The 144179-nt window shown below is 42.1% G+C and overlaps 1 protein-coding gene across 1 annotated transcript; it reads right to left on the bottom strand.

The window, feature by feature from the left end:
• Positions 1–58816: 58816 nt before the first annotated feature.
• On the bottom strand, positions 58817–116574 carry FCRL5 (Fc receptor like 5). The gene is made up of 18 exons (XM_052637576.1): positions 116478–116574; positions 101768–101788; positions 99489–99743; positions 98152–98403; positions 97589–97867; positions 95056–95334; positions 91102–91362; positions 88200–88478; positions 86634–86912; positions 79037–79315; positions 73319–73597; positions 64391–64669; positions 63840–63956; positions 63129–63156; positions 61705–61787; positions 61433–61501; positions 58985–59016; positions 58817–58906 (listed from the first exon to the last, which is right to left on the bottom strand). Exons 1-18 carry the CDS (start codon positions 116572–116574, stop codon positions 58817–58819), a joined length of 3258 nt encoding a protein of 1085 aa, XP_052493536.1.
• Positions 116575–144179: the final 27605 nt, after the last annotated feature.

Genomic DNA, 144179 nt, shown 5'->3' with positions numbered 1-144179 from the left:
AAGGAAATGGTAACCCACTCCAGTACTCTTGCCTGGAGAATCCCATGGAAAGAGGAGCCTGGTGGGCTACAGTTCATGGGGTCACAAAGAGTTGGACACGACTGAGCGACTTCACTTTCTTTCTTTCTTTCTTAGAGAAGGGAAGGGCTGGTAAGGGTCTGGGGAGGATCAAGACCACGGTTTCTGAGAGGGTACTTGGTATCATGAAAGGATGTGGGGCACTAGCATCAGGTTCAGGTAACAGTTCTGCCAGATATTAGCTGTTTACCTTCAGTGGGAGTCGGACACGACTGAGCAACTGAACTGAACTGAACTGAAGCTATTTAACTTCTGAAGCCTCAGTTTCCTCGTCTGAAAATGGACATGATTTCTTTATCATTAGATAAACACTCAATAAGTGTCTGTTGCTCTCCTCCTTGCTCTTGACCCCTCTTCCTGCTCTCCTTTCTCAGATCCTAATACATATCATCTCACTTCCTCTTACAACTCCTCAGTGATTCCACCAAGTACATTTTATCAGCTCTGTTTTCAGGGGTGTTGGCTAATTTCTCTAAAGACACTCACTCCTCAATAAGAAAATCTCAGGCTCGGCAAGAATATACAATGGAGTAAACACAATCTCTTTAACAAGTGGTGCTGGGAAAACTCGTCAACCACTTGTAAAAGAATGAAACTAGAACATTTTCTAACACCATACACAAAAATTAACTCAAAATGGATTAAAGATCTAAACGTAAGACCAGAAACTATAAAACCCCTAGAGGAGAACATAGGCAAAACACTCTCCGACATAAATCACAGCAGGATCCTCTATGATCCACCTCCCAGAATACTGGAAATAAAAGCAAAAATAAACAAATGGGATCTAATTAAAATTAAAAGCTTCTGCACAACAAAAGAAACTATAAGTAAGGTGAAAAGACAGCCTTCTGAATGGGAGAAAACAATAGCAAATGAAGCAACTGACAAACAACTAATCTCAAAAATATACAAGCAACTTATGCAGCTCAACTCCAGAAAAATAAACGACCCAATCAAAAAATGGGCCAAAGAACTAAACAGACATTTCTCCAAAGAAGACATACAGATGGCTAACAAACACATGAAAAGATGCTCAACATCACTCATTATCAGAGAAATGCAAATTAAGACCACAGTGAGGTACCATTTCACACCAGTCAGAATGGCTGCAATCCAAAAGTCTACAAGCAATAAATGCTGGAGAGGATGTGGAGAAAAGGGAACCCTCTTACACTATTGGTGGGAATGCAAACTAGTACAGCCACTATGGAAAACAGTGTGGAGATTCCTTAAAAAATTGCAAATAGAACTGCCTTATGACCCAGCAATCCCACTGCTGGGCATACACACCGAGGAAACCAGAATTGAAAGAGACACATGTACCCCAATGTTCATTGCACCACTGTTTAAAATAGCCAGGACATGGAAACAACCTAGATGTCCATCAGCAGATGAATGGATAAGAAAGCTGTGGTACATATACACAATGGAGTATTACTCAACCATTAAAAAGAATACATTTGAATCAGTTCTAATGAGGTGGATGAAACTGGAGCCAATTATACAGACTGAAGTAAGCCAGAAAGAAAAACACCAATACAGTATACTGACACATATATATGGAATTTAGAAAGATGGTAATGATGACGTTGTATGCAAGACAGCAAAAGAGACACAGATGTACAGAATGGACTTTTGGACTCAGAGGGAGAGGGAGAGAGTGGGATGATTTGGGAGAATGGCATTGAAACATGTATACTATCATGTAAGAAACGAAGTGCCAGTCTATGTTCGATACAGGATACAGGATGCTTGGGGCTGGTGCATGGGGATGATCCAGAGAGATGATAAAGGGTGGGAGGTGGGAGGGGGGTTCAGGATTGGGAGCTCGTATACACCCGTGGTGGATTCATGTCAATGTATGGCAAAACCAATGCAGTATTGTAAAGTAAAATAAAGTAGAAATAAAATTAAAAAAAAAAAAGAAAATCTCAACGTCCACAGACTTATCTTCAGCACTTCATGCCCTTAAACTCTAAATTTTCAGAACATTTCATTTGTATTTGTAAATGTATATGTATATATGTATATATATATATATATATATATATATAATTTTCGCTGAAGTAGAAGAGGAACTAAAGAGCCTCCTTGGAAGAAAAGATATGATCAAACTAGAAAGCATATTAAAAAGCAGAGATATTACTTTGCTGACAAAGGTCCATCTTGTTAAAGCTATGTTTTTTTCAGTAATTATGTATGGATGTGCGAGTTGGACCATAAAGAAAGCTGAGTGCTGAAGAATTGATGCTTTTGAACTGTGGTGTTTGAGAAGACTCTTGAGAGTCTCTTGGACTGCAAGGAGGTCAAACCAGTCAATCCTAAAGGAAATCAGTCCTGAATATTCATTGGAAGGACTGATGCTGAAACTCCAATACTTTGGCCACCTGATGTGAAGAGCCGACTCATTAGAAAAGACCCTGATTCTGGGAAAGATAGAAGGCAACAGGAGAAAGGGATGACAGAGAACAAGATGGTTGGATGGTATCACCAACTCAATGGACTTGAGTTTGAGCAAACTCCTGGAGATAGTGAAGGACAAGGAAGCCTGGCATGCTGCGTCCATGGTGCTGCAAAGAGTCAGACATGACTGAGCGACCTTACAACAACAATAGCTGATTTATAATTTTGTGTTAGTTTCAAGTGTACAGCAAAATGAATCAGCATATATATATATATATAGGCTTCCTGGGTGGCTCAGCTGGTAAAGAATCTGCTTGCAATGCAGGAGACCCCCGTCTGATCCCTGGGTTGGGAAGATCCCCTGGAGAAGGGATAGGCTACACACTCCAGTATTCTTGGGCTTACCTGGTGGCTCAGATTAAAGAATCCACCTACAATGTGGGAGACCTGGGTTTGATCCTTGGGATGGAAAGATCCCCTGGAGGAGGGCAACCCACTCCAGTATTCTTGCCTGGAGAATCCCCATGGACTGAGGAGCCTGGAGGGCTATTGTTCATGGGGTTGCAAAGAGTTGGACATGAATGAGTGACTAAGCATAGAGCGCGTGCGCACACGCGCGCACACACACACACACACACACACACACACACACTAAATGTATATACACATATAGTGTAGCTCCCTGTGCTATATAATAGGTTCTTATTGTTGCTGAGACTTGGCCTGTGTTCATTGGTGCCAAATAGAAACATAGAGACAGAGTTTTGGGTGAAGTGGAAAAGAATAGCTTTAATTACTTTTGCAGGCAAAAGGGGCCACAGGAGCTAATACCTGGAAGACCATGTGACCCACCTTGGAAAGGGTAGTGAGGAGTTTTATAGTGTTCAAGGAGCAGGGCATGATCAGCTCCCAGACAGTTCTTGGATTGATTGGCATTAGACAATATTTCAAGCATCATTAACCTTCTGGTTCTTGGGGTCAGCAGTTTTCATCTGAAGGGAGTCTGCTCCCTGTGAAAAACAACTTAGAAATATGTGTCAGGCCTTTATCTATATCTTTCAGGGAACTGGGAGTTCGGTGATTATGTTATTTAGAAGTTCAGTTCAGTCTCTCAGTCATGTCCAACTCTTTGTGACCCCATGGACTGCAGCATGCCAGGACTCCTTGTCCATCACCAACTCCCAGAGCTTACTCAAACTCACATCCATTGAGTCGGTGATGCCATCCAGCCATTTCATCCTTTGTCATCCCCTTCTCCTCATGCCTTCAATCTTTCCCAGCATCAGGATCTTTTCAAATGAGTCACTTCTCTGCATCAGGTAGCCAAAGTATTCAGTTCAGCTGAAGTTTCAGTTTCAGCATCAATCCTTCCAGTGAATATTCAGGACCGATTTCCTTTAGGATGTACTGGTTGGATCGCCTTGCAGTCCAAGGGACTCTCAAGAGTCTCCTCCAACACCACGGTTCAAAAGCATCAATTCTTCAGTGCTCAGCTTTCTTTATAGTCCAGCTCTCACATCTGTACATGACCACTGGAAAAACCATAGCCTTGACTAGATGGACCTTTGTTGGCAAAGTAATCTCTGCTTTTTAATATGCTTTCTAAGTTGGTCATAACTTTTCTTCCAAGGAGTAAGCATCTTTTAATTTCATGGCTGCAGTCATCATCTTCAGTGATTTTGGAGCCCCCCCAAAATAAAGTCTGTCACTGTTTACACTGTTTCCCCATCTATTTGTCATGAAGTGATGGGACTAAATGCCATGATCTTGGTTTTTTGAATGTTGAGTTTTAAGCCAACTTGTTCACTCTCCTCTTTCACTTTCATCAAGAGGCTTTTTAGTTCTCCTTCACTTTCTGCCGTAAGGGTGGTGTCATCTGCATATCTAAAGTTGTTGATATTCCTCCCAGCAATCTTGATTCCAGCTTGTGCTTCATCCAGCCCAGTGTTTCTCATGATGTACTCTGCATATAAGTTAAATAATAAGAAGAGTTTTAATCTAAATTCTCACCAGTTCCTTAGCCCAACTGTTCTTTGTTTTTGTGACTAGATGCCACATCTTCACATTTCCCAATCATTAACTCTCGAGTCAGCATTTTACTTTACAAGACAGGAACACAATGGCCTGTACACAGTTTCATTATTAGTTATCTATTTCATATATAGTAATGTGTATATATTAATCCCAACCTCCTAATTTATCCCCTCTGTTTCCCCTTTGGTAATCATAGTTTGTTTTTTATATTTCTGTTTTATAAATAGTACATTTGTATTTTATTTTTTAGATTCCACTTGCAAACAATATCATATAATATTTGCCTTTGGCTTCCTTCACTCCATATGATCATCTCTAAGTCCACTCATGTTGCAGCAAGTGGCATTATTTCATACTTTTTTATGAGTGAGTAGTATTCCATTATATACACACACACCACACCTTCTTTATCCATTCCTTTGTTGATTGACATTTAGGTTGCTTTCTTGTCTCGACTAATGCTGCAGTGAAGATTGGAATGCATGTATCTTTTCAAATTATTGTTTTCTCCAGATATATACCCAGGAGTGGGATTGCATATGATAGCTCTATTTTCAGTTTTTTTAAGGACCCTCCTTACTGTTCTCTATAGTGGCAGTAACAATTCACAATTCCCATCAACAAAGTAGGAGGATTCCCTCTTCTCCACACCCTCTCCAGCATTTATTGTTTGTAGACTCTTAAATGATGGTCATTCTGACTGACGTGAGGTGATACCTCATTGTAGTTTTGATTTGCATTTCTCTAATAATTAGCAATGTTGAGCATCTTTTCACATCTTGGCCATCCGTATGTCTTCTTTGGAGAAATATCTGTTTAGATCTTCTGACCCTTTTTTGTGGTTGTTGGATTGTTTGTTTTTTTATTAGGCTGTATAAGCTGTTTGTATGTTTTGGAGATTAATTCCTTGTCAGTTGTGTCATTTGCAGCAGTATTTCAATAATACATGGAAGTTTTCGTGATACACTCATGCTGACAAAATTATGCCAAAGATGATATCCAGAATAAAATGACAAGTTTTTTATTTGTTATAAAAGACTCTTCAGTCTGGGAACAGGTGTCAGACCAGGGACCTTAGACATCCCTGTCTCATTAACAAGGTCTTTCCCCAGCAACAAGGAGGCTTGCTGGGCACTGACCCTGTGATGGTCAGTCTGGGACTCTTTCTCCCACATTCAGAATCTTCCTGAAACTTCCTGACCCAACTAGAAGAATGTTGCTGTGGGAGGATTGTTGTGACCCTGATTCCAAGGACACACAGTGACCAGCATTTTTTAAGTGCTGACCGGTGTCCTTGAGGTTATAAATCCTCCCTGAGTGCCTCATCCCGGTGCCACATCTTATTTACTTATTATGTCTGAAAATCATCTCATTTACTTATTACCTGAGTGCTCTGGACAAATATCTGAACTTATCTGAGCCTGTGAGCTGTCACAGCACTGGAGATGTGTTCCTGCTTCAGGAGTCTCTGGGTTTAGTAAGTGAAGCTCTTTGGATGTGCCCAGTGAGGCCACAAATGCTCCACAAACATATCTGTTCTCCAGAACCCATTCTCCAGGAGATGCTTCTCTTATGAATACTTGGCTCTACCGCTGGACCAGGCTTCCAGGAGTGCCCCTTCATGGCACCACATTTTCCTAATTTTCTTTTTTAAAAGTAAGACTGTTCTTGGGGATAGAAAATAACTGAGCATAGATACTAAGTTTTCCACAAGTTCATTTCTACATTTTAAATTTGAGCCACAGAAACTTGTTTACAATGAAATAAAAAATGCATCAGTAGATACACATCAGGAACTCACTTGCTTTCACAAAACACTGGATTTTTCATTCACCAGAAAGAAAAGCCATTAAATCAAAGCAAATGGAAAAGGAAAATAAATTATACAGACATACCTCGGAGATATTGTGGTCTGGGTTCCAGACCATTGCAACAAAGCAAACATCACTATAAAGCAAGTCACACGGTATCTTTTTGTTTCCCAGTGCATATAAAAGTTGTACTTACACTATACTATAGCTATTAAAGGTTGAACAGCATTATATCTTTAAAAACCATGTACAGACATTAATTTACAAATAATGCTATTGGGAAAACAACTCTGATAGATTTTCTTAATGCAGGATTGCCACAAATCTTCAATTTGTTAAAAAATAAACCACAGTATTTGTAAAATGCAATGAAGTGAAATGCAATAAATAAGATGAGACGCATCTATATATTTGTGGCCATAAGACTGGAACAAGCAGGTAACAAAACAAGAAATGCAATTATTTCACACATGCATTAGAAAAAATGAGGTAGCTGAATAAATGGTCACCTCTAGTGTTGCAATCTCTGGCATGGAGTTTTAAATGCACACATACTTCCCACTGGCCTCACCATCTGAAAGAACAATTGGAGAAAAAACAGACTAATAATGAGACAGAGGCCCCTGCATCCCACTCGGGAATTTGTTTAGAGAGAAAAGTCTTGTTCTTACCACCACCACTGTATGAGATGCCAATCCCATTAAAAAGTGAATGCTTTCTTCCCCACTGGCCTTCAGAGTCCATTCAGTTCAGTTCAGTTCAGTCACTCAGTCGTGTCGGACTCTTTGCAACCCCATGAATCGCAGCACGCCAGGCCTCCCTGTCCATCACCAACTCTCGGAGTTCACTCAGACTCACGTCCATCGAGTCAGTGATCGATTTTTGTACTTCAGACTGATACTAGTTTCAGTCTGTTGTATTCATGTATCACTATGATATTATGATTTACAATAAGAAGTATATATTTAATCTTCATCCCCATTCCAGGCACAGAGCTCCTAAAACCCTTGGAATTTCCTAAATTTGGAGAGCTTAGAAGGTGCCTTATGTTAATAAGGTGAGTTTCAGAAAGCACCTAAGCCTGGGGCTGGTTTCCAGGGAAACAGACCAAGTGATTGGAGCACTGAGACTTTCAGTCCCGTCTCCCAACACTGGGGGAGGGGAGAGGGGCTGGAGGTTGAATCAGTTGCCCACTACCAATTATTTAACCAATTATGACTATGTGATGAAGTTTCCAGTAAAAACAAAATGAAATAAAACTTGTTCAGAGAGTTTCTGGGTTGATGAACACAGAAATCAGGGTAAGTGGCATGCCCAGCAAGATCATGGAAACTCCATGCATCTTTCCCACATACTTTGTCCTATGCATCTCTTCCATCTGGCTTATCTTGAGTTATGGCTTTTTGTAGTGAACTGGTAACCTACTAAGTAAAATATTTCTCTGCATTTTGTGAGATACTCTAGCAAATTAATTGAACCTAAAGAGCCAGTTGGTCAGAAGCACAGCGACAACCCGGACTTGCATTTGGAGAGTCTGTACCCACAGTCCGGAGAAGGCAATGGCACCCCACTCCAGTACTCTTGCCTGGAAAATCCCATGGACGGAGGAGCCTGGTGGGCTGCAGTCCATGGGGTCGCCAAGAGTCGGACACGACTGAGCGACTTCACTTTCATGTTTCACTTTCATGCATTGGAGAAGGAAATGGCAACCCACTCCAGTGTTCTTGCCTGGAGAATCCTAGGGACAGTGGAGCCTGGTGGGCTGCTGTCTATGGGGTCGCACAGAATCGGACACGACTGAAGCGACTTAGCAGCAGCAGCAGCACCCACAGTCAATGTCCCATGAGGTCCTGAGCTCTATTCATTAGACAGGGGCTTACAAATGTCCCACATTCCCCAAGACACTGGTGCTAGGCTGTTTGCAACCCCAGAAAACTCTTATAAATTTCTGGCACTTAATGCAGGCTCTTACTTCCTATCCCCTTACTGTCAAGGACACTTTCACCGCTTGCCTTGTAAGAAGGGGGAATTATCTGAGATCTGAGTCCTTCCTCTGGAACACAGCTCCCATTTGTGTGTCGAGCAAATTGTTGAGGTCTGGCCACTCCTTTCCAAGTGATGATGAGAGAGCCAGGGTCACTTCCTCTTTTCTTCTTGGCCAACTTTTCTAAGTTTCCACGATAAAGCCTGCTCCCTATCCTATAGGAATTTTCAAGGACTTTTGCCCTGAAACCTGATATACAATAGTGGCAATCACAAAAGACCCACTTTGCAAAAGGGCACAAGACCCTGGAAACTGAGCAGGTGGTTCACAACAGTAATTTTCTTAAAGGACAGAAAACCAAAGGCACCAGGGCTATTTCTTCAGGTTCCATTCTACCCACCACTGCCTCGCTCCAGCAGGCAGCTTCCCTGCTTCCTCACCATCCCTATGCTTCAATCCTGAACATTCATCTGTTTCCGTTTTCCAGATTTTTTTCTGTTGCCTCCACTTTGAAAAAGATGTCCAAAAAGTCCGAGTATTTTCTTCCTTTTTCCTCTGCAATACAGATTAAACCATTACTACTTAATGATTTAATTAAATCATATAAATTTAATTACTACATTAAATCACTACAACTATTGTTGAAATGAAGTTTATAATGAAGAATGAGGAGTGGGAGACAGAGGGGTGGGTTCTGCCTGGGTTGGCTTTATCCTGCTCCTAGAGCATCCTAAGGAATTCTCGGAGGGTGGCAGCTGTGTGAAGAGCAGAAGATAAAATGCTGAGACTGCTCTGTTGCTGATGGCCAGAGCGACAGAACTCACTTTCAGGATGCTGGTAAGAATTAGTGGTAGCAGGAGAGGAATCAGATCAGTACTGAGGGCAGGAGCAGACAGAATCCTGTTTTGATATGCAGTTAGACCCAAGTCACAGCCAGAAGGTAAGAGTGCAACTATATTAAGTCCACACCATGTACAGGGCATTGTGCTAGGAGCTTGCATACATTCTTCCACGTACTCCTATAAACTGGCAGAACGTTATAGTTTGGTAATGTAACATTTGGTTCTGTTCATAACTACCTGGTCTGTGCAGATGCATGCACCTGGCTTCAAGGGACATGAGGAAAAGGCTCTTTTAATGTTGAGTGAAGCCAGAGAGGAGAGAACGCAAACTCTGTGCATTCACTTTTGTGAACCCTCCAAACAGGGGAAGTAATTCACCATGTTCATGGATGCCTGACTCTGGAGTAAAGCAGAGAAGTGCTTATCTCTAGGGATGGGAACCTTGTGATTTGTAGAGGACACAGGGATTCCTGGGGTACAGGGTGTTCTATCTAGTGACCTGTGGTGCATATGTGGATGTTTCTTTATAGTTCATTAAGCTATACATTAATTGTTATGTTCTTCCAGTATTGTTTTTCACAACTAAAAAGGTCTTTAACAAAGAATACTGTGAACAGCTTTGGAGCATAAAATGTTTCCAATGTTTGGGTTTTTCCCTTAGGATTTATTCCCAGATATGGGCAATAAAGCAGATGGCATGATCATTTTATAGTTCCTGATACATATTACATTTGCATTTCTACCACTACAAGGAAGTTTAAACATGTGCCCAAATGGCCATTAAGTGCTTATATTTTTCCTTTTTGAACTATTTATACATATCTTTGAAAAAATTATTCACTAGAGAAATCCAGTCATGTTTAGGACGCTGACTATTAGCAGTTTGAAGGCAGAGAGGTGTCCATGGAGATGAAGCTACTAAAGATACCAAGTGGGGAGGGTGTAACTGGCAGGAGCAGCTGGTGTCCTTTCCCCAGGCTGCAGATGCAGAGCTGTCAGAATCCTTTCTGTTTGGCTCCACCCGTGGGAGAAATCTTGTTCACGCTTCAGAAACAGGAGACCAGGCCTCTAACTTGTTTCGGACCTGCCTGGACACTGCCTGGATTCTGTGCCTGCCTGCAAGCACAGCAAGCCAGGTGGCACTTTAGATAAGGAAAGGAGTGGTCTTGGAATTCGTTAGCCCCTGGAGGTCTGAACAACCCTGCAGAGTCTAACAAAATCCTGTGGATCGCAATGTGAAACAAACAGCATTGTAAAAAGATTAAGGTAAAACCAGAGCTACATTTTTGCTTGCAAACTGATTTTTGCTGGCAAACTGATAAGCTGAGCCCCTGAAACTGCAGTTTGTAGTCTTGCCCATTGGATGGATGCATCACCTGGGACCTCTTCTGAATTGGGACTCCAGATTGTTGTTAATGAGGGACTTCCCAGAGCTAAGTCTGCACGTTGGTTGCCCCAATTTTGTGATGTATGTGCTGTTACTTTTCTCTATTTTTTCTATTTCTCTTCTTTCATTGACTGCATATTGAAATTAACTCCATTAATCCTCTATTATACATTGAAATTGTTTATGGTGTGTGACAAGCAGTTTGTTTTGTTAATGAATCCTTCAAACCTAAAACAAAAGTAAAACTTTTGGTAAAGCACCAGTGTTCACTGTAGCAGCTCATGGGACAAGACTTGGGAAGCAGAGTGAGCATACTTCGTATCTGCCTGAGAGGAGCAGGTCCGGAGAGGCTCAGACAATACAAAACAAGGCAACTGAGACACAGGGCTGGATGGAACACACTCAGTGGTGGAGGGTGGACAACACACACAGGCAGAAGGTGGAAAGGAGCACCTGAGCTGGGCCAAATTATTATTATTGGCAAATTCAGACCTAAATTGAAGAAAGTAGGGAAAAACCACTAGACCAATACAGGTATGACCTAAATTGAATCCCTAATGATTATACAATAAACTGTGGAAAATTCCGAGAGAGATGGGAATACCAGACCACCTGACCTGCCTCTTGAGAAATCTGTATGCAGGTCAGGAGGCAACAGTTAGAAATGGACATGGAACAACAGACTGGTTCCAAATAGGAAAAGGAGTATGTCAAGGCTGTATATTGTCACCCTGCTTATTTAACTTATATGCAGAGTACATCATGAGAAACGCTGGACTGGAAGAAACACAAGCTGGAATCAAGATTGCTGGGAGAAATATCAATAACCTCAGATATGCAGATGACACCACCCTTATGGCAGAAAGTGAAGAAGAACTCAAAAGCCTCTTGATGAAAGTAAGAGAGGAGAGTGAAAAAGTTGGCTTAAAGCTCAACATTCAGAAAATGAAGATCATGGCATCTGGTCCCATCACTTCATGGGAAATAGATGGGGAAACAGTGGAAATAGTGGCAGACTTTATTTTTGCAGGCTCCAAAATCACTGCAGATGGTGACTGCAGCCATGAAATTAAAGGACACTTACTCCTTGGAAGAAAAGTTATGACCAACCTAGACAGCATGTTAAAAAGGAGAGACATACTTTGACAACAAAGGTCCATCTAGTCAAGGCTATGGTTTTTCCAGTAGTCATGTATTGATGTGAGAGTTGGACTATAAAGAAAGCTGTGCACTGAAAAATTGAAGCTTTTGAACTGTGGTGTCAGAGAATGCTGGGAGCCAGCGTGAGGAACTCCGCCCATGGCAAAGGTCATGAGGAAGGAGGCTTGGCATATGCAAAGGCGTAATCAAGCCTCAGGAAACCCCCTGTTCCCAAGCATCTATCCCAAAACCAGAGTCTGTTTTATGCTCTCACCTACACCTCTGACTTTACGGGGGGCTCTCCCCCATAACCGTTTCTCTCGGAGAAGGAGTTAACTTGCGGCTCCAAGTCAATAAAAATTCCTGGGCGTGACAAGAGTGTTTCAGCTTACAGACTCCTCTGAAGGTTATCTAGCCCAGCTGTATAGGTTCGTCCGGCCACATGTGATTGTTTACAGCCTCCCAACCTGAGAGGCACGAGATGTTTTAGACTTACTAAAGGCAAATTCTTTTGGGGAGTTAGAAATTATTAGTATAGTGGCTTGGTTAGGAATTATACTGGTGAAGAGTTTTTCATTTGTTGTGTCAATAATTGCTGCTAATTCCCTGCTCTGGGTGGGACAAGGGTGTCTCAGGTCAAACCTCTCGGCTGACAGACTAGCTTGTGTGACAGGATTATCCATACTCTTGCCACTATGCACATGATTGTTTACTACCTCTCAACCATAAACAGCACAGAGAGTTTTGGAGTATTTTGAGAGTCTTAATTAGCATAGGGCTTTTTCTTCTTGTTGAGTCAATGATTGCCGCCCTGCCTCCATATCCTTAGGCACCTGGGAATATATTAATCAATGTATTGGAATATAGAAAAGGAAATATAGTAGTTTTTGATGTTAGCAATACTAGACTTTTTGAGTTAATGAATTTTCTCTTTTGTAATAGATCACTGTACTTTGTTATAAATCATGTGTCCTTTCTACATAAAAATGTAACTTTATCACTATCTTAAGACTAAATAGATCTTAAGGGGAGCATTGGTGAAAGGATTTTCATTTGTTGGCCTGATGTTTGCTGCGAAATCTCCATATTCCCTGCCCTTATAATGAATATAACTAGCATATAGGAAAAATAAGCATTAACTTTTAAGCATATAGGAGAAATAAGTATTAACCTTTAAGATTAATCTTGTTAACCTTGGGTTAAATAAATTCCTTTCTTGATTGTAACTCACTACACCCTCACCCTATAGGAATGTAACTTTATTTGGAGGGTGGTGCCTGGTTTAAGAAAAAACACCCTTGGAAGAAATAAGTTTTTTGGTTTTCAGAAAGAAAGGATCATAAAATGTCAGCAGGTCTCACTCATGGCCAGACGATGATGTAATATTCCTAAGACCTTTTTTATACATTTATGTGAAGCACCTGATTTTGATAAAGGTCAGGACTGCTGACCCCCACGTGACTCTGTATTCATCCCTATGTGTAACAAAAGGTATATAAGCAAACCCCAAAATAAAGAAATCGGATCAGTTTCCAGAAAGACTGATTCCCCCATATCGCTTCTTTCTTGCTCCCGTTTTTCTGGCTGAATTCCCATCTGGAGCATGGATGCTATTCCACGTAACCCAAGTTATTCAGCCTATTTTTCTCCACTAATCTTCCTACTACACTATCTGTTTCTAATCTCTCTCTATATATCTGTAATTAAATATGTATTTTTCCAAAGACGCTGACGCCGTCCCCAGCTTCGAATTCCCTGGATCCACCGGGGCTGGACCCTGGCAGGAGAAGACTCTTGAGTGTCCCTAGGACAGCAAGGAGATCAAACCAGTCCATCCTAAAGGAAATCAGTCCTGAGTGTTCATTGGAAGGACTGATGTTGAAGCTGAAACTCCAATACTTTGGCCACCTGATGTGAAGAGTTGATTCATTTGAAAAGGCCCTGATGCTGGAGAAGATTGAAGGCAGAAGGAGAAGGGGATGAGAGCGGATGAGATGGTTGGATGTCATCACCGACATAATAGACATGAGTTTGATGTACAGGGATGCCTGGCATGCCAATCCATGTCACAAAAAGCTGGACACGACTGAGAGACTGAACTGAATTGAACTGAAAGATACTGGCTCCTTGGAAGAAAATGTATGACATACCTAGACTGTGTATTAAAAAGCAGAGACATCACTTTGCAAACACAGGTCTGTATAGATGAAGCTATGGTTTTTCCAGTAGTCATGTATGGATATGAGAGTTGGATCATACAGGAGGTTGAGTGCTGAAGAACTATGGTGTTGAAGAAGATTCTTGAGAGCTCCTTGGATAGCAAGGAGATCAAACCAGTCAATCCTAAGGAAATCAACTCTGTATATTGGTTGGAAGGATTGATGCTGAAGCTGAAGCTCAGCTGGCCACCTGATGAAAAGAGCCAACTCACTGGAAAAGACCTTCATGCTGGGAAAGATGGAGAGCAGGGGGAGAAGGGTGCAACAGAGGATGAGATGGCTTGATGGCATCCCTGATTCAGCAGACATGAGTTTGAGCAAACTCCGGAAGATAGGAAAGGACAGGTAAGCCTGGCATGCTGCAGTCCGTGGGATCACAAAGAGTCAGCCACAACTGAGTGACTGAACCACAACAACAGCAAGAAGTTTAGCCATGGGGAGTGGGGTGGGAGGAGAAGCTAAAAGACCTGTGAGCAAATAGGGAACTTCATGGAATGGGTGAAATGTCGGGCATGTTTGAGATTAGACTTGGATGTCATGCTCAGAGTTAAACTTTACCTTGCAAGTTGGCATTTTCCAAAGTATGTTATAACTTGACTCAGACACTAATTTAGTAAAGCTCAGGTAGGCTTTTGCTTGAAAAAATAAGAAGGAACGTGGAATCCCAAGGTTATGTATGTTGTGACATACCAGATTAAAGAATTTAAACTGATGTTCCCACAGGAGTAGGGATTGTGACTCTCTCAGAAGGGACCAGTCTGTACATTTCCCAAAGTTTTCTGAATTTGTGCCCCATCTCCCTCCTTGGGAAGTATTTCTCAGAACTGCTGGTCTGGAGCACACTGATGGAGCACACTGGGAATTGCTGATGTAGGTGAGCCAGATGCCAGCTTGTGGTACAACGTGTGCAGGAGATAAGCTATGTTCTGTTCTTCCCATGGGCCCTCACCTTCGTCTCCACTTCCCCGCTTTGGTAGCCCATCAGAAATGTGATCCTTTCAACAAGACCCAATTATATTGTCAGTAGCACAACCACATCTCTGCGTGAAACATAAGCTGTTTGAGGTAGACCTGTCTGCCCCCACCACAGACCCGCTTCCATGGTACACTGGTTCCTTCTACATATATTAATGAGCCCCTGTGTGCTGTGCTGTACTCAGTTGCTCAGTGATGGTGGACTCTGTGACCCCATGGACTGTAGCCCACCAGGCTCCTCTGTCCATGGGATTTTTCTAGGCAAGAATACCGAGGGGGTTGCCATTTCCTCCTCCAGGGGATCTTCTTGACTCAGGGGTCAAAACTCGCATTTCCTGCATCTTCTGCATTACAGGCAGATTATTTACAACTGAGCCACAGAGGGTAGTCCTAATGAGCCCCTACGGTGTACCAGTGCTCCAAGTGCTTAGGATACGTCCACGGATGAATCCAACAAACCCTCTATCTTCATCATTCCAGTAGAAGGAGAAGGACACTACACAACAGTCATGATAAATAAGGACATGGTGTAGTGTGTTAGGGGATAAGGCTCAGGAGCGTGGTTTCAATTTTACATCAGGAGGTCAGAACAGGCTTCGTCAAAGAGAAGACCTCTGAGGAAAGAGTGGGAGGAGATGATGGAGTGGACATCTTAAGGAATAGTTTTCGTGGCAGAGATGACAGCTCTTGTAATGGCCCTTGGGGGGCATTGTGCCTGGTGTGTTCCAGGAATAGGAGGCCATTGTGGCTGAGGCAAGAGCGGTAAGAGAGTCTAAGATCAGCGCAGAAACAGGGAGCCAGGTCAGGTCCATGTAGACCTGGACCCTCGCAACGCCCCTGCCAGAAGGGGCCTCGAAGATCTGGGTGATGATCCTCCGCTTGCTGGTCAGATGAGAAAACGAGGTGGACAGGGTTGACGGGCACTGGAATAGACCCTGGTTCCTGCGCAGCTTCTCAAACCCAGCTCTTGCTAGTGAGGACCCTGCCTGGGTCCTGTGCAGGGCTGTGCCCTCCACTCTGTCCAGACGTCCAGGAAAGACCACCCAGGTGGCCACAACAGCGGGTCAGACTGGGTGGCTGCCGCTGCAGCACTGCCCACCAGGGGGCGCCGGCCCAGCGCGCAGCTTCTCCCTTCATCCCTGGAAACTCCCCGCGCGGCTCCTCAGGATCGCCCGCACCTGACTCGGACCCCAGCTCCGGCCCCCGCGGTGGTTCCTTCCCACCCAGGCTTGCCCGCTTTGTCTCAGCTAACCTCCGGGTCACTCCTTCTCTCTCTCCGCCTTCCCCCACCCCTCTTACCTCTGCCCGAGCTGTGGGGAGAGACAGCCCGGCCTGAAGAAGAGCTCTGAAAAGGGGACGCCCCCGGGTTTTGCGGCCGGAGGCGTGGGAGACGCGGAGGGGCGCTGCGGGCGCGGGTGGGGCGGTGTGGAGTGTGCGCACTCACCCGTGTTGTCTACCCTGCTCCCCCGGGGCTGGCTCCTGCTCTTCCCCTGTTGTGTTTGCTGCTGAGGGGTCCCCGGGGGCTCATTTGGAGCCAGGGAACAGGGCAACCTGGGATTAAGGGCTGGAGAGATTCAGAGAGGAGGGGGGCCTCTGCCCGCCAGAGCCCCTGGGAAAGGAGGCTGCCTCTCCCCCTACCCTGACTTGCAGAGTTTATCCCCTTTCATCAGCCACAGCCCCCGGAGGGGAGACTGAGGCACCAGAGAAAGGCTTCCAGGCACCTCCTTTCCTGCCTCTGGTTCCTGGAAGTGTCAGGACCAGGACAAGCAGGGTGTGGACTCTGCGCGCACACCGCTCTGCTCCGGGCCACCCAGGAGCCCACAGGGCTGGGGCGGCGCTGCTGCAGCCCCTTATCAAGGCTCTGTGCCCAGGCCACACCCGCCTGGCACACACAACCAGCAGGGAGAGGAGAGACGTCCAGAGAGCCCCCTCCTCACTGCCCCACAGCCTGGGGGGCCGAATCCAGCTTGGGGTGATGCAAGTTTCCCTCACCGCCCTCCAGTGCCTCCGACCAGTCCCCACCCTGACCTGGGGGTGCTCTCTGGGCCTCTGAGGCCTGAACCTCGAACCTGAAGAGTAGATAGAGATCAGCGGGAGTCCCCTGGCGCCTCCCCTGAACTTTGGTCTGGCTGAATAGCTGGCCTGAGGCCAGGAACAAGACTCACCTCTCCAAGGGCAGACTTCCTGCTGGCCAGAGGCCCAGGAAATCCCAGAAGCCGAGCTTCCCCTGCCCACAGGGGCTCCCAGGGGCCAGGCCAGGGCAGGGAGCTGCTGGGCCCTCCCACAGCAGAGGGAGTGCCAGGCAGGGGGAGAGCTGAGAGCACTGGGGGGGCAGGGCTGGGGCTGGGGCTCGGGCCTGCCAAGGACGGAGCTGGGGAGACCGAGGAGCAGGGTCAGAAGCCCAGGAGGGAGGGAGAGGGGACCCCCTTGTAAGGCCGGACCCCGGGGGCCATGATGGGCAGCCTCTCTCCCGACAGCAGGAAAGTCCCTAAGGGAAGGATCCTTCCAGATCCTGACCAATGACAGCACACTTCTCCAGCTAAAACAATCCCCATCCCAGCCGCGTAAAGGACCTATCAGCCTGCAACACCTCGACCTAACAACCTATCCGAACCCCCATCTACTAACCATACCTTTTTTGGTGATCTTGCCAGAGCATCCATCACAACGAACGTATATCAGTTCAGTTCAGTTCAGTCGCTCAGTCGTGTCCGACTCTTTGCGATCCCATGAACCACAGCATGCCAGGTCTCCCTGTCCATCACCATCTCCCAGAGTTCACTCAGATTCACGTCCATCGAGTCCATGATGCCATCCAGCCATGTCGTCCCCTTCTCCTCCTGCCCCCAATCCCTCCCAGCATCAGTCTTTTCCAATGAGTCAACTATTCGCATGAGGTGGCCAAAGTACTGGAGCTTCAGCTTTAGCATCATTCCTTCCAAAGAAATCCCAGGGTTGATCTCATTCAGAGTGGACTGGTTGGATGTCCTTGCAGTCCAGGGGACTCTCAAGAGTCTTCTGCAACACCACAGTTCAAAAGCATCAATTCTTCGGTGCTCAGCCTTCTTCACAGTCCAACTCTCACATCCATACATGACCACAGGAACGTATATAACCACCCCTAAAACAGTCTCGCCGTGGACTTCCTCAACCTGCCTTGTTCGGGTCTGGGTACCCCGCCAGGTAGCACTTCTCCATTAAAGCCTGTTAGACACTTTTTGGTGTCCTGGTCGTCTTTTACTTAACATTTGGCGCCCAGCATGGGGCTCAAGGCGAGTGCCCATCCCGCGACAAATGGGATTTGCGGCCCCCTCGGGTCTCGCCTGCACCTGAACAGGTCATCCCGCCACCCCGTCGGGACCATCCAAACGTCTGTCAGGATACAGGGTAAGTTCCACCAGTCAGGTTCTGGGGGAGTGTTGCTCCCATTGCGATTATTCCTAGGGTGTCTCTGTCTTTTTAAATTGCGGCCGCATCTGGACCCCTACCTCCGCGGGCCAGGCCTGCTATGCCTCAGTGCCAGTCAACTTGGAGGCGTCCGTCTTGGTGGAGTGGCCCTCTCCTCACCTCGCTGGGTTGACGGCCCATTAGAGGATGCCTGACCGGACCGCTCCCAGCCCCACTACCAATTGGTCCAGGACCTTTGTTTCATATTTGCCATGGGGGCGGCTGCCTCCAAGGCCGACCAACCCTGGTCTACACCACTGGAATGTTTACTCGTCAACCTCAGAACTCTACCTTTCTCTGGGAAATTTGCTCCAAACGCTTAACCTTCCTCTGTTCTGAGGCATGGCCCCAATATTCTCTAGATAACAGCTCACAATGGCCGCCAACCGGAACTTTAAATTTTAACATCCTTCATGAATTAGATAATTACTGCTGGAGGACGGGAAAATGGTCTGAGGTACCCTATGTACAGGCTTTCTGGCTGTTGTGCTCCCGTCCCACCCTATATACCCACTGTTCCCCTTCTGAAATTCTTCTAACCATGGCCCTTCCTAGCCCTAATGCTAATGCTAATGCTAAGTCGCTTCAGTCGCGTCTGACTCTGTGTGACCCCAAAGACGGCAGCCCACCAGGCTCCCCCGTCCCTGGGATTCTCCAGGCAAGGATACTGGAGTGGGTTTCCATTTCCTTCTCCAATGCATGAAAGTGAAAAGTGAAACTGAAGTTGCTCAGTTGTGTCCAACTCCTAGCGACCCCATGGACTGCAGCCCACCGGGGTCCTCCGTCATGGGATTTTACAGGCAAGAGTACTGGAGTGGGGTGCCACTGCCTTCTCCCTACACCACCAAAAAGGCCATCATCATCACAGCCCAGCCCCCCTGTGACTACACCTCCCACCACTCCCTCAACTCCACCTCTATATATACCCCCTTCCTTCGTGCCCTGCCTCACCAACCTCCGCTACACCAACTTCCCCTCTATCGCCCTCACCGACTTCCTCCATATCCACCCCTCCCCCATCGCCCTCACAGCCCAGCCCCCCCATGACTACACCTCCCGCCGCTCCCTTGGCTCCGCCTCGATATCCACCCCTTCCTCCATGCCCACCCCTTTCTGACTCACCAGTCAGCTCACATGCAAGGTCCCAGACCACTCCCAATCTGCCGCCAGCTCCCCTGCTTCCTCTCTGCCAGGTGGCCGGCCCGAAGGGTCTCGCCCATGTCCACGTGCCATTTTCACTCCAAGACCTTGCCCATATTTAACAACGGCTAGGCTCCTGTTCAGCCAACCCCTCTAACTACATCAAAAACTTCACCCAGCTGCCTCAGTCTTACGCCCTCACCTGGCAGGACATATTTGTCATTCTGGGGTCCACCACTACCCCAGAGGAGAGAAAGGCCATTTGGGCTGCGGCAAAAGTGGTGGCTGACCAAAAACGTCTAGCTAACCCAGCAGACCTTGCCTGGCCACCTGGAGCAGCTGCTATTCCAGACGTAGACCCAGACTGGGACTATCAGGAGGGACAGAGAGGAAGAGTCAACATTTGGTACATGGAAAAGTGCCTATTGGAGGGAATAAAAACTACCTCCCTCAAGGTGGTAAACCTACTTAAGCTAGATGAAGTAACCCAGGGCCCCGATGAAAACCCAGCAGCCTTTCTTAACAGGCTGACAGAGGCTCTCACCACCTATACCCAGATTGCCCCAGATTCTCCGGTGGGGGTCACCAACCTAGCCAACCGTTTTATATCCCAATCAGCTTCAGATATCAAAAAAAAAAAAAAAAAAACCTCTCCAAGGCTGAGGATGGGCCTCAGACCCCCCTCCAACACCTGGTAAAAATGGCCTTTAAGGTTTATAATGCCCAAGAGGAAGCCACCGAAGCCAGCCACAAGGCAAGACTTAAACAAAAAGCCAAACTCCAGGCTAACCTCCTTGAGGGACACACCCAGACACTGGCAGCAGCCCTGCGGCCGGCCATGGGACAAAAGGTGGGTCCCCAGAAGCCACCACCAGGAGCCTGCTTCAAATGCGGTCATGAGGGCCACTGGGCCCGCCAATGCCCAAACCCTCGGCCCCCGACAAAGCCGTGCCCTCATTGCAAACAACCGGGACACTGGGTGAGTGATTGTCCCCGGGCGACTTAGGCCCTGGCCTTACCGGGCCAAGGTCTGGGCTTCCAAAAGGACATTTCCTCCCCACACCCTGCCTTGGAACTTCTCTCCTTTGATGAAGGTTGACAGCACCCAGGCTCAGGGACCCCCATAACCCAAGCCGAGCCCAGGGTAATGCTTCAAGTGGCGGGTAAGTCTATCAATTTCTTGATAGATACGGGGACTACTTACTCGGTTCTTCCCTCCTTCGGGGCACTTTGCATCCTTCCCAGATCTCGGTGGTGGGTATAGATGGCATGTCTTCACGACCCTGGCAGACTGGGCCACAGCCCTGTCAACTTGATCACTTTTTGTTCACACACTCTTTTATGATAATCCCTCATGCCCCACTCCCCTGCTGGGGCGGGACATTTTAGCTAAGCTTAAGGCCACCATTCACCTACCTCTCTCACTTTCCCAATCTCTCACCTTGCCCCTACTCCTCCTTTGCCCCCCTGAGGCTCCAGTTGTCGACCCTAGCATCTGGGACACTGAAATGCCTCTGGTAGTAACCCATCACACCCCCGTCCTGATTAAACTACGTGATCCTTCCCGCTTCCCAAACCGCCCTCAGTTCCCTATCTCTCAGACTCACCTACACGGTCTTAAACCAATCATAGACCATCTCTTGGGCCAGGGCCTGCTAGTCCCCAAGACCTCACCCTGCAATACCCCCATTCTCCCAATGCTGAAAACTTCTGGCAGCTACCGATTGGTCCAGGACCTTTGACTGATAAACAAGGCCATAATCCCTGCCCATCCGATTGTCCCCAATCCCTGTACCTTGCTTTCTGACATCCCTAGCAGTACAAATCACTTTACGGTCATAGACCTCAAAGATGCCTTTTTCACTATTCCCTTACACCAAGACTGCCAATTCCTCTTTGCTTTCACATGGACCGACCCAGAAACCCAACAGTCCTCCCAGCTAACATGGACAGTCCTCCCCCAAGGGTTTAGAGACAGCCCCCATTTTTTTGGCCAGGCTCTGGCCTGGGATCTGGCTACATGCCCTTTGGCCCCTAGTGTCCTCTTATAGTACGTGGATGACCTTCTGCTCTGCAGCCCCTCACAAGCTCTCTCTCAGACACATACCACTATTCTTGACTTCCTTAGCTCTAAAGGATACCAAACATCTCAACAAAAGGCCCAACTCACCCAGACCTCTGTGACTTACCTAGGTTTAAAGATTACCCTGACAACCAAGGCTCTAACTACTGACAGGCTCAGCCTTCTCTGAGACCTCTGCCCCTCTTCCACTGGAGAACAAATCTTGTCCTTTTTGGGGTTGACAGGATTCTTCCAGCACTGGGTCCCCAACTATGCTTCGCTGGCTAAACCCCTCTACGCAGCCACAAAAGACACACCTACTGGACTGCTGTCTTCAGAAACAGAGGTCCAGAAGGCTTTCTACAACCTCTGTTCATCTCTGCTGTCCTCTTCTCTGCTCTTCCTGCCCAATCCCAACCTCCCCTATCACCTGTACACTGATGAAAAAGCGGGCATAGCCTTTGGAGCCCTCATACAGCCTGCGGGCCCTGAAATGCTGCCAGTGGCATTTATCTCCAAACAGTTAGACCCCACCGCCCAGGGATTGTTCCCCTGCCTATGTGCCCTGGCAGCAGCAGCTTCTCTATATGCAGACGCAAAAAAGCTAATTCTAGATCAACCCCTAACTATATTCTCACCACACTGCTTGGCCAACCGCCTGGCTTTCAAATTCCTGTCAGACCTTAGTGACTCTCGGCTCCAACAATTCCGCCTGGTCTTTCTGGATAACCCCCAGGTTACTTTGGGCTGCAGCTCCCAGATAAACCCTCTATCTTCTCTCCCCTCGCTTCCAACCTGTCCTTCAGGCAAAGACACAGGACCTCACTCATGCATAGAGGTCCTGGACACTCTTACCCAACCGCCCCCAAACCTTTTTCCTATTTCACTACAAAACCCAAACCTCACACTATTTGTAGATGGCAGTTCAAAACGAGACCCTAATGGTCATCGGGCTGCTGTGTATGCAGTTGTGTCCACCAATGACATCCTCGAGGCTCGCCTGCTACTGGAGGGAACCACCTCCCAAAAGGCAGAACTTATAGCACTCACTAGAGCCTTACACCTGGCAATGAGAAAACGGGTTAACATCTATGCTGACTCCAAATATGCCTTTCTGATTGCACATTCACATTCAGCTATTTGGAGAGAGAGGGGATTCCTCACCACCAAGGGATCACCCATCTCTAATGCCCCCCTAATCGCCAAGCTCCTGGAAGCCATCTCTCAGCCCACCCAGGTAGCCATCCTACACTGCAAAGGACATCAGATGACTCAAGACACGGTTTCCCTGGGCAACAATAGGGCTGACCAGGTGGCCAGACAGATAGCCTTACAGCAGGGGCCTCTGCCCATACTATTTCTTAAGACCTCCCTTACGCCTAACTACTCAAAGGCCGGAATGGAGGCCCTCCTCTCACATGAGGGCGCTTCCAAACACCCCTCGGGATGGATCATGTTCCATGACAAATTAGTCCTACCCAAAAAACAGGCAATGTCCATTATCACCCAGATCCATGACTCTTTACACATTGGGCCCCGTGCACTTTTGACCTTCCTTAGCCCTCTCTTTTCCTCATTACATCTCTGACCTACCATTCAGACAGTCCATCATTGCTGCCTAATCTGTGCCAAGACCTCTCCTCAAGGAGGACTCAGGCCGCCATAAGAAACTCACCAGCTGAAGGGACACCTGCCGGGACAGGATTGGCAGATAGACTTTATTCACATGCCTAGACATTGGACCTTCTGGTATATGCTGGTCTGTGTTGACACTTTTTCTGGATGGGTAGAAGCATTCCCCACTGCCCAGGAGACAGCCGATACCATCGCCAATGCTCTCTTAACACACCTCATTCCATGGTTCCGGCTCCCCAACTCCATCCAGTCTGATAACGGGCCCGCCTTTGTTTTGCAAATCACTCAGCAAATAGGAGAGGCTTTAAACATTTCTTGGCACTTACATGTCCCATACAGGCCTCAGTCATCAGCAAGGTAGAACAGACTAACGACATCCTCAAGGCTCATCTGACCAGGTTAATGGCAGAACTTCGTCTCTCCTGGGTCAATCTCCTGCCAGCAGCCCTGACCCGCATACAAACAACTCCTCATGCCAAGATGGGTTTGACACCTTTTGAACTGCTGTACGGTAGGCCATATCTGCTGACTAACCTTCCGGATCCCCCAACCCCCCTTCTGGGGACTTACTTGCTCTATTTCACTCTCCTGAGATCCCTACTTAGAGAACACGCTGACCATGTCCTCCCTCAACCTGTCAGAGACCACGCCCAGGCGATCCCGTCCCCGACTTTGGCACCAGGAGATCAGGTTCTCCTAAAAACGCTGATGCCTCAACCCCTTCAGCCCCGGTGGACTGGGCCTTTCACGGTGGTCCTCACCACCCCTACAGCAGCCAAACTGTGGGGACACGAGCCGTGGTACATCACACGGCTCAAGCGGGCTCCACTACATGGCCTGCCTTCTCTCAAACCCCTAGAGACTTACACCTCTAAAATCTCGGGACCTACTAAGATCACCATTACTAAGACACCCCTGCCTCCCGCCGGTGAGTGACACGCCCCATCCAGTGCTTGTCTGGCCTCATCCACTGTGGCTGTTGCCAATTGCAACTCTGGCTATACTCTTTACCATTAGACTGGCTATCACAGTCCCCCAGGCCTGGCCGCTCACACTTTGACTTTTACTGGCTCTTGCTTACCTTATTTTCTGCTCACTACTCCTGGGGTGCTATTCCTTTGGGGCAGCCTGATCTGGCCATATGTCTCTCACCCTAGCCTGCCTTGAAGACTTTATCTTGACCTTACTACAGGACTTTTGGCTGGCTACCCTGATTATTGACTGTGACTCTTTCTTTCAGGCAATTTCTGATCTGCACTTACAGGGGACCTTCCTCCTTTTTTTTTTTTTACAATATCTCAAATTTACTTCTTCTCTTTTATCATTCTCCTCAAGGGGAACTCCCCAGGTCAGTAGGTGCCCAATATGTTACTGGAGATCAGTGGAGAAATAACTCTAGAAAGAATGAAGGGATGAAGCCAAAGCAAAAACAATACCCAGCTGTGGATGTACCTAGTGATAGAAGAAAGGTCTGATGCTGTAAAGAGCAATATTGCATAGGAACCTGGAATGTCAGGTCCATGAATCAAGGCAAATTAGAAGCGGTCAAACAAGAGATGGCAAGACTGAATGTTGACATTCTAGGAATCAGCGAATTAAAATGGACTGGAATGGGTGAACTTAACTCAGATGACCATTATATCTACTACTGCGGGCAGGAATCCCTCAGAAGAAATGGAGTAGCCATCATGGTCAACAAAAGAGTCTGAAATGCAGTACTTGGATGCAATCTCAAAAACGACAGAATGATCTCTGTTCGTCTCCAAGGCAAACCATTCAATATCACAGTTATCCAGGTCTATGCCCCAATCAGCAATGCTGAAGAAGCTGAAGTTGAACGGTTTTATGAAGACCTAAAAGACCTTTTAGAACTAACACCCCAAAAAGATGTCCTTTTCATTATAGGGGACTGGAATGCAAAACTAGGAAGTCAAGAAACACCTGGGGTAACAGGCAAATTTGGCCTTGGAATATGGAATGAAGCAGGGCAAGAATAATAGTTTTGCCAAGAGAATGCACTGGTCATAGCAAACACCCTCTTCCAACAACACAAGAGAAGAATCTACACATGGACATCACCAGATAGTCAACACCAAAATCAGACTGATTATATTCTATGCAGCCAAAGATGGAGAAGCTCTATACAGTCAACAAAAACAAGACCAGGAGCTGACTGTGGCTCAGATCATGAACTCCTTATTACCAAATTCAGACTCAAATTGAAGAAAGTAGGGAAAACTGCTAGACCATTCAGGTATGACCCCAATCAAATCCCTTATAATTGATTATACAGTGGAAGTGAGAAATAGATTTAAGGGCCTAGATCTGATAGATAGAGTGCCGGATGAACTATGGAATGAGGTTCGTGACACTGTACAGGAGACAGGGATCAAGACCATCTCCATGGAAAAGAAAAGCAAAAAAGCAAAATGGCTGTCTGGGGAGGCCTTACAAATAGCTGTGAAAAGAAGAGAAGTGAAAAGCAAAGGAGAAAAGGAAAGATATAAGCATCTGAATGCAGAGTTCCAAAGAATAGCAAGAAGAGATAAGAAAGCCTTCTTTAGGGATCAATGCAAAGAAATAGAGGAAAACAACAGAATGGGAAAGACTAGAGATCTCTTCAAGAAAATTAGAGATACCAAGGGAACATTTCATGCAAAGATGGGCTCGATAAAGGACAGGAATGGTCTGAACCTAACAGAAGCAGAAGATATTAAGAAGAGGTGGCAAGAATACACAGAACTGTACAAAAAAGATCTTCAAGACCCAGACAATCATGATGGTGTGATCACTCATCTAGAGCCAGACATCTTGGAATGTGAAGTCAAGTGGGCATCACTACGAACAAAGCTAGTGAAGGTGATGGAATTCCAGTTGAGCTATTTCAAATCCTGAAAGATGATGCTGTGAAAGTCCTGCACTCAATATGCCAGCAAATTTGGAAAACTCAGCAGTGGCCACAGGACTGGAAAAGGTCAGTTTTCATTCCAACCCCAAAGAAAGGCAATGCCAAAGAATGCTCAAACTACCTCACAATTGCACTCATCTCACATGCTATTAAAGTAATGCTAAAAATTCTCCAAGCCAGGCTTCAGCAATACATGAACCATGAACTTCCAGATGTTCAAGCTGGTTTTAGAAAAGGCAGAGGAACCAGAGATCAAATTCCCAACATCTGCTGGATCATGGTAAAAGCAAGAGAGTTCCAGAAAAACATCTATTTCTGCTTTATTGACTATGTCAAAGCCTTTGACTGTGTGGATCACAATAAACTGTGGAAGATTCTGAAAGAGATGGGAATACCAGACCACCTGACCTGCCTCTTGAGAAATCTGTATTCAGGTCAGGAAGCAACAGTTAGAACTGGACATGGAACAACAGACTGGTTCCAAATAGGAAAAGGAGTTCGTCAAGGCTGTATACTGTCATCCTGCTTATTTAACTTATATGCAGAGTACATCATGGGAAACGCTGGACTGGAAGAAACACAAGCTGGAATCAAGATTGCTGGGAGAAATATCAATAACCTCAGATATGGAGATGACAACACCCTTATGGCAGAAAGTGAAGAGGAACTAAAAAGCCTCTTGATGAAAGTGAAAAAGGAGAGTGAAAAAGTTGGCTTAAAGCTCAACATTCAGAAAACGAAGATCATGGCATCTGGTCCCATCACTTCATGGGAAATAGGTGGGGAAACAATGGAAACAGTATCAGACTTTATTTTTCTGGGCTCCAAAATCACTGCAGATGGTGACTGTAGCCATGAAATTAAAAGACGGCTACTCCTTGGAAGAAAAGTTATGACCAACCTAGATAGCATATTCAAAAGCAGAGACATTACTTTGCTGACTAAGGTCCGTCTAGTCAAGGCTATGATTTTCCCTGTGGTCATGTATGGATGTGAGAGTTGGACTGTGAAGAAAGCTGAGCGCCGAAGAATTGATGCTTTTGAACTGTGGTGTTGCAGAAGACTCTTGAGAGTCCCTTGGACTGCCAGGAGATCCAACCAGTCCATTCTGAAGGAGATCAGCCCTGGGATTTCTTTGGGAGAAATGATGCTAAAGCTGAAACTCCAGCCCTTTGGCCACCTCATGCTAAGAGTTGACTCATTGGAAAAGCCTCTGATGCTGGGAGGGATTGGGGGCAGGAGGAGAAGGGGACGACAGAGGATGAGGTGGCTGGATGGCATCACTGACTCAATGCACATGAGTCTGAGTGAACTCTGGGAGTTGGTGATGGACAGGGAGGCCTGGTGTGCTGTGATTCATGGGGTCGCAAAGAGTTGGACACGACTGAGTGACTGAACTGAACTGATACTTGATTTACAATGTTGTGTTAATTTCTGCTGTAGGGCAAAGTGATTTAGTTATACGTATATATTCTTTTTCATATTCTTTTTCACTATGGTTTATCACAGGATATTGAATATAGTTCCCTCTGCTATACAGTAGGACCTCTTGTTTATTCATCCTATACACAGGAGGTTCTTAAAGCTCTTTTTGAAAAGAGGAGCTGTGCTCCAAATTGTGAACAGACCAAGGGAAAAAATTATGCCTTTGTCACTGTGAAAGGGTCAAAGGTGGCCATGGGTTTAATGTATCCAGTGGAGACCCAGGGATCAGGGCAGTAGACTGACTGAGTAAGCCCAGTATATGGAATTTAGAAAGATGGTAACGATGACCCTGTATGCGAGACAGCAAAAGAGACACAGATGTATAGAACAGTCTTTTGGACTCTGTGGGAGAGGGAGAGGGTGGGATGATTTGGGAGAATGGCACTGAAACATGTATAATATCATATATGAAATGAATCGCCAGTCCAGATCTGATGCATGATAGTGGATGCTTGAGGCTGGTGCACTGAGACGACCCAGAGGGATGGTATGGGGAGGGAGGATGGAGGGGTGTTCAGGATGGGGAACACGTGTGTATCTGTGGTGGATTCATGTTGATGTATGGCAAAACCAATACAATATTGTAAAGTAATTAGCCTCCAATTAAAATTAATAAATTTATATATATAAAAAAAGAAAAACTGGCAAGAACACAAGCATGAGGCCCGTCAACTAACATGCCTTAACAAAGGCTAGGAAGGAGAATAACAATGATATAAGGCTGTTTAAAGCAAATGTGATAAATTTAGAAATGTCATGGGCAGAGAGGTGTTGAAAGGACATGAGGCATTCTTAACAAGTGCCACTGTGACTGAGGTCCTATTTATACAGGAGAGAGTTACAGGGATCCTGAGATAAGAACTTGTGTTCTAAAGAAATGTTGAAAACAAAAAAGAACAAAGGAACTACCAAGGTCCTTTTAGACCAGAGAATGCTGGCAGCACAAAAGAATTCTCATTAAGTGAAAGAGGCGCCTATCAGTAAGAGGAGCGTGGCTGCCTCGTTGCTGCAGGCTCTCCAGAATCGCGAAGAGATCAGCTGCACAGAGTTTCCGCATAGCCCTTCTCAGCAATGCCCTGATGACTTTGCTTGGAATTGGGTTCCTGGCCATTGAGCCCTGTGCTGTAGGCCCTGAGTCTGTGCTGTTGGAGGGAGATGCTATGCACCCTGGAAGATCTACCTAACCTAAGCTCTGAAATCCACGTGTTATGCACGATGACCTGACCATCCCCTCTGTGATTGGTTTCCTGCCTACAAACAACCATCTGTAGATTGTGTGTGACTTAACAAGAATTATCTTGGGATCAAGTGACCTTGAGCCCTGGGAGACTTGGAGCCGAGCAGGACCCCTCCCCCATACTCTCTGCTTTACCTGTCTCTGAAGTACCTAGATAATAGTACCTGGTGCAAATTTCCTGAGTTGTTTTACAGATGCTAAACCCCCACCAAAATGGAAGATGTTAACTGCTTGATGACCATGAGCTAGTAGCGTCCAGACATACTAGAGCTTACGGATTGATACCATTAACCCCTCGACACCATCATGTTATCTCACCATCACTTAGTCAGACAATTGTGCATAAGCTGATCACACATCCTGCAAATCCTCTCCCTCACCTTGTCTTTAAAAATGCCTCCCTGAAACCCACTGGGAAGGTTAGGCTTTTTGAGCATTAGCTGCTTGAACTACTTGTCTGGCTCAATAAACTCTTTGTCAGCCTGCCATAAAGGCTGCACTTTCCTTCAGTACAACCCTGTGTCAGTAGATAGGCTTTACTGTGCCTGGGTGAGCAGACCCAAGTTGGGTTCCATAATACATTCGAATTCTTCAGGGAGTCTGACCTTTGGGCTCACTTGGGAGCCCCTGGCAGCATGGCAGCATTGAGTGCAATCCTAGGGTTTCCGTGTGGGGGCAGGATGGTCATGAGGGGACGTGTCTGGTGTCCCACAAGGATTGGAGGTGGTTGTTTAGCCTGGGGATGAAGCAGTTTTGCGGGTCCCATGTATTCTGGACCAACTGGTGACCGTGCAGGCTCTGCAGAGGCCCAGGTAGGTCACATCCTAACTGGGTGAGCTCAGGCAGGGTACTGAACTTCACTGAGTCTCTGTTTCCCTTTTCTCTAAAATGAGAACATGAATATATTAGTTGCACCTATCCTGTAGTGCTGGGCTTCCTTGGTGGCTCAGTCGGGAAAGAACCTGTCTGCAATGCAGGAGACTGCTTCAGTCTCTGGGTCGAGAAGATCTCCTGGAGAAGGGAATGGCAACCCACTCCAGTATTCTTGCCTGGAGAATCCCACGGACAAGTGAGCCTGGTGGGGTCGCAAAGAGTGGGACCCGACTGAAGTGACTTAGCACGCATTCACTGCTTCAAGGAAGCTCTAACCCTTTTGACCCTTTTCATCATCATGGCTGACAAAGCAAGTGAATGAATAAATTCACTCTTCTCACCTCTTGCCCCTGGCTGAGAGAAACACACAAGCATGCCTTCTCTAGAAGGTACTGGGCACTGGTACACTTTCTTTCATTAGGTTGAAAGTTTCTCTGGTATGTTTGTGGATGTCAGTCCAAAGACCAGGGAGCAGTTCAGGTGAGAAATTGAGCCACCTTACCTCCCCATTCTGCCATTGCCCTACTCAGAAGCTTTCTTTCTGGATGCTTCTGGCTTTGCTCTGTCTTTTTAAAAATCTCTTTTAATACAGGCATGCTCCTTTGCTGAGTGTTCATGGGAACATTGGTAATAGCCCCACACAGAATAGCATGTGTCTGTTTGGGTGATAAATTCTTCCACATGTGCTGGGGCAAGCTGCTGTTCTTACAGACATTGATCACTGGTATTTATGTCCTAGTCAGCCATCTTCCCGCAGTATTACCAAGGGCCCTTTTGCAATTGTATGTAGATGGCCACACTGGAGTGATGGTCTGGTTGTGAGACAGGGAAAGTAGAAATTTCTCCATCAAGAAGCCATCAGCCCTTTAGTGGCTCTGTTGGTGCCTGCTTGATGGAAATGAGGCTATCCTGAGTTCATCTGTTAGGCTGAGACTGCTTCCCATCATTTTTCTTGAGGGGTTTTGGGTTTGTTTTTTTTTTTTTTTCCTATTTTTTTTTTGAAAGAACTCATTTTATTACTTGAATTGTCAGTCTTATAAAAATAGCTTTTCACAAAGAATAAAGTGTAGGTGTTTCTCTATAATGTATATATATATATATACTGTGAGAGCCTTTTGCATCCAAGTGGGGAGTTTTTGAGACTTCAGACAGTAAGTCACTGATTATCAAAAAGTTGACTTTCCCCTTGAGAAAATGGTTACTGTCTTCAAGTGACAGTAGCAAGCTCACCCCAAAGGGATGCGTGGGAATTCATGTTGTGTACCCTTACATAGTTGTGCCAAGGGCAGGAAAATGTTTCTTCAAGTCCACATAATATTTTAATGTCACACTTTAATTTTTTTAGTTTTGGTTTCTGGTTTTTCATTTTTAAATAGCCCTCTTACCAGAATGGACAGAGGCAGGTGGAGGTGAGAGAGCCTGGGAAAGTGGGAACCCGTGAGAAGGGTGCTGCCGGCGTATGTCAGGTATTCAGAGACCCGAAGACCGGTTTTTAAATGATCATTTGGATATTTTATGTATTTTCTTGATGTGCGTTTTTCCTCCAGCTTCCTCTCTTTCATTGAGCACTTCCTGTCGTGGAACATCTCGCTCTGATGCTCGAATGCTTGCTTGTTATATCACTGGCTCTTCTAGAAAACACGGCAGACAATGAAGCTGCCTCTGGAGACCTGATACCTGCCTCACCCACTGGCCACACGGCCACCACATGCCTTGCTTTTGGTCACCTGAACCCTGCAGATGTTCTGTTTCTATGCCCCTGTGCACCCACCACACAGGATTAGTGGTTTTCAAGGGCCTTAAAGGAAGGATGGAAACTGAAAATTCCCACCATCTGAGGCCAGTGACCTAATGAATGTGGCTCCCGTTTTTGCTGTGGATTGAGAGCCTGAGCAGTGTCTGTGATCTCGCCAGCCTTCCTGTTAGAATCTCAGATCTGCCTACACCCCCATCCCTTCCCTTCCACAGGGCCCAGGGCCTAACGTTTTTCTTTCCCTTTAAAGCTTTCCCCAGCCATTTTAACTGGACTTTCCTCTCCCCTGACTCTGACTCTGACTCAGCTCCCTTGTGCCTGCTTATTCCTGGACCTCTTTGATTTGGCGATTTTATTAATACTTCGTTGTTGTTGTTCAGTCATTCAGTCATGTCTGACTCTTTGCAGCCCCATGGACTGCAGCATGCCAGGCTTCCCTGTCCTTCACCATCTTCTGGAGATTGCTCAAATTCATGTCCATTGAGTCGGTGATACCATCCAACCATCTTATCCTCTGTTGTCCCTTTCTTCTCTTGCTTTCAATCTTTCCCAGCATCAGGGTCTTTTCTAATAAGTTGGCTCTTCCCATCAGGTGGTGAAAGTATTGAAGTTTCAGCTTCAGCATCAGTCCTTCCAATGAATACTCAGGGTTGATTTCCTTTAGGATTAACTGGTTGGATCTCCTTGCAGTCCAAGGGACTCTCAAGAGTCTTCTCCAATATCACAGTTCAAAAACATCAACTCTTCTGTGCTCAGCCTTCTTTATGGTCCAATACCTTGCTCAGGAAATATAAGCTAGGAATACAAAAGTAGGCAAGGTACAAAGTTCAGTAACCTCTGAAACTTAATAGTGTAACCTGAGGCTTAATAGCTGCTGAGAGCTTTTGTGAAAACATGGGTTGCAGGCCCCGGGGCAGCTGCCAACGGAAGGAAGGAGAGAATGGTTGGGAGTCATGGCCCCAAGTCTCAGGTGTATTTTTTTCATCCTTTGTGAGAGCTGGGAATAGGGCAGAGTTTGTTTGAGAAATGGAAGACAGTAATTACTAAATCACTACAAAGTGATCACCAAATTACAAAATCATTACATTGGGTTTAGGTTTTAATTTTTAAAAATTCAGAAATTGCTTAAAATTTTGTTGTTGGAAGAGAATAATGAAATCATTCCCTTGAAACTACAACTATCTTTTCAGCATTCAAAATAAATCCTTGAATACTGTGTATTTTGGAAGTTTGACAAGTTTATTGAATTGTTTGTATCAACCTATGAAAATTTTCAAATCACTGTTTATTCTTATCCTAATTATTTTTTATAACTTATCTAAAAGCATTTCCACACACTCATCTAAATGTGAGTAAAGCTCCTCCTGGTGGTGAGTCTGAGTATCGAAGTCCCACCATCCCTTTTTGTTCAAGGATTCCAGCAGTATATGCCCCAAGTTGCCTGAAGTGCAGGCTGTGCCAACATTTTGCTAAAGCTCTTATTTGCACTGACATGTGTGTGCATGTGTGTGTGTGTTTTAGGGGGTGCATGGGAAGAATGTGCACAGAGGCTGTGGAGACAGAAAGACCATGGGTTGTATTTAGACAGGACCAATTTGTCCCTCTGAATCCCAGTCCCTCTATCAGCAAGGCTGAATTTCTTGCCCGCAAAAGGACCCTCATTACACAGGGGAGTTGTGTGCTCCCCACTAACCTGAGGCTGCCCATGTCTGAGGCACTGCTGGCTATACACAGAATGCCAGCTCCTGCCGCTGGCAAAGCCACTGGCTGCCAGCTGCTGCCTCCCTCTGTCCTTCCCAGTCCAAGCCCTGAGATTGTTACTGGGAACCCTGCTCCCAGACCTAGCACCAGCCCAGAGAGCAGTGACATCTAGTGGTCACTCGATAGAACTGCGGCTTTACTTTGAATTTTCAATTTGCCGGTAATAACTACTTGGATGCACCTCCATGCTAAATAAACATATTCGTGTGTAAAAAATACATGTTCGTGAACTTATGGTTTCCGGGGGGAAGTAATGGAAGGAAGAGGTAGTTAGGAAGTTTGGGATGGACAGGTACACACTGCTATATTTAGAAAGGCTAAACAACAAGGACCTATTATATAGCACCGGGAACTCTGCTCATTTATGGGGCAGCCTGGATGGGAGGGGAGTTTGGGAGAGTAGGGTTACATGTGTATGTATAGCTCAGTTCCTTTGCTGTCCCCCTGAAACTACCACAACATTGTTAATCGGCTAAACTCTAACATAAAATAAAAAGTTAAAAAAATACATGTTCATGATTAAAACTAGAATAATAGATAAAGATATTCAGTTTTAAAAAAAGGCTAACTTTTCTCCTCCTTGTTGCTCTGTTTATCCTGAAATGAGTAATTTCTGTTTTGAGTCATCTGGATATTAGCACACAAATGTAAATAATGTAATAATATGTAAATTCTTGATTTATCAACTTTAAGCAATATCTGTTAACTACCTTGAAGGAAAGATAAGGAATTTAGGGCATTAGAAGGGCTTCCTCTCTCTCTGCCCCCTCTACTTGCTGGTTTTGATTTGTAAGGTTTCTAGGTTTTCCAGTGGTTACATGTGTGTTAGTCGCTCTGTTGTGTCTGACTCTGCAGCCCCATGAACTGGAGCCCATCAGGCTCCTGTGTCCATGGAATTCTCCAGGCAAGAGTACCGGAGTGGCTTGCCATTTCCTTCTCCAGGGGATCTTCCCCACCCAGGGATCGAACCCAGATCTCCCACATTGCAGGCAGATTCTTTACTGTCTGAGACACTTCTGTTTATCGGTGAGTCATCGTTGGACAAAATCTGCTGATTTTCCATTTCATAAAACAGGGAAATCAGTTCATGTATATGTCCCTCTGCTCTCCTCCTCCACATTTTTGTCAGCCATACTATCATTTTTATACTGAGCCTGTTCATAGTAGCTAAATGCTGAAGTAACCATAATTAAGTGTTCTATGTTTTAGATTGATTCTGAAAACTGAAACCCTTTAAATAGTATTTAAGGCATTATGATTCTGTAAACATTATTCATTGCAGAACCAAGTGCTGTGATTAGCCCACAAAAAAGAAAAGTAACATGTAATTAAACCTTGGGCGCTCAAAGGAGAATGTCCTATAAATGAAATCCTCTTTACTTCCACTCTGTCATTTTTTCAATTATCCCACACTTTAGTTTGCACCAAATTTGAACCATGACTTTCTTTTTTTAAAATTTTATTTATTTATTTTAATTGGAGGCTAATTACTTTACAGTATTGTGGTGGTTTTTGCCACGTGTTGACATGAATCAGCCATGGATGTATATGTGCCCCATCCTGAATCCCCCTCCCAGCTCCCTCCCCATCCCATTCCTCAGCGTTGTCCCAGTGCACCGGCTTTGAGTGCCCTGTTTCATGCATCAAACCTGGGCTGGTGATCCATTTCACATATTTCACAATGTTTCACTGCTGTTCTCTCAAGTCATCCCACCCTCGCCTTCTCCCACAGAGTCCAAAAGTCTGTTCTTTATATCTGTGTCTCTTTTGCTGTCTCACATATAGGGCCATCATTACCATCTTTCTAAAATTCCATATATATGTGCTAATATACTATAATGGTGTTTTTCTTTCTGACTTACTGCATTCTGTATAATAGGCTCCAGTTTCATCCACCTCATTAGAACTGATTCAAATGTGTTCTTTTTAACACCTGAGTAATATTCCATTGTGTATATGTACCACAGCTTTCTTGTCTATTCGTCTGCCGATGGACATCCAGGTTGCTTCCATGACCTAGCTATTTTAAACAGTGCTGTGACAAACACTGGGATACATGTGTCTCTTTCAATTATGGTGTCCTCAGTGTGTATGCCCAGCAGTGGGATTGCTGGGTCATATGGCAATTCTATTTCCAGTTGTCTAAGGAATCTCCACACTGTTCTTCATAGTGGCCATACTAGTTTGCATTCCTACCAACAGTGTAAGAGGGTTCCCTTTTCTCCACACCCTCTCTGGCGTTTATTGTTTGTAGACATTTTGATAGTAGCTATTCTGACCAGCGTGAGATGGTACCTCATTGTGGTTTTGATTTGCATTTCTTTGATAATGTGTGATGTTTAAAATCTTTTCATGTGTTTGTTAACCACTGTATGTCTTCTTTGAAAGAAATCAAAGATGACACAAATAGATGGAGAAATATACGATGTTCATGGATCAGAAGAATCAATATAGTGAAAATGAGTATACTACCCAAAGCAAGCTATAGATTCGATGCAACCCCTATCAAGCTACCAACAGTATTTTTCACAGAACTAGAACAAATAATTTCACAATTTTTATGGAAATACAAAAAACCTCTAATAGCCAAAGCTATCTTGAGAAAGAAGAATGGAACTGGAGGAATCAACCTGCCTGACTTCAGGCTCTACTACAAAGCCACAGTCATCAAGACAGTATGGTACTGGCACAAAGACAGACATATAGATCACTGGAACAAAATAGAAAGCCCAAAGATAAATTCATGCACCTATGGACACCTTATCTTTGACAAAGGAGGCTAGAGTATACAATGGAGAAAAGACAATCTCCTTAACAAGTGGTGCTGGGAAAACTGGTCAACCACTTGTAAAAGAATGAAACTAGAACACTTTCTAACACCATACACAAAAATATACTCAAAATGGATTAAACATCTAAATGTAAGACCAGATACCATAAAACTCCTAGAGGAAAACATAGGCAAAACACTCTCCAATATAAATCACAGCAGGATCCTCTATGACCCACCTCCCAGAGTAATGGAAATAAAAGCAAAAATAAACAAATGGGACCTAATTAAACTTAAAAGACTTTTCACAACGAAAGAAACTCTAAGCAAGGTGAAAAGACAGCCTTCAGAATGGGAGAAAATAATAGAAAATGAAGCAACTGACAAAGAATTAATATCAAAAATATACAAGCAGCTCATGCAGTTCAATACCAGAAAAATAAATCACCCAATCAAAAAATGGGCCAAAAAACTAAACAGACACTTCTCCAAAGAACCATGACTTTCTTATACTGGATTTTTCCCAAGGTTCCTAATTGTCATTTTAGTTGTTGTTGTTGGAGAATCATATATCTTCATCTTATCTTCTAGAATTAACGCAGACCTGCCTAGGATCTTTGAGTTCTTATTCATATAATCTGTACAGTAGAGGTGACTTGCTTTCTGAATACTATCTTCACAGAACCCTCTGTCTTTGGACCAATTGCTTTCTAGGGTTGCTATGCTGTTGTCAGCTTCAGATTTTTCTCATTGCACACCCAAGTCCCATGTTTTCTTGGATCTTGGATCGCTTTTCTTCTTTTAATTTATTTTTCTTGCCCAAGTTTAGAGTTTCTGGAGCACATACTCCCATAACATAGCAGTTAAGAGGTGGCTTCCTGAGTTTGAAACCTGGTTTCATCATTTATTCATTCTGTGGTCTTAGACAACTGTGTGTGCAGGGATTTGTTATCATCATCTATAAAATGGGAATAATTCAGCTCCTTCACTGGTTATTTAAGGATGGGCTAAGTTAATACAAAGCTTTGGTTTTTCTAGTAGTCATATGTGGATGTGAGAGTTGGACTATAAAGAAAGCTGAGGGCTGAAGAATGGCTTCTTTTGAACTGTGGTGTTGGAGAAGACTCTTTAAAATTTTTTTTAAATTTATTTATTTTAATTGGAGGCTAATTACTTTACAATATTGTATTGGTTTTGCCATACATCAACATAAATCCGCCATGGGTATACCCATGTTCCCCATCCTGAACCCCTCACCCACCTCCCTCCCCATACTATCCTCTGGGTCATCCCAGTGCACAGGCCCCAAGCATCCTGTATCCTGCATCGAACCTGGACTGACAATTTGTTTCACATATGATATTATACATGTTTCAATGCCATTCTCCCAAATCATCCCACCCTCTCCCTTTCCCACAGAGTCCAAAAGACTGTTCTATACATCTGTGTCTCTTTTGCTGTCTCACATACAGGGTTATCATTACCATCTTTCTAAATTTCATATATATGTGTTAGTATACTGTATTGGTGTTTTTCTTTCTGGCTTACTTCACTTTGTATAATAGGCTCCAGTTTCATCCATCTCATTAGAACTGATTCAAATGAATTCTTTTTAATGGCTGAGTAATACTCCATTGTGTATATGTACCACAGCTTTCTTATCCATTCATCTGCTGATGGACATCTAGGTTGCTTCCATGTCCTGGCTATTATAAACAGTGCTGCAATGAACATTGGGGTACATGTGTCTCTTTCAATTCTGGTTTCCTTGGTGTGTATGCCCAGCAGTGGGATTGCTGGGTCATAAGGCAGTTCTATTTCCAGTTGTTTAAGGAATCTCCGCACTGTTCTCCATAGTGGCTGTACTAGTTTGCATTCCCGCCAACAGTGTAAGAGGGTTCCCTTTTTTTCACACCCTCTCCAGCATTTATTGCTTGTAGACTTTTGGATTGCAGCCATTCTGACTGGTGTGAAATGGTACCTCATTGTGGTTTTGATTTGCATTTCTCTGATAATGAGTGATGTTGAGCATCTTTTCATGTGTTTGTTAGCCATCTGTATGTCTTCTTTGGAGAAATGCCTATTTAGTTCTTTGACCCATTTTTTGATTGGGTCATTTATTTTTCTGGAATTGAGCTGCAAGAGTTGCTTGTATATTTTTAAGATTAGTTGTTTGTCAGTTGCTTCATTTGCTACTATTCTCTCCCATTCTGAAGGCTGTCTTTTCACCTTGCTTATACTTTCCTTTGTTGTGCAGATGCTTTTAAGTTTAATTAGGTCCCATTTGTTTATTTTTGCTTTTATTTCCAATATTCTGGGAGGTGGGTCATACAGGATCCTGCTGTGATTTATATTGGAGAGTGTTTTGCCTATGTTCTCTAGGAGTTTTATAGTTTCTGGTCTTATGTTTAGATCTTTAATCCATTTTGAGTTTATTTTTGTGTATGGTGTTAGAAAATGTTCTAGTTTCATTCTTTGACAAGTGGTTGACCAGTTTTCCCAGCACCACTTGTTAAAGAGATTGTCTTTTCTCCATTGTATATTCTTGCCTCCTTTGTCAAAGATAAGGTGCCCATAGGTGTGTGGATTTATCTCTGGGCTTTCTATTTTGTTCCAGTGATCTATATGTCTGTCTTTGTGCCAGTACCATACTGTCTTGATGACTGTGGCTTTGTAGTAGAGCCTGAAGTCAGGCAGGTTGATTCATCCAGTTCCATTCTTCTTTCTCAAGACAGCTTTGGATATTAGAGATTTTTTTGTATTTCCATAAAAATTGTGAAATTATTTGTTCTAGCTCTGCGAAAGATACTGCTGGTAGCTTAATAGGGATTGCATTGAATCTGTAGATTGCTTTGGGTAGTATACTCATTTTCACTATATTGATTCTTCCGATCCATGAACATGGTATATTTCTCCATCTATTAGTGTCCTCTTTGATTTCTTTCACCAGTATTTTATAGTTTTCTATATATAGGTCTTTAGTTTCTTTAGGTAGATATATTCCTAAGTATTTTATTCTTTTCATTGCAATGGTGAATGGAATTGTTTCCTTAATTTCTTTTTCTACTTTCTCATTATTAGTGTATAGGAATGCAAGGGATTTCTGTGTGTTGATTTTATATCTTGCAACTTTACTATATTCATTGATTAGCTCTAGTAATTTTCTGGTGGAGTCTTTAGGGTTTTCTATGTAGAGGATCATGTCATCTGCAAACAGTGAGAGTTTTACTTCTTTTCCAATTTGGATTCTTTTTATTTCTTTTTCTGCTCTAATTGCTGTGGCCAAAACTTCCAGAACTATGTTGATTAGTAGTGGTGAAAGTGGGCACCCTTGTCTTGTTCCTGACTTTAGGGGAAATGCTTTCAATTTTTCACCATTGAGAATAATGTTTGCTGTGGGTTTGTCATATATAGCTTTTATTATGTTGAGGTATGTTCCTTCTATTCCTGCTTTCAGGAGGGTTTTTATCCTAAATGGATGTTGAATTTTGTCAAAAGCTTTCTCTGCATCTATTGAAATAATCATATGGCTTTTATTTTTCAATTTGTTAATGTGGTGTAGTACGTTGATTGATTTGCAGATATTGAAGAATCCTTGCATCCCTGGGATAAAGCCCACTTGGTCATGGTGTATGATCTTTTAAATGTGTTGTTGGATTCTGAGTGCTAGAATTTTGTTGAGAATTTTTGCATCTAAGTTCATCAGTGATATTGGCCTGTAGTTTTCTTTTTTGTGTGTGTGGCATCTTTGTCAGGTTTTGGTATTAGGGTGATGGTGGCCTCCTAGAATGAGTTTGGAAGTTTACCTTTCTCTGCAATTTTCTGGAAGAGTTTGAGTAGGATAGGTGTTAGCTTTTCTCTAAATTTTTGGCAGAATTCAGCTGTGAAGCCTTCTGGACTTGGGCTTTGGTTTGCTGGAAGATTTCTGATTACAGTTTCAATTTCCGTGCTTGTGATGGGTCTCTTAAGATTTTCTATTTCTTCCTGGTTCAGTTTTGGAAAGTTGTACTTTTCTAAGAATTTGTCCATTTCTTCCACGCTGTCCATTTTATTGGCATATAGTTGCTGACAGTAGTCTCTGATGATCCTTTGTATTTCTGTGTTGTCTGTTGTGATCTCTCCATTTTCATTTCTAATTTTGTTGATTTGATTTTTCTCCCTTTGTTTCTTGATGAGTCTGGCTAATGGTTTGTCAATTTTATTTATCCTCTCAAAGAACCAGCTTTTTGCTTTGTTGATTTTTGCTATGGTCTCTTTTGTTTCTTTTGCATTTATTTCTGCCCTAATTTTTAAGATTTCTTTCCTTGTACTAACCCTGGGGTTCTTCATTTCTTCCTTTTCTAGTTGTTTTAGGTGTAGAGTTAGGTTATTTATTTGACTTTTTTCTTGTTTCTTGAGGTATGCCTGTATGTCTATGAACTTTCCCCTTAGCACTGCTTTTATAGTGTCCCACAGGTTTTGGGTTGTTGTGCTTTCATTTTCATTAGTTTCTATGCTTATTTTGATTTCTTTTTTGATTTCTTCTGTGATTTGTTGGTTATTCAGAAGTGTGTTGTTCAGCCTCCATATGTTGGAATTTTTAATAGTTCTTCTCCTGTAATTGAGATCTAATCTTACTGCATTGTGGTCAGAAAAGATGCTTGGAATGATTTCAATTTTTTTGAATTTACCAAGGCTAGTTTTATGGCCCAGGATGTGATCTATCCTGGAGAAGGTTCCATGTGCACTTGAGAAAAAGGTGAAATTCATTGTTTTGGGGTGAAATGTCCTATAGATATCAATTAGGTCTAACTGGTCTATTGTATCATTTAAAGTTTGTGTTTCCTTGTTAATCTTCTGTTTAGTTGATCTATCTATAGGTGTGAGTGGGGTATTAAAGTCTTCCACTATTATTGTGTTATTTTAATTTCCCCTTTCATACTTGTTAGCATTTGCCTTACATATTGCAGTGCTCCTATGTTGGGTGCATATATATTTATAATTGTTATATCTTCTTCTCGGATTGATCCTTTGATGATTATGTAGTGGCCTTCTTTGTCTCTTTCCACAGCCTTTGTTTTAAAGTCTATTTTATCTGATATGAGTATTGCTACTCTTACTTTCTTTTGGTCTCTATTTGCATGGAATATCTTTTTCCAGCCCTCCACTTTCAATCTATATGTGTCCCTTGTTTTGAGGTGGGTCTCTTGTAGGCAGCATATAGAGGGGTCTTGTTTTTGTATCCATTCAGCCAGTCTTTGTCTTTTGGTTGGGACATTCAATCCATTTATGTTTAAGGTAATTATTGATAAGTATGATCCCGTTGCCATTTCCCTTATTGTTTTGGGTTTTTTTATACACCCTTTTTGTATTTCCTGTCTAGAGAATATCCTTTAGCATTTATTGGAGAGCTGGTTTGGTGGTGCTGAATTCTCTCAGCTTTTGCTTGTCTGTAAAGCTTTTGATTTCTCCTTCATATTTGAATGAGATCCTTGCTGGGTACAGTAATCTGGGCTGTAGGTTATTTTCTTTCATCATTTTAAGTATGTCTTGCCATTCCCTCCTGGCCTGAAGAGTTTCTATTGAAAAATCAGCTGTTATCCTTATGGGAATCCCCTTGTGTGTTATTTGTTGTTTTTCCCTTGCTTTTAATATTTGTTCTTTGTGTTTGATCTTTGTTAATTTGATTAATATGTGTCTTGGGGTGTTTTGCCTTGGGTTTATCCTATTTGGAACTCTCTGGGTTTCTTGGACTTGGGTGATTATTTCCTTCCCCATTTTAGGGAAGTTTTCAACTATTATCTCCTCAAGTATTTTCTCATGGTCTTTCTTATTGTCTTCTTCTTCTGGGACTTCTATGATTCGAATGTTGGGGCATTTAACATTGTCCTGGAGGTCTCTGAGATTGTCCTCATTTCTGTTAATTCATTTTTCTTTTTTCCTCTGATTCATTTATTTCTACCATTCTATCTTCTATTTCACTAATCCTATCTTCTGCCTCCATTATTCTACTATTTGTTTCCTCCAGAGTGTTTCTGATTTCATTTATTGCATTATTCATTATATATTGACTCTTTTTTATTTCTTCTATGTCCTTGTTAAACCTTTCTTGCATCTTCTCAATCCTTGTCTCCAGGCTATTTATCTGTGATTCCATTTTGATTTCAAGATTTTGGATCATTTTCACTATCATTATTCAGAATTCTTTATCAGGTAGATTCCATATCTCTTCCTCTTTTGTTTGGTTTGGTGGGAATTTCTCCTGTTCTTTTACCTGCTGGATATTCCTCTGTCTCTTCACCTTGTTTATATTGCTGAGTTTGGGGTGGCCTTTCTGTATTCTGGCAGTTTGTGGAGTTCTCTTTATTGTGGAGTTTCCTCAGTGTGGGTGGGGTTGTACAGGTGGCTTGTCAAGGTTTCCTGGTTAGGGAAGCTTGTGTCAGTGTTCTGGTGGGTGGAGCTGGATTTCTTCTCTCTGGAGTGCAATGAAGTGTCCAATAATGAGTTATGAGATGTCAGTGGTTTTGGGGTAACTTTGGGCAGCCTGTATATTCAAGCTCAGGGCTGTGTTCCTGTGTTGCAGCAGAATTTGCGTGGTATGTCTTGCTCTGGAACTTGTTTGCCCTTGTGTCGTGTTTGGTTTCAGTGTAGGTATGGAGGCGTTCGATGAACTCCTATCAATTATTGTTCCCTGGAGTCAGGAGTTCTCTGATGTTCTCAGGGTTTGGACTTAAGCCTCCTGCTTCTGGTTTTCAGTCTTATTTTTACACTAGTCTCAAGACTTCTCTTCTATTCAGCACCATTGATAAAACATCTAGGTTAAAGATGAAAAGTTTCTCCACAGTGAAGGACACCCAGAGAGGTTCACAGAGTTACATGGAGAAGAGAAGAGGGAGGAGGGAGTTAGAGGTGACCCGAATGAGATGGGGTGGAATCAAAAGAGGAGAGAGCAAGCTCGCCAGTAATCACTTCCTTATATGCACTCCAGTCTGGACCGCTCAGAGATGTTCACGGAATTATACAGAGAAGAGAAGAGGGAGAAAGGAGACAGAAGTGGCCAGGAGGATAAAGAGGGGAATCAAAAGAAGAGAGAGAGATCCAGCCAGTAATCAGTTCCCTAAGTGTTCTCCACCATCTGGAACACACAGAGATTCACAGAGTTGGGTAGAGAAGAGAAGGGGGAGGGAGGAGACAGAGGCTACCTGGTGGAGAAAAAGGAGAGTTCAAAGAGGGAGAGAGCAGTCAAGCCAGTAATCTCGCTCCCAAGTAAAAATGGGTACTGAAGATTGGGTTCTTAAAGGTATAAAATTGATAACAATTACCAAAGAGAAAAGATTAAAAATCTAGAGTCGAGGTTGTATTTTCCAAAATGCACTATTAAAGAAAAGAAGAAGAAGAAGAAAAAAAGAGTCACAAAAATTATTAAATATATATATACATGAAGTTTGCTTTAAAAAATAGGGTCTTTTTTTTGAAAAGTAATAGTAGGTTATAGAAATGAAAATTAAAGGAGTAATAGAAGACTTAAAAATTAAAAAAAAAATTAAAAAAAATCCTAAAAATAGTAAAAATATATCTAGGACTTTCTCTGGTGTTGTTGTGGGCAGTGTGGGGTCAGTTCATTTTTGGATAGTTCCTTGGTCCAGCTTATATTTCTCAAGATCTGTAGACCCCTTCCTATGTAGTCGGTACTAACTACAGGGTTTTAATCTGTTGCACCTGTCACTTCCAAGGCGATTCCCTCTGTTTTAGCTTCTTCTGTTTGCTGGTCTCTTCAGTGTCTGATTTCTGCCCTGACACAAGGTGGGCGGTGGTGGACACTTTTTTTAGGCTCACTTGTTCAGTCGCGCCGTGGGGAGGGAGGGATGCTGCTAACAAATAACACTGGCGTGTGCTCGCAGTGTCTCAGCCACACTGGGCCTGCCCCCACTCACAGCACGTGTGCCCTCCCTGCCCACACTGCTCAGACTCTAGGTTGCTCTGCCAAGAACCATCCGAGGCTGTCCCTGGGATGCGTGCACCTCCCAGGTCTAAGCCTCTCAGGTTCAGGCACTCTGGTAGTCCTCAGAGGCGCAGACTCCATTGGGCCTGCGTTTTGTGCCCTTCCCAGGTCTGAGCAGCTCAAGTGATGAGGTGTTTGGTGAGCGCAGTCGCTGCGACTTACCGCTTCCCCTGTCCCTGCTGCTCAGTTTTCGGTGTGTACAACCAGCACACCTTCTCAGGCGGATGTTGACTGTCCAGAACCTAAAGAAGTCTTAGTTAGCAAAGAAGCCTGCTTGCAGTTTGGTAGATAATGTCTCTCTGGGGCTGCAATTGCCCCCTTCCGGCTCTGGCTGCCTGTCACTGAAGGGGGATGGTCTGCAGCTGGCTAGTTCTGTTCAGTCCTTTGTTCTATGTGTGGTCCTGGCAGTGTCTTAGGTTAGGGCTTTTCGCGTAGTAGCTATCCCACAGTCTGGTTTGCTAGCCCAGTTAGTTCACTCTGATTGCCTTCGGGTCATTCAGGTCCAGTCCTTACTGTAAGCAATGCAGCCCGCGCCTCCCTGCCCAGCCCCCGCTTGCTAGTGGCAGATGCAGGCGTCTGCACTGCTTCTCCGCTGGAGGAGTTACCGTTGGGCTCGTAATCTGTGGGTTTTTATTATTTATTTATTTTTCCTCCCTGTTATGTTGCCCTCTGTGCTTCCAAGGCTAGCCACAGACTCAGCAGTGAGAGTGTTTCCTGGTGTTTGGAAACTTCTCTCTTTTTAAGACTCCCTTCCTGGGATGGAGCTCCGTCCCTACCTCTTTTGTCTCTTTTTTTGTCTTTTATATTTTTCCTACCTCCTTTTGAAGACAATGGGCTGCTTTTCTGGGTGCCTGATGTCCTCTGCCAGCATTCAAAAGTTGTTTTGTGGAATTTACTCAGCGTTTAAATGTTCTTTTGATGAATTTGTGGGTGAGAAATTCGTCTCCCTGTCCTATTCCTCTGCCATCTTAGGCCGCCCCCCGGAGAAGACTCTTGAGAGTCCCTTGGACTGCAAGGAGATCAAACCAGTCAATCCTAAAGGAAATCAGTCCTGAATGTTCATTGGAAGAACTGACTTTGAAGCTGAAACTCCAATACTTTGGCCACCTGATGTGAAGAACTGACTCCATTGGAAAAGACCCTGATGCTGGGAAACATTGAAGGCAGGAAGAGAACAGGACAACAAAGGATGCGATTGTTGTATGGGATCACCGACTCAATGGACCTGAGTTTGAATAAGCTCTGGGAGTTGGTGATGGACAGGGAAGCGTGGTATGCTGCAGTCCATGGGTTTGCAAATAATTGGACATGACTGAACGACTGAACTGAAGATAATACATGCAAACCGTTAGGACAGTCACCAATAAATGATAAAGATTAATATTTTGGTGGATTTAGAGAAAGAGAGGAGTAAATTGTTGTGCTCATTGACCATTTGACCATCCTAAAACATGGCAGGCCACCAAAGTGAATTTCTGAAGTGGTCATGAAGGAGCTCCCTGCCACTGGGCACTCCCTCGATGGTCTTGTGCTGTCTTTATGCCAAAGACTCCCACATGTCTGTCTCCAGACCTCTCTTTCCATCCCAGACTTCCATCCCTGACTATTTGACATCTCCACTTACACATCCAATACACATCTCAGATGCAACTTGTTCAAAGCTAAACTCCTGATCTTTCTCCCCAAACTTGTTTCACTTCCACCATTCTCCAGCTCAGGACTGACTTGTCATCCTTCTTGTTGCTCAGGTCAACTATTTCATAGTCATGTTGATTTTTTTTTTTCTCTTTCATATTCTACATCTACACTATCAGGAAATCCTGTGCACTCTGTGTCCAAAATATATCCAGTATCCCAACCCTTCTGATCACCCCTCCCCCTTGTCTGAGCCATCATGCTATCATCACCTCTCACCTGGACCATAAAGTAGCCTCCTAACTGGTCTTCCCACCTCCACCATTGTTCCCTGCCATCTATTCTCAAACTTGTCAGATATAATACTGGCTTGCAGCCTATGCCCTCTTCCAAGGATCCTCCTACCTTGAAGGCCTATTAGCTGTCCAGTGAAGCTATCCTGCCTTTGTTCAGATGTCACCTTTTCAGTGAGGACTTCCTTGACCACCCTACTTAAAACTGCAGCCTGCTGGCCACTCCTGATCCTCCTTACTCTGCTCTACATCTTCTTTCTCCATGGCACATGCCACCCTCTAAATTACTACATCTGTTACTTATTATCATGTTGTTTCATATCTTTTCCTCAGCTAGGTTGTCAGCTTCTTGAAGGCACAGTCTTGATCTATTGTGTTCACTGATGTATTCCAAGTGCCTAGTATGCTGCCAGACTCAGTTGTAGGCACAAAATTAAATTTGGTGAACTAGTGAAAGAATGGCAGTGAGGAGAACTGGGGTTCTCCCACACTGGTGTGCTCCACCAGCCCAGCTGTTTGAAGGTGACCCCTGGAGGAAGCAATCTAGTTAATAAGTCCAAGGAGCAGAATCTCCTTGAAGGTGACAGTTACAGGAAGGTGGCTTCCAGAGTGCAAGGTTAACAGGCAGCATGAGGATTTTCCACCACAACATTCACTGGTCCAGTTGGTTTCAAGGCTTCCCTCCACCTCCAACCTTCTGTAATTTCAGACCATGTGAAGTGCTGAGCTTCCTGTACCTTGATATATTCCCTCATAGGCTGGGTGGTGTCTCAGGAAGGATAATGTGGAGGGAATCAAGCATGAGAAAAGTATTAATAGTGGATGACCTTCAAGTTCTCCTCCAAATATAAGATTTGATAATTAGACTAACCTCCCCCTGGTTGCTCACATCCCTCAAATCCTGAGTCACAGCCCTGGAATCCCTGGTCCTGCTGGGTCCCCTGAGCCATTCCCTGACCTTCTCTACACCCCTGTTACTCCATGGTTATGGGCACAGAAGTTCTTCTCCTCCTGCCCCCACACATAGAACTTATTCTATTTTTGCCAAGGCACTGTAAAGTGTCCTTGATGGAGAGAGAGTAGCCTGGACCAAGAGAAGGAGGGTGAGTGAGGGATATCTTCCTTTCAACATTATTCTTTCATCTCTTCTTCTAATTCTCACACAGTCTCATTGACATGGCCACATGGTCAACTCTGGACCAGACCTATCCATTGGGCTTGCACTGTGATTCTCCATTTGAAGACTTAAGAGGACATGCGGGTTCAGAAGTGTGGAGCAAGCACAGGAGAGATGTGAATGAGAATGGTAATGGTCAGGAAGAAAGGGAAGCTGAGAGCTGGAGCATGGAGAAAAAGCCTTGAAATACCCATCAACCCAAGCACTCTCATTTTCTCTCTTTCATACCAGCCTTTGATCTCTTCAGCTACCTGGTACCAGCAAACCTAAAGCTACAGGATATTCTGGGCCCTGGCCCTAGGAATTAGAATTTATTCAAAGCTCTTTTGTAAGCAAACAACATGATCTTTTGTCACTAAGAGACCTGGGAGAGTATATCTAGCAAAATCACCCCCTTGCTTTTATTTCTCTGCTAAATGATCAGATAAAACCCAAATTACATAGGTCAGTCCCTGAAATACTAAAGGCACGTATTCTGACACCTCCCATCTAATTATCCCATTCCTTTCACATTAAAAGGGCTAACAAATTTTTTCCACTCTCTTCTTCTGGAGTATCTTTTTGGCAGTTCAGCAGCTGCTTCACTGTAATGATGGAGTAGGGACCAATAACAGCAAACAGATAGTAATGCAAACTTTGTAGTGAACACAGGTACCTCACCACCTGCTCTGAGAACACCTGCACGATGTTTATACAAACATTATCTCTTTCAATAAATAACACAGCCAAGCAGCTGTTGTTATATTTTCTGCTTTATAGGTGAGGGAAACAGAGCAAGGAGAGGCTGGATAGTTAGCAGTAGGAGACCACACAGGAGCCAGGCCTCTGACTCCAGGTGTCATGATTCATGAAGCCCTCTAAGGACCCTGGGTGAAGAGGCGAAGAGTATGCACTGAAGAGTTATGAAGCTGCTAGCTCCAACTTACTAGTGCATGCTTTTTTTTTTATGGCTAAAATGTATTTATCTATTTATTTATTTGAAAAATGTAATTGAAGTATAGTTGATTTACAATGTTGTGTTAGTTTCAGGTGTACAGCAAAGTGATTCAGTTATATAATATATATATGTGTGTGTGTATATATATATATATATATATATATATATATATATATATAGTTATATATTATATGTAAGGGGCTTCCCAGGTGGTGCTAGTGGTAAAGAATCTGCCTGCAATGCAGGAGACATAAGCAACGTGGGTTCGATCCTTGGGTTGGGAAGATCCCCTGGAGGAGGGCACGGCAACTCACTCCAGTATTCATGTCTGGAGAATCCATTCGGTCATACATATATATTCTTTTTCAGATTGTTTTCCCTTATAGCTTAGTACAAAATATTGAATATATTTCCCTGTGTTGTATAGTAGATCCTTGTTGGTTATCTATTTTATATATAGTAGTATGTATATGTTTATTCCAATTTCCTAATTTATCCTTCCCCCATGCCCTTTCCCCTTCGGTAACCATAAGTTTTTTTTCTATGTCTGTGCATCTGTTTCTGTTTTGTACATAATTTCATTTGTGTCATTTTTTTTTTAGATTCCACATAAGCATGATATCATATATTTGTCTTTGTCTGACTTACTTCACTTAGTATGATAATCTCTAGGACCATCCATGTTACTGTAAATGGCATTATTTCACCCTTTTTACGTCTGACTAGTATTCCATTGTATATATGTGTCTCATCTTTATCCATGGACATCTAGGTTGCTTCCATATCTAGCATAATGTCCTAGCATGCTGCCTTATATTTATTAATTCTTCAATAAATCGCAACTATTCTTATGAGTTAGATCTCTGCTAAGTGGGTAGTATTGATCAGAGGAGATCAGAAGAGGGGAAAGACAGCAAGGTTGTCTAGTTGACATAGAAGTTAAATCAGGAGATTTTGTGTGTCAGGCAGATGTCAAAGAGAAAGATGGACCTCGAGAAAGGACAAAGGACAAAACAGAAAGAGAAAGCCAGTGTATCTTTGAAATGCTTAGCATTCTTTAATCACCAAAGTGAGGGAGGCCAGGCAGGTACCTCTCCTCTTTGAGGATATCCCCACACCCCACCCCCAAAGAAACACTACTCTTCCTTGTCAGAGTTCTGAACCAATTAAGAAGAAAACCAAAACATATATTGTAGCCTGTAGATCACTTTTATGTTGATGATGATAAATTTTATATACAACTTGATTGGGCCATGTGGTGTCTAGACAGTTGTACAAATACTGTTCTAGGTATGTCTGTGAAGGTGTTTTTGAATGAGATTAGCATTTGAATTGGCCAACTGAGTAAAGCAGACTGCCCTTCTTAATATGGGTGGACTTCATCAATCAGTTGAATGCTGGAAAGAACAAAAAAGGCTGGCCCTCTTCCAAGTGAGCGAGAATTTCTCCTGCCTGACTAGCAGGGACATCCACTTTTCTCCAATTTTGGACTCAAACTGAAATATTGGCTCTTCCTAGGTCTCTAACCTTTTGGTGTTGGGACTGGAATTACACCATCAGCTCTTCTGGTTCCCCAGATTTGCACTTGGCAAACTGGGGACTTGTCAGCCTCCATGATTGCATGAGCCCACTCCTTAGAATAACTCAATCCCTCTTTTAGATAGATAGATAGTAGATAGATCTACTACTGGCTCTGTTTCTCTGGAGAATCTTAATGCAATTATTAATAAAGCTGAAGAACCCCATGAGAACCAAATGGGGTGGCTAACTACCTCTCCCCAGGCTGGAACTTGAGACAGGCCACCTGAAGGAAAGTTTCTGCCCTCAGAGAAGACACACTTATCTAGATTACAGGCTCACACTGGTCCTGGGTAGAGAGGAATAAAATAGGGAACAGATCCCATGCCTAGAATTTGGATAGAATAGACCTGTCAGTGAAGATGTGTGGACAAATGGCCATCATACACTAACTGGGGAATAATAGGGAGTGTTTACAGAAAATCTTAAAGCTCCCTAGATTTTTGCTCAGCTCACTGTTGTTATCTATTAAGCCTGTGGTCAGTTACAAGTGTGGGCAACAGAAAAAAAATCTACTGATCCCATCTATGTGAGACTGTACCCCCAAACAAAATATTCTGTCTCTGTGTAGACTCCTGGGAACAGAGGTGGGAAGTTGGGGTTTTATAGAGAGCTCCAAAATGGGTCAGAACAGTGACTAACAAAAGTCCACTCCAGCTCACAGTGCACCTAAAGCTGAGAGTTTCTTCTCTATTACCCATCACTAGTTATTTCGTCTGTATTTCCTAACCATCTATCAGAGGTTCTGCAGTGAAGTCTGGTGATATTTACTTCTCCAGTCATAACATGCCAACACAAAAATACTCTGATGTTGAAAACAAACTCCACCCCATTAGGAAATGTTCAAGAAAGAAAGGCAGTTCAAAAATTAAATTCTTAAGGATTCTAAAGTAAAATATTTTAAATGAGAAAGCTGGTGTCCTATGTGGCTTTATCCTTGGCCAACGTGTCTCAGTACCTGAGCCAAACAGGATTCTCACGACCCCAGTAGTAGGAAATGATGGCACACAGGGCTGGGTGAGTTCTCTCAGCACCTCAGGGCACCTATCAGTTTGATGCCAAGTGTCTGAAGTGCTTCTTCCCAACCTGATTTATTTTAAAAGTTTTCAAACCTCAGAAAAGCTGGAAAAGAGACTAGTACAATGCAAATCTGTATGCCCTCCCTGCATTCACCAATTAAGTTTTTTGCCACATTTGTGCTCTTTCTTTCTTTCACATGAATCATTTGAAAGCATTCAAAACTATATTTTAAAATATTTATACAATAATACTAGGTTATTGATTCAATATTATCAATAACGTATAGCCCGTATTCAATTTCCCCTAATCTCTACTACGGCTTTTTGGGGATCCAGGATCCAGTCAAGGCTCCTATGAGGTTGTCATGTCTCTCCAGTCTCTCTTGGTCTCATTGCTATTTTGTTTTCATCTTTTGTGACACTGGCAGTTTCGAGGAATCTCCCTCAGAATGGCCCACATTCTGAATTTGTCTCCTCATGTAGGTTCTCGGTCAGCTTCTTTGATAACAGCTCTGTGAAAGGGAGACTGGACTTCCCATTGCACCACATTAGAGATCACCCAGGGTCCCCCATTACTAGTGATGCTGCATTTGATCCCTTAGTAAAGACTGGCCCTGCCAGATAGCTCCATTGCAAAGGTAAAATTCCCCTTTTGATTAGCAAGTACTGTGAATAGAAATGAATTGAGACCATGTGGATCTCTTTTTTCCTAACAACCTCTCATCCAATGATTTTAACATCCATGGGTGATCCTTGCCTGAGTCTATTGTTACCCTGGGATTGCAAAGTGGTGATTTCCTATTGTCAGCATTTTTTCTACATTTATTATTTGTTGTCTTCTGTAAATAAGAACTTTTGCCTGCTCTTTTTTTCCTTTGAGAATAATTATCTCATATATTCTTTTAAAGCTTAATGTGTTATCACTTACTACTACTAATATTATTTTTCATGTTCCAATTATCCAAAGGCAAACTCATAGATTATGTACCTTACAATTTGCTATATACTGAATGCTTGTGACCCCTTCAAATTTATATGTTGAAACCTAATCCTCAATATAATAGTATTAGGAGGTGAGGGCCTTTGGTAGGTGAGTAGGTCATGCAGGCAAAGACCCTGATGAAGGGGATTAATGCCCTTATGAAAAGACCCCAGTGAGCTCTTTTTACCCTTTCTGCCATGTGAAGACATATTTAAGTACCAAAAAGCAAGTGTTCACCAGATACTAAATCTGCCAGCACCTTGATTGTGGATTTCACAGATTCTAGCACCCTAAGAAATAAATTTCTGCTGTTCATAAGCTACTGTCTATGGTATTTTTGTTATAGCAGCCAGAGTGGACAAATACACTATTTAAAAGAATCCAGAGAGTTAATAGGACATGTCAGAATATCACAGCACTGACCCTACACTTACTGACTTTAGAAAAGAAGCTAATATCAAGGTCCTAAAACATTTATCCCAATATAATTGGGTCCCAGGAGTCTAGCTTTTAGCATTGCCAAAGAGACTGGTGTCTGAATCATGGAGGGTAGATGGAAAAGATTCACCAGAATTAAATCTCTATAAAGTTTAGAGTCTATAATTTGTGACCTACCACAAAACTAAAATGGAAGAAATCTTAAGATTTGTTTGCAACTATGAATTCACCATCCTGGGAAAGGGGTAGAAATTCACCTAGGAGACATCTTTCTTCTCCACTGAAGAATTTTAAAATTTCCTTTTTAGAGCCTGGTAGCACCACTTTCTCAGAGCTGCACCGAATATGAACTTTGTTGGGTCTGTGGCCCCAAAATCAGAGACACTGAGCAGATCTTTTCCTTTAGTCCTGAGTTTTTCTTGCTGTTGTTGTCTCTCAATTTGCAGCTGGGCCTAAAACCCTGGCTGCCAGGGAGGCAATCCCCTTGTCCTGTCTTGTATTCGTTGAAGTCCTGTAGTGGAGACACGTGTCCTCCCTTGTGCTTTATAAGGCAGCACAGGGCTGCAGTTCAGGCTCATGTCTCGAGTGTTCTCTAGTGTTTGGTATCCTTGTCAAAATGCTCATCTGTGGTTAGATCAGCAGACCCAGCCCTGCCTATCTTGGCAAGGCCCTAATGTTGAACAGCTTGCAAAGCTCTGTGACACACATGGAAATAGCTGCCATTGCATTGAAAGCAGAGAAGACTGCCCTGGCTTTCAATACACCAAAGGCCTTGAATGAACATATTCTGTTTTATGGCTGAAGCTTGGCCACAGCCATAGCTGTTCAGAAAAACCATTCTGTGGAAGGAAAAATGAGCCCCCTTTTCAGGCTGGTAGCTTTGCTGGACCCTTGACTTTCATCTCGAAGATAGCCTGAAGCAGAAGCTCGTGAGCTAACACACTATGGGTGAGTATAATCTCAGAGAAGCAAGAGGGAGAAGGGATAGGAGAGAGACTGGGAAAGAACACATTTAAGATTGTGTAGCAAATCCCATGGACGGAGGAGCCTGGTGGGCTACAGTCCATGGGGTCGCTAAGAGTCGGACACGACTGAGCGACTTCACTTTCACTTTTCACTTCCATGCATTGGAGAAGGCAATGGCAACCCACTCCAGTGTTCTTGCCTGGAGAATCCCAGGAATGGGGGAGCCTGGTGGCCTGCCGTCTATGGGGTCGCACAGAGTCGGATACGACTGAAGCGACTTAGTAGCAGCAGCAGCAGCAGCCCTAACTTGGGGCTCCCCTTGTGGCTCAGAGGTGCCACTAGGTGGCGCTAGTGGGTTTAAAAACTCAAAAACAAAACCTGCTTGCCAATGCAGACCTAAGCGACAGGTTCGATCCTTAGGTTGGGAAGATCCCCTGGAGAAGGGCATGGCAACCCACTTTAGTATTCTTGCCTGGAGAATACCATAGACAGAGGAGCCTGGCTGGCTACAGTCCATAGGGTGGCAAAGAATTGGATACGACTGAAGCAGCTTGTATGCATGCACCCCAAACCTGCCACAGTTTTGCAACAAATCAATTGCTTTTTCACTCAAGGAGCCCTCAAAGAAGTTATGTAAATAAAGCTTTGCATCTCTGAGTGGTGCATTTAGGCAGGGGACTGTAGAGAGGAGAAAAGGCGCAAAATATTTCCATTGCTTCCAATATGCCATTGTCAGAATCAACTTCTCTGCACATTTGCACTTCAGCCTGATTGGGAGCCCTAGACTATAGAGGGAAGGTTCACGGCATGTGTATGAGAGAGGTTCTGCCCCCGAGTGCCAGAAGAAACTGGAACCTTTGACCAGCAGAAGCAGCTGCCTGAATTCACAACCACAGGAATAGTGCAAGCTATGTCTGGGGCCACTGCAACCAGAAGAGTCTGTGCACTTGCTCACCATAGCTTAATGGTCAATGTGCACACCCCCAGCCCTACAGCCCTTGGTCAAAACTTTGCCCAAGTTCTAGTGACCTGCCACCAAACAACGCAGTCTGAGGCTTAGAGCTCCTCTCTCAAGTTCAGCCCCCAAAAGCCAACTCAGCTCCAAACATTGTCATAAAAAAAAAAAAAAAAAAAAAAAAAAAAAAAACAGTAAAAGAAACCCGCATGGTCTATATCTGGTAAACACCACCAAAGCATAGAGCTGTCTGCCCTGCCTGGAACAGAAACCTCATCTCTTGCTGTGCATTTGGCTCCCCTGAATTCTCTGTTTTGCTTCTCAAGGTTTGAAGCCTCCTGCGCAGAACACTGAGGTCAGGGTTATGCCTGTGAAACTGTCAGTATCCCATGTAGAGGCAGACCCTTTAGAATTTAGAACAGAGAGGAACATGCAATCCTGTGGGTTGCTCTTGGCCATGGAAAAAGAAGGGCTGGACTATGCTCTCCTTCTAAAACTACTGGAGGCCAGAAGTGTGATGCTAATAGAACTCTCTTCCCATGAGAGGAAACTACAAGAGTGGGAAATAAAGTGTTCTCTCTAACATCCCCAAGCCCCAGGGCACTCATGTCAAGATCTCTTAAACGCTCTCTCATTGGGCTCTGCTTTCTGCCTGAGGATCAACAGTTCTCCTTGAGTGGTGAGGTGAGGGGTGGAGTTCTGTCTTCTCCTGGATGGAGTGGGGAGGGAAAGTAAAATGCCCATTACTCCTCACCAACCACCATCTCCTCCCCAATCACCCATTTCAACGAACTCTGACCAACAGCTGATAGAGGAGGTGTGAGAAGCCAGGGAGGTGCCCAAGGGTCATGCAGCCACTTCCGAGTCAATCCTGTGGGACTGTGTCAAAAGTTCCTCTGCAGCACATGTGAGTTGCTATCAACTTTTGAGCTCAACTTTGACGCTTTAGGTGTTATTCTGAGGAAAATAGGGAAAGTCAATTCAATACTGTTGCGCATTCATTTATTCACTGTAAATTGAGTCTCTGTGATTCACCAGGCCCTGTGTTGTGTGCTGAGGCTGATATGAGGGTGATGGGAGGGTTATAAACTAGAACTAGCTGTAACACTCAACTCTAGATAGGTTTTAAGTAGTCTAGGGAGAGAAGTATATGCGTGCGCACATGCGCGCACACACACACACACACACACACACACACATACACTTTTGTAAGAAATATAAGAAACATAGGTTATAGAAATCCATTGAGAGAAATGAGGCCTCACTGAGTGGTGACATTTGAATTAGGTGTTGAAGGATGAGTGATTTTGATAGAAAAAAAGGAAAAAAACGTCATGCCTACTTGAAAGAAGGTGGTGTGTGTAGGAAATGGAAAGAAGGTTGTGTGGCAGGAATACATGGTAAGTGTTCTTGTCTGTTAAAGGAGATATTGGGAGATAGAGCTGTAAATGTAAGTTGGATCTAGGTCAGGAAGAGCCTTATACCCCATGATGGAGCCTGAACTCTGAATAACTGAAGGATTTCAAGCAGAGTAATAAGTGGAGCTGGGTTTTAGAAAGATCATACTAGTAACTCTGTTGGGAGGGCATCCTGGCACATCTGTTGGGAGTGGCTGTGCAAGGAGGGAATCTGGAAGTGGAGAAAGCACTTGTGAGAATACTATGCAGTCCTGGTGGCAGGTGACAAGGGCGTGTACTAGGGCAGTAGGGGTGGACACTAAAGGAAGATGTGATTTGGGAGATAGTTGAAAAATAAAGTTGACCGGGAGTTCCATGGTGGTCCAGTGATTCAGACTCCATGCTTCTATTACATGGCCCCCCAGATCTGATTCATCATCGGGGGCATGGATCCTGCATGCTGTGTGGTGTGTCGAAGGAAAGACAGTTGACTGAACCGGCTTGGGTGACCAATTCGATGTAGAGACTCAGAGAAGGCTGTGCATCTTCTGGCCTGGGTGATTAGATAGTGCTGTCTACAACTAGGAAAAGAAGACGATGGAAAACACAGAGAGCGAGGGGCAGAGAGAAGACAAAGGAAAAGCAGAAGAAGAAGGGGGAAGGGCGGAGAAGAAGAAGGCAAAGGGAGGAGCAGGGAGGAAGAGATAGGGAAGGAGAGAAGGAAGAGAGGAGGGAAGGAAGGAGGAGAGAGAACACAGGAAGGAGAGCAGGTTTCATGGGGACAACAGACTGGGTTTTATGTCATGTTTGAGATACCTGCAGGTCACCCAGGTTTTGAGCAAAACACAGCATTCATCTCAAACTGATAGATGGATCTCATAACAATGATTTTTACTGAGATTATATATATAAATTTAAAAAGCTCTGAGATTGAAGGACATGTATACACTTCTCTGGGGTATAAATGAATTTGTGGAGGTGATGTTTATTTGTCAGGGGATTTGATAGACATCCAATTTGACAACCATTCATTGAGCATCGGTTGAATACCAGGCACCACGCTGGCCACCTGGGCTTTGCTTTTAAGGAACTCAGTCTTGTTGATGACACAAAAATGTACATGTCTTTGTAGCAGAGGAACCATGTAGGGGAAAGAGCACTCTCCTGGGTTCAGTTTAGTGTGCCCTTTGCCACTAACTGGTTGCTTAATTTTCAGCTAGTTACACTTCCTCTCTGGTTCTCAACTTCCAACCACAAAGTTAGAGAAGTGGTTTAGATTAAACTATGTTCCCTCCAAACATCAACCATTAGTGATTCCAAGTCTCATTGCATAAAAGTGCTATGGGTTCTCTGAGTCACACAGCAAATCCCTGCTGGCTGTCTCACATATGGTATTATAAATTTCCATGTTACCATCTCGATACATCTCACCCTCTCCCTCCTCCCCTCCGGTTGTGTCCTGAGGTCTGTTTTCTATGTCTGTTTCTCCATTGCTGCCCTGAAAATAAATTCATCAGTACCATCTTTTGAGATTCCAGGTATGTGCATCAGTATATGATACTTATATTTCTCTTTCTGACTTACCTCACTCTTTATAACAGGCTCTAGGTATGACTCAGGGGACTCAACAGGGGCTCTGTGACAATCCAGAAGGGTGGGGTGCGGAGGGAGATGGGAGGGAGGTTCAGGAGGGAGGGGAGTTGGGTGTACCTATGACTGATTTTTGTTTATGTATGACAGAAAACCACAAAATTCTGTGAAGCAAATATCATTCAGTTAAAAAAACAAAGTGGCCAAAAAAAAAAAAAAATGCTATGAGATCCCGAAGACAGATCAATTCTAGGAAGGGCTGACATTTGACTTGGGGCTTGGTGAATGAACAGGATTCCAGGATATGCAAATAACGGGAAAGCCCTTCTATGGAGGAAGTACAAAGAGTCTATATTAGAAAATGGGGAAGATCACCCTGTGACTGAGAATAGGCTGTGAAGAACAACAACTGTGGGAAAGCCTGGAGAGGGAAGTGGGCAGCGCTGTGTGGAGAAGGATCATGAACTTGCGAAGGGTTTTATTCTAGGCAATGGGGCTTGGAAATGATTCCCTCTGTACAATCCACTGGAGGGTGGAGATCAAGATAAGGTGTGATGGGCATCATAAAAATGGAACAAAGCATCCTATGGCTCAGAGATGAGACAGATCAACTTTGAATGGAGAAAGCTACTGGATATATTTATTCACAGTGTATTCAATCCCTTAATGGAAAAAATATGAGGCCCAACGTGAGGAAACAAAGATAGTGGCAGCTACTTTTTCCCGGACCCAGGGTGACTGATACATCCCAGTGTATAGAAAAGAAGTTCTTTTAGTAACAGCAGCTGATGGTGTTCTGATGGAAGAACAGTGCAGGAATCATGTGAGCTGTATCAGTGGCCCCCATGGAGTTGGGCAATGGACAGACAGAGCCTTCACTGCTTCTCCATGAACCTCTGCCAAAACCTACAAGGTCTGGGTACTTGGTAGACTCCTAGGATTAGTAGACTCTTAGGATCAGTAGCATCAGCATCACATGGGAGCTTGTTATAGATACAGGGTCTTAGCCTCCACCCAGACCCACTGAATAAGACTCTGTGATCCCCAGGTTACCCATAAGCACTTTGAAGTTTGAGAAGCCTTCTTGCTTTCTGAACACATCTCTCCTCACTCAAACTCCTTCTCTGAATTTATTTCCTATTTCTTGAATTTCCTAGGAAGCACACTGTATCAGATGCCAGTTTGAGGGTAAGAATACATCATAATGATCCATAATATCTTCCTTATTTATTCATTCATTCATTCAAGTAGTAATAAGCACCTCCTATATTTCAATGTGCATTCTATCTGCATCTCTGGTCCTCCTGGCCATGACTGTGCTAGATTCCTTCTGGCAGGATGGGAAGGATCTAGGTCCTAGTGTGTGAAATCCACATACTTGGACAGGTAGATATTGTTACATGGGCAGGAGAGAAGTTATCCTGGTGTCAGATGCTGAGCTTAGAGTTTCAGATACACAGGTGAGTATGGAATGCAGTCCCACCATGGAGATGTCTATAACAAATCCAGTGTACACATCTCATGGGTGTGTGCATAGCCATACCAGACTGATCGCAACTGAGAAAAGCATTGACTGAGAGCAAGTTGTATTCATGGCAGAGCTCGGGTGTCATCCTCATGGAAGAATAGTGGGGATATGCCTGAAGCTCAAGCACAATAAGGAAGCCAGGCAACATCATGGGCCCTGGGTTGAGAACAATATGCTGTTTGGGATATGTGGCAGGGCTGTCAATTTGGAAGTAGACAGGAGTCCCTTGGGGCCCTGTGTTTTGTTCAGATGAGAGTGTGGGCACTGGAGGCACTGGCTGCAGGGTGCGGCCTGGGGTGGCTTAAATCTTCCCACTTCGATGTCTCTTCCCCCACCCCACAAGAATGGCTCTGGAGTGCAGAGGTTGAGGCAGCAGTCTGGAGCTATGTGGACTCATCTGTGAGGAGTCAATGGATCCAAGAACTGGGGCTTAGAGGCTGCGGTGGAAGCCCCCTTCACCTGGGAGTAGATGACACAGGAATCCTGGGAAAAAGAGCACACAGGTGAGGGCCAGAGATCAGTGGGCCTGAGATGGGAGGGTGCACAGGGCATGGGACTCACCGTGTTCTTAAAAGGCTCTGGTTCAGAGGCCGCTGTGGAAAGAAGGGAAGCATTCAACTGTGAACTCAATTCTCCACTTGTATCCAAGTCATCAGCCCAGCCACAGCCTTCTCCATGGGGCCTGCACAGCCACTGAGCCTTTTCTAAGACCCTCAGCCTCACAGCTTCCACCAGCTATCTCCGCAGCATCACTACACTCTTTGTTCCCCATGTGGAGCTCCCTCAGGGGCTCTCAAAAGGAAGAAATCTATTTTAATCTTGTTTATGCTTTGATCATAGATTAATAGTGGAGAGGGGCTTCCCATGTGGCTCAGTGGTAAAGAAGCCACCTGCCAGCGTAGATGTGGGTTCGATCCCTGGGTCGAGAAGATCCTCTGGAGGAGGAAATGGCAACCCACTCCAGTATTCTTGCCATGAGAACCCCATGGACAGAGAAGCCTGGTGGGTTACAGACCACGGGATCACTAAGTCAGACATTGACTGAGCATGCATGCACGTTATGGAGAAGCAGCTGGCTTGAAGCAGATTCCAGATCCAGACCACCTAAACTGAGCTCCAGGACAGCTGTACCACCTCTGTGGCCTTAGACAAGTCACACAGTATCTCTTGCTTTAGTTGTCTCATCTGTATGATGGGAATAATAATATCTATCTATAGGGTTGTGTGTCCATGTGATTTCTAATATCTGTTATACATTGAGCAATTCCAGTGCAAGGGTACAATTCTGAAGGCTATTAACAAACTATAAATATGTGTGTATATATTTAAGGCATATACAATTTAACATTTATTTATAGTACTCAGAACTGTACCAGGCACATAAGAACTGCTCAACACATGTTGATATGATACTAGAAGTTGCTGTCATTATTACTATATTTTCTTAAAGCTGGAATGAAATATGGCATTCATCAAGCAGGACTTTGTCTTTTAGCTTGGAGTGAATTCTAAGGCTCCCTGGAACTGTCCTGAGAAGCAGAGCTTGGCCCAACACTTGGATTCTGGAGACAAACTGTTCTGTGACTTCAGGCTGGTCATTTAAGGTATCTTTGCCTCCATTCCCTCATCTAAGAAGTGGAGATAATAGCAATACTGTCATCAAAGGGGATTATAAGTGTGAATGAGTTCATGCATGTTAGAGGTCAAGAGGCCACTGAACCAAGAATAGAACAAAAAAATACAGTTCATTTGTCATTTGATTTTATATAAGAGGGATCAAAAAAGGGGGGAAAGCAGAATAGCTAAAATCACATGGCAGATTTTTTCAGAATAGAATTAGAACAGCCCCAAAGGTTGTTCTTTCCTTTGCCTGCAAGAGGAAGCCAGGCTGGGATTGTTCACTGCAGACCATCTACCAGGAGGGAGAAATAATGACGCAGCCAGACAACCACATAGACTCATCATAAAAGGTGCTCAGATTCTGTTGCTGCTATAGCATCTCTACATCTGCTTCCTCATCTGGTCCTTACAATAACCCTATGAGAGAGTGTGGTTAGCTAAATAATGTCTCCCACAAAGATGTCCACGTCCTGACCCCTAGAACCTGTGAATATGTGACCCTAGATGGAGAAAGGGATTTTTGCACATGTGATTAAGATTAAGGACCTTGAAATGGAGGGATTTTCCTAGATTATCCAGAGGGGACTTTAAGGAGAACTTTAAAATCTGAGAACATTTCCTAGCTGTGATCAGAGGCAACATTGACTATGGAAGGAATGGTTAGATAGATGCTACATTGCTGGCTTTAAAGACAGAGGGATGGGACCATGAGCCATGGAAAGGGGCATCCTTTAGAAGCTGGAAAAAGGCAAGGAAATATATTCTTCCCTGGAGCTTCCAGGAAGGAACTCAGTGGACACTTATTTTAGCCCAGTGAGACCTGAGTTAGATGTCTGATTTACAGCACAGTAAGATAATTAACTAGTATTGTTTAAGCCCCTGTGGTTGTTTGCCACAGCAGCATTAAAAAATAGATACAGGCATTGAGACAGTCCTGTCTCATTTCACAGACAGGAGATGGAAGCTCTGAGGGATTAAGTGACTGCCTAGGGCAATGGCTTCATTACTCAGATGATGCTGAGGCCATCCATAGAGAAAAGAGAAAGCAGTTCTGCACAATAAGCTTGAGTTAACCTCAGTTCTCCTCCATCCATGGGATTCTCCAGGCAAGAATACTGGAGTGGGTTTCCATTTCCTTCTCCAGGGGATCTTCCTGACCCAGGGATTGAACCCAGGTCTCCCGCATTGCAGGCAGATGCTTTAGTGGGGTGCCATTGCCTTCTCCCTGAGCCACGAGGGAAGCCCAATATAGCTGGGCATAACTCAAGAAGTCCAGTGACCCAACACAAGGGACACATCTATGTCTGGTTGGCCCAGACCCACTGAAGGGGTGGAGACTGAGCCACACACAGCAATCAACCACCAAAATCAAGGGTCCTTGGGTCTTACCTGTGAGTTTGTTCTCCTTCTTCACACTCCAGACTTCCGAGTACACCACCTCTCCTCTGTTAGGATTTACTTGGAGAGAAGATGACACTTGAGAGGATTCTAAGATTCTTGCCCCCTTGTCTTGCTACATTTTTGTTCCCCAGTCATAGCTTATTCTCTAGAGGGAGCAGAGCCCTCTGAGCCTCTGCACTGCCCCTTCCTCATTTCCTGTCCCACCCCTTCCCAGACCAACCCTGGAGTCCCTGCCCAAATGGAGGGTCTTCAGTCCTCACCATTGCTGTATACTGGTTGCAGTTCTATCCAGCCTGGTACATTGTAGTAGGTGGACTCTTGGGGATCTGGGGCTGAAGGATTCCTATGACACAGAAACATTGATGTTTCCCAGAAATCCTGAAAAAGTAGTTCTAAGAATCATTCCCTGTTAGCAAGTCTTTATCACAGGATAGTTGTCAAGCCTGGAAACATAGATGAGTGTATAATAAACAGTCTATTATTATGGACTGTTAAATTATAAATCATAATATTAATCCAGACTTTATGGTATGTATCTGGTATGTACCAAGCACTGTGCTAGTACCTATAACAATATTAAGTTGATTCTGTTTTTTTCTCTATTTTATAGATGGAAAAAAATGGAGGTTCTAACAGATGACTTGCTGAAGACTATGTAACTAGAAAAGGAAAGAGCCAAGATTCAAACCTGGCTCCAAAGTCTATACTTTAAGAAAGATTGGTATCTCAGAGAAATCCATAATTAGAAAGGCTCAGAGGAACTCGGGTTGGTTTGGATGTTGCTACCATGAGCTTGCTCAGGAATAGCTGTGGTGTGGCTCCTAAAGTCAACCTTGGGAATCCAAGATGGCAGCGCCTTCTTCACAGGCCCCACCTCCTATTAGCAGAGAGGTGTCTCTGGATGGCCAAGTTGTCTGACTTCATCTTCTTGGCTGTCATCACAACCGATATTGGTTAGCTGGGCTGGCCATGACCTAATCAGAGCTTTCCAGGCTTATTAACCTTACAGCATGTTAGGAAATGGATGGATTCTGTGGTCATGGTGATCACTCACACAAACTAGGCAACAGTGGACCAAGGATGTAAGTTTATAAATAAAAAGCAATTACTTGCTGAAAGAAAAAAAAAAATGGAGAAGGAAATGGCAGTATTCTTGCCTGGAGAAGTCCATGGACAGAGGAGCCTGGACGATTACAGTCCATGGGGTTGCAATGAGTCAGATGCAACTGAGCGTAAAGGCATAAAAGAAAAAAAGCCCTGTTTAGCTAAGTTGGTGGGTGAGAAAGTCTGGGGAATTGCCTTGAGATAACCCAAGGGAGGTGGCAACATGGAATTGGCATAACCCTTCTCAGTGACATGAAGCAGTGACTGTGCTCTCAGCAGTGAAAGTGAAAGTGTAAGTCCCTCTGTCGTGTCCCATTCTTTAAGACCCCATGGACTATAGCATGCCAGGCTCCTCTGTCCTTGGAGTTCTCCAGGCAAGAATACTGGAGTGGGTAACTATTTCCTTCTCCAGGTAATCTTCCCAACCCAGGAATCAAATCCAGGTCTCCCACATTGAGGGCAGATTCTTTACCATTTGAGCCACCAGGAAATCCCCATTCTTAGCAGTAGCCAGATTCAATTTCATTTTTATATCCAGTGGGCATTTCATTAACCATATGGTAATACAGCCAGGCCTTACCGTGAGGTGTCAAATGTAGGCTTTCCTCCTGAAAGGAAAGCAGAGAAGCATTGAGTCTAGGAAAGGAAGACGTCACAAGTCTTCCTATGAGCAGAGCTCATAGGAGGCTCATCTAGAACCTGCCAGAAGTCACTGTCACTAAAATGTGAACCCTGCTTTGATATTCACAATGGAGGTAGCAGATTGGGCAAAAACTACTGATCCTGGCTTCCAGAAGTTTACAGTTATAATGCAAAAGAGTAGCCCACAATCCATAATTGTTTAACCTGGAGTTTGTGAAGAACAACGGTCAATAGATGGATGTGGGAAAAGAGACTTATCTACTATGAAAGTACCATACATTTACAAAATTAATAAGTTGTCAAAATTTCATTTGATTTCTGTTCTTGCTCCTATTTCTCAGAGTTTTTCTTCTTCTATTCTTGTTCCTTGGGAGTCTTTCAAGGGTAGAAATGGAGATACACTGCAATTTGTCACGTTTGATAAACTACATCTTGTAAAAGCAACTTCCACCCAAAAGGGCTGTTTTGGCAACTTGGCATTTGAAGAGGACAAATTCTGGAGGATCTAGAGGGGAAGGTAGGAGCTGTGGAATTGTGCAGAAATGAGCTGTTGAGAGCTTGGGGGTGGTTCCGAAGGCAGCATGAGCCTAAAGGAACAGAGATGGGAAGGACAAGGACTCAAGCGAAGGTTAGCCAGGGAGTCACCCACCTGCTTTTCTCAGGAGCCAGCAGTAGAACAGCAGTGCCACGGCAGCAATGGCCATCATGCTGAGCAGTCCCCCGGTGACACTGGTGGCAATAAGGCTGCTTTTGCTCCCTGTCAGCCCTGAGGGGGAGACGCCAGGCATGAGCCAGAGGTAGAGGCTTGTGGTCTTGAACTGCCTGACCCCTGAAGCTGATGCCTGGGAGAGAGGATGAACCAAGGGCTCTTGAGATTAAGCAGGTATAGATGTGGCACAGGAAATGGCTCTTCTCTTTGTGGGGAAGATTATATCTGTGGCTGATGAGAGGGTTGAGGGTCAGGATGGATGATAGTAACTGATAAACAGTAAATTCAGTGGTCCTCTTTGGCTCTCTTTTCCCATCCAAATTACATGCTCTCAGAAACACTCCTGAAAATAACAACTTGGAATGCTTCCAGCCTTGTGTACCTGTTGCTGAGAGGCACCACCCTAGTCAACTATTGAGAGGGCACTCAGAGCATCCTTGGAGGACATTTTTTGTTCTTCATGCCCTGTGGCCTGGGCGTGGAAAACTTACCCATGACAGAAAGTGTCACTGCCTCACTGCGCTGGGGACCCAGGCCATTGTCTGCCTCACAGGAGTAGGTCCCAGAATGAGCTGCAGTCAGCGAGAGGTTTAAGGACACTCCTTGTCCAGAGTGAGACGTGCTGGTCTCCAGGGTGACATTATTGTGATAAAACCAGTACAGGATCGGGGGAGAGCCTCTCTGGGCCTCACAGCGAAGTTCTAATACATCGCCCACCACAACCTGGGCCCTGGCGGTCCTGAGGGTGAGGACAGGGCGAGACACTGGAACTGGGGGAAAACAAAAAAGTCAATAGAAGGTCCTATTGCCAATATATTTATAAAGGAACAAAAAATAATGTAAACAAATAATAAAAGTCAGTTTGCAACCTAGGAAAACGGGTTGAAAACATGTATGACAGACCAAGCTAGTGATCTGAATCCACAAACAGCTTTCAATGCACAAAAATATACAACAGGAAACTGTGAAAAGGCTATGAGCCACTAGAAACTTCAAATAGCCAATCAATATATAAAAATATTATCCTCCTCATTACTTATTAACTGTTTACAAACAAAATACCCATCAGATTGGGTATTTAAGGACACTCCTTGTCCAGAGTGTGGACAATCTTGTCCAGCGAAGATTAACACAGGCAGATAATTATGATGGAGTTGTGGATTAACAGGCACCTTGATAAGCTCTTGGTGGTAATGCATATTTGAGTCACTTTCTTGAATGGAGCTTTGGCAGTATTGACCAAATTGAAAATGCACTTAAATTTTGACCCAGCAAATATAAGACTATTTTCTTTAGGGCTACTAACATGACTAATATGGGAGAACAAGATGGGAGAGGAGTAGGTGGACATGGAGTACATCTCTCTCCATGGATACATCAGGAATACACTTCAGACACAGAAGTGCACGCAAAACACCAGCTGAGAGAAGACAGGAATAGCTGACCAGCGAAAAGAATATATAGAACCACACAAAACTCGGTAGGATGAAGGAACTAGGGGGGGAAACAGGAATGTTACTAGGACTGGACCTGCCCTCCTAGGTGGGGGAACTGAAACAGGGGTCCAGTCCCTACATTGGGGCAATGTCTGAGTCGGAGGAGAAACATTTAAGGCTGAGAGGGAAACAGCTGATCTGTAGCAGCCTAAATGGAGTGAGAATCAGAGAGTCCTTGCCGCAGCCATATATACCCTGGACAGGGACACAGGTCCCCTGGAAGATACAGTAACTGGGAGCTGAAGTGTAGGGATTTTAAAGAAATCCCAGGGCGAGGGCTGCTGTTGACTGTGGAGAAACGGATCGAGGGGATATGAGGGAGGAGATTATGGTGGGAAATGCCTGTGGAGGAAAGCCGGACAGCCATGGAAGCAAGGCAATACTGCTGAGTCACACTTAGGGGGTGGAGTCATCACCATACCCTTTCTCTCCCTACATGCCAGCATCTGCAGCTAAACAATAGAGAGACTGGCCCATCAAATGCCTGATGAACCCCACTCAGGGTGCCCCTTAAAGTGCCTGATACACTGATCTACAGAGTAGGAACCCAGTCAAGGGAGGCCCTCTATGTGTCAGACACACAAGCAACAGAGAAGGATCCCAGGCAAGGGATCCCTCTAAGTGCCTGAACAGGCAGAGCTATGGAGAAAGACTAGTCAAAAAGGCCTTCTGACCGCCAGCTACAAGAGGCCTGAAAAAAGACTCTTATAGGGCCATAACTCCCGTGGCGGAGGCAGTCCATGTCCCGTACACACTTGGTGCCGCCAGGGTCCCCACAAGTCAAGCAGCTGCACCACCTTCACACTCAAGCCTCACTGGGTCAGAGCTGCCATAGGCAAAAAAAAAAAAAACACTTGCATCTATGCACGCAGGGTTGCTTCCGTTGTGTCCAACTTTTCTCTGTCAGGGGATTCTCCAGGCAAGAATACTGGAATATATTGGCCAATACTGGTTGCCATACCCTTCTAGAGCACTGTATTTCCTGCTGCCATAGCCGCCAACTCCCCTGAGTACCTGATGCTGCCAGAACCCCTGCGACTCAAGCAGCTGCACCACCTCCACTTCTAGCCCTCACTGGGGCAGGCCCAAGTCCTCCAGGGCAGCCTCAGGAACAAACCCCAGTGGACGACTCACATCAGAAGTGGAAATAAAGCCACAGTTGAAACCCAGGGGCAGTGTGGCTAAGGAAGAAGACCCAAAACCTTCCCACCAGCTGTACAAGCTGAAGATTAAATCCATATGATCAACTAGGCAGACTCTGTGTCTATGGAATATATAAAAGGACATTGAGAGCACCCACAAAAGAAAACACACTAGTTCTGATAGGTGTGGACATTGGAAGCAAGAACACACAGAAGTAGGACCAGATTAGAATCTTAGATGCCCCCACAGCAGGTCCAGAGACCAGCACAGTGTTGGAGGGCATCCTAGGGAGGTGAGAAAAAAAAGATCTACAAAATCAACCCCAAACAATTAAGAAAATGGCAATAGGAACATACATATCAATAATTACTTTAAATATTAATGGATTAAATGCTCCCACCAAAAGACACAGACTGGCTGAATGGATAAAAATACAAGACCCATATATATGCTGTCTACAAGAAACCCACTTCAGACCTAAAGACACTTACAGACTGAAAGTGAGAAGGTGGAAAAATATATTCCATGAAAATGGGAAGCAAAAGAAAGCTGGAGTAGCAATCTTCATATCAGACAAAATAGACTTTAAAATAAAGAAGATTACAAGAGATAAGGAAGGACACTACTTAATGATCAAGAGATCAATCCAAGAGGAAGACATAACAATTGTAAATATCTGTGCACCCAATATAGGAGCACTTCAATACATAACACAAATGCTAACATACATAAAAGGAGAAATTGACAGTAACACAATAATACTAGGAGATTTTAACATGCCCTCACACCAATGGACAGATCATCAAAACAGAAAAGTAATAAGGAAACACAAGTCTTAAATGATGCATTAGATGAGATGGGTCTCCTTGATGTCTTCAGCACATTCCACCCAAATGCAGAAGAATACACATTCTTTTCAAGTGCACATGGAACATTCTCCAGGATAGACCACATCTTGGGTCACAAGTCAAACTTTCAGTAAATTTAAGAAATTTGAAATCATATCAGGTATCTTCTCTGACCACAATGCTATGAGACTAGGTCTCAATTACAAGAAAAAAAACTGTAAAAAACACAAACACATGGAGATTAAACAATACATTTCTAAATAACCAACAGGTTACTGGAGAAATCTAAAGGAAAATCAAAAAATTTCTAGACATAAGTGACAATGAAAACACGACAAATCAAAACGTATGGGATGCAGCAAAAGCCGTTCTAAGAGGGACGTTTATAGCAATACAATCCTGCCTCAAGAAACAAGAAAAACATCAAATAGACAACCTAACTTTACACCTAAAGCAACTGGAAAATGAAGAACAAAGAAACCCCAAAATTAGTAGAGATCTGAGCAGAAATAAATGAAAAAGAAATGAAAGAAACAATAGTAAAGATTAATAAAACTAAAAGCTGGTTCTTTGAGAAGATAAACAAAATTGACAAATCTTTAGCCAGACACATCAAGAAAAAAGAGAGAAGAATCAAATCAACAAAATTAGAAATGAAAAAATAGAAGTTACAACAGAGAATGCAGAAATACAAAGGATTATAAGAGACAATTATGAAGAATCATATGGCAGTAAAATGGATAGCCTGGGAGAAATGGACAGATGTTTAGAAAAGTTCAATCTTCAAAGACTGAATCAGGAAGAAGTAGAAATTATGAACAACCCAATTACAAGCATTGAAATTGAAGCTGTAATCAAAAATCTCCCAAAAGCCCAGGACCAGATGGCTTCACAGGAGAATTCTATCAAACATTTAGAAAAGGGCTAATGCCTATCCTTCTAAAACTCTTTCAAAATCTTGCAGAGGAAGGAACACTTCCAAACTCACTCTACGAGGCCACCATCACCCTGACACCGTAACCAGACAAAGACAACACACAAAAAGAAAACTACAGGCCAATATCATTGATGAACATACATGCAAAACTCCTCAACAAAATTTTAGCCAACAGAATTCAGGAACACATCAAAAAGCTCATGCACCATAATCAAGTTGGGTTTATTCCAGGGATGCAAGGATTCTTCAATATACAGAAATCAATCAATGTGATGCACCATATTAACAAACTGAAAAATAAAAACCATATGATAATCTCAATAGAGGCAGAAAAAGCCTTTGACAAAATTCAGCCCCTGTTTATGATTAAAATTCTTCAAAAAATGGGCATAGAAAAAATCTACCTCAGTAAAGGCCATATATGATAAGCCTACAGCAAACATTACTCTCAATGGTGAAAAACTGAAAGCATTCTCCCTAGATCAGGAACAAGACAAGAGTGTTCACTTTCACCACTATTATTCAACATAGTTCTGGAAGTCCTAGCTACAGCAATCAAAGAAGAAAAAGAAATAAAAGGAATCTAGATCAGAAAAGAAGAAGTAAAGCTCTCACTGTTTGCAGATGACATGATACTGTACATAGAAAACCCTAAGGATAGTATCAGAAAATTACTAGAGCTAATCAGTAAATTTCACAAAGTTTCAGGATACAAAATCAACACACAGAAACCACTTGTGTTTCTATATACTAACAATGAAAAATCAGAAAAAGAAATTAATGAATCAATCCCATTCAGCACTGCAACAAAAAGTATTAAAAATCTAGGAATAAACTTAGCTAAGGAGACGAAAGAACTGTACACAGAAAATTATAAGACACTAATGAAAGAAAAAGAGTATGTCAAGGCTGTATATTCTCACCCTGCTTGTTTAACTTATATGCAGAGTACATCATGAGAAACGCTGGGCTGGAAGAAGCACAAGCTGGAATCAAGATTGCTGGGAGAAATATCAATAACCTCAGATATGCAGATGACACCACCTTTATGGCAGAAAGTGAAGAATAACTAAAGAGCCTATTGATGAAAGTGAAAGAGGAGAGGGGAAAATTTGGCTTAAAGCTCAACATTCAGAAAATGAAGATCATGGAGTCTGGTCCCATCACTTCATGGCTAATAGGTGGGGAAACAGTGGCTGACTTTATTTTGGGGGGCTCCAAAATCACTGCAGATGGTGATTACAGCCATGAAATTAAGATGCTTACTCCTTGGAAGGAAAGTTATGACCAACCTAGATAGCATATTCAAAAGCAGAGACATTACTTTGTCGACTAAGGTCAGTTTAGTCAAGGCTATGGTTTTTCCAGTGGTCATGTATGGATGTGAGAGTTGGACTGTGAAGACAGCTGAGCACCGAAGAATTGATGCTTTTGAACTGTGGTGTTGGAGAAGATTCTTGAGAGTCCCTTGGACTGCAAGGGGATCAACCAGTCCATTCTGAAGGAGATAAACCCTGGGATTTCTTTGGAAGGAATGATGCTAAAGCTGAAACTCCAGTATTTTGGCCACCTCATGCAAAGAGTTGACTCATTGGAAAAGACTCTGACGCTGGGAGGGATTGGGGGCAGGAGGAGAAAGGGACGATAGAGGATGAGATGGCTGGATGGCATCACTGACTTGATGGACGTGAGTCTGAGTGAACTCCAGGAGTTGGTGAAGGACAGGGAGGCCTGGCGTGCTGCGATTCATGGGGTCGCAAAGAGTCGGACACGACTGAGCGACTGAACTGAACTGAATGAAAGAAATCAAATATAGCATAACTAGGTGGAGAGATATTCCATGTACCTGGGTAGGAAGAATCAATATTGTGAAAATGACTATACTACCAAACACAATCTACAGGTTCAACAAGATCCCTATTAAATAACCAATGGTATTTTTCACAGAGCTAGAACAAAAAATTTCACAATTCATATGGAAACACAAAAGACCCCAAAAAGTCAAAACAGTCTTGAGAAAGAAGAATGGAGCTGGAGGAATCAACCTTCCTGACTTCAGATAATACTACAAAGCTACAGTCATCAAGATAATATGGTACTGGCACAAAATATATATAGACTAATGGAACAAGATAGAAAGCCTAGAAATAAACCCATGCACCTATGGGTACCTTATTTTTGACACAGGAGGCAAGAATATACAACGGGGCAAAGACAGCCTCTTCAATAAATGGTGCTGGGAAAACTCGACAACTACATGTAAAAGAAAGAAATTAGAACACTTCCTAACACCATACACAAAGACAAACTCAAAATGGATTACAGACCTAAATGTAAGATCAGAAACTATAAAACTCTTAGAGAAAAACATAGGCAGAACATTTGGTGACATAAATCAAAGCAAGATCCTCTATGACCCACCTCCTAGAGTAATGTAAATAAAAATAAAATTAAACTAGTGGGACCTGATTAAACCAAAAAGTTTTGCATAGCAAAGGAAACTATAAGCAAGGTGAAAAGACAACCTTCAGAATGGGAGAAAATAATGGCAAATGAAACAACTGACAAAGGATTAATTTTCAAAATATACAAGCAGTTCATACAACTCAATACCAGAAAAACAACCAACCCAATTAAAAAGTGGGAAAAAAACCTAAACAGACATTTCTCCAAAGACATACAGATGGCTAACAAACACATGAAAAGATGTTTAGTATTGCTATTAGAGAAATGCAAATCAAAACTACAATGAGATATCACCTCACACCAGTCAGAATGGCCGTCCTCCAAAAGTCTACAAACAATAAATGCTGGAGAGGCTATGGAGAAAAGGGAATGCTCTTGCACTGTTGGTGGGAATGTAAATTGATACAGCCACTATGGAAGACAGTATGGAGATTCCTTTAAAAACCAGGAATAAAACAACCATATGACCCAGCAATCCCACTCCGAGGCATATACTCTGAGGAAATCAAAATTGAAAAAGACACATGTCTCCCATTGTTCATTGCAGCACTATTTACAATAGCTAGAACATGGAAGCAACCTAGATGTCCACGAACAGATGAATGGATAAAGAAGTTGTGGTACATATACACAATGGAATATTAGTCATTAAAAGGAATGCATTTGAGTCATTTCTAATGAGGTGGATGAACCTAGAACCTATTATACAGAGTGAAGTAAGTCAGACAGAGAAAGATAAATATCTTATTCTAATGTATATATACGTAATCTAGAAAAATGGTACTGAAGAATTTATTTACAAGGCAGCAATGGAGAAACAGACATAGAGGATAGATTTATGGACATGGGGAGAGGGGAGGAGAGGGTTAGATGAATCGAAAGAATAACATGGAAACTTACATTACCATATGTAAAATAGATAGCCAACAGGAATTTGATGTATGGCTCAGGAAACTCAAACAGGGGCTCTGCATCAACCTAGAGGGGTGGGGTGGGGAGGGAGGTGGGAGGGAGGTTCAAAAGGGAGGGGATATATGTATACCTCTGGCTGATTTATGTTGACGTTTGACAGAAAACAAAATTCTGTAAAGCAACTATCCATCAATCAAAAAAAAATTTAAAAAAATGAATAACACATCACTGTAAAATAACTATACTTCAGTTTAGAAAAGGAAAGATTCCCTGGTGATGACAGTAGTTGAGAATCTGTCTGCTAACACAGAGGATGCGGATTTGATCCCTGGTTGGGATAGGTTCCACATGCCATGGGGTGAGTGAGCCTGTGGACCACAACTTCTGAAGCCTGCGTGCTCTAGATAGAGCCTGTGCTCTGCAAAAGGACAGGTCACCACAATGAGAGCTCCCGCAACTAGAGAGTAGCCCCTGCTTGCTGCAACTAGAGCCCACACACAGAAACAAAGACCCAGCACAGCCAAATATACATAAATAAACAAGTACTTTTACGAAAGGATTTGCAAATATATCTGCACGAATACTTCTGTTGTAGATATTTTGCAATTGCTAAAACCTAGAGACAATCTAATCAACTCACTTATAAAACATGAAAGATACCCAAAATAAATTTTTAAGTAAAAAATGCAAGCGGCATAACTATACATGTAGTATGATTCTACTTGTAAAATTTCTATGCCTTTATAATATATTTTAATATTTCTAGAAAAATATACCTGCAAGTACTGACAGCGGTTATGTCTTGGAAGCATGTAGGTATGAAAGTGTGTACATGCAGGTAGAAAGAGAACTTTACTTTTCATATTGTCCCTTTTGTACAATTTGATTTCTTTTTATCATGAAGGTTTATGTATTCTTTCAAATAATAAATTATTAAAAAGTCTTGTTAAAGCATGAGATTGCATCAAAGGGATGAGAGGTGTCATAATGTAGATTTACTTTAAGAGTTGGATAGGCTTGTTTTTCAACATGGCTTTACCATTGTTAAGTGTGTCTGTAAGCTAATTACTTCCCCTCTCTAAGCTTCAGTTTCCTCTCCTGCAAACTGAAGATAAAAAATGATCTCATTTATAACTCAGTTCTTCATCTTAAAGATTAAAGGAGATGTGTGAGGCATATTTATCCCTGGTAGTGAAAGAAGCTCAAGAGTAGAGGTTCATTGAGAGTCAATGAAAGAAAAACCTGGCCCAACATTTTTGGAGCAGAGAAACCTATACTTAGAATTCTTTAGTTTCCCTTTTGTATCATATTCATAGATCAAAATGCAGTCTATGTTCTTAAAAACCTTCTTTGCATTTTTACTGAGGGTTTTTTGTTTTTGTTTTTGTTTTTTTTTAATGGCACTCAAGAAGACTTCTTTAAGTGTGCTGTTGGGAAAGTCAAGGCTCCTAAACAGTAACCACAGTAAGGACCCTAGACTTCAGTTAGAGGTTCTGTGGGCAGGAAGTACGCTGGGCTGTTACCCAACAAACAGTAGTCCTGGAGCTCTGTTTCAGAGGCCAGGGAGAGAAGACAGTCAGTCCTTGGTTGAGATGCTTATGGGCAGGACCAACTCACCTTTGACACTGAGTGACACTGCCTCACTACGCTGGACCCCCAGGCCATTGTCAGCCTCACAGGAGTAGTTTCCAGAATGTTCTGTGGTCAGGGAGAGGTTGAAGGATGTTCCTCCTCCAGAGAGGCTCGAGCAGCTCCCCAGGGCAACATTCTCTCGATAAAACTGGTACTGGATGGGGGGAGAGCCTCTCTGGGTCTCACAGTGAATTTCCAGTATGTCCCCCACCACAGCCTGGACCCTGGGAGTCCTGAGGGTGAGGACAGGATGAGACACTGGAACTGAGGGAAGAAAAAGGGTTAACCATCATTTCCTATTGTTTAAATGTGTTCCACCATAGAAAAGACATTTCAAACAGAAAAATATCTTTCTCAGTTTTTAATGACCTTGTGATATCACTAAGAACTGAGCTATAATTTCTTCAAATCTGAAGAAATAGTATCATTTGTGTAGTGTTTTACATATATATATATATGTATATAGTGTTATATAGTTTGGAATACTTAATCAGTTCAGTTCAGTTGCTCAGTTGTGTCCAACTCTTTGCAGCCCTGTGGACTGTGGCACACCAAGCTTCCCTGTCCGTCACCAACTCCTGGAGCTTACTCAAACTCATGTCCATCGAGTCAGTGAGGCCATCCAACCATCTCATCCTCTGTCATCCCCTTCTCCTCCTGCCTTCAATCTTGCCCAGCATCAAGGTCTTTTCCAGTGAGTCAGTTATTCATATCAGGTGGCCAAAGTATTGGAGTTTCAGCCTCAGCATCAGTCCTTCCAATGAGTATTCAGGACTGATTTCCTTTAGGGTGGACTGGTTGGATCTCCTTGAAGTCCAAGGGATTCTCAAATATCTTCTCCAACTCCATTGTTCAAAAGCATCCATGTTTCAGTGCTCAGCTTTCTTTATAGTCCAGCTCTCACATCCATACATGAATACTGGAAACACTATAACTTTGACTAGACAGAACTTTGTTGGCAAAGTAATGTCTCTGCTTTTTAATATGCTGTCTAGGTTATCATAGTTTTTCTTCCAAGGAGCAAATGTCTTTTAATTTCATGGCTGCAGTCACCATCTGCAGCGATCTTGGAGCCTGAAAAAATAAAGTCTCTCACTGTTTCCATTGTTTCCCCATCTATTTGCCATGAAGTGACGGGACCAGATGCCATGATCTTAGTTTTTTGAATGTTGAGTTTTAAACCAGCTTTTTCACTCTCCTCTTTCACTTTCATCAAGAGGCTCTTTAGTTCCTCTTCATTTTCTGCCATAAGGGTGGGGTCATCTGCATATCTAAAGTTATTGATATTTCACACTATCATAGCAAACACCCTCTTCCAACAATACAAGAGACAACTCTATACATGGACATCACCAGATGGTCAATACTGAAATCAGGTTGATTATATTCTGTGCAACTGAAGATGAAGAAGCTCTATACAGTCAGCAGAAACCAGACCAGGAGTGGACTGTGCCTCAGATCATGAACTCCTTATTGCAAAATTCAAATTTAAATTGAAGAAAGTAAAGGAAAACCACTAGACCATTCATGTATGACCTAAATCAAATCCCTTATGATTACATAGTGGAGGTGACAAATAGATTCAAGGGATTAGGTCTGATAGACAGAGTGCCTGAAGAACTATGGACAGAGATTCATAATATTGTACAGAAGGTGGTGATCAAAACCATCCCCAAGAAAAAGAAATGAAAAAGGCAAAATGATTGTCTGAGGAGGCCTTACAAATAGCTGAGAAAAGAAGAGAAGTGAAAGATAAAGGAGAAAAGGAAAGATACATCCAGCTGAATGCAGACTTCCAAAGAATAGCAGGGAGTACTTAATACACAATCTCAAAAATGTTTGAGCAATCTGAAAATAAAGATTAAATTAAAACTCAAGTATCAGAGTAGTCAAAAGAAGTAATCAGTTCAATAGAAAATGAGGAACGAGGAAGACTTGCTTACATAGCCAGGGACATAATTGAGCCTTGGCTGCATAAAAAATAAGACCCAAAAGAGAATAGATATTGATCAAATTATTGGCTCATTTTTATATTTATTCATCTATCAGAAATTAATTAAGCAATTAATAAGCCTTAGGAACAGGACAGTGTACTGGGGATTCAATAGTAAGAAAGACACAGGCCCTCCTCTATGAAGACTACAACCTAGATGAGATGTTAACAAGCAGTTAAATAAAAATAGAAATATTTTTATTTTATTGATATAAAGAATAGGATGCTATGAAATGTATAGTACTGGGGGTTGATCTAGTATGGGTTAGTCAGGGAATGCTTCCTCACAAAGTGACATTTGAATTAATCAGCTGAAGAAGAGATTGAGGACCGCACAGATGGGGAAACTGTATGTGCAAAGGCCCTGAGATGGTAAGAACATTGGAGCTTTTGTGTTATTGAAATAAGGTAACAGCAGCGCTATGGGAAGCATTTGAAGAGTGGCAGGAAATAGGAGGCTGAAGAGCCAGGCAGAGCATCACAAGCCATGGTATGGATTTTGATCCTTCTTCACAGAGCAATGGGAAATCTGTAAGTGTCTCTCTACAGAGGCATGAGATGATCAAACCTGTCTTTAAAAAAAAAAAAAAGAGACAATTCTAATATCAGTGTGTAAAACAGATCATAATGGCACAAAATTGGAGTGGAAAGGTTATTAGAAATAGACTGGAGTAGTGGCATTGCAATAATTGAAATGACAGTAGATATAACTATGATAGCAGCAGTAAAGATAGAAAAAAAAAGATCTGAGATATATTTATAAAAAATAAAAGCAACAGGACTTAATGATTAACTGGCTATGGAGAGCAAGGGAGAGAAACATCAAGGAAGACTCCTGGATTTTTGCCTTGTGTATCTGAATGAATGGAGGTATCTTTCACAGAAGTGGGGACATTTGAAGGAGGACCAGGTCTGGGGGGGGGAATCCCATGTATTTTAGAGGTGTTTCAGGTCATGAACTTTTAAGAGATATGGCACAAGCATGTGCTCACATGGGAGGTTTTGTAGTTAAAAGTTTAAGAATCACTTATATAGATGACATAGCCAGGATCACCCAGAGAAAGAACATATTAATATATAAGACAAGAGGATACATGCCAGACAAAGTTCTGGAACACACCAATGCTTAGTTCATCTATAATGTGAGGAGCTAGTAAAGGAGACTGAGAGGGAGTGGCAGAGAGAGGAGATCCGGGAGACAGTGAAGTCATTGAAGACAAGGAAGGGATGGTTTCCAGAAGGATAAAAAGATAAACAGCATGGACTGTTTCTGAGAGATCAAGTAAGGTGAGGATTGGAAAATGGCCATTGGATTTAAAGCCATGGAGGTCATTGGTGACTTTTGTAAGAATAATTTTGGTATAAAGTTCAGAAGAAACCAAGGTTTAATCCTAGTGGGTAAAAAGGAAATGGAGGCAACCTGTGCAACTGACTCTCCTTTTGGAAATTTAGTCATAAGAGAACAGTGGCTGGAGGGATGTGTACTCGGTTGCTCAGTCGTGTCCAGCTCTGTGGTCCCATGGACTGTAGCCTGCCAGGCTTCTCTGTACATAGATTTTCCCAGGCAAGAATGCTGGAATGGGTTGCCATTTCCTACTATAGAGGATCTTCCTGACCCAGGGACCAAACTCACGTCTTTTGTGTCTCTTGCATCAGCAGGCAGATTCTTTACCACCTGGGAAGCTCAACTGGAGGCATAAATGAGATCAAATGGGTTTTTTTTCCCCCCTTAGACATGGGGGAGCTATAGCATGTTAAACTCAATAGGAAGGATCCTATAGAGTAGGTGTTAAGGGATGTAAGAGAGAAAGTTGTTCAAATTGTCTGAGAATGTAAGCAAGGATGCTATTATAGAAATGAGATGGAGATTTTCACCTTTTATAGGAAGCAGTCTTCTATTTTGTACCTTAGGAAGAGGAAGGATAAGTTACTGGATGGATACAAAGACAAACACCCAATAGGGTGGTTGGGAGCCAAGGGTGTGATTGTCTGGGAGGAAGTAAAGGTGTTAATGAACTGGGAGTTCTGTTGAGGTCTGAGGACAATAGTGATTAGAGGAGTTGAAGAAACAAGCAGAAGGATAGAAGGCTGTGGTCAGGTAATTGGAGTAGTGTGTATACGGGGGAGTGGATGAGAGTTGTGGGAAGGATGACAAGCCATGGTGTTGAGTGGGTCATCCATGTGGACATTACAGTCATAGAATGATGACAGAGTGTACAGTGGAAGACCATGAGAGTGGTGTCAAGCTTGCGCTGAAAGTGGGCATGACTTCCTGGCCAGCCCATGATGGCCAGGTGGGAGAGAGTGCTACTGCTGAATGACAGGTAAGAGAGAATTCAGGAGAATGGTGTTGAGAAGCCTTTTAGCAGGAGTTCAGGGTGAGGATCTGAGCTGCCCTAGGACAGTGGCAGGAGAGGCTAAAGCAAAATTTATGAGCCCATAAAAGAATGAGTTGGCCTTATTATTGATTGACAGATAGTTGCTGCTGTGGCTGCTAAGTCACTTCAGTCGTGTCCACTTCTGTGAGACCCCATAGACGGCAGCCCACCAGGCTCCTCTGTCCCTGGGATTTTCCAGGCAAGAACATTGGAGTGGGTTGCCATTTCCTTCTCCAATGCATGAAAGTGAAAAGTGAAAGTGAAGTCGCTCAGTCGTTTCCGAATCTTAGCGACCGCATGGTTTGCAGCCTACCAGGCTCCTCCGTCCATGGGATTTTCCAGGCAAGAGTACTGGAGTGAGGTGTGACAGACAGAGGAAACCCCAACCAATCTCTTCTGACTGCAGCCATGAAATTAAAAGATGCTTACTCCTTGGAAGGAAAGTTATGACCAACCTAGATAGCATATTGAAAAGCAGAGACATTACTTTGCCAAAAAAGGTCCGTCTTGTCAAGGCTATGGTTTTTCCTGTGGTCGTGTATGGATGTAGTTGGACTGTGAAGAAGGCTGAGCGCCAAAGAGTTGATGCTTTTGAACTGTGGTGGTGGAGAAGACTCTTGAGAGTCCCTTGGACTGCAAGGAGATCCAACCAGTCCATTCTAAAGGAGATCAGCCCTGGGATTTCTTTGGAAGGAATGATGCTAAAGCTGAAACTCCAGTACTTTGGTCACCTCATGCGAAGAGTTGACTCATTGGAAAAGACTCTGATGCTGGTAGGGATTGGGGGCAGGAGGAGAAAGGGACGACAGAGGATGAGATGGCTGGATGGCATCATTGACTAGGAGTCAGTCCTTGTCTCGAGTCGGGGCATGCACGTCCGCTCAATGGATGTGAGTCTGAGTGAACTCCGGGAGTTGGTGATGGACAGGGAGGCCTGGTGTGCTGCGATTCATGGGGTCACAAAGAGTTAGATACGACTGAGCGACTGAACTGAACTGAGACAGGTTGAACTTTATAATTTCTTTTAAACTTTTTTTTGCTTATCATTGTTGGCCAGGGTGCAACTTGCATTTGAAAAGCCTTTATTCCTACATTGAGATACGTTGGGTCACAATGGCTGCAGTGTTGCTACCAGGAGAGGCAAAGCAAGCAAAATGAAGGTTCAAGTTCCTAAAAATGTAGAATACAGAACTCTCAGATGGAGGCTGTGTAGACAGCAGGCTAGCAATGATGTCCCACAGCAAGTGTCCCTGGGGTACCTCCAGTCTCCGCTACTGGGAAAAGTGGGGGAGATGGTCTGTCTCTGGTTGTGCTGTAGTTGGGTCAACTTACCTTTGACACTGAGTGACACTGTGTAACTGCGCTGGACCCCCTGGCCATTGTTGGCCTCACAGAAGTAGTTCCCAGAATGCTCTGTCTTCAGAACGAGGTTGAAGGAAGCACCCCCTCCAGAGGGACTTGAGCTGCTCCCGAGGGTGACATCCTCATGATAAAACTGGTACAGGATCGGGGGAGAGCCTCTCTGAGCCTCACAGTGAAGCTGCACCACGTCTCCCACCACAGCCTGGGCCCTGGGAGCCCTGAGCATGAGAACAGGGCGAGATACTGGAACTGAAAGCAAAAAAGAGTTAGTTGATATCAGTATCTTTTCCCATTTCCTCTATTTTTATTTTCCAGAGGTTACCTCTGTTGATAATTTGGTGACACTTTCTAGATCTTTTCTATGTGTAGGAACACTCAGCCTTATCAACACAAATAAATTCATAGAAAAACTCACATATATGCATGGGAGCAAGAGATATGTACTGGTCTACCAGCTGATTTTTCCAATAAGCAAAATATCATGACCATCATTCTATGTTGTTACTTAAGGATCTATCTCACTCACTTAAAAAATAAGTTTTATTGAGGTATAATTTACATGCATAAAAGCAACTCTTTTAAATTTAAAATTTGATATTTTAGGGTAAATATTGTTTGGTTATTTTTAACAACCACAAAGCATCCCACAGTATGAATTTACTGTAACACATTTAAGCTATTCCCCTTTATGGAACTTTAGGTTGCTATCATTTTATAATTTTGAATAAGGCTCCATACACAGTTCTGTATATATATCATTGTGCTTTGTCAATACATTTCTTAGGATAAATTCTTACAAGTGGGATTTCTGGAACTGCTATATAAGCATTCAAATAATGATATATAACGCTATGTGTTCTTCAAAAAGTTTCAACCAATTTGCACTTACACTTATGGTTTATAAGAGTCTTCTTTCCCCACTTTCTGATCAATTGCAGTCACATAAACATACAGACTTATTTTCCCTATTATTTCTCTTTTCCTAGTCTTAAACTTTACAGTTGTTTGTCTGAAGAATTTACTTATTCTATCCTATGGGAACCTTGAACTTTACTGATTTTTTATGGACTGCTAGTGAATTGTAATCCATTAGTGATGAGTTGCAGTCTATAAAAGTATTCAGAAATTATTTGCAAAATGAAAACTCTTGAATCTGTCATTAATTTTTCTAAATTACCACATGAATTTTTGTCCTCCATTATGAAACAAGAAGAAAATTGTTTTTTTTATTTCCTCTATTCCCTCTGACTGATTTTTCTTTGTTACATGTTTTTTTAAACTGTTTTCAGTTCAGTTAAGTTCATTCACTCCGTTGTGTCCAATTCTTTGTGACCCTATGGACCTCAGCACACCAGGCTTCCCTGTCCAACACCGACTCCTGGAACTTGCTCAAACTCATGTCCATCGAGTCAGTGATGCCATCCAACCATCCCATCCTCTGTCGTCCCCTTCTCCTCCTGCCTTCAATCTTTCCCAGCATCAGGGTCTTTTCCAATGGAGTCAGTTCTTCATATCAGGTGGCCAAAGTACTAGAGTTTCAGCTTCAGCGTCAGTCCTTCCAATGAATATTCAGGATTGATTTCCTTTGGATTGACTGGTTGAATCTCCTTGCAGTTCAAGGGACTCTCAAGAGTTTTCTCCAACATCACAGTACAAAAGCATCAATTCTTTGGTTCTTAGCTTTCATTATGGTCCAACTCTCACATTCATACACAACTACTGGAAAAAACAGCTTTGACTAGCTGGACCTTTGTCACCTTTTACTGTTTTAGCATTTATAATAGTTGCTTTCTATTCTGTAGCCATAGCTCTTATATTGCCTAGCCTTTATTTTTGTCTTAATCAGTGATTTTCAACTCTATTTGTATAATATTGTCAACTGAGGATGTGTTAAAAAAAAAAAAAGGGATTATGAGGCCTCATCTGAAAGATTCTGAACTAACCTGGTCTGGAGAGAGCTTAGTAAAGTATCTTTTTCAATATTCCTAGGTGACTCTTTTTTAACTTAATTTAATTTTTAATTGGAAGATAATTACTTTATAATATTGTGATGGTTCTTCCATACATCAACATCAATCTAATATGCAGACAAGGTTGAGACCTACGGATGTGAATAGATTCAGTATTCACTTTTCATATCATGGTTTCTTCATTTTGTGTCTTTTATATTGATTCTTATCTCTGCTGGGGTAGTGTTTGTCATCAAGTAATTTTTCAAGAGGGGTTAACGAGTACTAAGTTCTTTAAATCCTTGCACATTTGAAAATGTCTTTTTGATTTTATATCAGTTCAGTTCAGTTCAGTTCAGTTGCTCAGTCATGTCCGACCCTTTGCGACCCCATGAACTGCAGCACACCAGGCCTCCCTGTCCATCATCAACTCCCGGAGTCCACCCAAACCCATGTCCATTGTGTTGGTGATGCCATCCAACCATCTCATCCTCTGTCATCCCCTTCTCCTCCTGCCCTCAATCTTTCCCAGCATCAGGGTCTTTTCAGATGAGTCAGCTCTTCACATCAGGTGGCCAAAGTATTGGAGTTTCAACTTCAGCATCAGTCCTTCCAATGAACACCCAGGACTGATCTCCTTTAGGATGAACTGGTTGGATCTCCTTGCTGTCCAAGAGACTCTCAAGAGTCTTCTCCAACACCACAGTTCAAAAGCATCAATTCTTCTGTGCTCAGCTTTCTTTACAGTCCAACTCTCACATCCATACATGACTACTGGAAAAACTATAGCCTTGACTAGAGGGACCTTTGTTGACAAAATAATGTCTCTGCTTTTGAATATGCTATCTAGGTTGGTCATAACTTTCCTGCCAAGGAGTAAGTGTCTTTTAATTTCATGGCTGCAGTCACCATCTGCAGTGATTTTGGAGCCCAGAAAAATAAAATCTCTCACTGTTTCCACTGTTTCCCCATCTATTTACCATGAAGTGATGGGACCGGATGCCATGATCTTTGTTTTTTGAATGTTGAGGGTTTTTTTTAAATTTAATTAATTAATTTATTTTACTTTACAATATTGTATTGGTTTTGCCTTACATTGACTTGAATCCGCCATGAGTGTACATGTTCTCCCCATCCCATCCCTCTGGGTCATCCCAGTGCACCAGCCCCGAGCACCCTATATCATACATCAAACCGGGACTGGCGATTCGTTTCACATATGATATTTTACATGTTTCAATGCCATTCTCTCATATCATCCTGCCCTTGCCCTGAGCTTTAAGCCAATTTGTTCACTCTCCTCTTTCACTTTGAAGAGGCTCTTTAGTTCTTCTTCAGTTTCTGCCATAAGGGTGGTGTCATCTGTATATCTGAGGTTATTGATAAAATTCCCAATTCTCATTTCTCCTCCGAAACTGCAAGTCTGAACATTGTTTCTCTCTTTTAGTATTGACTTCTATGTAAAATCTAAGACCACTTAATATTTTTCTTTCTGAGACGACTCATTGTTTTTTTTTTTTTCCGCCATGATCATACACACACACACACACACACACACTCACACATGTGCACGTATATATTTTTATCCTCATCAAGATATGTCTTTTAATCTATATACTCAAGTTTTCTTCAAGTCAAGAAATTTTTAATTAAATCTTTGAGTTTTTTTCTCTCTTTAGACACTTAATTATCGGCACTTGTGTTCTTCATTGTCTGATCTCCATATTTTAATTTCTTTTTCCTTTTGCCTTTTTCTGTGTTTTTCTACCTTGGGTTCCATATTATTTTCTCATACCAACTCCATTCCATTAACAGATTTCAGAAGTATGCATTTTATTCCTTCTCCTTCAAATTTGGATTTTATTTCTAAAATAACTTTATTGTTTTCTTTGGTTTTTCTCCTGAACTCTGATACATATATATATATGTATATATATATGTGTATATATATATATATGTGTGTGTGTGTGTATATATATATATGTGTGTGTGTGTATATATATATTTTCTTGTTTTCCTTTTCTTTTCTGATAAGATTCATCTCTTCTTTAACCTCATTAATTTCCCCATTGTATTTTTCTCCCCCTGGAGTCCATAAGTCCATATTTTCTTTAATTGTATTAAGAATATCCAGAAAACTTTTTTATTTCTTAAAAAAATTCTTCTTCTTTAAGGTATTAGGAATTTTGTGGCTTTTCTCTCCCTGTTACAGTTTTAAATGCATCGAAGCAAAAATTCCCACATTAGGCTTCTTATGTTTATGGCTTATAGTTCAGTGAATAAAGTTATATTCAGACTCTTGTATTTGCTTGAGAATGCTCTGTGTATGTGTGTGTGGATAGATTCAAAATGGGCATATCTTATCAGTTTATATTCCCACGAAATTTCCATGTCTTCTCTTTGGGGTATATTCCCTCAAAAAGAAAAAAAAAAAAACCACAAAACAAATTATTTTGTCAGAAAGTCTGCATGGCTCAGTGTGAAGCTGCTCAATTTGTGTGTTAATTTAAGGCTCATTTATTTCTGTTCAGTTGGCATAAGCAGATGTGAAGACCAGTGTTCTCTCTCTAATCTTTTCTTCCTCAGCTCACCTGACTTTTTGTCCATGGAATTACAAATACTCACTGAAGACCTACTTTGTGCCAGACACCGAGTAAGCACAGGGATGCAGAGCAGACCAAAACTAAAAAGGTTCCACTTTCATGAAGCTTACACTCTGGTATTGAGGAAGATACACATGAAACAAGAAGTAAAAGGGATTTAGATAACAGTAAGTTTGAGAAGAAAATAAAACACGATCATGAGGAAGAGGATGTCTTTAGGACTTGGGACTTTCCTGGATAGCTCAGCTTCAGGCTTTAGAGTTTGAATCTCAGAGCATTTACATTTCATACATAATCTCTCTACTCAACAATTTATATAGGTGCAGTGTCTTCCTTTGGTCATGTTTTACTATGATCTGAAACAAGAACTGTCAAGGAGCAAGTGATCGTTCAGACTGATCAGTTTCAAGATAGGACCGCAGTAATAAGGACTCCAGATGGACTCATGGGTTCCTAAGACCATAGACCATAACAAGAACTTGCCTAAAGTTCTGACCAGACCGCACTTGTAGTTACCATCATACTATGACTAATTCCTGTTTCTCAAACCCTACAAGTGACTCCCCTAACTCCTCCCCACCACCTTGAAGGATGATGAGACTCTGTCAAAGTGATGCTCTCCTTTGCTTTTCCAGGTAAAAAAAGGGACACCCACGGACCCTCACCACATTTCTTTCAGAGAATCATGAATTCATTACCTTTGGGTTCTTATTCCAACTCAAATCACAGAATTCTGGGGCTTTAAGAGACACTAATTACTGTCTTATCTAACTTTCAAGAGAAAGTGAAAACTGTAAGACAAAGAATATTTTAAAATTTTGCCTAAATTACGAACTAGCTATTTTCACAACTAGGGCTAGAATTCAGATATTCTCATCCACACTGATATCACGCAACTCAAGCAAGATGTTTTACGTATACACTGGCTCTTTCTAGGAAACCTCAGAGGTCCTGCTGTGTATATCATTCCTAGAAAAACTATTTTCCTCAATGTAGTTCGTTATATGTCATATTGTCCCAATTGACCCTGCTCCCTCTGCCACCACTTGTTGAACTGGAGGTGGGCAGTTGGTTTAAGAACATTTCATGTATAGACTTGCCTGTGGCTTGTGAGGTGTCTTAGAGTTAGGCTACTTGGCCAATTAGACTTGTTAGAAGCACTGCTTTGGTAGCAAATCATACAGCACTGCCCGTTGGGGCAGCTGTTGAAATACAGAGCAGGATGTCCTATTACAAAGTCTAAGACAGTCAATGATGAAATTTGCAGGAGGTCTGAGGCAAGATAAGTCATAAGACAGAGTCTTAAGAATGAGAGTGGAAAGCACTTCGGAGCAATACGAAAAATGGGGCAGAAAGACAGAGAAAGGAAACAGATGGCAGGGCTAGAAGTAGATAATAATGAAAGCATCTAGTTCATCAAGCATAAATACAACCTGTTTTTGAGAAATAAGTTGAATTCTGAGAAAGCTCTCAGTTCTTATTCTGTGAATCTGAATATGTTGTCTTCCTTTTTTTTTTTTTTTTTTTTTTTCCTCCATTCCCTGGATTTACTTAGCAAACCCTCACCCCTCAGGGACATCAAGGTTTTTTTATTTCTTATCTAAAATGATCTTATACATCTGACTCAAGATTTCTCTGTCTTTCTGCTTCTCTGAAAAGAAAACTGAACGTTCACTCTCTTCTACATGAAGATTCCAAGAGTAAATGGAAGCAATTTTGCTCCTAAAATGACAATTTTTCATGGTTCTATAGGCAACCATAAACTGTACACTGATGATTCGTATACATTTACAAATGTATGTCATACTGCAACAAAACTGTAAAAAACATAATACAAAGAAATGACACATGTTATTTCTGGGTTAAGTCAAAAGATTCCAGAAACCCCAGAAAAACCAGTGAGTTGTCTTCCAGGAAACCATTTCCTCCCTTCCTTTCACTTTCAGCCCTCTTTAAACCTACTGTAAGAATCTGAACTGGAGAAGGTAATGGCCTTCCAGTGGAAAAGGCACTGGCCTTCCCTACTCCAGTGGAAAATCCCATGGATGGAGGAGCCTGGTAGGCTGTAGTCCATGGGGTTGCTAAGAGTCAGACACGACTGAGCGACTTCACTTTCACTTTTCACTCTCACTTTTCACTTTCATGCACTGGAGAAGGAAATGGCAACCCCCTCCTGTGTGGAGAACCCACAACCCACGACTGAGCGACTTCACTTTCACTTTTCACTTTCATGCACTGGAGAAGGAAATGGCAAACCATTCCAGCCTGGAGAATCCCAGGGACGTGGGAGCCTGGTGGGCTGCTATCTATGGGGTCGCACAGAGTCTGACATGACTGAAGCGACTTAACAGCAGCAGCAGCAGCAGCAGCAGCAAGAGTCTGAACTACTTCAGAACCCTTTGGAAAAGGTAAGCTCTTGTCCACTATATGTCCATATGTCTGAACTTGTAGCTAAATTAATATGTAGGTATTAGTGGGGAGATATGAGACGCTTCTGTGCATCCAGTTAAGAGAAATTGGCTTGGAGACTGAACACACAGGGCCTGAAAATATAATTTGAGAATACAAAAGTGTTAGTCTCTCAGTCATGTCCAACTCTTTGTGATCCCATGGCCTATAACCAGCCAGGCTCCTCTGTCCATGGACTTTTCCAGGCAAGAATACTGGAGTGGGTTGCCATTTCCTACTCCAGGGTATCTTCCTGACCCAGGGCTGGAAACTGGGTCTTCTGCATTGCAGGCATATTTTTTACCATCTGAGCCACCAGGGACTTTTGAGAAAATAAATTCATTTGGTAAAAGCGGGGGAATGTGTTGAGCTATCTTTGGGGCCTGGTTGAGTGAGGGCTGAATGAGGAGTGAAGCCCACAGATAGATGGTTCTTTGAGAAGGGAAACGAGATGGGCATTAAGTTGATGGGGTAGGAAACTGGAAGATCCATGAAAATCTCTGAAAGGAGTTGGCATGACAAGGATCTGGGTTAGGGATGGGTCACTAGCAGAAATCCAGAGCTTACCAATGACAGAGAGGTTAATGGTCTCACTGCTCTGAGGGCCAAAGCCATTGTCAGCTGTGCAGTAGTAGTTCCCAGAATGCTCTGCAGTCACAGAGAAGCTATAGGACTTTGTTCTCCATGAAGTAGCTTCTATCTTTGTGAGCAACACATCTTCATGAAAAAACTGGTACCAGATGGGCGAAGACCCTCTCTGAACTTCACACTGCAGTCTCACCTCATTTCCCACAAGAGTCCGGGTTCCAGGAGGGCTGAGGGTAAGGACAGGTTGAGACACGGGCACTGAGGGAGAGAAAACCTTAGTCAACAGTTGCTTCCACTGCCTAGAGCTGTTAATCAGTGACTAGTGAAATATCCAGTCTTATGTCCACTGGCCCTCAGGAGAGCACAAATCACACTGCCCCCTAAAATTGGGCTTGGAGTTTGGCCATAACAGATGGCAAAAAACAAAAAAACAAAAAAACAAAAAACGCACTGAGATTCAAGGCTCAACAGAAACCATTTTAACTTCATACTGAGCTGACAGTCACCTTCATGGACTTTGGGACCTTAAGCCAAGCAAGCAGATGTGAATTCCTCTTGACTCAGAATGGATGCCCCTTGCCCTGCTTCCAGCCCCTCCCCTCTGTGTCCTCTCACACTGCTGCCTAACCAACTCTAAAAGTGCCTACTCAAGGAGGACATCTTTGGTATAACTATGATCCTGCTCCCTGTCTTTGTATCTTTTATGGTTTTGTATCTGTACATGATCAGTGCTTGCATGCTCAGTTGCTCAGTCAGGCCCACACGGACTGCAGACCACATGGACTGCAGCCTACCAGGCTCCTCTGTCCATGGCATATTTTCAGGCAAGAATACTGGAGAGGGTTACCATTTCCTACCCCAGACTATCTTCCCAACCCAGGAATCAAAATAGCACCTCCTGTATCTCCTGCTTTGGCAGGTGGATTCTTTACCACTGAACCACCTAGGAGTATCTGATAGGAAAGGGACAAGTGACAACTCAGTGACCCTGGGAACTGATTTTGTAGCTATGGGAAACAATGTAATTAATGAAAATCAGAAATCTGTGGATTAGTAGGGCAAGAGGACAGAAAGAGAGAAGCATTTGCCTCCTCAGAGTTGGGGTCCAGGAGAGAGAGAGCTGCTCTGCAGGAAGCTAGGGGGGTGATAACATCTGAGTTGCTCACAGTACAAGGCTCAAAGGCAACAGACAGCTGTCTCAAGAGAACCAAGGTATTGAGAATGACATAGGTTTGGCCAGAGGAAGAAGCAGGGGAAACTTGAAGGTGGGAACACATTTCTGGAGGGATCAAGGATACCGGCCAGCCTTCCCTTGTGGCTCGGCTGGTAAAGAATCTGCCTGCAATGTGGAAGACCTGGGTTTGATCCTTGGGTTGGCAAGATACTCCAGAGAAGGGAAAGGCTACCCACTCCAGTATTCTGGCCTGGAGAATTCCATGGACTGTATAGTCCATGGGGTCACAAAGAGTTGGACACGGCTGAGCGACTTTCACTTTCACAAGGATAGAGGCCAGGGATGGGTCACTAACAGAACCTAGGGCTTACCGGTGACAGAGAGGCTCATGGTCTCACTTCTCTGAGGGCCAAAGCCATTGTCAGCTGTGCAGTAGTAGTTCCCAGAATGCTCTGCGATCAGAAAGAAGCTATAGGATGCTGTTATCCATGAAACGGCTTCTCTCCTTTTGAGCAAGACACCTTCACGATAAAACTGGAACCAGATGGGCAGAGAACCTCTCTGAACTTCACACTGAAGACTCATCTTATCTCCCACAAAAGTCCTGGTCCCAGGAGAGCTGAAGGTGAGGACAGGTTTAGACACAGGGACTGAGGGAGAGAAAAACCTTAGTCAGCAGTTGCTTCTGCCACTTTCGGAAGCTGTCAATCAGCGGCTGGTGAAATGTTCAGTCTCATGTGCACTGGCCATCAGGGCACCCCAGAGCCTCCCTGGCTTTTCTCCCTGGCTGTCTCCTGTTTTCCTTGTTGGTCTTCTCCTTTCCCGTTAGACCTGGCCCTTCTCCTCTCCTGTCTCCCCTTGTTAGGTCACCTCACTCCCATTTTTCAGAGGAGTTGATGTTATTAAGGAAGTCCCTCATTTTGCTGCCACCAGACTCACACAGTTTACTTGCATCAGCCCCTTGCTTCTCCCCTGTCTGGTGACCTTGGAAAAGCTGCCCCTCCACCAACTCAAGGAAGATCCTGCTCTTTCTTGACCCTGAGCTCACCTCCATGTGTCCCAGATATAAATTCTCTGCATCTATTCACTTCCTCCAAACATGTGTTTAATCCTCTCCGCTTTAGTAAAACAGCAAAACAAAACCCTATTTGCATTTAATGTTCCCAATGTCTGTTTCTTTTCTGTGGAAAGACTCATAGAAGAAACATTGTCTCTACTTTTTTCTTACTCTGATCTTTTGCTCAATACAATCTTATTTTTATCCCCACCAACATACTAAAGTTGATTTTTCATGCTTGTGATTATAATGATAATGGTGATAATAATAGATACTTATGATATAATATGGGAGAAGGAAATGGCAACCCACTCCAGTACTCTTGCCTAGAAAATTCTATGGATGGAGGAGTCTGGTAGGCTACAGTCCATGGGGTTGCAAAGAGTTGGACACGAATGAGCGACTTCACTCACTCACTCACATGATATAATACAATGTTTTTAACTATGTGCCTGGTGTGCATTTGTCATATATTATTTGTAAACATATGTAGGCAAACACTAATTTAATGATCAAAACAATTCTGAGAAGCTATTATCACTGCCTTTATTTCACAGATGAGGAAACTGAGGCCCACTGGGGTTAAACTGCATAGCTAGTATGTGGTGAGGCACCCATCAAACCCAGCTATCAAAGCAGGTTCTCATCTGTATTCTTCCGCTTTCCTTTTCAGTGCTTTGTGGCTAAATTCAGGGGATGTGACTCAATTCTTATCTTTCATCATATATCAGCTCTGCCTTCTCTGACTTGGCCTCTACTGTCTTTTGCTTAAAACTCTCCCTCACTTGGTTTCACTTTGTTAAACACTCCTACAGTGTTGGTCTAGTCTCTGTATCCTTAGATGTCAGTATAGTCTGGCATACTGAATATATGAAGTAATTACTTAGGAGGTGGATAAAGGAGCCATTCTATAGAACTTTGTGCAACTCTGAGAGCAGGGATGTCAAGAGCACAGCTTCTCTGTCTCTTTCATTTGATGTCTCCTTCCAGGGTTCCCTGATCCTTTCCTTTAAAACCTTTTGCATATCTATTGTGGGAGGGGCTGCATTCTGGCTTATCTCCAGCCTTGCTCTGCTTTTTTTTTTTTCCAAACAGAAGAGAAAATAGGTTGCTTCCAGGACCAGCCAGGACTGGACTCTACCATCTGTACAAACCCACATCACACTGCTCCCTAAAATTGGGCTTGGACTTTGGCCACACGTAGATGACACAAAACTGAGATTCAGGGCTCAACTGAAACCTATCTAACTTGATTTTGAGCTGACATTCACCTTTAGGGCCTTAAATCAGGCAAGCAGAGGTGAGTTCCTCTTGGCTCACAGTGGTTATCCCTTGATCTGCTGCCAGCCCTTCCCCATTTGGGCCCCTCTCACATTGCTACCTAACCAACTCTAAAAGAGCTTACTCAGTGTGCTTATGTTGAATTAAACTTATGGTTTACTTACGGTAAACTTGTGGTTACCAGGGGGTAAAGAAGTGAGGACAGAATAGACTGGGAGATTGGGACTGACATGTACATCACTACTATATATAAAAGGGATAACTAATAAGACTACTGTAAAGCACAGGGAACTTGACTCAATATTCTGTAATGACCTATATTGGAAAAGAATCTAAAAATGAATGTGTATATATTTATGTATGACTGATCCACTTTGCGGTACACTTGAAACTAACATAACACTGTAATTCAACTACACTCCGATAAACATTTTCTTAAAAAGAGGGTCATATTTGGAGTAACTATGATCATGCTCCTTGTCTTTACATCTTACCTGGTTTTGTACACTGTAAATGATCAGTATCTGATATGAAAGGGACAAGAGACACATCTGTGCCTCAGGGAGAACTGATTTTGTGGCTACAGGGGACAGTGTACTGGATGAAAATCAGGAATCTGGGCGGGGGGCGGTTCACAAGACAAGAGGACGAAAAGAGAGAAGCACTTGACTTCTCAGAGGTTGGGGTCCGGGAAAGACAGAGCTGCTGTGCAGGCAGCCAGGGGCACAGCGGCACACGGGCTTCTGAAGGAACCAGGCTCAAAAGCAGCAGATGGCTGTCTCAGTGAGCTGGGGTGTTGAGAACATTGGTTTGGCCAGATGAAAAAGAAGGTGACACTGAAGGTGGGAACACATTTCTGGGGCAGTCAGGGATAGAGGCCAAGTATAGGTCTCTAACAGAACCTGGGCTTACTAGTGATAGGGAGGCTTACTTACTCACAGCCGCACTCCTCTGAGGGCCAAGGCCATTGTCAGCTGTGCAGTAGTAGTTTCCAAAGGGCTTTTCAGTCGGTGACAATCTATGGAATACTTTTCTCTCTGAATTGGATTTTATCTCCTTAAGCAGCACGTCTTCATGAAAAAACTGGTACCTGATGGGCAGAGAACCTCTCTGAACTTCACACTGAAGGCTCATCTCTCTCACAAGAGTCCAGGTCCCAGGAGGTCTGGGAGTGAGGACAGGTTGAGACACAGGGACTGAGGGAGAGAAAAACCTTAGTTAACAGTTGCCCCTGGCGCTTCCTGAAGCTGTCAATCAGCGGCTAATGAAATGTCCAGTCTCATGTCCACTGGCTTTCAGGGCAGCCCACCGTCTCCCGACTTTTCTCCCCAGCTCTTTCCTCTTCTCCATGTTGGTCTTATCCTTCTCCATCAGACCTGGCCCTTCTCCTCTCCTATCTCCCCTTGTTAGGTGACCTGACTCCCATTTTCCAGGGGAAATGATGTTCTTGGGGAAGAAGTCCCTGATTTTGCTACCATCAGACTGACACATTTACCTTGCTCCTTCCCTCTGCCATAGGGCTTGGAAGATCTGTCCCCTCACCTGCCCAGGCCACTGTTAGTCTTCCTGCCAGCCTCTGCTCTCCTTTCTCCCTTTGCTGGGATTGGCCTCAGGCCTCTGCCCCTTTCTCTTTTCTGGACTACATTCACGTACTCTTCTAGAATCTCCTCTGTTCCTACACTCTCCCTGTATCCAGCCTGACACTCTCTATTTATAGGTGAGAAAACTGAGTCAGGAAGAGGTTAGGAGATCTGTCTGTGGTAACTCATCAGGATGTTTTCAGGGCCAGACAGGACCTAAGTCTGTCTCCTGACTCCTGTTCCAAAGTTAAATAACATCGACTCCTTAAAAGGGGAACTGGAGCTTGTCACCAATGAAGGGAACAGCACAGGGCTCTATTGAAGCTATTTTCCTGTCACCACCACAACTACCTTAACAGTACTGAGGGTAAGATGATAGGGTAGTTTGGGGTGGTGTAGTAACCATAGTTACATGGTTGGAGTAACTGATGTTACTACCTGTTGCTGTATCCTACATGGATTTGCACACTGGTTACTGAAAATAATTACCTGTTGATTGGAACAACAGATATCTCCATAACCCTGGGATAGAGGAATTATTTGAGAACTACTATGATTGATTCAAAACTCAAGCATATGGGATTTCAACAGATAGAAAAGAGAAAAACAGTGAGTTCTACAGATGCTGGGTTCAAGAAAGGAGAGAGAGAGATGTTGCAGACATATTAGGGGGTATGATAGTATCTGAACTGGTTGAAGGATGAGGCCCACAAGATAGAGACACTTATTCAAAGGCAATGGGGACGGTGTTATGGAGTGAACTGTGTCCCTCTTTAATACATATATTGAAGTCATAACCTCCAATGTGGCTGTATTTGGAGATAGAGCCTTTAAGGAAATAATTAAGGTTAAATGATTGACTATATTCTTGGCAGCTGAAGATTGTAAAGCTCTATACAGTGAGCAAAAACAAGACCTTGAGCTGACCATGGTTCAGATCATGAGCTCCTTATTGCAAAATTCGGACTTAAATGGAAGAAAGTAGGGGAAACCACTAGACCATTCAGGTTTGATCTAAATCAAATCCCTCATGGTTATACAGTGAAGGTGATGAATAGATCTGGTAGATAGAGTGCCTGAAGAATGATGGATGGAAGTTCACAACAAAATGTGGAAAATTCTTAAAGAGCTGGGATCATCAGATTTCACTGGTGGTCCAGTGGTTAAGAATCCACCTTGCAATGCAGGGGATGCAGATTTGATCCCTGGTCCAGGAAGATTCCCACATGCCATGGAGCAACTAGGCCTGTTTGCCATAACTACTGAGCCCAAGCACCTAGATCTCATACTCCATAACAAAAGAAGCCACTGCAATGAGAAGCCTGCTCCCTGCAACAAAGAGTAGCCCTCACTTCAATGAAGAGTAGCCCCTACTGCAACTAGAGAAAGCCCAGATGAAGCAACAAAGACCCAGTGCAGCCATAAATAAATAAAACTTTTTTTTTTTTTTTAAAGAAATAGATGGAAATATCAGACCACCTTACCTGTCTCCTGAGGGACCTGTATGCAGGTCAAGAAGCAACAGTTAGAACCAGACATGGAACAATGGACTAGTTCAAAATTGGGAAAAGAGTACAACAAGACTGTATATTGTCACCCTGCTTATTTAACTTATATGCAGAGCACATCATGTGAAATTCAAGACTGGATGAATTACAAGCTGAAATCAAGATTGCCAGGAGAAGTATCAACAACCTCAGATATGCAGATGACACCACTCTAATGGCAGAAAGTAAAGAGGAGCTAAAGAGCCTCTTGATGAGGGTGAAAGAGGAGAGTGAAAAAGCTGGCTTGAAATTCAACATTCAATAAACGAAGATCATGGCATCTGGTCCCATCACTTCATGGCAAATAGAAGGGGGAAAAAGTGGAAGCAGTGACAGATTTTCTTTTCTTGGGCTCCAAAATCACTGCAGATGGTAACTGCAGCCGTGAAATTAAAACACGCTTACTCCTTGGAAGGAAAGCTATGACAAACCTAAAAGACAGCATATTAAACAGAAGAAATATCACTTTACTGATAAACGTCTGTATAGTCATCAGTGATATAGCTTTTCCAGTAGTCAGCCAGGTATGGATGTGAGAACTGGACCATAAAGAAGACTGAGTGCTGAAGAACTGATGTTTTCAAATTGTGGTGCTGGAGAAGACTCTTGAGAGTCCTTTGGACTGCAAGGAAATCAAACCAGTCAATTCTTTTTTTTTTTTTTTCCTTAGTAATCATTTATTTATTTATTTATTTTTATTTTTACTTTATTTTACTTTACAAGGACTTTTGGACTCAGAGGGAGAGGGAGAGGGTGGGATGATTTGGGAGAATGGCATTGAAACATGCATACTATCATGTAAGAATTGAATCACCAGTCTATGTGCGATGCAGGATACAGCATGCTTGGGGCTGGTGCATGGGGATGACCCAGAGGGATGTTGTGGGGAGGGAGGTGGGAGGGGGGTTCATGTTTGGGATCGCATGTACACCCGTGGTGGATTCATGTCAATGTAAACCAGTCAATTCTAAAGAAAAATCAATCCTGAATATTCACTGGAAGGACTGATGCTGAAGCTAAAGCTCCAATACTTTGGCGACCTGATGCGAAGAGCCAACTCATTGGAAAGGACCCTGATGCTGGGAAAGATTGAAGGCAAGAGGAGAAGGGGGTGGCAGAGGATGAGATGGTTAGATAGCATCACTGACTCTTTGGATATGAATTTGACCTAACTCTGGAAGACAGTGAAGCATAGGGGAACCTGGCGAGCTGCAGTCCATGGGGTTGCAAAGAGTCAGACACAACTCAGAGACTGAACAACAACAAAGGTTAAATGAGGTCATAAGAGAAGATTGATCCCCTAATCAGATAGGACTGGCATCCTTACAGATAGGAGAGGAAGATACCAGAGACCTCTCTCTCTTCAAGGACAGAGAGGAAAGGTTATGTGAGGACACAGAGAGAATGTGACCTACTACAAGAGAAAGAGGGCCCTCTTATCAAGAGACATGGCCCCAGATCATTCCAGCTCTAAAATTCTATTTATTCAGGAACCATTTCATTTAAAAAGAAATTTTTAAATATGAAGATCCCACACATATGCCAGTCATTGAATACTTTCTCTGTCCTCCATTTCTAGGAGTTTCCAAAAGCTCCCACAATCCATTCTACCCCTAAATCCCCCTGCTGTTAGTCTAACTTCTGGCAGATTATTCATAGCAGTAAATTATTGGCAATGATCAACACCCACTCCCACTCAACCACCTCATGGTCTTTACAAAGTTTGAAAAGCTGTTCTGCAAATGATAGTTGGCAGACACACCTTTCACACTGATGATCACTGAGTTGCTCTTAACGGAAAAGCGACCGTTTCTGGCAATACAGTAATACTCTCCAGCATCGCTGTTTTGCACCACAGGGACCTTGAATTCTGTTTTTGAGGAAGTTTGAAGCTCTCTGTCCTTCCGCAGTCTGTGTTGTTTTTTGTACCAAGAGACTGTGGTAGGCCTTGGAACTCCACTTACTGAGCAGATGAGAACCAGCTCCAGACCTTCAAACACGAACTCTGGATGGGAGTGTATTCGGATATCAGGAACAATTTCTAAGTGAATATAAATGACATGTGGGGTTCTTGGCATTGGAGTGTCACAGAATGAGACACAGAAGAGTCACAGAATGGGAAGGGCTGAGTCTGCTGACCTGATGGGAAGTTGACCTGGGGTGGAATGAGATTTCTGCTTGGGAAGAAGGAGAAAGTGCTGGAGAGACAATTGTTTGAGAGAACTTCAATTCCTAATGAACTGGTGGAGCCAGTTCCTGAAATTGAAAGTGTTAGTTGCTCAGTCCTGTCCAACTCTTTGTGACCCCATGGACTAGAGTCCACCAGGCTCCTCTGTCCATGGAGTTCCTTAGGCAAGAATACTGGAGTGGGTAGTCATTCCCTTCTCCAGGGGCTCTTCCCAACCCAGGGATCAAACCCAGGTCTCCCACACTGCAGGCAGATTCTTTACCATCTGAGCCACCAGGAACCAATTATTCCACAGGGAATAAAATGCCCAGCCTCTCCTCATGCCCTACCTGACAGAGCATGGGCCAGTCATCCTGGAAATTACACCCAGTGCCCAACACTGAAGTGGTGAGGATGGCAAAGGACAAGAAGACTTGGCACTGGAGGTACTTGTTCTGAAGCTGTGACAACTTCGGTGCTTTGCTGGAAATCAATCATTGACATATACAGCAAGCTTGCCCTGGAGTAAGCACTTCTTAACACCTCTGCCTGTCAGTTAGATGGTCAGAGGAGGTGGACCTGTGACAGTCCTCCTAAAATAGGAAAATCTGGGATGAAAGTGTTCTACACTCCAGGTGGTTATGGTTTTACACTAGGATATTGGCTAAGGGCAATGCCATTTTGAGTTATCCTGGAGGCTTGAAAAACAAGGGAAGATACCTGGGAACAGATAAGGAGTAGGATTTGGGGTCTGGGTTCCATCAGTAACATGAAGGGAGATCCTATGCTAGAAATCACTGTGTTGCAACTGTTGAGTAACAACCTCTCCACTTCCTCTCAGTTGTCCAGTCCAAATCATATACCTAATATCTAGACAGTTTCAAGGACTTCCCTGGTGGCTCAGATGGTAAAGAATCTGCCTGCAATGTGGGGGACCTCGGCTTGATCCCTGGGTTGGGAAGATCCCCTGGAGAAGGGAATGACTACCCACTCCAGTATTCTTGCCTGGGGAATTCCATGGACAGAGGAGCCCGGTGGACTCTAGTCCATGGGGTCACAAAGAGTTGGACAGGACTGAGTAACTAACATTTTCAATTTCAGACAGTTTGGAAGAAACATGAAACCATCTCTTTTGCTTGGGAATGGGAGCAAATTGATGGAGAATGCTAACCACTTTCACTATTTCCTCACTCAGGAGAGCATGTACCCCAGATCTGCATCCGTCCTAGTGCTCCTATGAGATATCAATAAGTCAAAATAAATCAGAAGAGGCACTTGACCATTGGGTGGCACTCACGCTTGAAGACCTATACAGTTTCAGAGACTTAGGAAAAAGCAATAGTGGGTACAAAATGAAAGTGAAAGTCACTCAGTCGTGTCCGACTCTTTGTGACCCCATGGACTATACAGTCCATGGATTTCTCCAGGTCAGAATACTGGAGCAGACAGCTTTTCCCTTCTCCAGGGGATCTTCCCAACCCAGGGATTGAACCCAGGTCTTCTGCATTGCAGGTAGATTCTTTACCATCTGATCACAAGGGAAGCCCAGTGGGAACAACATCATCCCTAAATACATCCAGTTAGAAATATTTGCTCCCCAAGCTCTTGTCCTTTAGATTTTTTTTATTCTTAAGTGCTCACCTCCAGGCATCTAGCATTCTAAGAATCTGTCCATCTGGCTGAGCAGAGTCCATCTAGCTCAATCAAAGGGCTCTGTGGTTTATGCCTATAGTGTACATGTGTGTGCTCAGCCGCTTCAGGTGTGTCCAGCTGTTTGTGACCCTATGAACTGTAGCCCGCCAGGCTCCTCTGTCCATGGAACTCTCCAGGCAAGAATACTGGAGTGGGTTGCCATGCCCTCCTCCAAGGGACCTTCCCCACCCAGAGATCAAACCCAGGGCTCTTACGTCTCCTGCATTGGTAGGCGGGTTCTTTACCACTAGCACCACCTGGGAAGCCCATGCCTACATGCCCACCAGGAAAAAAACAAAAAAAAAATGATGTCAAGGAAGCCTAACTTCAGAGGAAAAAGAACAAGTTGTGTCTCACAGTACTGAAAGAAAAACAAACTGCTGTGTCATTCTGCCCGTCCCTTCCCAGCCCCATTCTGGAAAATCTCAGCACTCACCTTGTACGTGTATCTGTAATTTCTGGCTCCGTTTCTGGACAAGGGAATTAATTCTCCGTGCCTCACACCAGTAAGACCCTGAGTTTTCTTTCCGTATGGGAGAGAACTGGAATTCTGGGGAGATTCTCCATTCTGACATCGTGGATGGTTTGACGAAGCGGAACTGGAGCTGGCCTTCTGGCCTCTGTAGAGAGAGCTGGCTCTCACAGGTCAAGGTCACTGTGTGCCCCTCGGTGGGCTGGGTAGAGCTGGCTCTCAGCACGGGACTTGGAAACAGCTCTAGAGAGAAGGATCACGATATTTCTCAGGGAAGTGAGGTTTGGAACTGCTTTGGAGAAAAACACAGTTCATCCTCAGCACCCGCAAGCAGAACATACAAAAGCAGGTGGAAAAGATGCCACCTTTGATTACTAATACCCTCCAAAGCACAGTAGTACTTTCTCTATTCCTTGTAGGAATGCTCCCTGAGGTTCAGTAGTATTTCAGACCACCCTTTTTATCCTCTACAATTTCAGGAGTCCTCATTTTGACTAACTTATTTCACAAAAGAAAGAACACTTTACCTTGGACTACAATTTGAATTTTGTTCGAAGAAACCGAGTGAGTATCTTTAACTCCACTACAGTAATATTCACCATTGTCCTTCATACTTGCTTGATGAATATGGAAGTCAGAAGTTTTGTTAAGGATTTTCAGGATTTTTCCATTCTTGTACAATGTCATGTTATTTAGTACTATGTTTGCCTTTGCTTGGCATCTCAGAACCACGGAGTCTTCTTCAAACACGTCAGATGGAGCCTGCAGGATCAGGTTGGCTGTAGGAAACGCAAGGGAGTTGTTTGTTTCTTCAGATTGCTTCTCCCCTCTTTTCACTATTATTCTAAAAGATTTTATAAGACTGGGAACTAGGGAAAAGGATGCTTAAAGTAATCATCATTTCTTTTTTTCTGATTTTATCCGTTTAATTAATTAATTTATTTTTGGCCATGCCACATGTCTTGTGGATCTTAGTTCCCCAACCAGGGATCAAATCCATGCTCCCTGAAATGAAAGCGCAGAGTCCTAACCACTGGACCACCAGGGAAATCCCTTTATTTTCCTGGCTTTAAAAGGAACGCATATGCTTGAGAAAATGCTTAAAACAGAAATGCAAATTAACCTTATCAACTCACCAGATTTTGTCATATATTTTTCCAGTTCTTTTATCTATGTGCATGTATATGAGTCTGTATATATTTCTTTTTATGAAATTAAAATATTTATCCACTTGATAACTTGCTTTTCATTTACTTTACTATGAATACTTTCCTATGTCATCAATATCATTCCTTAACCTGGTTTTCAATGACCGCAACATTTTCCTTCAATGGCAGTAAGATAATTTATTTAATGAATTTTCTCTTCTTGACCATTCAAGATTCTTCAATTTTGGTTGTATATATCTATGACTATTTCAGTAGGTAAATTCTTAAGAGAAGAATTGTCAGCTCAAAAGGCTAAACATTTTCTTAACTCTTTGCTACTATACTGTTCCTTGTTCACTAAATTAAAGAGCATTATATTATAACTAGAAAGATACTGCCTCAAATTCATTCAAAATAGGTGGTTTTAGGACAGAAATGGAAATTACTCCCACTCTATCTTCTATCTACCTATCTATAAAATATTAATAAATCCTCACATAGAGTTTTATTCCAAATAAATTTTATAAGCCTCAAACTAAACATAGATTCAGAAACCATTCAAATAAATTGCTTCTCAAATTTTCTTTTACCTGAGCAGCTTGTAAAATATATAAATTCTTGGGCCCTATTTCTATAGCTTTTGAATTAGCAAATGCAGCTGGGTTTTGAATCACTTTATTATTCCTAAACTTTTTTTTCTTTCATTTCTTTCCCACCTGCAGAAAAGATTAAGTCCACACGATCACTTGAGTGTGAGTCCTGGGCCTGGCATTTGTACCCTCCAGATTCATGGACCTCATAGGTGTTTCCTGTTGTCTCATATTGTATTTCTCCAGGAAGATACCAACGGTACAATTTTATTTTCTGTGGTGCATTGATCTGAAATGCTTTGCAAGTCAGTGTCACAGTCTCTCCTTTGAAGAGAGTGGTCCATGGAGGATGGAGGGAAATTACAGATTTTATTTCAGTTGCTGTGGAGGAAAAAGAAAGAATCTAAGGTGGAGTGGCCTACAGTTCCCATCACAGTGGTTTGTGAGGCACAGTCCAGAGGCCTTGACTTTGGAGGATCCCCAAGAAATCCCTGGGAAGGTCACTGTTCATGGCTTTGTTTCAACCAGAGCTCTCACCCAGAAGAAAGCGATTGCTGAAGAGATGGCAGTGAGCAAAGAGATTTCAAGATTGCAATACCAGTAAGATTAACTGCCAAATGTCAATAGGAAAAATGATTGGTTAATTTGTTATAGAATTGGATTCTGGAAAAAGTCATCCTCTGCCACTTTATCATGTTCATAAACTCATAAGAACTTCACAAGGAGTTGTTAAAATCACAGTTTTGCACTTTGCACAAAAAAAGGGATAATCATATTAAGATTTTGGCACTAACAAAACTTGAGAGATTAACTTGCTTAACGCTTTCATTTTATAGATGATATACAGAAAAAGATAAAGATAAGACCACATATTTCTCATTCTCAAAGTCAAGAAAGCCTTCCCAACTAGAAAGCTCCTTGAAAGTCAAAAGAGGGTGATGATCCTAGTAGGGGCCTATAGATATAGAAGGAAACTTAGGAAACTTTGGGAGGCCATTGCAAGTTAATGATAGCCCAAGAAAGCTACTGGAACATTGTTCAATGAAGCAAGCTTGCTTAATTATAAAACTGTAAACAAAACCACAAGATATGACCCAGGCCACTAGATGGAACAACTGTCACCACCCTTCCACTAATATGATAATCCTAGTTTGACCTCATAGGGTCAGACAATTTTCTGCCTAATATGAAGGAGGAGCTAATGATGTATGCCTTATGTTTGCAGCCACATGTACTTGAAGAAGAGGTCTTCTCCCCTCCTGTTTTTCTCATTATAAAACTGTAACCCACTCAATCCTCGGGACAGAGTTCCCTCACCTGTCCATTTCCATCTCTTACAAGCATCTTATATTAATAACTTTACTTCTTGCCTCTCAGGAAAAAAAAAAAAAAAAGAGTGATGCTCATTCTACACATAGGTCTGTTCACCACAATCCATCTTGGCTAAGAGATGTGTACACACACATGGGGGGATCCTTAGATATACCAAATTCAGACTCAGAACCAGGCAAACCAAAATGATTGGCCAAAGGGAACCAGGAAGAAATGCCCCATGTAAGTGATGGAGAGATTCTCTCTGAGTCTGCCCGTGTATCTATCCACATACACTGTACCCTTTTTCCTCCTAATAAACACTTAACTGTTTCACTATCAAAAATAAATAAATAAATAAAAAGTCCATCATAGATAATTATGGTAAAGCAAGGAACAGACAAGGTGTTAGCTAGAATCCAGAGATGATCTAGATAAGGAGGAAACACTGATGCATCTGGTTTTAGACAGGAGACAGGTTGCAGACAGTTCTTGCTATTCACGGGTCTTCAAATATCCAGGATACCCTCTGATCCAAACAAATGTCAGTGAAGAGTCAGAACTCTAAAAAATGTAGGCTACAGACAATTTATCTTCTCCCCCAATCTCCTCTTATTGTGCATTTCTTCCTTTTAAGGGCCCATCTGTTGGATGCTCTATTCTCCACACATTTCCTGGAGAGAATACTGTAGAGAATGAAACATTCCCACTGTGATGTTTTCAGAGCAGTTTTTTGGGTTTGATGACTGGAGAACATCTTATCCCAAGTCTTAAACATTTGACATGGAGTTAAGATGTCCTGCCTTGTGATCTGAGGTTCGTTTGCAATAGGAGTAAGTGCAGGGCCCAGTGACAGCCAGTAGCTGCTTGAGCATTTGCTACTTTTTCCGGGGAGGGTCTGAGGATGACTATGCAGCCATCCAGGCCGTAGGGCAATCCCAGTAAACCAGGTCGCACGTTCACATCCTTGTCAATGTCAGCAAGAGAAACAGGAGATATTCGAGATCCTCAGACAATTGTCACAAGTATTTCATATTTATTAGAGAGACATTCTTATCCAGCAACACTGAAGAACATAAGAAAGGAGAACTCACCAAACAGTCCACCGACAGGAGCTGTAAAAATATAAAGAGCCAGAGATGAGCACAGAGCAGGGATTCTTTGGCTTTTCAAAAGTAATGCTTGTTTTTTTCTGATTCACTTATTATTTTTTTGTTAAAATTTATTTTAAAAATATAACAGTCATTTATCAAATGTCTATGTATATTGGTCATTGTGCTTGGACTATTAAGATGAATTTTAAAAATAGTATCTGATAGCAAGAAGTTAATTTGGGGGGGTGTGATAAACAGAAGCCTGAAGAAAGTATTATAATACAGGGTGTAGATACTAAAAATACACATGGGGACATCATAAAGGCAGAAGGGTCACCCATCCCAATATGTAGGGTCTGTGTGTGGGAGTGAGTGTGTAGCAAAGGAAGTGATGCTTGAGAAAACTGGATGAGAACATAGGAGTCAGCCAGGGAAAGGTGTTTCTACGTGGCAAGAGATGATGGAGAGGGCAGTCGAGACAGAAAGGCCCCAGATGTGAAGAAATAGCACTGGGTGTTCAGCTGGGTAAGAGAGTGGTTATGGAAGGTAAAGAATTTAAGGGAAATCAGATTGGACAAGCAGACAGGGTCTAAGTTATGAGCGGTAAGCAGCTATGGTTTCATCATAAAAGTAACAGGGAACCATGGAAACGTTTCAACAGGAGGAGTGACAAGAGTAAAAGCTGTAACTTCGTTGGAGCACTCTGGAAGAGGTAAAGCAGAAGGACTGGAGAGAAGGCAGAGCAAGATATAGTGATACTTAAATTTCTTCAGAGTATTTATCTGAAATCATCTCACTTGTTTGTTTGTTCACTTTCCCTTCTCTACAATAGAATCTGTATGACAGTGGGGACTTCTTATTTTCACCATACATCACACAGAATTTATAACAGTGCCAAACTCATCAGACATGTTTCATAAATGATTACTGAACAGTGAATTAATTAGAAGTACTAGATCAGTAAGTATCTCTACTTGAGAGGATATGAGTTTTTTAAATTATTTATTTTAATTGAAGGATAACTACTTTACAATATTGTGATGGTTTTTGCCATACATCAACATGAATTGGCCACAGGTACACGTGGTCCTCACATCCTGAACCCCCCTCCCACCTCCCTCCCTTCCCTATCCCTCTGGGTTGTCCCAGAGCAGTGCCTTTGGGTACCCTGCTTCATGCACGAACTTGCACTGGTCATCTATTTTGCATATGGTAATGTAGATGTTTCAGTGTTATTCTCTCAAATCATCCCACCCTCGCCTTCTCCCACTGAATCCAAAAATCTGTTCTCCATCTGTGCTTCTTTTGTTGCCCTGCATGTAGTATTGTCAGTATTGTCTTTCTTAATTCCATACATATGCATCAAAACACAGTATTTGTTTTTCTCTTTCTGACTTACTTCACTCTGTATAATAAGCTCCAGTTTCATCCACTTCATTAGAACTGACTCTAAAGGGTTCCTTTTTATATGAGTAATATTCCATTGTGTATATGTACCGCAACTTCTTTATCCATCCATCTGCTGATGGACATCTACGTTGCCTCCATGTCCTAGCTATTGTAAACAGTGCTGCAATTAACACTGGGGTACATGTGTCTCTTTCAATTCTGGTTTGAGAAGATGCAGGCTTGAGAAAGGGGTAACCAAGAGGCAGAGAAGGCAAAACTGACAGGTTTTGTATATTGATTACACATTCCAATGAGGAACAGACTTGAGTGATTCATTCAGCAGGAATTTGTGGAATTTGTCTAACCATATCTAGGAACTGGACAAGGCAATAGAAATCCAGCAGTGAGCAAAAGGGATATTATCTCTGTCCACATGAGGCTGATGGAGAAGTAATCCAAACCTAAGTGTTATAATCAGAACAATGGATTATTTGCCATTTTCTGAAAACCTCGACACCATGGATTTTGTATTGTTATATAAGTAGCGATTATTTTTCTGAGTGTATTCTATATGGTAGATATGCAACCTATATCATTCCATGTAATCTATTCACTATCCATATGAGGAAAGTTTGATGATTGTCCTTATTTTACAGACAAGAAACTGTTCAGGCTAGCAGAGACATCACTACACCAACAAAGGTCCATATAGTCAAAGTGTGGATATGAGTTTGAAAAAACTGTGGGAGACAGTGGGGGACAGAGGAGCCTGGTGTGCTACTGTCCATGGGGTCACAAGAGTTGAAGGCAACTTAGCAACTGAATGATGAACAACAACAACAAATACTTTTTTGAATGTATTCTATATGGTAGATATTCCCCTATGTTGTTTCATGTAATCTTGTCACAACCCCTATGAGGAAAATTCTATGATTATCCCCATTTTACAGATGAAAAACTGTTTGATAGCTGGTAGAGGCAGAAGACTCTACACATAGACATCACCAAAGGGTCAATACCAATATCAGATTGATTATATTCTTTGCAACCAAAGATGGAGAAGCTCTATATAGCCAGCAAAAATATAACTAGAAGCTGACTGTGGCTCAAATCATGAACTCTTTATTGCCAAATTCAGACTTAAATTGAAGAAAGTAGGGAAAACCACTAGATCATTCAGGTATGACCTAAATCAAATCCCTGACAGTTATACAGTGGAAGTGACAAACAGAATCAAAGAACTAGATCTGATAGACAGAGTGCCTGAAGAACTAAGGATGGAGATTCATGACATTGTACAGGAGGCAGTGATCAAGACCATCCCCAAGAAAGAGAAATGCAAAAAGGCAAAATATTTGTCTGAGGAAGCCTTACAAATAGCTGTGAAAAGAAGAGAAGTGAAAGGCAAAGGAGAAAAGGAAACATATACCCATCTGAATGCAGAGTTTCAAAGAATAGCAAGGAGAGATAAGAAAGCCTTCCTCAGTGATCAATGCAACGAGTAGAGAAAACAACAGAATGGGAAAGACTAGAGATCTTTTCAAGAAAATTAGAGTTACAAAGCGAACATTTCATGCAAAGATGGGCACAATAAAAGATAGAAATGGTATGGACCTAACAGAAGCAGAAGATATTAAGAGGTGGCAAGCAGACACAGAAGAACTATACAAAAAAGATCATCACAACTCAGTAATCACGATGGTGTGATCACTCACCTAGAGTCACACATCCTGGAATGTGAAGTCAAGTGGGCCTTAGGAAGCATCACTATGAACAAAGCTAGTGGAGGTGATGGAATTCTAGTTGAGCTACTTTAAATCCTAAAAGATGATGCTGCGAAAGTGCTGCACTCAATATGCTAGCACATTTGGAAAACTCAGCAGTGGCCACAGGACTGGAAAAGGTCAGTTTTCATTCCAATCCCAAAGAAAGTCAATGCCAAAAAATGTTCAAACTACCACACAATTGCACTCATCTCACACTCTAGGAAAATGATGCTCAAAATTCTCCAAGCCAAGCTTCAACAGTATGTGAACTGTGAACTTCCAGATGTTCAAGCTGGATTTAGAAAAGGCAGAGGGACCAAAGATCAAATTGCCAACATCCACTGGATCATCAAAAAAGCAAGAGAGTTCCGAAACATCTGCTTTATTGACTACACCAAAGCCTTTGACTGTGTGGATCACAACAAACTGTGGAAAATTCTTCAAGAGATGGGAACACCAGACCTGCCTTCTGAGAAATCTGTATGCAGGTCAAGAAGCAACAGTTAGAACCAGACATAGAACAACAGACTGGTTCCAAGTTGGAAAAGGAGTACGTCAAGGCTGTATATTGTCACCCTGCTTATTTAACTAATACGTAGAGTACATCAAGAGAAACGCTGGGCTGGAAAAAGCACAAGCTGGAATCAAGATTGCTGGGAGAAATATCAATAACCTCAGATATGCAGATGACACCACCCTTATGGCAGAAAGTGAAGAGGAACTAAAAAACCTCTTGATGAAAGTGAAAGAGGAGAGTGAAAAAGTTGGCTTAAAACTCAACATTCAGGAAACTAAGATCATGGCATCCAGTACTATTACTTCATGGCAAATAGATGGGGAAACAGGGAGAGACTTTATTTTGGGGGCTCCAAAATCACTGCAGATGGTGATTTCAGCCATGAAATTAAAAGACTTTGCTCCTTGGAAAAAAGTTGTGACCAACCTTGACAGCATATTAAAAAGCAGAGATATTACTCTGCCAACAAAAGTCTGTCTAGTCAAAGCTATAATTTTTCCAGTAGTCATGTGTGGATGTGAGAGTTGGACATAAAGAAAGCTGAGCAGTGAAGAATTGATGCTTTTAAACTGTGGTGTTGGAGAAGATTCTTGAGAGTCCTTTGGACAGCAAGGAGATCCAACCAGTCCATCCTAAAGGAAATCCATCCTGAATATTCATTGGGAGGACTGATGCTGAAGTGAAACTCCAATAGTTTGGCCACCTGATGAGAAGAACTGACTTATTTGAAAAGACCCTAATGCTGGGAAAGATTGAAGGCAGGAAGAGAAGGGAACAACAAAGGATGAGATGGTTGGATGGCATCACCGACTCAATGGACATGAGTTTGAGCAAACTGGGGGAACTGGTAATGGACAGGGAGTTCTGGCATGCTGCAGTCCATGGGATCACAAAGAGTCAGACACGACTGAGTGACTGAACTGAACTGAACTGAACTGAGGGGCAGAATATAATTTTTAACCCATTTATTTGAACCCATCTTGTTTGATCCCAATGCATATGCTCCTGGCCATTACCCTATCCTGCTCCTCTGTTTTGGTGCCACGCTAGGACGTCTTCTCACTTCCGGAGTATTCCATGCAGCTTCAAACTATGAGGCCCTTTTTTATTACATTTTCCTGCACTCCATCCCTGCCCCCTCCAGCTCTTACTGTCCCTCTGTTTCATGAAGTCATTACCAACGATTTGGCATATAGCTTACTATCCACGTTTACCATCATTGGTAACTTTTGCTTGAACAATTGTTTACATGAGATCTTGTTGCATAGATGTATCTTGTACATTGTCTTTGTAGAATGAAGACCCTTATATGTCGTGAGCTTCCTAAGTACAAAATGCTGTTTCCCATGTCTTCTCAATGTAAACACTGTGAGAAATCATACAGATACCACATTTCTCTTTGATTCCATGAAAGGAGTCACACTGGAGAGAAATCCTATGTAAACAATGTGGAAAAAGCTTTTCTCAGTCATAAAAGCTTTCAATCATATGAAAGATTTCACACCAGAGAGAAACCCTATCAATGTAAACACTGTGAGAAAGCATTCAGAAACCACAAGTCTCTTTGAATCCATGAAAGGACTCACATTGGAGAGAAGCCTTATCAGTGTTAAAAAGAGGGTCAAAGTTCGTGAAGAACCCATATTTGAGAAGAACCCTCAGTTGCAGCTTGTGAACTCTTAGTTGTGGCATATGGGATCTCATTCCCTGACCAGGTATTGAACCCAGGCCCCCTGCATTGGGAGTTCAGAGTCTTAGCCATGGGACCACCAGGAAAGTGTCAGGTGTATAGTTTTTGTTTTTGAGGGTTGAGTTTTTGTTTGTTCGTTTGTTTTGGTAGTTAACTTTTCACTTTTCATATTATAGTAGTAACAGTCTCACAAAATAAGTGTGAAGTATTGTCTCCTTTGAGAAGACTTTGTGAACAACAGTAATATATATTGTTGAAAACTTTTGGAGAACTTTGAAGTCATCTACTCAGAGATACGGTCTAGGTCTATTTTATGGGTGTTTTCTGGTGTACTAATTCAGACACTTCACCTTTTAAAAATATATTTATATACTTATTTAGCTGCATCAGGTATTAGTTGTGGTGCATAGGCTTGGTTGCCCTGAGGCATTGGCATCACAGTTCCCCAAATAGGGATCCAAGCCCTATCCTCTGCATTGGAATAGGGATTCTTAACCACTGGACCAGCAGGGAAGTCCCTCAAGCATTTCACTTTTTGTAGTCCCATTTTGATTTTGGGTTTTTTGGTTTATTTATTTTTGTTTTATTTTCATAGTTTCAATAATTTGTTTCCTTCGGGAAAATTATGTCTCATGTGAATCGTCTTAGATTTTGGCATATACTTGTTCATTGAGTTCTTTCTTAGTCTTTTTCTATTTCTGCAATGTCCATAGTAATATCCCTCATTCTTCCTGACTGTATAAATTTGAATATTCCCTCTTTTCCCTAGATCAACCTTGCTTAAGATTTGTCAATTTTGTTAATTTTTCTATAGAACTCACTTTTGATTTCACTGGTTTTTCTCTATGATTTTTCCACTCCCCATTTCATTCATCTCTACTTTAAATTTTATTCTTTCCTTTCCTCCTCAAATCAGGTTTGGTGAGTCATCTTTAAAGTCTGTTAAGGTCAATAGACATGGTACTGATTTTCAGTCTCCCTCATTTGCTAGCAGAGGCATGAAAAGGCTACATCTTTTTTTTAGGTTTCACTTCAGATGCAAGCCATAACATTTGAGACTTTGGGAACGATATGATATCCCTCAATATCTCTATTAATATTTTTTGTTTTCAAGGGCATTTTGCACAATATTTATACAGCCTCTTTTCATGTTGGTGTCATTCACAGGTATATCTATCACACACTTGGACTTTCACTCTTAGTGTCTTTCATCTAAAGTGTGCTTTCTAGACTTCCCTGGTGGCCTAGTGGTTAAGAATCTGCCTGCCAGAGCGCAAGACACAGATTTGATCTCTGGTCCAGGAAGATTCCACATGCCTCAGAGAAACTAAGGACATGCTATGCAACCAATGAGCCAGCACTCTGGAGCCTGTGCTCCACAACAGGAGAAGCCACTGCAAATGAGAAGACCAAGCATCACAACTAGAAAAAAAGCCCATGCTCAGCAATAAAGAGTCAGCACAGCTGAAAATGAATGAATAAATAAACTAAATCAAATTAAAAATATAATAAAAAATACACTCTGCTTCTTCTACATAGTACATACTTAGATCAGGGTTTGTCTATTTCGTATGAGGTGACACTCTCTTCTTCCTGTTTGGACCACATCATTCATTCACTCTTAGTATTATTGACATAGATGCAATACACCTGGCATTTACCTTTTGTGTTTTACAGTTCTTAAATTTTTAATTCTTCCAGAAGGTAAAGAATCTGCCTGCAATACAGTAAACCCAGGTTCAATCACAGGGTCGGGAAGATCCCCTGGAGAAGGGGATGGCTACCCACTCCAGTATTCTTGCTTGGAGAAACCCTTGGACAGAGGAGCCTGGTGGGCTATTGTCCATGGGGTTGCAAAGAGTTGGACATGACTGAGCAACTAACACTTTTAATTCTTGATGCTGCTGCTAAGTCACTTCAGTCATGTCTGATTCTGTGCGACCCCATAGACGGCAACCCATCAGGCTCCCCCATCCCTGGGATTCTCCAGGCAAGAACACGAGTGGGTTGCCATTTCGTTCTCCAATGCATGTAAGTGAAAAGTGAAAGTGAAGTTGCTCAGTCGTGTCCAACTCTTCGCGACCCCGTGGACTGCAGCCTACCAGGCTCCTCTGCCCATGGGATTTTCCAGGCAAGAGTACTGGAGTGGGTAAGTCCTTTATAAATTTATTTTTCATTAAATGAATATATTCTAGTCCTTTCATTTCTAAATGGCTTCTCCATTAGATATTAAAAAAATTAGAGTTTCCTCTTTTAAAATATATGCATTGATTACATATTATCATAGCTTAATCCCAGGGATACAAGAAAGCATTCATATAAAGCTTTATCTTTTTCCATTTTTTTATTATTGTCATGCAGATTATATTAATGATATAATCCTCTCAACTATTTTGGTACACTTGTGTACCATCTGTGGTCATTTCCTTCGCTCAGAACAGTTTACTCTCACGCTTGTGCTTTTGAACGGCAAATGTACTAACATGGGTATCACATTGCTATATATTGTAGTGTACTAACACATGACATACATAGGATTTTACATAGTTCCTTTCACATCAATTAAGATAAAATTGTATTACTTCTGCCTTTTATTCTTATGGCATTAAATACACAAGTGTTTTTCTTTGTTAATGTTAATATGAACTACTTTCTGGAATCCCTAGTATTCAAGCTGAAGAACTCCTCCTGTAATTACTGTGAGGCAATTTATTAATATATCTTTTCAGTTGTTATTGATTTGAGAGCATCTTTGTTTTGTCTCTATCTTTCAGAAGGTAGTTTTGGTCAAGATGGAATTCTTGGTTGATAAGTTTTTTTCTTAACACGTCTTGAATGTTTCCCTCTGCCTTCTGGCCCCCCTGTTTTTTTGCTGAGATATCACCTAATTTTACGAGGGTAATTTTACTGGTCATTTTCCAAATGCCCTTTATTCCCACTATAGAGTTCCAACTCCTATTTCTAAGCATATCTAATATTTCTGTTACAAATTAGATATTTTAGGCAATATAATGCAGGTACTCTGGGTACTGGACATATTTCTTCTGCACTTTGTTATAATGAAAGGAAAGTCGCTCAGTCGTGTCCAACTCTTTGCGACCCCATGGACTATAGCCTACCAGGCTTCTCAGTCCATGTGATTTTCCAGGCAAGAGTACTGGAGTGGATTGCCATTTCCTTCTCCAGGGGATCTTCCCAACCCAGGGATCGAACACGGGTCTCTCACATTGTAGGCAGACACTTTACCCACTGAGCCACCAGGGAAATGATGAGTACCAGCATTATCAGTTTTTTGTTTGTTTTTTTTTTTTGTGGAGAATGTGAGTAATGATTCAACATTACTTTAATGAAGCTTGATCCCCACGTTTTGAGAAGACAGTGCATTGAATTATGGATATGCAGATTATGATCTTGGAGAAGGCAATGGCACCCCACTCCAGTACTCTTGCCTGGAGAATCCTGGGGACGGGGGAGCCTGGTGGGCTGCTGTCTATGGGGTCACACAGAGTTGGATGCAAGTGAAGTGACTTAGCAGCAGCAGCAGCAGCAGCAGATTATGATCTGCTTCCCTAGTGGCTCAGCTGGTAAAGAAACCACCTGCAATGCAGGAGACCTGGGTTCTACTGCTGGTGGGGAAGATCCCCTGGAGAAGGGAAAGGCTACCTACTCCAGTATTCTGGCCTGGAGAATTCCATGGACTGTATAGTACATGGGGTTGCAAAGGGTTGGACATGACTGAGTGACCTTCACTTTCATGTCTTCTCATCATTCTTAGCACCTAACGTAATGCTGTGTATTAATGTTACTGAATAATTTGTTCAACAAATGAATAAATATATTTTATTCTAATAGTTTCAACTTTGGTTGAAAAACCAACCAGTTGATACATGTGAATTGATAGACTTAACACCCGCCCACAGACATAATGAGAATGTCATTTGTTGAGAGTGACATAAACAAGATGGTAGAATAGAGGTCTCTAGTTTTTCCCTTACAGAAGCAAATTTTTGGCAGCCTATTATAAACAAAAGCTGATAGCTTTGAGATCTAGATGGGAGATTGTGAAATCCTGCTGGAGCCCAGTAACAACAAAAGGCCATTTTGAGAAGGTAGGCACATGCCCTAGGAGGTGACTCACTGACTATCATCCCAGCTACAGACTGAAAGCTGCCCCATTCTCCTGTGGACTCAACTCTAGCCCCACTTGTCCATGCTCCTACCACCTGCCTCTTCTGCCGAGGAATCCATGCTCATCCATTCCCCTGGTAGCAGGCCCACCAACCTCAGACTGAGTTCTGTTGCTGAAGCAGTTCTGTGACCCAGATCCAAAGGCAAGTCACAGACTAAGAGAAAATCTTATATGTATCCTTATATATGGGGCTTCCCTGGTAGCATAGACAGGAAAGAATCTGCCTGAATGCAGGGTAACTGGGTTTGATCCCTAGGTTGGAAAATCCCCCAGAGAAAGGGAATGGCTACCCTCTCCAGTATTGTTGCCTGGAGAATTTCATGGGCAGAGGAGCCTCGTGGGTTACAGTCCACATGGTCACAAAGAGTCAGACACAACTAAATGACTTTCACACACACACATATACACATATATATATACACACATGAAAAGTTCTACAAGTTGAAATTAAAGGCCACTAGCAACTTGAAAACACATGAAATTGTAAAACTCACTAGTAAAGGTGAATATACAGATGGTTTGACCTATGATTTTTCAACTTTGTGATGGTGCAAAAGCAATATGCATTTGGTAGAAGCCAGACTTTGAATTTTGATCTTTTCCTGGGCCAGCAACACACAGTATGATACTCTCTTGTGACGCTGGGCAGCAGCAGTGTGGCAGTGCTCCCAGTCAGCCACATAATCAGAGGGGTAAACAACAGACACACTTGCAACAATTCTGTATCTATGCAGTCACTATATTTTTCACTTTCAGTGCAGTATTCAGTAAATTACATGAAGGATTCAACACTCTATTATAAAATAAGCTTTTTGTTAGCTGATTTTACCCAACTATAGGCTAAGGTAGTGTTCTGAGTATGTTTAAAGCAGTCTAGGTTAGGCTACAATATTTGATAGGCTGTGTGTATTAAATGCATTTTAGATTTATGATATTTTCTGCTTATAATGAGTTTGTTAGGATATAACTCCATCATGAATTGAGGAAGATTAGTATAACCAAATTCAGAATATGCTAAACACTGTGTCTTAGTCTATACAATTTGTTATGACAAAAGTGCTGTACATTTCTCAAAGTTCTGAAGGCTAGTAACACTGGCTGACTCTGGCACAGTCCATCATAGACAGCCACCTTCTCACTATAATCTCACATGGAAGAAGCATAAGAGGACTCTCTTTGACCTCTTTTATAAGGGCACTAATCTCTTTTATGATGGTTGTGCCTTCATGACATAATCATCTCCCGAAGGCCCCTCCATCTCCTAATACTATTACCTTCAGTGTAAAAATTTTAATATATGAAGTTTGAGAGGAAATAAACATTCATAAAATCTTATATAGTGGTATGTAAACCACTTTTAACTCTAGCAAAAAAGTTTAAAAAGACAAAAGTACTAAAAATTAACTATAGCTACAATAATTTGTTAATATATACACAATGTAAAATTATGTAAATTGTGATATCTATAATAAAATGGAGGATAATTAAAGGGTAGAGTTTTAATACTTGATTTAGATGAATTTCTTAATTTAAATTCTTATATTTTATAGAGGTCCCATAGCAATCACAAAGAAAAAAATCTGAATAGATATAAGTGAAAGTGAAGTCGCTTGGTCGTGTCTGACTCGTTGCGACCCATGGACTGTAGCCTATCAGGCTCCTACCTCCATGAGATTTTCCAGGCAAGAGTGCTGGAGTGGATTGCCATTTCCTTTTCCAGGGGATCTTCCCAACCCAGGGATCGAACCCAGGTCTCCCACATTGCAGGCAGACACTTTACCATCTGAGCCATCAGGGAAGCCCCAAATAGATACAAAGGACCCCCCAAAAGTCAAAACTATCTTGAACCAGAAGAACAAAACTGGAAAAAACATAATTTCTGATGTCTAATTATTACAAAGCTGTGGTAATAATCAAAACTATTCATGTTGATATATGGCAGAGGCCAACACAATATTGTAGAACAATTATTTTCCAATAAAAAACAATCAAAACTAGCATAAAAATAGACAAATAGATCAATAGATCAGAACAGAGAGCTTAGAAATGAATCCACACTTTTATAGTCAACTGACCTTCAAAATAAACTGTGGAAAACTCTGAAAGAGATGGGAATACCAAACGAACTGACCTGCCTCTTGAGAAACCTGTATGCAGGTCAGGAAGCAACAGTTAGAAGTGGACATGGAACAACAGACTGGTTCCAAATAGGAAAAGGAGTATGTCAAGGCTGTATACTGTCAACCTGATTACTTAACTTTTTGCAGAGTACACTATGAGAAACACTGGACTGGAGGAAGCACAAGCTGGAATCAAGATTGCCGGGAAAAATATCAATAATTTCAGATATGCAGATGACACCACCACCATTATGGCAGAAAGTGAAGAGGAACTAAAGAGCCTCTTAATGAAAGTGAAAGAGGAGAGTGAAAAAGCTAGCTTAAAGCTCAACATGCAGAAAACGAAGATCATGGCATCTGGTCCCATCACTTCATGGCAAATAGATGGGGAAACAGTGGAAACTGTAGCTGACTTTATTTTTCTGGGCTCCGAAATCACTGCAGATGGTGATTGTAGCCATGAAATTAAAAGATGCCTACTCCTTGGAAGGAAAATTATGACCAACCTAGACAGCATATTAAAAAGCAGAGACAATACTTTGTCAAAAAAGTTCTGTCTAGTCAAGCCTATGGTTTTTCTACTGGTCATGTATGGGTGTGAGAGTTGGACTGTGAAGAAAGCTGAGTGCCGAAGAATTGATGCTTTTGAACTGTGATGTTGGAGAAGACTCTTGAGAGTCCCTTGGACTGCAAGGAGATGCAACCAGTCCATCCTAAAGGAGATCAGTTCTGGGTGTTCATTGGAAGGACTGATGTTGAAGCTGAAACTCCAATATTTTGCCCACCTGATGCAAAGAGCTGACTCATTTGAAAAGACCCTGATGTTGGGAAAGATTGAAGGTGGGAGGAGAAGGGGACGACAGAGGATGAGATGGTTGGATGGCATCACCGACTCAACAGACATGAGTTTGGGTGGACTCCGGGAGTTGGTGATGGACAGGGAGGCCTGGCGTGCTGTGGTTCATGGGCAAAAAAATCACACACAACTGAGCAACTGAACTGAACTGATCTTCAAAATCAGTACCAAAAACACACAAAAGGGAAAGAACAGTTCCTTCCATAAATCACTCTGTGAAAACCGAATTCCCACATGAAAACAAATAAAATTGGATTCTTGTATCTCATCATATACAAAAATCAATTTGAAATAGATGATTTAAATATATGACCTGAAACTGTAAAACTGCTAAAAGGGAACACAGAGAGAAAGCTTCTTGGCATTGACCTGGCACATGAGTTTTCAGTATGACCCCAAAAGCATAGGCAACAAAAATAAGAACTAAAACAAATGGGATTGCATCAAAAATAAAAATATTGCAAACAAAGGAAATAATCAACAATATAAAGAGCAACGTATGAAATGGGAGAAAATAAAAGAAAACCATCTATCCAATAAGGGGTTAAAATGTCTAAGGAACTTAAACAAATAAATGGCAAGATACAAATAACCTGATTAAAAAGTAGTTAAGAATATGAATAGATATTCTCAATAGAAGATGTACAAATCTCCAAAAGTTTATAAAAAGATGCTCAAACATTAGGGAAACACAAATCAAAACCAGGAGATAACACCTCACGTTAATTAGGTTGGCTATTATCAAAGAGTCGGACACGACTGAGTAACTGAACTGAACTGAACTGATTATCAAATAGACAAAAGATAACAAGTGTTGATAAAGAAACTTTGTACATTGTTGGCAAGAATATAATTCACACAGTCATGATGCAGAAATAGTCTGGAAGTTCCTAAAAAATTAAAAATAAAACTATCATATGATCTAGTAACCCCACTTCTGGGTATATATCTGAAGGAAATGAAATTAGTATCACAATGAGATTCCTGCACTCTCATATTCATTACAACATTATTCACAGTAGCTAGAATATTGAAACAATCTAAGTGTCTGTCTTCTGTTTAATGGATAAATAAAAGGTAGTATGTGTATACACACACACACATATATGCAATGGAATATTATTCAATTTTTAAAGAAAGAAAGAAATCATGACATTGAGACAACATGGATAAACCTGGAGGACATTATGCTAAGTGAAATAAGCCAGACAGAGAAAGACAAATACTACATGATCTCACTTACATGTGCAATCTGAAAAAGTTGAACTCACAAAAGCAGAGACTAAAATGGTGTTTGCCAGCAGTGGGTACGCTATAGGAGAACTGAGGACATGTTGGTCAAAGGAACAAACTTTCAGTTGTAAGATGAAGCAGTACTGGAGATCTAATGTAGAGTACGATGACTAGTTAATAATAACGTTAAGTTGAAATTTGCTAAAATTTGCTAAAAGAGTTGATCCTGAGTGTTCTTACCACACACAAGGTGACTAACTATGTGAAGTGAGAAGAATGCTAACTAGCTGATTGTAGTAATTACTGCATAATATATGTGTATCACATGTTAAATACATATAATTTTAATTTGTCAATTATGCTTCAATAAACCCGAGGGGGAAAAGAAAAATATCAAGCATCTTAGGTTTTTCCCCTGCCTTGCCCACTTCCCCCTGAGAGTCCCTGTCTTCATCTCCCCTTCTTTGTGCTCTTTAACTGCCAATCACTGATACCATTTGCTTTTGTGTGTGAAAGAAGGAGACATCTTTTGTCTTAGAAAACTTGTCCTCCCATGTCCAGCACCACAGCCTTGGATTGTCACATAAGGAATAAACACACCTCCTTTGCAGACAGAAAGGTAGGGTCTTATCTGAATGAGACCATATGAACAAGCAAACAGAAAACACTTGCTGCACTTCATGATGTAGCATTATTTTGTAGAAAAAAGATGAATAATCCCTTAGTGCTGTGGTCACTGTGGTTTCCTTTTCTATAAAGTTGAGGCTCTGACCACTCTTGCAGCCTCAAAGGAAGAATCTCTGAGCTATATGGTGAAGTCAGAGAACATAATCTCTCGAGGCAGGAAAGAATCTTTGAGCAGGGGCTGAGCCCCCCCAAAAAGCCAGGTCCGTGGTAGAGAGATGCTGTCCTAACCCAACCCAGGACCCATGCTGAGCTGTTTTACTTACCCAGGATCAGCAGTGATACCCACAGCAGCATGAAGACTTGGGCCGCCCAGGGCTGAGGCCAAAAGAGAAGCTTTCTCAGGAATAGTGCGTTTGTCATTGATCTCACAGTTGTACACTATCACCCTAGCCCTAAGAAAGGCATCTGTGAAATAGCTTTTTCAAAGAGCAGGATGCATTAGTAAACTAGAAAAAAGGAAGTGGGAGTTCCCATTTTTAACTACTTATCAAAGTTTCCTGCCCTGTGATCAAAGTGATAAAAATAAGTGTTAGGGTTTTTGATACCACATTTCTATTGCTGGGAAAATGCCTTAAGGAAAGCATGGAAGATAGCTCTAAAATAATGTTTATTATGACATCATTCATAATAGCCAAACACTGGAAGAAACATCATAGGATTGAATAAACATGGTGGTGGTTTAGTTACTAAGTTGTGTCCAACTCTTGTGACCCCATGGACTGTATGTAGCCTACCAGTCTCCTCTGTCCCTGGGATTCTCCAGGCAAGAATACTGGAGTGGGTTGCCATTTCCTTCTCCAGAATAAACATAGGACTGCTTAAGAATATTGTGATACATCAAAATAATGACACACCATGAAGACATTAAGAATGAGATAAGCTTGTACATGTAAGAAAACAAGACAGCCTTGATCAATGTGAAGAGAAAAACATGGGGGGTAGGTAGATTGGCATTTTTACTAATATTCAGTTCAGTTCAGTTCAGTCGCTCAGTGTGTCCACTCTTTGTGACCCCATGAATCTCAGCACACCAGGCCTCCCTGTCCATCACCAACTCCGAGAGTTCACTCAGACTCACGTCCATCGAGTCAGTGATGCCATCCAGCCATCTCATCCTCTGTCGTCCCCTTCTCCTCCTGCCCCCAATCCCTCCCAGCATCAGAGTCTTTCCAATGAGTCAGCTCTTCGCATGAATTGGCCAAAGTACTGGAGTTTCAGCTTCAACATCATTCCTTCCAAAGAAATCCCAGGGTTGATCTCCTTCAGAATGGACTGGTTGGATCTCCTTGCAGTCCAAGGGACTCTCAGGAGTCTTCTCCAACACCACAGTTCAAAAACATCAATTCTTCGGCGTTCAGCTTTCTTCACAGTCCAACTCTCACATCCATACATGACCACTGGAAAAACCATAGGCTTGACTAGACGGACCTTTCTTGGCAAAGTAATATCTCTGCTTTTGAATATGCTATCTAGGTTGGTCATAACTTTTCTTCAAATGTAAAATATAGAGTACATGTATAAATTGATATAAGAATCCTTTCTTATTTCCTGGGAAATAAACCTAAAATAGTGGTTATATTTTCAGAACTATGGAATGGAAGAAGATATTTTGTTTTATATCTTTCTATACATGCTATCAGAGAAGCTAATGGCACCCCACTCCAGCATTCTTGCCTGGAAAATTCCATGGATGGCAGAGCCTGGTAGGCTGCAGTCCATGGGGTCGCTGTGAGTCAGGACTGAGCGACTTCACTTTCACTTTTCACTTTCACGCATTGGAGAAGGAAATGGCAACCCACTCCAGTGTTCTTGCCTGGAGAATCCCAGGGACGGGGGAGCCTGGTGGGCTGCCATCTATGGTGTCGCACAGAGTTGGACACGACTGAAGTGACTTAGCAGCTGCAGCAGAAGCATACATGCTATATGCTTAGTCGTTGAGTTGTGTCTGACTCTCTGTGACCCCATGGACTCCTCTGTCCATGGGATTTTCAAGGCAAGAATACTGGAGTGGGTTGCCATTTCCTTCTCCAATGTCTTTCTATACAGTTTTTTTGTTTGTTTTTAATTTCTGTATATGTGAATTGCTTCGATAACTTTTAAAAAATGTATTTATTTTAATTGGAGGTTAATTACTTTACAATATTGTATTGGTTTTGCCATACATCAACATGAATCTGCCACAGGTATACACGTGTTCCCCATCCTGAACCCCCCTCCCTCCTCCCTCCCCGTACCATCCCTCTGGGTAGTCCCAGTGCACCAGCCCCAAGCATCCAGTATCATGCATCAAACCTGGACTGGTGATTTGTTTCATATATGATATTATACATGTTTCAATGCCATTCTCCTAAATCATTCCAACCTCTCCCACTCCCACAGAGTCCAAAGTGCTGTTCTATACATCTGTGTCTCTTTTGCTGTCTCGCAGACAGGATAACTTTTTAAAAGTCAGGTTTTCATCCTGGTATACTGACATTACCTGCCATGAGGAATGCCAGCTTCTTATTTTCAAACAGTTTTCCCCACCTTTTCTTTCTGGGTCTGTATTCTGGTCTTCTTAAAGTGAAAGTGAAAGTGACTCAGCCGTGTCTAACTCTTTGCAATCCCACTGACTGTAGCCTGCCAGGCTCCTTTGTCCATGGAATTCTCCAGACAAGAATACTGTGAGTGAGTGTGAAGTCATTCAGTAGTGTCCAACTCTTTGCGACCCCATGAACTGTAGCCCACCAGGTTCCTCTGTCCATGGAATTTTTCAGGCAAGAGTACTGGAGTGGACATTTCCTTCTTCAAAGAATACTGTAGTGGATGGCTGTTCCCTTCTCCAGGGGATCTTTCCAGTCCAGGGATGGAACCCATGTCTCCCTTATTGCAGGCGGATTCTTTGCTATCTGAGCCACCAACGAATCCCTTAAGGGACCATTTAATTTCATATCTACAAATGCATATCACTTACATATATTATGTTACATCCTATCTACTTCACTCTGAGACAAGGAAAGCATATAATGGTAAATAGAGATTATTCCATCTCAGTCCATCAGGAAGACCTCAAGGCAACAAAGAGCTTTAACTTGCTTTTGAAGCTAATACAAATAACTCTACTACATATATCCTTGTATAGGTCTCCTGGTACATGTGGGCTTGCATTCTGTTGCTTATATACCTGGGAATAGAATTCTTGGCTTATAACATTATTTTAGAAAGCTGCCTTTAAAAAAACTGTATAGAAGGTACTGCTAAATTATTTTTGAAAGTGGTTGTGCTAGTTCCAACCTTTATAGTATTATAATCTTGTAAATTTTAGCCAGCATGTTAGGATTATCTTATTGCAGTTTTAATTTTCATGTCCTTGGTGAATTATGCAATTGAGCATCTCTTCATGCTCAAATTTTTGCTCATTGTGTTGCACACTAGAAAGCACTGTAATATTATAAGTCAATTATATTTTAATTAAAAAAAAAAAAAGAGGCTATACCATTGTCTGAAGCCCCAGCTTTTGCCACTGCAACCTGGAGTAGATCATCAGATCACCTTGCTAATGGGACTTAAGTTTAAGTTCCCACAAAGCTGTATATATTTGCATACTTTTAAAAGATGCTGCCTGAATTCTGTCTTCCAAACAGCCTGAAGCAAGGTACTGAGATACTCCTCTTAGGAACACTGAGAGATCTAGGCACATTCTCAAATACTAGGAGCATTTAAAAATATAATAGGCTGTTTGAAAATGCAAAGATTAGAGAGATGACAAAGAGTTGGAGTAGTTGAATAATAAGTTTTGTCTTCTACCTGAGGCCACTCTTCAATGTTGGGGGGAGGCTGCTGAAACATCTACAGTATACAAATCAAAACAGAGTCAAGTAAAATCAAGTAAAATAAAGAAAGCTGAGAAATATATTTCAAATAAAAGAATCAGACAAAACCTTGAAAGAAAAAAACTTCATGAAACAGAGTTAAGTAATTTACCTGATTAAATGTTCGAAGTTATGGTCATAAGAATGTTCACTGACCTGGGGAGAAGAATAAATAGATACAGAAAAATGTCAACAAAAAGTTGGAAAATATGAGAAAGTGACAGATAGAAATTACTGCTGATTTCAGTTGTCTATCTGCTGCACATAGCAAAAGAAACCCAAGGATATTTACATTTGAAAACTGGGAACTCTTTACATATCACTACTTCCCAGGTGCCAGTGAGATTTGCCAGGTAATGCCAGCTGAGAGATGGGAGCTAGAGAAGACAGTGACCGAATGTGTTCAACTGTGGACTCAGAGGATCAGTATAAACTGAAAATAATTGTGAAGACATTGTAAAGGCCATAGATTCATGGACAATAATCTTCACAGTAAAAGCTTATGCACAGGGTATCATTAAGACTATGTTACAGGTCATTTTTAAGTAAAGATATTGCCATGAAAGAATGAATACAGTAACAAATAAAGGAAATGTTACTTTTGTCTTTATCATTTCATGTCTTACTCCCATACAGTAAAAATTATTACATTACATACCTTAACATATTTCTTAGACCATTGTGACATATATAACATGCGACATAATGACATAGGGTTGGATGCAATCTGAATAAAATTTTAATTGAAGTCCTTCTTCAATTCCATAGAAGTAAACAAAAAGAAATTACTGCTAAAGAATACAAAAACTGAACTGAAAAATACACTGGGCATATTCAACAACAGGCTGGATGAAACATAAGAAAGCAGCAGTCCACTTTAAGACAAGGCAGTAGAACTCACCCAATTGGAGCAATAAACATTAAATAAAAAGTAAAAAGAGCTTGAGGAGTTTAGAAGACAAAACTCAGTGGACACACATTCAACTTATGGGGGTCCCAGAAGGAGAAGAGAGCGAGAAAATGGCCCAGGTCTTGAAAAAATAATGGATGACAACTTCCCTAACTTGGGTAAAGACATAGATATCTAGATCCAGGAAGTTCAGGGTTAAATTAAGATGAACCCAAGGAGACCTACACCAAGACACATTGTAATTAAGATGGCAGAAGTTAACGATGAAGAGGAAGTATTAAAAGCATCTAGAGTAAGCATTTTGTTACATACAAGGGAACATTCATAAGATTATCAGTAGATTATATAGTAGAAACTTTGCAGGCCAGAAGGGAGTGAAGTGATATATTCAAAGTTCTGAAACAAAAGAATTAAAAAAAAAATCCAACCAATAATACTCTACCCAGAAAAGTTATCATCTAAACTAGAAGGAGAGAGAAGCACAGCTAAAGGACTTTTCAGCACTAAACTGGCTTTACCAGCAGTGTAAAAAAGGACTTATTTAAATAGAAAAGAAAGTTTAATTTCTAAAACATATATATATATATATATATGAAAGAAAATATTTCAGTAAAAAGGTAAATATATAGTAAGCCAGTCAATCAGTTCAGTTGCTCAATCATGTCTCACTCTTTGCAACACCATGGACTGAACATGCCAGGCTTCCCTGTCCACCACCAATTCCTGGAGCTTGCCCAAAGTCATGTGCATTGAGTTGGTGATACCATCCAACCATCTCACCCTCTATCATCCCCTTCTCCTCCTGCCTTCAGTCTTGCCCAGCATCAGGATCTTTTCCAATGAATCAGCTCTTCACATCAGGTGGCCAAAGTACTGGAGTTTCAGCTTCAGCATCAGTCCTTCCAATGAATATTCAGGACTCATTTCCTTTAAGATTGACTCATTCAATCTCCTTGCCATCCAAGGGACTGTCAAGAGTCTTCTCCAACATCACAGTTCAAAAGCATCAATTCTTCTGCGCTCAGTTTTCTTTATGGTCCAACACTATCATCCATACATGACTATTGGAGAAATCATAGCTTTGACTAGACAGGCCTTTGTCAGCAAAGTAATGTTTCTGCTTTTTAGTATGCTGTCTAGGTTGATCATAGCTTTTCTTCCAAGGAGCAGGTGTCTTTTAATTTCATGGCTGCAGTAACCATCTGCAGTGATTTTGGAGCCCAAGAAAATAAAGTGTGTTACAGTTTCCATTGCTTCCCTGTCCATCTATTTGCCATGAAGTGTGGGGACCAGATGCTATGATCTTAGTTTTCTGAATGTTGAGTTTTAAGCTAGCTTTTGTACTCTCCTCTTTCATTTTCATCAAAAGGCCCTTCAGTTCCTCTTCAATTTCTGCCATAAGGTGGTCTCATCTGCATATCTGAGGTTACTGATATTTCTCCCAGCAATCTTGATTCCAGTTAGTGCTTCATCCAGCCCAGCATTTCCCATGATGTATTCTGCTTATAAGTTAAATAAGCAGGGTGACAATATACAGCCTTGACGTACTCCTTTTCCAACTTGGAACCAGTCTGTTGTTCCATGTCTGGTTCTAACTGTTGCTTCTTGACCTGCTTACAGATTTCTTAGGAGGCAGGTCAGGTATTCCCATCTCTTGAAGAATTTTCCACAGTTTGTTGTGACCGACACAGTCAAAGGCTTTGGTGTAGTCAATAAAGCAGAAGCAGATGTTTTTCTGGAACTCTCTTGCTTTTTTGATGATCCAGCAAATGTTGGCAATTTGATCTCTGGTTCCTCTGCCTTTTCTAAAACCAGCTTGAACATCTGGAGTTCACGGTTCACATACTGTTGGAGCCTGGCTTGGGGAATTTTGAGCATTAATTTGCTAGCCTGTGAGATGAGTGCATTTGTGCAGTAGTTTGAACATTCTTTGGCATTGAATTTTCTTAGGATTGGAATGAAAATTGACCTTTTCCAGTCCTGTGGCCATTGCTGAGTTTTCCATATTTGCTGGCATATTGAGTGCAACACTTTAACAGCAATATCTTTTTAGGATTTGAAATAGCTCAACTGGAATATCATCACCTCCACTAGCTTTGTTCTTAGTGATGTTTCCTAAGGTGAAGGGCAAAGTAACTGAAAGGCAAAGCCTGGTGACCCCACCATGGGGATACAGGGTGGGAAGGGGTTGGGGGTGTAGGGGTGGGAGTGGAAGTGATAAGTCTCATCTTAGGTTTCCAGTCCTAGGAGGAGATTGGAAAGGACCAAAAAAGGAGGAGGGGGGGATGGGAAGTAGGGGAAGAGCATCTTAGCTTTCTTACTCTTGTTGCCTTAAATTTGTTGTGTAAGATGACAGGAGCATATTATGATCTTTATCCCAACTGTGCTTCATGGGAGATTTAAGGAATTCCCAGTCACCAGGAAAAATGGTGTCCAGGCTTAGGCTCCAAATAGGTTTGATTCAAGAGTAGCTATGTGTCCACTCTCTGGGACTGTGCTATAAGGTCTGAAATAAGCAAGACCCTAGGGAAGGTAAAGATGGCAGAGTAGAAAGATGTGTGCTCACCTTCTCCTGTGAGAACTCCAAAATTTCAACTCACTGCTGAACAACCATCAACAGGAGAATGTTGGATCCTATTTAAAAAAGATACCTCACATCCAAGGGCAAAGGAGAAACCCCAACAAGACAGTAGGAGGGGCAAATTCTTGTTTGTAATCAAACCCCATATCCACCAGAGATGCTTGGAGGGCTCAAACAAAATCTTCTGTGCACCAGAACCCAGAGACTCTGCAGAGACTGAGCCAGACCTGCCTTTGAGTGTTTGAGTGTCCCCTGCAAAGCCACGGGTCAGCAGTGGCTTGCCATGGGGACAGGGTCTCTTGGTGCACCAGACCTGGGTCATGCAGTATGCGGCATAAGCCCTCTTGGAGGAGGTCACCATTAGCCCCACCATATAGCCCCTGAGCAGATGACCCACAAACTGTAGAACAATTATACCAAGAAATTATCATACTGTTTAGAAAGTTCTAGGACCCACAACAGATTTCCCAACCTGGATATGGAGATGTAGCAAAGAGACCAAGAACCCCCAGGGAATTTGACTTTGGAGGCCAATGGGATTTAATTACAGAATTTCCACAGGACTGGGGAAACAGACTCTTGGAGGGCACAAACAAAACCTTGTGCAAGTGAGCCAGGAGCCAGGAGAAAGGAACAGTGTCCTGACAAAAGACTAAACCAGACTTGCCTGTGAATGTCCAGGAGTCTCCGGTGGAGGCATGCATTGACAGTGGCCTGCTGCAGGGTCATGGGAACTGGATACAGAATACAAATATATAGTAAAGGTAGTGCTTCAATCACCTATAAAGCTAGTATAAAAATTAAAATACAAAAGTAGTTAAAATAACTATTATAATCACTACTTAAGGGATACACAAGATATAAAGATATAAACTGTGATGAGGAAAATAAAAATGTTGAGCTTTAAGGATCAAATTTATATTCTTACTAACTTAAAATAGAGTGCTATGTTATTATATGAAAGCCTCCTGGTAACCATGAAGCTATCCTATAGTAAATGCTAAAGCAAACAAACAAATCAGAATGAGAGAAAGAGAAAGTAACATAAATATAACAGTTTACAAAAAAAAGAAAAAAGTCATTAAACCACAAGGAAGAGAGTAAATTCAGTAAGTGGTGCTGGGAAACCAGACAGTTACATGTAAAAGGATGAAATTAGTATAATTTCTCAAAACATATACCAAAAAACAACTTAAAATGGATTAAGATCTGAGAAAATTCTTAGGAGAGAACATAGGTAGAACACTCTTTGATATCAACTGTAGCAATATTTTTATGGATCAATTGCCTAAGGGAAAAGAGACAAAGGCAAAAATAAACAAATGGAACCTAATGAAAAGCTTTTGCATGTCAAAGGAGAAAATATTTGCATATAATGTAGCCAATAAGGGGTTAATATCCGATAAGTTCATACAACTCAACATAAAAAAAAAAAAAGCAGTTTTAAATGGGCAGAAGAATTCAACAGATATTTTTTCCAAAGAGGAAATGCAGATGGCCAATAGGTACATCACTAATTATTAGGAAAATGCAAATCAAAGCCACAATGAGATATCACCTCACACATAGCTGAATGGCTATCATCAAAAACAAACAAACAAACAAACCAAAAAAAAAAAAAAAACCCCACAAATAACAAATGTTGGCAAGGATATGGTTGGTTCAGTTCAGTTCAGTTCAGTTGCTCAGTTGTGTCCGACTCTGTGACCCCATGAACCACAGGACGCCAGAACTCCCTGTCCATCACCAACTCCCAGAGTCTACCCAAACCCATGTCGATCGAGTCAGTGATGCCAACCAGCAATCTCATCCTCTGTTGACCCCTTCTCCTCCTACCCTCAGTCTTTCCCAGCATCAGGGTCTTTTCCAAGGAGTCAGCTCTTCGCATGTGGTGGCCAAAGTATTGGAGTTTCAACTTCAGCATCAGTCCTTCCAATGAACAGCCAGGACTGATCTCCTTTAGGATGGGCTGGTTGGATCTCCTTGCAGTCCAAGGGACTTTCAAGAGTCTTCTCCAACACCACAGTTACAAAGAATCAATTCTTCAGTGCTCAGCTTTCTTTATAGTCCAACTCTCACATCCATACATGACTACTGGAAAAATCATAGCCTTGACTAGACAGACTTTTGTTGACAAAGTGATGTCTCTGCTTTTGAATATGCTATCTAGGTTGGTCATAACGTTCCTTCCAAGGAGTAAGCATCTTTTAATTTTGTGGCTGCAATTACCATCTGCAGTGATTTTGGAGCCCAGAAGAAAAAGTCTGACACTGTTTCCCCACCTATTTGCCATGAAGTGATGGAACTGGATGTCATGATCTTAGTTTTCTTTGTTTAAGCCAACTTTTTACTTTCCTCTTCCACTTTCATCAAGAGGCTTTTTAGTTCTTCTTCACTTTCTGCCATAAGGGTGGTGTCATCTGCATATCTGAGGTTATTGATATTTCTCCCAGCAATCTTGATTCCAGCTTGTGCTTCATCCAGCCCAGCGTTTCTCATGATGTACTCTGCATAGAAGTTAAATAGGCAGGGTGATAAATATACAGCCTTGACGTATTCTTTCTCCTATTTGGAACCAGTCTGTTGTTCCATGTCCAGTTCTAACTGTTGCTTCCTGACCTACATATAGGTTTCTCAAGAGGCAGGTCAGGTGGTCTGGTATTCCTATCTGTTTCAGAATTTTCCACAGTTTATTGTGATCCACACAGTCAAAGGCTTTGGCATAGTCAATAAAGCAGAAATAGATGTTTTTCTGGAACGCTCTTGCTTTTTCGATGATCCAGCAGATGTTGGCAATTTGATCTCTGGTTCCTCTGCCTTTTCTAAAACCAGGTTGAACTTCTGGAAGTTCACAGTTCATGTATTGCTGAAGCCTGGCTTGGAGAATTTTGAGCATTACTTTACTAGCATGTGAGATGAGTGCAATTGTGCGGTAGTTTGAGCATTCTTTGGCATTGCCTTTCTTTCGGATTGGAATGAAAACTGACCTTTTCCAGTCCTGTGGCCACTGCTGAGTTTTCCAAATGTGCTAGCATATTGAGTACAGCACTTTCACAGCATCATCTTTTAGGATTTGAAGTAGCTCAACTGGAATTCCATCACCTCCACTAGCTTTGTTCGTAGTGATGCTTCCTATGGCCCACTTGACTTCACATTCCAGGATGTCTGGCTCTAGGTGAGTGATCACACCATCGTGATTATCTGGGTCATGAAGATCTTTTTTGTATTGTTCTTCTGTGTATTCTTGCCACTTCTTCTTAATATCTTCTGCTTCTGTTAAGTCCCTACCATTTCTGTCCTTTATTGAGCCTGTCTTTGCATGAAATATTCCCTCAGTATCTCTAATTTTTTTGAAGAGATCTCAGTATTTCCCATTCTGTTCTTTTCCTCTATTTCTTTGTATTGATCCCTGAGGAAGGCTTTCTTATCTCTCCTTGGTATTCTTTGGAACTCTTCATTCAAATGGGTATATCTTTCCTTTTCTCCTTTGCTTTTAACTTCCCTTATTTTCACATGGTTGGTAGGAAAGCAAATTGGTACAGCCACTGTGGAAAACAGTATGGAGGCTTCTCAAAAAACTAAAACTTGAACTACCATATGATCCAGTAATTCTATTCCTGGGTAGACATACAAAAAAAAAATGCTAATAAAAAAGTACATATACCCCCAATGTTCATAACAGTATTATTTACAATAGGCAAGATATGAAAGCAGCCTATAAATGAATAAAGAAGATGATATATTTGTTATAATTGTTCAGTTCAGTTCAGTCACTCAGTTGTGTCCGACTCTTTGTGACCCCATGAATCACAGCACGCCGGGCCTCCCTGTCCATCACCATCTCCCAGAGTTCACTCAGACTCACGTCCATCGAGTCTGTGATGCCATCCAGCCATCTCATCCTCTGTCGTCCCTTTCTCCTCCTGCCCCCAATCCCTCCCAGCATCAGAGTCTTTTCCAATGAGTCAACTCTTCGCATGAGGTGGCCAAAGTACTGGAGCTTCAGCTTTAGCATCATTCCTTCCAAAGAAATCCCAGGGCTGATCTCCTTCAGAATGGACTGGTTGGATCTTCTTGCAGTCCAAGGGACTCTCAAGAGTCTCCTCCAACACCACAGTTCAAAAGCATCAATTCTTCGGCGCTCAGCCTTCTTCACAGTCCAACTCTCACATCCATACATGACCACAGGAAAAATCATAGCCTTGTCTAGCCGGACCTTAGTCGGCAAAGTAATGTCTCTGCTTAAATATACCATCTAGGATTGTTAGGTAGTTAGAATAGGAAAAAAGAATCCAAAATAGCAGTGGCTAAAAGACAATGGGGAAAGCCTGCAAAAATAAACTCAAGAAAGTTCCAAGGAATAGAGTAAGAACCTAAGGTGAAGCAAATGGCCCTTCTGGCTAGCCCAGCTTACATAGGGCAGACTCGGGGGAGGAGGAAAAAACATATAAAAACAGGAGCCATATTGAGCTTCTCCTCTCTTCTCTCTCTCTCTTCCCTACGCTTCTTTTGGGTCAGTCCGCCCTCACACCTTGAGGATGTATTTTCCTTTGCTTGCCAAATAAAACTGTAATACCAAGCTGTAACACTGGTCTGTCTGTTGCTTCAAATTTTTGCTGCTGCAAGACAGAACCAGGGAAATTATAAACTCCCCTGACATGATGGAGCTTCCCTGGTGGCTCAGACAGTAAAGCGTCTACCTGCAATGTGGGAGACCCAGGTTCAATCCCTGGGTTGGGAGGATCCTCTGGAGAAGGAAATGGCAACCCACTGCAGTACTCTTTCCTGGAAAATCCCATGGACAGAGGAGCATGGTAGGCTAGAGTCCATGGGGTCGCAGAGAATTGGAAACGACTGAGCAACTTCACTTTCACTTTGACATAATGGAATGTTACTCAACCAAAAAAATAAAAATGAAATTCTGCCATTTACAGAAATACAGATGAACCTAGAGCTTACTATACTTAGTGAAATAAGTCAAACAGAGAGAGATCAATCCTATATCTCATCACTTATATGTGGAATCTAAAAAATACAACAAACTTAAAAATAACAAAACAGGAAAAGACTTATAGGTATAGAGAACAAAGAAGTGGTTACCAGTAGGGAGAGGGAAAGGGGATGGGCAAGATAGGGGTAATAAAGTAAGAGATATAAACTACTATGTATAAAATAAATAATTTTACTGTATGGCATTGGAAAATGTAGCCATTATTTTGTAATAACTGTAAAGGGAGCATAATCTATAAAAATATTGATTACTATGTTGTATACTAGAAACTAATGTAATATTGTAAATCAACTATACATCAATTAAAAATAATCATAATTTAAACTTGCAGAGAGACCAAAGGTGATTTTGAAACTAATCTGAAAGATAACATTCAAATTTCTAAAAATTATAAAGATTGTTTAGGATGGAAAGCCTACTCTTGTAAATTTGGCATGATGAGTTTACAAGAACCAACCTGCTTGGAAACACATGAATGATTGCAATTTTAATTTTGTTGAACATATAAATTCACTTGCTTGTGTGTTTAAGTTTTGTTGATAAAGCAGTTATTCACTTTAAGAGTAAAAAATGATATAAAATTGGAATAGTCTACTAAAAAAGAAAAGCTCAAGATAAGAAAAAGAGAACTATAGAAGAACTACAGAAAACAACTAGGAATGGATTAGCAAAGTGGCAATATGTACATATCTATCAATAATTATTTTAAATTCAAATGTACTAAATGCTCCAACCAAAATGCATAGAATGACTGACTGATAAGAAAATAAGAGCCATATATATAATGCCTACAGGAGAGTCATTTCAGATGTAAGGACAGGAACACACAGACTCAAAATGAAGGGAAAGTAGTCTATGCAAATGAAACCAAAAGAAAGTTGGAATCAGTTCAGTTCAGTTCAGTCACTCAGTCGTGTCCGACTCTTTGCGACCCCGTGAATCACCGCACGCCAGGCTTCCCTGTCCATCACCAACTCCCAGAGTTCACCCAAACTCATGTCCATCGAGTCAGTCATGCCATCCAGCCATCTCATCCTCTGTCGTCCCCTTCTCTTTCTGCCCCCAATCCCTCCAAGCATCAGGGTCTTTTCCAATGAGTCAACTCTTTGCATGAGGTGGCCAAAGTATTGGAGTTTCAGCTTCAACATCAGTCCTTCCAATGAACACCCAGGACTGATCTTTAGGATGGACTGGTTGGATCTCCTTGCAGTCCAAGGGACTCTCAAGAGTCTTCTCCAACACCACAGATCAAAAGCATCAATTCTTCAGCACTCAGCTTTCTTCACAGTCCAACTCTTATATCCATACACGACCACTGGTAAAACCATAGCCTTGACGAGATGGAACTTTGACAAAGTAATATCTCTGCTTTTTAATATGCTATCTAAGTTGGTCATATCTTTCCTTCCAAGGAGTAAGCGTCTTTTAATTTCATGGCTGCAATCACCATCTGCAGTGATAGCTGTACTTATATCAGAGAAAATAGACTTTAAAACAAATAGTGCAGTAGGAGACAAAGATAGACATTACATAATGATAATGGAGTCAATCCAACATGAGAATATAACATTTGTAGATATTTGTGCATCCAACATAGGAGAACATAAAGGTATAAAGCAAATTTAAACAGATTTAATGAAAGAAATAAGCAATAATATTCATAGATTTTAATGCTCCACTTACATGAATGAATAGATCATCCAAAGAGAAAATAAATAAGGAAATACTGGCCTTAAAGGACATGTTAGCTAGATGGACATAACATATATATTAGAGATACCAAAGGAATATTTCATGCAAAGATGGGCACAATAAGGACAGAAATGGTATGGGCCTAACAGAAGCAGAAGATATTAAGAAAAGGTGGTAAGAATACAAGAAGAACTATACAAAAAAGATCTTAATGACCCAGATAAATACGATGGTGTGATCACTCACCTAGACCCAGATATCTGGGAGTCCAAAGTCAAGTGGGACTTAGGAAGCATTACTACGAATAAAGCTAGTGGAGGTGATGGAATTCCAGTTGAGCTATTTCAAATCCTAAAAGATGATGCCAATATGCCAGTAAATTTGGAAAACCCAGCAGTGGCTACAGGATTGGAAAAGCCCAGTTTTCATTCTAATCCCAAAGAAAGGTAATGCCAAAAAATGTTCAAGCTAATGCACAATTGCAGTCATCTCTCATGCTAGCAAAGTAATGCTCAAAATTCTCCAAGCCAAACTTCAACAGTACATGAACCGTGAACTTCCAGATGTTCAAGCTGGATTTAGAAAAGGCAGAGGAACCAGAGATCAAATTGCCAACATCCACTGGATCACAGAAAATGCAAGAGAGTTCCAGAAAAACATCTATTTCTGCTTTATTGACTATGCCAAAGCCTTTGACATTGCGGATCACAACAAACTGTGGAAAATTCTTAAAGAGATGGGAATACGAGGTCACCTGACCTGCCTCCTGAGAAATCTGTATGCAGGTCAAGAAGCAACAGTCAAAACCAAACATGGAACAACAGACTGGTTCCTAATTGGGAAAGGAGTAGGTCAAGGCTGTATACTGTCACCCTACTTATTTAACTAATATGTGGAGTACATCATGAGAAACGCTGGGCTGGATGAAGCACAAGCTGGAATCAAGATTGCTAGGAGAAATATCAATAACCTCAGATATGCAGATGACACCACCCTTATGGCAGAAAATGAAGAACTAAAGAGCCTCTTGATGAAAGTGAAAGAAGAGAGTAAAAGAGGTGGCTTAAAACTCAACTTTCAGGAAACTAAGATCATGGCATCCAGTTCCATCACTTCATGGCAAATAGATGGATGGGGAAGCAATGGAAACAGTGACAGATTTTTTGGGGGGGGAAGGGGGGGGGTTCCAAAATCACTGCAGATGGTGACTGCAGCCATGAAATTAAGACACTTGCTCCTTGGAAGAAAAGCTATGACCAACCTAGACAGCGTGCTAAAGAGCAGAGACATTACTTTGCCCACAAAGGTCTACCTAGTCAAAGCTATGGTTTTTTCAGTAGTCATGTATGGATGTGAGAGTTGGACTGTAAAGAAAGCTGAGAACTGAAGAATTGATGCTTTTGAACTGTGGTGTTGGAGAAGACTCTTGAGAGTCCCTTGGACTGCAAGGAGATCCAACCAGTCCATCCTAAAGGAAATCAGTCCTGAATATTCATTGGAAGGACTGATCCTGAAGTGAAATTCCAATACTTTGGCCACCTGATGAGAAGAACGGACTCCTTGGAAAAAACCCTGATGCTGGGAAAGATTGAAGGTGGGAAGAGAAGGGGACGACAGAGGATGAGATGATTGGAAGGCATCACCAACTTGATGGACGTGAGTTTGAGTAAGCTCCAAGAGTTAGTGATGAACAGGGAAGCCTGGAGTGCTGCAGTCCATGGGGTCTCAAAGTGTCGGACACAACTGAGCAACTGAACTGAACTGAACTGAATCTACCATCTCCCAGATTGCAGACATTCTGATTAAAAGCAACTTTCCTTTCTATCTACATCTGCTTCTCTTGAGTAATGATTTTTGAGCAGTTGGACCTGATTTGGTAGTACTTTAAGAAAATTATTGAATATATTGAGATAAAAAAGCTAGATAAATGGAGAGTTGTATCATTTACGTGGAGAGCAACACAATGACCTTAAATGTTACCAAATTAATCTACAAATTTAAGATGAAAAAAAGAAGTAATTGAAGTTTAAGGAGGATGATAGGGAGTGACCTGGATACTCAATAACTCTTCTCCAGAAACATCCTGCTGAGTTAAGCATAAATGAATCAGAAAAAGATGGATTTTTTTTTTCCCCTTTGAAATACACATGAGTTAATTTTACATGAGTTTAAATACCAAGGCAAAATATGCTTGGAAAAATTGTTTTGTTAAAGCCTTTCCTCCCCCAAAAAAGTTTCACTCAAGGTAGATTTTTTAAAACTCTTTTTATCATTTGTGATTTGTCTCAGAAAGTAAAATGTGGTAGATATGCTCTTATTCTGAACTCAAAGTGATGGTTTTCCTAATAGTTACCATATTTTGCATGCTTACTATAATACAACATCACACCAGGTATTATGTATATATTATTTAATGTTTGCATCAATGCTAAAACAGTTAAGTAGTGAAATAACAGAGGCAATATTCTGTCAAGTCGGTATTATCATGTTCATTTTATATGTGAGGAAAACTGAAGCTCAAAGAAATTAAGTACCTTAATTCCAAGTACCTTGTAAGCCTGAAGACTCTTAAGCAGTAGTGAAGCAGGCTTTCATCCCAGATCTATCTGAGACTGAACATAACCAATTCAATAAAGAGATTCAAAGGCATTAACATTTGAATAGGAATCTAGATATAACACTGCCCTTGTTGAAGAAGACTTTTGAGAGTCCCTTGGGCTGCAAGGAGATCCAACCAGTCCATCCTAAAGGAGATCAGTCCTGGGTGTTCATTGGTAGGACTGTGTTAAAGCTGAAACTCCAATAATTTGGCCACCTGATGTGAAGAGCTGACTCATTTGAAAAGACCCTGATGCTGGGAAAGATTGAGGACAGGAGGAGAAGGGGCAACAGAGGATGAGATGGTTGGATAGCATCACTGATTCAATGGACATGAGTTTGGGTGGACTCCGAGAGTTGGTGATGGACAGGGAGGACTGGTGTGCTGTGGTTCATGGGGTCACAAAGAGTTGACACAACTGAGCAACTGAACTGAACTGAACTGAAATAAACTGAAAGCCATCTGTAGCAGCAACACTTTCCATGGTCAAATGATTATATCTCAAAGGCAATTACTAAGGACCTATTCTGGGTCCCCGGTGGCAGGAAATGGAAACTTGGTTTTACGAAGTCTATAAATAAATGTACTCTCTATAACAGTACAGGTTAAAACTAGAAGATTTTGGAAGACAAAGGAAGAGACATATTTAAAGTAGGATGTGAGGAATTAGCCACTGTAATCTCATGATCATTGGATAAACCATGTAGCTCAAGGGCTCTGTCAATCATTGTGGAAAAGGGTTGGAACCTCTCCATTCTCTGGCTATCAATAGTTGGAGGGAAAATCTCAGATGCAGTGATGAAAGAGGATTGATAGAGATGAAGAAGGAGTGCTGGCAGCATAGACAAATCTAGACAAAGGTAGGATTTACTTCAAATGTTACCATCAGGTCATTTTCCAGAGGGAAAATCTAACAGGCAATGGTTCTGTGGTGACAGAGAGGTAAAGAAGCACAGGCTGTGTTACCAGAAAGACTCAGAGCGCTTCCGCTCACAAGAGGGATGACCTCAAGCACGTTTTCAAACTTGACCTCATCATCTTGACCTTCTTCATCTTTATAAAGGAGACAACACCACCCTTCTAGGTAAGTTGGTGCCAATCTATTCAAAACTCAGATCTGCATGAAACCAAAATGTGTTGTTTTTTTAAATATGCACTTTGTACTCTACAACCTTTTTACCAAATTGCCTTTATTTGTGGTGATGAACACTTACTGAAAAGCACTGGATGAATCTATATATATTTAACAACCTTACTGAAGTATAACTTTCAATGATATAATCCACTTGCTTTATCACCACAATCTAATTTTTTAAAAATTTCCACCACCCCAAATAGGAACTTGGCACCCATTTGTACTCTCCATTCCCACCCACAGCCCAGGCAACAGATTACTAATTTACTTTCCTTCTCTGTAGATTTACCTATTCTGAGCATAGAAATCAATTTATAATACGTGGTTTTTTGTGTCTGGTTTCTTTCACTCAATATGTTTCCAAGTCTCATTCATGTTTTAGCATTCATGAGTATTTCTGTGAATGTGTGTTTTGTTGTTTGAATCTTATTGGCTAGGATAAAAAGATTTATTAATAATACACTTGAATATTTCACAGTTTCCATGAAGCTACTGTCTACATCAACCTGAGTCTGCTAAGAGCAACAGTCAGAGATAACAGAAGAAATGGAGAAGGAAATGGCAGCCCACTCCAGTATGCTTGCCTGGAGAATCCCAGGGATAGAGGAGCCTGGCAGGCTACAGTCCATTGGGTCACAAGAGTCAGATATGACTTAGCGACTAGATCATCATCATCAGAGATAACAAAGAAAGAACATGTCCGATATCTACCACTGAATTTTGTAGGGTTCTGAAGGGAGCTACCCATCCCTAGGGGTCAATTTGCATACTTGCTACCATTTTTCGCTGCCCTTAACCTCTGTCTTAGCATGCTGGAGATTCTTTTCATGTGCTGTGGCTTTACTACCTTAAACAGGTAGCAAGGAACAAAAGCTCCCCAGCCTTCCAACTTTTTATTAGTTCTCTAATCTATGTCCTTTTCCTCCACCTAATTCAACCTCTGAATATGTGCTATTGATCATTTTCTATTGATTTTTATTTCTTATTAATTTATCTACCTGATTATATTTTAAAAGTTAATCCAAAGAGGCACCCTTCACTGGGATGGTCAAGCAAAGCTCTCCCCATCTTAAAATACTTGCTGGACCTGCCAAGGTGAACCTCACCTACAATGTCTCAAAGACTCTTCTCTCTGTGTTTTTCTTTTTTTCCAACTTGGCCATCTCGATACACCATCTGCCTTGTATAAACTGATCACTGGTCAGAGAGGAAGTTTGGTGTATGGGGAGAACATTGGGATTCAAATTGGATGGACGTGAAGCTGAATCTTAGCTGTCAGTTACCCTCCGGCTGACTTTTGGCAAACTAGGCAGGATTTTGAGCTCCAATTTTCTCATTTACAGGGCTTCCCACATAGCTCAGGTGGTAAAGCATCTGCCTGCAATGCAGGAGACCTGGGTTCAACTCCTGAGTCGGGAAGATTCTGTGGAGAAGGAAATGACAACCCACTCCAGTATTCTTGCCTGGAGAATCTCATGGACAGAGGAGATTTTGAGCCCCAGTTTTCTCATTTATAAAGCTGGTATTAATTATACTTGCCTTCTAGTTATTGTTGGCATTAAATGAGATATTTGCAAAGTATATATCACAAGCATATAGTAGATACTGCATAAATGGAAGTTATGAAGCTTATTAACCCGTCACACTGAACTCAGCTCTTTTATTTTTCATTCATGTAACCAACCAGGAGCCTTTGGCACTTACCCAGAACAGACCCCTCCCCCATATCCTCAGCTTTAGCTTCTCTCTGAAGTACCCAGATATTAGTATCTCATGCGTATTTCCTGAGTTTTTCAGATGCTAAAAACCACCACCAAATGTAAGACATTAGCTTCTCGGTGATCATGAGAACATAGCACCCGGATCTACTGACACACAAGGACTGGTAAAATTAACCGTTACTTCAACATCAACCAATCAGAGAACTGTGTACAAGCTGGTCACATAACCTGTCACCCCCTCCCTCACCTGGCCTTTAAAATTCTTTGCTGAAACCCTTTGTGGAGTCCAAGTGTGGGAGGAGGGTGCATGAGCCACCCATTTCCTTGCATGGCCCTGCAATAAATCTTTCTCTGCTCCAAACTCTGACGTTTCAGTTTTTTTGGCCTCGCTGCTCATGGAGCACATGAACTTGTGTTCCGTAATGTTCACACAGTGACTCTTTCACCAAGGCTGCCCTCGGCCCAAGGATTTCAGATCCAATCGCCTTCTCATACCAGCACTAGCATGATCACAAATTCCAATGATGGGTTCAAATAGTTAGAAAGAATTTAGAAAAAGAGAATTAGAACTTGTGTTGGGCCTGTTTGATTCTGGAAGGTCCATTGGAGAAGACCTCTGACTAGCCACTTATGACTTGCTGGAAGCATCAAAACTGTTTCCGGTTTCATGAGCTTATGACCTGTGCAGTTACACAGGGTCCTGCACTTGGTTTAAAGGCCCTGAGCTTGGTTTAATGCTCTGCTGTTGCCATCTTGAAATTTGTAATAACTTTATATTTAAATTTGTGCTCTATAAATGAAGCCTGGTGGGACAATAGAGTCAGCACATGAGCAGAGAAGATACTTACAATAGGTATATCCACTTTCCTTGCTGCTTAAATGCAAATAGCATTCAAATACCCCATGAACACAGAATTCCAGTTGGATCCACCATGCTCAGGGAGACTCAAAGGGAGTACAAACTAAACATTACATCAATAACTAACAGCCCCCAAAAGCCACACTTTCAATTTGAGCCAGAACTTGATTCAAACACAGTAAGAAGGAAGTTGTGTTCTAAGAAACTTGAACAACCAAGAAACCCTATTGTATCCTTTCTTATGGTACTTCCCTATCTATATCAGTTAATCATGTATGTTGAAAATAACATAGAAGGAAAAGGAAAGACAAGACAATCTCAATATTTCAGTTTTTCCTTACTTGTCACTATTTCACAAGTAGAAAGTATTGACATAATGTTCTTAAGAAATGAAATTTTAAATGAGAGGTTTTTGGTTTTTTTTTTGGAATTTCCACTCTTCTTGTAAGAACAAAATGCGTACACATGAATGAACTATGAAATTCAAATTGTCTAATTTATGTGATTCTACATATGAGTGAAATACTCTCATATTTCCAGTTAAAGCTGACATTGCAAAATATAAAGGTGATCCTTTATATTGCTAATGATTTATGATGACCTTAAATAGCAAATAAAAAAACATCACGATAAGAAGAGGGAGAGACCATGGAAGAAAGAAAAAATTTTTTTTATATATTAGTACTTTTAGCATCACTTTTCTTCTCTTGGTTTTCGAACAAGGGGTCTTCCATTTTCACTTTTAACTGGGTTGTAAAAGTTATATAATATCCTGAATCTAACTTTGCCCTCCTCTTCATGCCTCTTGGAGAGAACTTGGACTTCCTGTGTTCTCAGGGAAGGAGGCCCTGTGCAAATGAGCTGATTTCCTTTCAAATGAAAATTCTATTTTTTTTCTTTTTTTAGCTAGAAAATAATAGAAGCCAACTGGTTTGAGGCTTTCCCCTTGCCCCTCCAGCTTATGTAAATTTTTGAGGTGTTATTTTTCCATGCCTCTGGCAAGTCTGAAGACATAACACAATTTTGCATAAACATAAATGATATATTTATCTTGGGGTTCCTCTTTCTGAGACTCTTGAGCTGACATTTGGGTAGGGGCTGTTTTTACATCTTATCTCAAGGCCATGCTTAGCTTTAGAGATTTTATTAAATATAATGAGCAAGAAGCTGGGATGGTGCTAATGAGACCAAAGGCTGGTGGCAAGCAGAGCAGAATCATCAAATACACAAGATGGAATTATCATAGTGATTATCTAGGTAAACTTTCTAACAACTCGAGAGTGAAGGCAACGAATCAAATTCTTAAAGGAAAGGAAAAAGACTAGGCCACAAAGTGATTGGCCAGGAGGAGAGAGACGTGATGTGAATCTCAAATTTTCCACAAGGTTTTTGGCAAATAAAGTCCTGGCACATAAAACGCAACACTGAGCACAACTGGGTGAGGCTGCAGTTTTGCCAAGAAGTTTTTGAATTATACTCCAGTTTGTCTCCATCCATGGCATCCTAGTTCCCCTGGGCAGCCTGAGCCAAACTCCTGGGAGCTGTCCTCGATGCCTTTCTTCACTTCCAATCAATCAATCACTTTTACTGAGTTTCTCACAAAACAAGTTTTGTGCCCCTCCCCTGTACTGCGTCTGTGGCTCTACCCTGTTCATCTAACCTAGACTGCAGTGACAGTACCGAAGCACTCTCCCTGTCACCAGGCTCACCCACCAGGAAGCTGTCTATGACACAACCACCAGAAAGATCTCTCTGAAGGACACAAATCTGAGACACGCTGTTAGACTAAATCGTCCGCGGTTCCTGACGGTTACAGGATAAATCTCCTTATGGTGCCAAGGTTACTGGAATAGCTATCTTTCCAGACTGACACAATTTTCCGGTAAGCAGACTTTTACTCTGCACATATACTAATCTGCTTATAAGTTCCTGAACACATTTTTCTGTTTTATGCCTGAGCACAGTTATCTATGTCTGTCTAGCCAACCCACTCCAGTGTTCTTGCCTGGAAAATCCCAGGGACAGGGGAGCCTGGTGGGCTGTCATCTCTGGGGTTGCATAGAGTTGGACACGACTGAAGCGACTTAGCAGCAGCAGCAAAGCCCTTTGCTTCATTTCCTAGCCCATTCTTTCTGTGTCTAGTTTTCTAATTCAGTTTCCTTTTCCTCTCCTTACTGTTCCTTCCTTTCTCCTCCTCCTGACAGCTAACATTTCTTATTAATAAATGTTTACTGTGTCTTAAACTTTATGCTTAAGACTCCACACATTTAATCCTCACAGCATGTTTATGAATTAGGTTCTACTGTTACTCTGATTTTTAATCTCTAAGAAGATACTTGAGTAACTTAACAGTCAATCCTAAAGGAAATCAACACTGAATATTTATTGTAAGGATTGACGCTGAAGCTGAAGTTCCAATATTTTGGTCGTCTGATACAAAGAGCTGACTCATTGGAAACGATCCTGATTCTGGGAAAGGTAGAAGGCAGGAGGAGAAGGGGACAACAGAGGATGAGATGGTTGGATGGCATCACTGACTCAATGGAGGTGAGTTTGAGCAGACTCCAGGAGCTGGTAATGGGCAAGTCCATGGATGACAAAGAGTGGGTCACAACTTTGCAACTGAACAACAACAGGTAAGGTTACATAGATATGAACTGTAACCTGGATCTGAACTCAAATCTGGTTGGTTCCTACATGTTAATACTCTCTTGCTCACTGTGTGCTATCCCTTCCAGAAAAAATTTCCCTGAAAATTTCCCTTGGTTGAGTCAGGCAGTGACTAGCTGGGGTGTCCACAAGATCTGTGTCCTCTGATTTCCAGGCCTCAGCTGGATTCCTCTTCCCACCCCTGAGTTAGGTAGGGAAACTGTGGCTAAGTTCTGGTCAGTGGCCTGTGAGAGCAATGAAATGTATTCCACTTTCAGGACTGGGCCCTAAAGCCTCTTGGCTGACCTTCCACGCTCTCCCCTTTTGCAGAGGAACTGGAAGCACTGAAGATGGCAGTACCATGAGATGTAAGCAACCTACGTTCCTGAATGGCTGGGTGGAGTGCAGCCTTACCCTTCACTCTGGAGCAACTGATGATTTGTATGGAAAGTTTCTGAGTCTTCTGGGTTCACCTGTTACAACTGTTAATCTTACTTTCCCTAACACATGGGCTAAGTGCTCCATCTAATCATACTTTCCCAGAATTATCTCTTTATGTATCTATCTCTTCCAGTGCATTACTTTGGAAACTTCTTTTTAATTTTATTTTTAATTGTAGAGTAATTGCTTTACAATAGTGTGTCGGTTTCTGCCACACATCAGTATGAGTCAGCCATAGGCATACGTACAGCCCCACCCTCGTGAACCTTCCTCACACCCCCCAGCCCTTTCCACGCCTCTAGGTTATCACAGAGCCCTGGCGCGTTCCCTGAATCATACGGCTGAGCCCCGCTGGCTCACTGTCTTACACGTGGCAGTGTAAATGTGTCCGTGCTGCTCTCCTCTTTGTCCCACCCTCTCATTCCCCTTCCCTTGTATCCAGTCTGTTCCCTACTGGAAACTTCTTAAGGAGAAACATTTCTTCCTGATCTATCTTTATGTTTGGTATACTAAGTGCACAATAAATCAGTGGCTTACTAAATACTGACAATTAATATGTATTGAATGCTTATATGCAAAAGGCACATTATCAGACACTTACACTGATTGCTTTATATAATTCTCATAATTCATAAATGTTAACTAAGTACTTACCATGTGTTGGGCTCTGAAAGAGGCACTAAGGGTACATTATTAAACAAAACAAATAAAACTCTTGTTTACATAGAGCATAAATTATACTTTGAGTAATCAGATAATAAACAAATATAAATTTAGAATGTCAGATGACAAAATTGTTTTGGATAAATATGAGGTAGCATAAGAAAAAGCCTAGTGGGCTGCCGTCTATGGGGTGACACAGAGTCGGACACAACTGAAGCGACTTAGCAGCAGCAGCATAAGAAGAGGAGTTGATGAAGATTAAGTGATGTTGCCGGGGTCCAGCCCCGGTGGATTCAGGGTGATTCAAAGGTGGGGGGACGGCATCGGCGTCTTTGGAAAAATACATATTTAATTACAGATAGAGAGAGATTAGAAACGGACAGTGTAGTAGGAGATAGTGTAGTGGAGAAAAGGAGGCTGAATCCAGATGGGAATTCAGCCAGAGAAATGGGAGCAAGAAGGAAGCGACATGGGGGAATCAGTCTTTCCGGAAGCTGATTCCATTTCTTTATTTTTGGGTTTGCTTATATACCTTTTGTTACATATAGGGATGAATACAGAGGCACACAGGGGTCAGCAGTCCTGACCTTTATCAAAATCAGGTGTTTCACATAAAAAGGTCTTAGGGATTTTATGATCCTTTCTTTCCGATAACTGAAAACTTATTTTTTCCAAGGGTGTTTTTTCTTAAACCAGGCACCACCCTCCAAATAAAGTTACATTCCTATAGGATGAGGGTGTAGTGAGTTACAATCAAGAAAGGAATTTATTTAACCCAAGGTTAACATGATTAATCTTAAAGGTTAATACTTATTTCTCCTATATGCTTAAAGGTTAATGCTTATTTCTCCTATATGCTAGTTATACTCATTACAAGGGCAGGGAATATGGAGATTTCGCAGCAAACATCAGCCCAACAAATAAAAATCCTTTCACCAATGTTCCCCTTAAGATCTAATTAGTCTTAAGATAGTGATAAAGTTACAGTTTCACATAGCAAGGACACAGTGATTTATAACAAAGCACAGTGATCTATTACAAAAGAGAAAATCCATTAACTCAAAAAGTCTAGTATTGCTGACCTTAAAAACTACTATATTTCCTTTTCTATATTCCAAATACATTGATTAATATATTCCCAGGTGCCTAAGGATATGGAGGCCGGGCGGCAATCATTGACTCAACAAGAAGAAAAAGCCCTATGCTAATTAAGACTCTCAAAATACTCCAAAACTCTCTGTGCTGTTTATGGTTGAGAGGTAGTAAACAATCATGTGCATAGTGGCAGGAATATGGATAATCCTGTCACACAAGCTAGTCTGTCAGCAGAGAGGTTTGACCTGAGACATCCTTGTCCCACCCAGAGCAGGGAATTAGCAGCAATTATTGACACAACAAATGAAAAACCCTTCACCAATATAATTCCTAACCAACCCACTATACTAATAATTTCTAACTCCCCTAAAGAATTTGCCTTTAGTAAGTCTAAAACATCTCGTGCCTCTCAGGTTGGGAGGCTGTAAACAATCACATGTGGCCAGACGAACCTATACAGGAGGGCTAGATAACTTTCACAGGGGTCCGTAAGCTGAAACACTCTTGTCACGCCCAGGAATTTTATTGCCTTGGAGCTGCACGTTTACTCCTTCTCCGAGAGAAACGGTTATGGGGGAGAGCCCCCCGTAAAGTCAGAGGTGTAGGTGAGAGCATAAAACAGACTCTGGTTTTGGGGTTAGTAGTCGGGAACAGGGGGTTTCCTGAGGCTTGATCACGCCTTTGCGTATGCCAAGCCTCCTTCCTCATGACCTTTGCCATGGGCGGAGTTCCTCACGCTGGCCCCTGGCATGATGTGTCTATCATAAACAGGTAATAAGGGAAGATTTTATGGAGATTACAACATTTGAGTAAACTCTAAAGGATGAGAGGAAACAATTAGTGGTTATTAGCAGGAAAGGCATTACAGACAGAGGGAATGCAAGGACAAAAGCCTTGACTAGGAATGCATTCACAACGGTCATGCAAGGTATGTGCATGTGTGCTAAGTACTTCAGTTGCGTCAGAGTCTGCTACCCTTTGGACATAGCTCACCAGGTTCCTCTGTCCATGGGATTCTCCTGGCAAGAATACTGAAGTGGCTTGCCATGCCCACCTCCAGGAGATCTTTCTGACCCAGGGATCAAACCCGCGTCTCATGTCTCCTGCATTGGCAGGTGGGCTCTGAAAGTCAATCTTTAGGCAGGTTGATAAGAAGTCCAGGGTCCCCAATGAGGAGAAAGGGGTCTGGAATTCTCAAGGAGGAGGAAAGGACAAAAGTTTTTTTCTACATTCCTTCGTAAGGATTATATAACTATAATGTATTCTTCTTTGAGGACATGTTTCTCTTTTCTGAAAACCTTCTGACTAATCCTGTTCTCTTAAAATGTATATTGTGGAAATGGGTCTAGTAAGATCTTTACAACCTTGAGACATCCTTTTGATTTTTGTAATAACCAATTAAAAAGTATATAACTCCCTTGCTAAGACTAAGGATGGGGGCACTCTCCAGCCCCTTCCTGATGTCTGTCAGAAGCTTTCTCTGTTCCTTTTTCACTTTAATGAAACTCTGCTACACAAAAGCTCTTGAGTGATCAAGCCTGATGCCTGGTCCCAAAGCTAAACCTTCTTCAAAGATCATGAATCCAACATCGTTCACCATAAGCTATCAGTTCTTTCCACTTGTGAAGCCCATGAGGTACATAGTATCTTCATTTTGCATAGAGGGAAATTATATGCAAAAAATGTATATAACTTATCTAAGAAATTATAAGTGGCAAATTCAAGTCTTGAACTAAAATCTTTTGGATTTAAAACCCATATTCATTTTGATACACTGGTTTTACTAGCTACACTAAAAGTACACACACACACACACACACACACTCATTCTAAAAGAACTGTCATGGCAGATCTTTTAGAATGAAATAGGTAATTCAGGTATTCAAAAGTATTTATTAAGCACCTATAATGTATCAAGCATAGTTCTAGGTGCTTGGGATATGTCAGTGAACAAAAAAGACAGAGGTTATTGCCCTTAATTTACTTTCTAGGGGACTGACATATAATAAGCATAGTACATAAGCAAATTGTATGGTGTATTTTAAAGTGATAAGTGCTATGGGGTATAAAAGTAAAGCAGAGTAAGGGAGATTGGGAGTGCTTAACATTTTTTTTAACTTTTTATTTTGTATGGAGTATAGCCAATATTAATGCATATTATGGCTTCAGCTAGACAGTAAACAGACTCAGGAACATGTATACATGTATCTTCTTCCCCCAAACTCCCCTTCCATCCAGGCTGCCACATAACATTGAGCAGAATTTCCCGTGCTATATACAGTAGGACATTGTCGGCTATACATTTTAAATATAGCAGTGTGTACATGCCCATCCCAAACTCCCTAACTATCCCTTCCACCCTAGGTCTTATTATCTTTTTAAAATTATGTGTTTCTAATTGGAGGATCATTGCTTTACACTGTCAGTTTCTGCCATACATCAACATGATTCAGCCATAGGTATGTATATGTCTTCTCCCTCTCGCGCCTCCCTCCCAGCCCATCCCACCCCTCCAGGTTGTCACAGAGCCCTGGTTTGAGTTCTCTCAATCATACAACAATTCCCACTGGCTCTCTATTTTACATATGGCTTTTACATACTTTACATATTTGTTTTTCTCTTTCTGACTTACTTCACTCTGTATAATAGGCTCTAGGTTCATCCACCTCATTAACATTGACTCAAATGTGTTCCTTTTTATAACTGAGCAATGTCCAAAGAAGACATACAGATGGCTAATAAACACATGAAAAGATGC

Source organism: Budorcas taxicolor, chromosome 3 (genome assembly GCF_023091745.1).
Source record: "Budorcas taxicolor isolate Tak-1 chromosome 3, Takin1.1, whole genome shotgun sequence".
NCBI classification, from domain to species: Eukaryota; Metazoa; Chordata; class Mammalia; order Artiodactyla; family Bovidae; genus Budorcas; species Budorcas taxicolor.
The sequence above is the reverse complement of the archived record's forward strand: the minus strand, read 5'-3'. Positions and strand labels throughout refer to the sequence as shown.

Bases quoted from the DNA above. Each gene is read 5' to 3' on its own strand.
- FCRL5 (XM_052637576.1), bottom strand. From the start codon at position 116,574: ATGACAAACGCACTATTCCTGAGAAAGCTTCTCTTTTGGCCTCAGCCC. The intron at 99,744-101,767 runs GTGAGTTCTCCT...TTTCCTCCACAG, and splicing joins TCCTGTCGGTGGACTGTTTG to CAACTGAAATAAAATCTGTA. The intron at 98,404-99,488 runs GTGGGAAAGAAA...CGTTTCCTACAG, and splicing joins GGACTTAATCTTTTCTGCAG to CCAACCTGATCCTGCAGGCT.